Genomic DNA, 144179 nt, shown 5'->3' with positions numbered 1-144179 from the left:
GCATGTATTTTGGATAACTCTTGAAAGGAGGATAAGCAAGATGATGACCAGTTTCATATATCTCTCTTCACCCTATGTGTTTAGCAAACATAAGGACGATGAGGCCAGTAGGTGAAAAATGATTGAACTGACTGTTATGTTCCTAATATGAACTTAAATATCTAAATGTTTCTAAGATCCCCTTCTGACACCATTTTTTGGATCAATAGTTCTCAGCTGGGTAGAGGTACCTCTCAGGATGGGGAGAAGGGAGAGAAAACAGTAACTTATAAAAACATATTCCATACTATATTTGGACAGATGTTTTAATACACATTCTTTTAGTAAAACAAAATGTAGAAAGACATTTCAAACTCTTAGTATTTATTTATTTATTTTTTTTGGGACAGAGTCTTGCTCTGTTGCCAGGCTGGAGTGCAGTGGCGCGATCTCAGCTCACTGCAACCTCCGCCTACTGGGTTCAAGCGATTCTCCTGCCTCAGCCTCCTGAATAGCTGGGACTACAGGCACGCACCACCATGCACAGCTAGTTTTTTTGTATTTGTTGGCCAGGATGATCACAATCTCTTGACCGCGTGATCCATTCACCTCGGCCTCCCAAAGTGCTGGGATTACAGCGTGAGCCACTGCGCCTGGCCTCAAAATCTTCTTGACTGATAGGGCATAGATTTTTAAATGGTAAGAAACACTGTTTAGACTGCATGGGATCAAATCGAAGAAATTTACCCTTCAGTCAACATCTCTTAACAAATCTCTCTGTTGACCATAAGTTTCCTGTGGCTGCCTTAGTTGAGCACTTACTATGTGACAGATATTGTGGTAGGCACTTTACATACATAATCTCATTTAATGCTCACAATATGCTTGCAAGATTCATGATATTCTTCCAAATTTACATAAGGAAATTGACATTTAGAGAGGAAGTCAACTGCTCAAGGACAACACAGTAGCAGATAGAGGAGCAGAGTAGTTTCCAGACCTAGCTTCCGAGTCAGTGCTCTTTCTAAGACGCAGTGCTGCTGTGATAAACCAAATGACACCTATTCTTAAATGCCACTGATTGTAAAATTATCAATTTAATAAGTGATTAAGAAAAAAACCCATTACATTACATGAACACAAGTTCTAAAATATATGAACACAACTATACCATGTATTTATCCGTACAATCACACACCGTTTCCTTTTGGGATTCACAAGATTCGGGCCTACGCTTTTTCAAATTTGGTATAAAAATTCCTCCAAATTAAGTGTGACCCCTGAAAGTGCATGAGTAGCCTCATGGTGAGCTGCTTACCCCTTCCTAATGTTTTGACCTCGTTAGCACCTCAAGTCCAATGAAAGAATATCAGTGATTTAAATTGCAGTTTCAGGTTTTTTTTCCTTAATTGAATTCCTTCTTGTTGGAAATAAACAGTTTCTTTCAGAAATTAAGCCAATGCCTTACCCTCCCAATTCTATACTCTATTAAATGAGAATGTTAGTTACTAAATTCTGGCACATAAATATGACCGCTTTACAACTTGCCCAACTGCCTGCCAGCGATTATGTTTTAATATTGATTATAAGATTCAGGCTGATTTCATAATGTTAAGATTTTTTTAAGTACATGTTAGAATAAAGGAAATACAATATTTAGTTACTTTACACTTAACTAATCTTCCTCAATTTATCCAAAGTTTCTTGATGCAAATGTAAACTCACGTTCTCTTACTTTGGTCTTCTATGGAAATGGAGAACTCTTCTATTAATAGTTGTACTGAAAAGAATAGTAGATCAGGAATAAAAAACATAGGTCTAGTCTTAACTCTGCAACCAAATAGCTGTGTAATTTAATCGTTGTTGACTCAAGTTTCTCCATCAGTAAAATGAAGATGTTTAATTAATACATCTTGTATTCAAATTCTCATGAAGAAAACATAAGCCCGTTCCTATCATTTCTCCTCCTCTGAAAACATGGAGTACAATATTATAAGACCACCTCAAAACCTGTTCCATCATTCTTACCATTGTTTTTCCAAGCTCACCGTGAGTCTGTGGGTGTGCCATAGACCTGACCCAGTTGTGTCAACTTTCCAAAGATTGGAATCGTCTCTGCAAATATTCCCTTTCATTGCCATAATGAGCACAAATTTTGGCTACTGAGATTTATCAGCCTGCAAGCAAATGCCAAAAAAGCTTGCCACCCTAGGAAATATTTCCAGAACATGACATTGCAAATTTGCTGATGCAGTTGTTTAAATTATGTGTGTGTGTGTATGGTGTGTAACTTACTGGAAATAATTCGATCAATTCTTTATTTCAGGTTCTGTTTTATATTCTTACAGGTTAATTTCACTTTTCCAACCTCATAAATAACAAACCATAACTATCTGAACTCTCTTCCTTTCAAACATCTTTTCCTGGGCCACAATTATTATCGTCATCATTAGCATGACTGTTAGTATTATTTACTTTCTCAGAGAGGCAATCCTATATACAATGCTAAGTCAGAGGAAGCTAGCATGTGTTGAACACTATAATAAGCAGATACGTAAGAGTTTTCAAGTAGTTAAGAGGCATTTGTCTATATCCATTTATCTATTTCTCCCTCCCCAACTTTACAACACCACATTCCACCAGTTTGGGAAATCAATTATTTAGCTAGATGACCAACTAATAGATTAGTTGAAAATTGTTAAACAAAAGTGTATCATAATACATAACTATCCAGGAAATAATTATAGGCTGACATGTAAAAGTAATGTAGCTAAAGAACCATGATAATGTTACAAAATATTTGTTCCTTTCATCACTTAACCACTAGATGGAGCTAAAGGTCTGCAAATTCAAATTTGTGCTTTTCTCCTGAGCTGCTGGACTGTCATTTCCTTAAAGAACTTGCCCCCATCCCCACTTACCATTTCCTGTTTGTATTACTGAAACAAAAAATATCCTATGTAACCTATTTTAACCCTCAAAATTAAAAATATGTCAAGGTCACCCAAATACACTCTGCCCAAGCACCACTGCTCGCTACAGTCTAATAAAAATAGGAAATTGACAAAAGATGTCTTTGAGCAACTCCACTTTTTTTCTTTTTTTTTATTATACTTTAAGTTCTAGAGTACATGTGCACAACGTGCAGATTTGCTACATAGGTATACATCTGCCATGTTGGTTTGCTGCACCCATTAACTCATCATTTACATTAGGTATTTCTCCTAATGCTATCCCTCCCCCTACCCCCCACCCCACGACAGGCCCCGGGGTGTGCTGTTCCCCGCCCTGTGTCCAAGTGATCTCATTGTTCAGTTCCCACCTATAAGTGAGAACATGCGGTGTTTGGTTTTCTGTCCTTGTGATAGTTTGCTGAGAATGATGGTTTCCAGCCGCATCCATGTCCCTGCAAAGGACATGAACTCATCCTTTTTTATGGCTGCATAGTATTCCATGGTGTATATGTGCCACATTTTCTTAATCCAGTCCATCATTGATGGACATTTGGGTTGGTTCCAAGTCTTTGCTCTTGTGAATAGTGCCACAATAAACATACATGTGCAAGTGTCTTTATAGTAGCATGATTTACAATCCTTTGGGTATATACCCAGTAATGGGATCACTGGGTCAAATGGTATTTCTAGTTCTAGATCCTTGATGAATCTCCACACTGTATTCCACAATGGTTGAACTAGTTTACACTCCCACCAACAGTGTAAAAGTGTTTCTATTTCTCCACATCCTCTCCAGCACCTGTTGTTTCCTGACTTTTTAATGATCGCCATTCTAACTGGTGTGAGATGGTATCTCATTGTGGTTTTGATTTGCATTTCTCTGATGACCAGTGATGATGAGCATTTTTTTCATGTGTCTGTTGGCTGTTACATAAATGTCTTTTTTTGAGGAGTGTCTGTTCATATCCTTTGCCCACTTTTTGATGGGGTTGTTTTTTTCTTGTAAATTTGTTTAAGTTCTTTGTAGATTCTGGATATTAGCCCTTTGTCAGATGGGTAGATTGCAAAAATTTTCTCCCATTCTGTAGGGAGCAACTCCACTTTCTTCCCCTTTTTAACCCCTTCCCTTTTTGAAGTGTTCTCCTGCCTTCCATTTGCTCAGGTATCAGTGGCTCAATTTTCTGCCCTGCTGGGACGTTTATATCTTAATAGAGAAATTTGAGAGAGAGAGCATTTAAAACTAAAGGAAGAAATTTTGAATGGTAGGATTTTGTGCATCATTCAGAAAGATATTTGAAGGTCCCTAAGCCTTTCTCTATCTTTTTCTGACCCTGAAATCATTCCTTTTTCCTGTCTCTCCTATCTCTCAAGCCAGTGCTATTCAAAATCTTATACGAGGCCCTTTGCTCCTACCTTAAATATTGGTGTTTGCCAGACTTCTTACCTCACCTCACTAGTCAATTTCATCTATTTCTAAAGGGCTCTGATACCACCTAGATATTGAGCATTTCAAAACCCAGATGTCCAGCCCAGACCTCCCCAATCTCTGCTTACTACTGAATGAACACACGCACGTGCACACACAGACACACACACACACACACACACTGACGTCTGATACACATTGAAGTAGAATATGTCCAAGACTTTATTCAGTCCTCTCTCATTCACTTCCTGTGTTCTGATTCCTGGTTAATGGAACTGCTATTCATCCAGACACTGAAACCAGAAATCTAGAACTTTCTTCCATTCCTTCCCTTTTCTTCACCACCAGCCAAGCTACTTAGTTACCACATTCAACAAACTTGCTGTGTTTGCTGTCCGCCTGCCTAAAATGTGCTTTCCTTCCTAAACCTCCCTTAGGTCTTTGTGAGAATTTGCTTCCCAGATGGCCACACTAATTAAAATGGAAAGCCATCTCCAGCTTTTCCCCATGGCATGCCCTATCCCTTTAATCCTGATCAACTTTTCCCCAGAGCACTGCCAAGGGTGTTTAAAACTCTGTAAAGGCCCGGCACGGTGGCTCACCCCTGTAATCCCAGCACTTTGGGAGGCCGAGGCGGGCAGATCACGAGGTCAGGAGATCAAGACCATCCTGGATAACACGGTGAAACCTCATCTCTACTAAAAATACAAAAAATTAGCCGGGCGTGGTGGCGGGCGCCTGTAGTCCCAGCTACTCAGGAGGCTGAGGCAGGAGAATGGCGTGAACCCGGGAGGCGGAGCTTGCAGTGAGCCCGGATCGCACCACTGCACTCCAGCCTGGGTGACAGAGCGAGACTCCGTCTCAAACAAACAAACAAAAACTGCCTGTAAATTTTTTGACACTCATCTCATCAAAACAGCATTAGGCCTCTTCCCTGAATCTGAGGTTCACTTATGGACTCTCTTCCTGTGTAACTTTCAAGACTGAATAAGAAAACACCGCATAGTTTCCCTTTGGTTCTCTTGGGACACACGCCTCTGGAGCTCTGGGCTACAATATAAGAAGTCCAGCTACCCTGACACGGCCATGCTGTAAGGAAGCCATGCCACAGGGAAAAGCCATGTGTAGGTGCGTCCACCAGCAGCAGCAGCCAAGGTTCCCAGGTGATAGCCACTATCGACTGCCTCCAGGTGCTTCCAGGGTCCAGCTGTCGAGTGCCAGCATCTGTAGCATCTTCCCTGTGGAACCCCCAGGTATTATACGCTATGGAGCAAAGTCCTTGCACTAGCTCAGGCCAACTGAAATGGTGAATCTGGGCAGCCATGTTTATACCATAATGACCCTGTCTCCCAATGATACAGCAGATTGGACTATGGGCAAGTAGCTGTCAGGAAAGGCTAGCACATTGGCTGGCCGGGAAAACTCCAACAAAGAGACAGAGAAACTATAGTCAAAGAAAGCATGGAGGTGTTTTTAGTGAAATTATCTAATATTGACCCTGTAATGTCCTCTGGAAGCCATGCACTCATACTGAAGAGCAGAGAAACTGGTTTGCAGAAGTCAGCGGGAGAGTGGAACACATTGCCTGAACAAAGCAATAGTAAGAGACCATCTGGTGCTAAATCAAGATAGATGGAGAGGGAAGACACATCTGTCCCGGGCAACTTCCTGGTTTCCTGATTAGCACCCACCATACCCACAGTTCCTGTAAGATGTGTCTATGCCTTTTGTAACTTGTCTAACTTGAGGGATTTTGAGAATATCTATTTAATTACTCTGTGCTCTTGCACATGCTGCTCCCTCTGCCCAAAAGGCACTTCCTCATCTTCATTCCTTTGCTGAAATGTCCTTCAATACCCACCTTAAGTATCTTCTTCTCTGAGAAACTTCCTCATATACCTCCCTACTTTGCAGCACCCCTATACCTTATAAATACCTCTGTTTGTATGGATTACCTACACAGTATTACAATTATTTGATAATAAGCTTCTCTCTTCTACTTTGCAATCATATCTATTAAGAAATTTTTAGCTGCAAATAATAGAAATCCTGATTCTGGCTTAAACCATGAGAAATACATTTATTATCTGTCAAAAGTCAAGAAGGCAAGGGCAGGCTTCAGGGTTGATTATTTCACTGATCAATAATGTCCACAGAGACTCAGGCTTCTCTCATCTCTCTCCTGGGCTGTCGTCAGTGTTGGCCGCACCGTGGACCAGTGACAGGTGGCATGAGCAGAGCTCACGTGACATGTAGGGAAAAGAAAACTTTCTCCAGAACCATCCTTTTCTTCATGTATCATGTCATGGACCAATTTCTGAACCAACCAACCACTGGGATTGGTTTTACCATGGGGTGGAATTATCACAATTGACTTAATCACCTTGGTGTGAAATGGATATTAAACTGGCAACTCCATCACCAGAAGAGTTAACAGCTAAGCAGACCTTTTCTAAAATTTCTGTTTCAAAGCATAGATTTTAAGCTGTAATTGACAGGGACTCTTTTTAAAGTTTTTTTTTTTTTTCCAAATCTTCTTCATATCATAAAGACATATATAGCTAACAAAATTATATCATAAATCACTCAAAGAGGGTTTACTTGATTAAGGTTGAAATGTCTTCTATAAAGCAACATTTGTTAATATAAATAAATATTCTATTAAAAAGAAGTATATGGTCATTATGTCTTCATTTCTAGCCCTTCAAAATATGTTTGATATTCCCTTGTTAATATGACTAATAAGTAATTTTTCTGCACCAAGAAAATCATGTACATTTTGGCAGGTGATTAATCTCTGTGCAAAATGAACAGAATCTAATATTTATGAACAAATTACTGATAACTATATAATCTATTTCCATAATAAATGCACTGGTCCGTATGACAAAGCCAAAAAGAATATAAAAACAGCCTGACAAGATTCAAACACGGAAGATAAGAAAACTCTAATATATGGCCGTGAACATCTTCTGTTCTGTCTACTCATTGCTTGTCCTTCCACAAAATGCCACTTTTTTACTTTAGTTACATACGTCCATGTGAGAATTCCCATAATCCTATGTGCCCTGGGCACAGTGAATGGCTAGGGGTGCCCAGATGGGCCCAGTTGAAACATTCATCACACTTTCATCTTACTCTCTGGCTGCAGCTAATTGGTCTGTGGATAACACTGACCCAACAGAAACCTTCCCACAGGAGTTAGCTTTTTTCCTTTTTTCTTCATTTCAGTAACTTTTGGGGCACAAATAGTTTTTTGTTGCACAGATGAATTATGTAGCAGTGAATTGAGATTTTAGTGCTCCCATCACCCATGTAGTGTATGTTGTACCTAATGTGTAGTTTTTTATCCCTAAACCCCCTTCCACCTTTCTTGTTCTGAGTATCTGTAGTCCAATATATCACTCTGTATGCCTTTGCATACTCACAGCTCAGCTCCCACTTATCAATGAGAACACATGGTTTTTGGTTTTCCACTCCCAAGTTACTTCACTTAGAATAATGGCCTCCAGTTTCATCCAAATTGCTGCAAAGACATTATTTCATTCCTTTTAATGGCTGAGTAGTATTCCATGGTGTATATATACCACATTTGCTTTATCCACTCATTAGTCAAAGGGCACTTAGGTTAGTTCCACATCTTTGCAATTGTGAATTGGGCTGCTATAAACATGCATGTGCAAAGATCATTTTCATGTAATGACTTTTTTTCCTCTGGGTAGATACTCAGTAGTAGGGTTGCTGGATCAAATGGTAGATCTACTTTTAGTTCTTTAAGGAATCTCCATACTGTTTTCCATAGAGGTTGTACTAATTTACATTCCCATCAGCACTGCATAAAAGTTCCTTTTTCCCCATATCCATAGCAATATCTGTTGCTTTTGACTTTTTAATAATGGCCATTCTTGAAGGAGTAAGGTGGTATTGCACTGTGGTTTTAATTTGCATTCCTCCCCCTCCCCCAGGAGCTTTTAACTTGACAACAGAGAGATCAAGTTTTAAGTCCTCTTTAGTGATGAAACTATGAGCCTGTAAACTGCTGTTAGCCATACTTCCAGCAGTGTGAAAGAAGTGAGTGTGGGAGAATACACACTCTGTTCATCTGTATTCACACTGCTAAGAAGATATACCCAAGACTGGGTAATTTATACAGGAAAGAGATTTAATTGACTCATAGTTCAGCATGGCTGTGGAGGCCTCAGGAAACTTACAATCATGGCAGAAGAGGAAGCAAACACGTCCTTCTTCACATGGTGGCAGAGAGAACCATCAGATCTCGTGAGAACGCACTCAACTATCACAAGAACAGCATGGAGGTAATTGCCCCCCTGATTCAATGACCTCCCACCAGGTCCCTCCCACAACACATGGGGATTATGGGAACTACAATTCTAAATGAGATTTGGGTGGGGACACAGCCAAACCATATCAACAGAAAATATGAAGAAAGAAGCAGAGACAAAAAGGTAATCTGTTACTATCTGAGTCCCTGAGGTCTAGGTGCAACTTTACCCTTCCTGAAGTTTGGTTACGAGAGACAATAAAATTTTCCCTTCCAGAACTAATTTGAATTGTGATCAAACACATGAAACAAAATTATCTTGACTAATCATACTAATACTAACACAACTTTCATCTCCACTGTATTTTGTTTGTTTGCTTGCTTGCTTTTAAATATTTTCCTGAAGTATATGTTTGGGAGGAACTTCTATTTTATGTATACTTTCAAAGTCACTTACAAATGATCTTTTCAGGAAACAATATGAGAGATATAACATGTCTGTATTAAAATTCACTTTTTTTATCCTTGGATAAGGCTTCTAGCATTGTCTTGCACCAATATTACAGTAAGTAATGGACATTGTGAAGTGCTGCTCAAATCCCCCTTCAGGACTGAAGAACTTCTTCCCTCCATTACTGGGAATACTGTCAGCAAATGGCCCTCAACGGACACCTTCTTTTGGAATTTCCTCACCACCTTGCTCAAGGTCACACCCCTTCTGGAGGCAGCCTGCATCCAATGTCTGGAATAAAGGCCTGGCTCTCTCGTCAAGTTGGGACAACTCTGGGAGACCATCCTAGGAGCTTCCCATGGATGAACTGAGGACTTTCTTGAGGCTGCATTGAAGTTCATCTTCTGCCCAATCTGTCCTTCTGCTTCCTTCCACAGGCGTTGCTTCCAAGACCACTCCCAATCCACTCCCAGCATTCTAATATTCATCTCAGGGGCAGCCCCTCCTAAAGAACTCAACAGGTAGCACAACACTTTAAAAATCGTCAAACTGGGCTGGGCACGGTGGCTCATGCCTGTAATCCCAGCACTTTAGGAGGCCGAGGCAGGTAGATCACAAGGTCAAGAGATCAAGACCATCCTGGCCAACATGGTGAAACCCCGTCTCTACCAAAAATACAAAAACTAGCTGGGCATGGTGGCACGTGCCTGTAGTCCCAAACATTTGGGAGGCTGAGGCAGGAGAATCACTTGAGGTGGAGGTTGCAGTGAGCCGAGATCATGCCACTGCACTCCAGCCTGGGTGACAGAGCGAGACTCCATCTCAAAAAAAAAAAAAAATCATCAAACTGTGAAAATATTACGGGGTCCCCTAAGAATGGCCCCTTAAATTTTCTTAGCACTCTGCTAAGCATTCCAGAGGACAGAATAGAGGTATGAGGTGTGTGCCCTGCCCTTAAGGAGCTCACAGTCTCATTGGAGACATACAGCTTAAGCAGGCATCTTCATACAGCTCAGCAGTGTGCTCAGATGAGGAAGGCTAAAAGGAAGCCAAAATTAGTGCAGAGTAGGTCACACATAAATATTGAATGAATGAATGTGTTAATTACTTAATAAGAAGAGATCTATGTGAGCTCAGATAGATGATAACATTTATTTGAGGCCAAGGTGCATTTACCACTGCCATTTTTCTTTTATTCATTAACCCAGTGCAGTACAGTTCTCCCAGTGGCCTTGAACCAACCCAGTTTTCCCCACTTTCTCACTTCTAGTCCTTTTTATTATTATTATTATTATTATACTTTAAGTTTTAGGGTACATGTGCACAATGTGCAGGTTAGTTACATATGTATACATGTGCCATGCTGGTGTGCTGCACCCATTAACTCATCATTTAGCATTAGGTATATCTCCTAATGCTATCCCTCCCCCCTCCCCCCACCCCACAACAGTCCCCAGAGTGTGATGTTCCCCTTCCTGTGTCCATGTGTTCTCATTGTTCAATTCCCATCTATGTCTCACTTCTCGTTCTTAAAAATAACTGTAGGCTGGGCACGGTGGCTCACCTGTAATCCCAGCACTTTGGGAGGCCAAGGCGGGTGGATCACGAGGTCAACAGATCGAGACCATCCTGACCAACATGGTGAAACCCCGTCTCTACTAAAAATACAAAAATTGGCTGGGCATGGTGGTGCACGCACCTGTAGTCCCAGCTACTCGGGAGGCTGAGGTGGGAGAATCGCTTGAACCTGGGAGGAAGAGGTTGCAGTGAGCCAGGATTGCACCACTGCACTCCAGCCTGGTGACAGAATGAGACTCCATATGAAAAAAAGAAAGGAATAACTGTAGAAGCCAAGTGCAGTGGCTCGCACCTGTAATCCCAGCTACTAGGGAGGCTGAGATGGGAGGATCACTTGAGCCTAGGAATTCCAGGCTGCAGTGAGCCTGGGTGATAGAGACCCCATTAAAAAAAAAAAAAAAAAAAAAAAAAAAGAATAGCTGTAGAATGCGCTGGGAATGCACATCCTGAGGCAAGGAAGAACTGGCCAGAACAGCTCAGTCTCTGTTCCTTCCCCCTCCCTCTTTGACAAAGGATGTTTTTAAATGCTTTAGCCCAGCAAGTCACATTACCCTGAACTATAAAACCCAAGGCAGTTGCTATCCAGACTCCCTCAGCTGTGATGCAGGTTGGATGCCTGCAGATGACAGTCCATCTGCCCTAGGTAGCTTTCCTAAGTCCTGAGGGACCAGCTTGCCCTGCATCCTTGGCATCTGTTGTGCCTTGCTGCCTATCTGTGGGTAATAAACCCGCTTCATAAAACTTGTGCATGCGAGTGTTCTGTCTTGCTGGACTCAGGCAAGTAGTAAAAGCGTGGTCCAAGATGCAGTGGGCTGAAGTGGAAACCAGCACACGGTGAGCCTGCTTTGCACCCATTGCTTACTTTTCACAACCAAATATAAAATAACTAACCCAAGCAAACACAAGATCCTACTGGAAGCCCTGCTTTGGTTTGGGACAGGTCCCAAGAAAAAGAGCCTGCCCTTTTCCCACGTTCCAGAATCTCACCTCTCATTCACTCTCTGAATGGCCAAGGTGGACCAAAGCTGTTGTCACCCCAAAAATAACCTGTGAAGAAAGAGAGCTATTCTACAGCCAGTAATGATTGTAACATTGGTAATAATATCTTACATCAATATAGTATTTTATTGTCTCTGAACTGTGCCTGACTTGCTCCTCACATCATCCCAAAAGGTAAAAGGAATAGATATCATTGTATCCTCCTTTCATAGACAGAGAAACTGAGGTTCAGAGATCCTACATGTTAGAGCTGGGCTCTATTGAGGTCTTCTTACTCCCACTGCAATCTTACTCCTACTGCAACCCTACCAACTCTTGGTTTCTACATGTACTATATTCTTGGGTTTCTGTTTCTTATGGCTCATCCTCAACTGAGGGTTATGACTTATATCAGTAATAGGGGAATTTACGTCTTTCGTTCTAGTAGCACAAGTTTTGGACTCAATAAACATTAATTAAGCTTAACAAAACTGAATGTGTGTTATCTTATACATTACTAAGAAGTGGTGCATTTCAAACACTATTCACAATAGCAAAGACATGGAATCAACTTAAAGGTCCATCAATGGTAGACTTGATCAAGAAAATGTGGTACATATATACCATGGAATACTATGCAGTCATAAAAAAGAATGAGATCCTGTTCTTTGCAGAAACATGGATGGAGCTGGAGGCCATTACCCTTAGCAAACTAACATGGGAGCAGAAAACCAAATACCTCATGTTCTCACTTATAAGTGGGAGCTAAATGATGAGAACACACGGACACACAGAGGGAAGCAATACACACTGGGGCCTATCAGAGGGTGGGGGTGAGAGGAGGAAGGAGATCAGGAAAAACAACCAATGGGTAGTAGACTTAATACCTGGGTGATGAAATAATCTGTACAACAAACTCCCATAGTACAACTTTACCTATTTAACAAACCTGCACATGTACCCCTGAACTTAAAATAAAAGTTAAATTAAAAAAAGAAATGATGCATTTGAATATAAACCTTGAATTAAAAAGCAGAGAGAAGTTTGTCCAGTTAATTATACCCATATTTGAACAAATATGTGCATTACATTCTAAAAGATAAATATCTTTAACTTTTATGTAGGGTACTATTTTCAATTATACAATTTCTCAAGAGTCAAAAACTAGATTGTATTGGAAACTTCTTTTTTATTTCTATGCTGCTGCACAACATAACATTCTATTCTTAACTGAGATATACTTTTTTTTTGGATGTCTATATTGCCAGGTCCCTTGTGAGGTGGAGGTGGGGGCGGGGGTGAAAATTGATGGGAAAAGAAATTGTGCTGTCAGCTCCTGCGATGCGCCTTCAACTCAAATTGGCTTGCAATTTCCTCCACATGTCTTCAGCCAGCATATGGCAAAAATATCAGTTCGTTTCCTCTTCCCTTCATGAGTGAATTGAGGTCATCTCTTGTGCAGTTATTATTCTGTAAGGATTGTTCTGTAGGATGATTTGATTTCCTATTCTCTTGTCTACTCTTATTTCCACCTATATTTACATCTCATTGATTCTCAGAAATAATGTCTTACTCAGCTTCATTCCATCTGCTCATGTATATAATGAAGATTCTGTTTCTAATTCATTCTATTCCTGAGTCTGAGCCTCATCACAGCAGTCCCACTTACGGACAATATGACCTTGGCCAAGACAATTACCTACTTACTGGCCTTATCTTCCTTCTCTGCACAAAGGGGATAATTATAACCGCCTCTTAATGTGCTTTGAAAAAAATCACAATAGATCCTTGAAATGTGTAGATTTATTGTTCATGGTTGTGCATTCACACATAATTCCTGGAAGCCCTTGACATGTAGAGTAGATTGTCACTTTGGATTAGTGGATGTTTAAAGATGGTACCTGAGATAGTCATTCAGCTGATGCTGGAGCTATGGGACTATCCAATAATTGTATCTTGTTCCCTTCTCATCAGCAAAAACATGGAATAATAAAAACCATGTTTATTTAGCATGGACCCCAAAAGCAAGCTAGCATTGAAAAAGTAAAGAGCAAATAAAGTAACCATTATTAGCCAGAAAAATTTGGTTTTGAATAAGTGAAAGAATAAAAGAATATTGAATTGGTCAGTGACTCTTATGTGAATGATTCTGCCATATTTATTCAATATGAAAGGAAGAAAGGATGATTGAAGAAATTATTTCTGCAGTGCTTTAGCCAATGCAAATATGGAAATCTGTGGGGGAAAACTATATGTTGAAGTAATTTTGTGACTTGGAGGATTCTCGATGGGTTTAGGTGTTTCTTTCTTGAATGTTAAGAACCTGCTACATAAGGCAGCGTGGAATTGCTGGGCATGTTATTATTGTCTCATTGGATGAAGTACTGCTGATTGTATAGGGGTTATTAATACTTAATAATATTGTTTTGACTCCTACATAAAACAACTATGTATTTTAGGCCAGTGTGGTGGCTCATGCCTGTAGTCCCAGCACTTCGGGAGGCTGAGGTGAGGGGATTGCTTGAGCCCAGGGGTTCGAGACCAGCGTGGACAACATGGCAAAACCCTGTCTCTACAAAAAAATACAAAAATTAGCCAGGCGTGGTGGCAGGCACCTGTAGTCCCAGCTACTCAGGAGGCTAAGGTAGAAGGATCACCTGAGTCGGGGGAGGTAAAGGCTGCAGTGAGCTGAAATCAGGCCACTGTACTCCAGCCTGGGCCACAGAGTAAGACTCTGTCTTAAAAAAAAAACAAAAAACAAACAAAAAAAGACCAAGTATTTTAAACTCCCTGGAGCTCATACTCCATACTTATGACTGAGAAAATAGTAAGCAGGTTGGATAATTTGTTTAAAACTATCAACTCACTTAGGGGCCGGGCATGGTGGCTCACACCTGTAATCCCAGCACTTTGGGAGGCCGAGGTGAGTGGTTCACTTGAGGTCAAGAGTTCGAGACCAGCCTGGCCAACATGGTGAAACCCCATCTCTATTAAAAATATGAAAAAAAAAAAAAAAAAAAAGCCTGGGTGTGGTGGCTGACGGCTGTAATCCCAGCACTCTGGGAGGCTGAGGCGGGTGGATCACCTGAGGTCTGGAGTTCGAGACCAGCCTGACCAACATGGTGAAACCCCATCTCTACTAAAAATACGAAAAATCAGCCAGGCATGGTGGCGGGCACCTGTAATCCCCGCTACTCGGGAGGCTGAGGCAGGAGAATGGCTTGAACCAGAGAGGCAGATGTTGCAGTGAGCCGAGATGGAGTCGTTGCACTCCAGCCTGGGCAACAAGAGAGAAACTCCATCTCAAAACAAACAAACAAATAAACAAAACACAATTAGCCAGACATGGGGGGCACGTGTCTGTAATCCCAGCTACTGGGGAGGCTGAGACATGAAAATCTCTTGAACCCGGGAGGTAAAAGCTGCAATGAGCCAAGATTACTCCACTGCATTCCAGTATGGACAACAGAGAGAGACTCCATCTCAAAAAAACCCCAAAACTCTCAACTCACTTAAAGGTGCCTGTGTAAATGCTCATAGCCTTTAATTTATGTTTTCCTTCTGTGAATCTATCCTAAGAGAATAGTCCAAAATGTAGAAAAATGTTTGAAAATGTTTGTGCATTACAATATTTATTGCCGGTTTATATGTAGTCAAAAGCTTTTGGAAACAATCTAAATGTCCACTATTAAAAAGATGGTTTAAGAACAAACCAGAAGTGCTTGAAATGAGGACGGGTAGCTCCGTGTACCAATCGGAATTTAAAACTCTATCAATTCCTGCTATAGAAATGAGGCTTCTCCCCAGGACCAGCATTCCACGAAGGCAGCCCTTTTCTAGATGGAGAAAACAGAACCTGAAGACACCCGTTTCCCTAAACTGCTCTCTCTCATGTAAACTCCTGGAGGGCAGAGGCAGGCCTGCCATCTTCATCATTGCATTACCACCACCCAACACTATCGGGGGACCTGCCCTGATAATCAGCATGCAAGGAGGCTTAACACAACTCTGTATGGGAACAGTCAGGTTGGAGTCTACAGGTGTATTCAGCAGCTCCAGAGAGACAGCGACCAGCGAGAAGGGGCCATGATGATGGTGGTGGTTTTGTCAAAACGAAAATGGGGATATGTAGGGAAAAGAAAGAGAGATCAGACTGTTACTGTGTCTACATAGAAAGGGAAGACATAAGAGACTCCATTTTGAAAAAGACCTGTACTTTAAACAATTGCTTTGCTGAGATGTTGTTAATCTGTAGCTTTGCCCCAGCCACTTTGCCCCAACCACTTTGACCCAATCTGGAGCTCACAAAAACATGTGTTGTATGAAATCAAGGTTTAAGGCATGTAGGGCTGTGCAGGACGTGCCTTGTTAACCAAATGTTTGCAAGCAGTATACTTAGTAAAAGTCATCACCATTCTCTCGTCTCAATAAACCAGGGGCACAATGCACTGTGGAAAGCCGCAGGGACCTCTGCCCTTGAAAGCTGGGTATTGTCCAAAGTTTCTCCCCATGTGATAGTCTGAAATATGGCCTCGTGGGATGAGAAAGACCTGACGGTACCCCAGCGCGACACCCATAAAAGGTCTGTGCTGAGGTGGATTAGTCAAAGAGGAAAGACTCTTGCAGTTGAGATAGAGGAAGGCCACTGTCTCCTGACTGCCCCTGGGAACTGAATGTCTCGGTATAAAACACGATTGTACATTTGTTCAATTCTGAGATGGGAGAAAAACCGCCCTATTGTGGGAGGTGAGACATGTTTACAGCAATGCTGCCTTGTTATTCTTTACTCCACTGAGATGTTTGAGTGGAGAGAAACATAAATCTGGCTTACATGCACGTCCAGTCATAGTACCTTCCCTTGAACTTCATTATGACATAGATTCTATTGCTCACATGTATGTTGCTGACCTTCTCCTTATTATCACCCTGCCCTCCTACTACATTCCTTTTTGCTGAAATAATGAAGATAATAATCAATAAAAAACTGGGGGAACTCAGAGGCCGGTGCCAGTGCAGGTCCTTAGTATGCTAAGCGCCGGTCCCCTGGGCCCACTGTTGTTTCTCTATAAAAAAAAAAAAAAAAAAAAGATGGTTTAGTAAATTATTATTTAAACATAGAAAGATAAGTTGTGTTGCTGTTTAAAATAATGTTTAAAAAAACTTTAGTTAAAAATGAAAATGGCATGACAAAATGTTAAAAAATTCTAGATAAAAATCTATTTTACTGGTGGAGATCAACTATATGATGATATGCATGTTGATAAAAGTCTGAAAATAAGTATGCCATGATGATAATACAATGGTTTTTGAACAATGAAATTAAGACTATTTATATTTGATTTACTTTATAATTTTTCTATAATCCATACATATTATGTTTGGAGTCAGAAAAAAATTGAAGAAAATTTTTAAAGAAATGGAGTTTGTTTGTTTGTTTGTTTGTTTTGATGGAGTCTCGCTCTGTTGCCCAGGCTGGAGTGCAGTGGCGTGCTCTTGGCTCACTGCAACTTCCACCTCCTGGGTTCAAGCGATTCTCCTGCCTCAGCCTCCCAAGTAGCTGGGACTACAGGCACACACCACCACGCCCAGCTAATTTTTTGTATTTTTTAGTAGAGACGGGGTTTCACTGTGTTAGCCAGGAAGGTCTCCATCTCCTGACCTCGTGATCCGCCCACCTCAGCCTCCCAAAGTGCTGGGATTACAGGCTTGAGTCACTGCGTCTGGCCTATTTTTAATAATCTATGTTCCTAACAATTAATATTATCTGGTGGAATTTTGTGCCATGAACAAGCCAATAACCCAATATCAGAAACTAGAGTAAGTATTGATGATCTGTAGCACCTATACCATACAGGCATGTAAATGTCTTGCAACTTCTTGTCTAGCACCTGTGAAATCAGGCTGGCTATAACTTTTTTTTTTTTTTTTTTTTTTAGATGGAGTCTCACTCTTGTCGCCCAGGCTGGAGTACAGCGGTGCGATCTCAGCTCACTATAACCTCCACCTCCCAGATTCAAGCAATTCTCCTGTCTCAGCCTTTCTAGTAGGGGCAGGGGTTACAGGCACCCACCACCACACCCAGCTAATTTTTGTATTTTTAGTAGAGACGGTGTTTCACCATGTTGGCCAGGCTGGTCTTGAATTCCTGACCTCAAGTGATCTGCCCTCCTTGGCCTCCCGAAGTGCTGGGATTACAAGTGTGAGCCACCGCGCCCAGCCTATAACTTTTAAACATTTCTATAGTGAGCAAAACAAAGTATTGACAAGATCCAGAAAAAAAATTCCCAGATGCCTTCTGTCATTACCCTACTTTGGGTAATGGTTCATTTACAAATGCCTGTCTAACTAAACACTTGATACTGTATGTGTTATGGGTTGAGAAGCAAGACAAAATAAGTAGTTCAGAGTTTAAAGTCTAATAGGAGAGGTAAATATGAAGCAAATAATCACGTAACTAGAAGCCAGAAAGATTAGTGAGAGTTCACCAAGCCAAGCTGAGTGGTAAATAAGGCATGAGGCAATATATGCCCCAGCTCTGGAAGCAAGAAGGCGAGTACCTAGTGCTCTCCAACAGCCAGCTCTCCTTCCTTGGCTTGCTTATGGAGGGCTCTACTTCTCAGCTCCTTTGTACTTGGGCAAGTAATGAGTCTGTTTCTGTCCACTAAAATGTGAACAGGAGTCAATATATAGCAATTCCAAGCCTAAGGCAGTCTCTTTCCTCTCCTGACCTTTAGCAGAGGGGTCCATGTCTCGTAGAGGGTACAGGTTACAGGATCATGTCTAGATCATGGAGTCCCCATATAGATAGCAGTCACCCTGGAGAATTGCCTGGACCTGCAGCAGACTGCATTGACAAGAGATACCTTTTTGTGTATGTCCTGTTTCATAGAAGAAATGTGCATCTAGAAATGACAATATTAATTGCATCAGCTATGGCTGACATCATTATGACATGGTCCCTATGGAGATGCATTCCACAGCATTTTAAGTTGATACTCACTTGCCTGATCTCAAATCTCCCCATCACACACCTCTGGAAACATGCTTTTCTAAGCCCCATTTATTCAATTTCTGGTCAATTTTCCCTCCCGGGTTGTAGCTGTAAGTAGAGTATACTTCTCAGTAGACTGCCACCAATCCCTAACTGCATATTTCCACAACTCTTTCTTTGAAGCCTCCTCTAGTTAATGTAAAAATTGCATGTTAATATCCAGCATGAGGTTTCTCTGCTTCACTTTTCTTAAACCCTGTCATCAAATATGTTTGCCAAACACAAAATAAACAACATAAAAAGAAGCCACAGGGGGGAAAAACTACCATGCTTGCAACACACAGTCAATTAAACTCAGAAGAGTACAGTGATGAGCATTTGAGGCATGCTACCCACATATGCCTTGCTATGAGCACACAGATGACAGTCAGCCCCGCTAGTTCTACCTATCCTCATCTGTAGTAATGGCTAACATTACACAGGGCTTACTTTGTGTTAACAGGTTAGAACCAGACCAACCACCCCCATCAATCATGCCAAACTCAGAACTGGAAGAACTACTTCCAGTTCCAACTGAGAATGTCTTAGGACTCACATAAACACTTCCTTCTTCTTTCAGAACTGGAGTTGATCCCCACTTTAAGAAACCAATCAATTCAAAGACTTTTCCCACTTTTCATATTCCAAGATCAATCACTGAACAATAAAAATTATGCAGTCATTTCCCCTGCTATTTCAGAATCGAAATGTATTCTCTTGCGTCTGTAAGTTTATGAAGTTCATTTGCTTATATCACAATAGTTTTTTGTTGTTGTTGTTTGTTGTTTTTTTTAATAAGAAGCAGGCTTTTCCACAGTTTACAGAACCCACCAAGGCTCAGCTGCCACCGACGAGGACCCCTGAGCCAAACGACTTTGGCGTGCAAATCTGAGGGCCCTGAAAACCTCTTCTGTTTGAGATTCCTGGCTTATGGTGGAGAGATGAATCATATTCTGGGTCTGAGATATGATTTCATTGAAGCTTCCAAGCACTGAATCTGATTTTTTTTCCTGAAAAAATTATATTTTACTGATTGATCTCTTTGGACTTTCTGATTAGACTTCTATCACTAAAAGTTCTTGGTGATATAGCAGTTTTCGTCCAAGCTCAACTTTATCTTGTTCTGTCATCTCATAAACATTATTTGTCAATAAGAGGAAAAACAATAAGAATGATCAACAGATGGAGTCCCAATAAATCTATGTGTATGATCAAAAGTAGCTGCCAAAATTTGTGCTTATGGCTAAGATGGAGTAATAAGGACAGATTAACCCTCTTGCCCGAAACAACCAACACAAAAGGACGAAATATATGAAACAACATATTTCAGGTTACTAGATGTCAGGCAGCAATAAACATTGATTGCTGAGAGATGGGAAACAAATAAGATGAGAGATGATTGGCTTGGCTTCAGGCCACAGAACAGAAAAACAGAACCGAAGAGGAGCTTCAAAGTATCCCTGAGTTGAGGAGATGGAGCTGAAAATCTGGAGAAAACAAAGTAGCTAGGGTTTACAGGACAGAGTAGTGAAGATTGTTGCAAGGAAGGAATCATCCAAAATAATTAGAGCTAATAATAGTGGGTACTCACACAGGACAGGGAATAGTGCCCACTCCCACCTGCCAAACTGAAAAACCATGTAATTCACAAAGCATTTGGTAAAGTGTCTTGCCTTAATTGTGAAGAATAATTAACCCTACCCTAAGACTGATGAACAAATCTTAAAAGTAAGCCACGAAAGGATCAAACTGTTTTCAAGTAGTTTAACTACATCCCAGAAAAATGCACACGAATCTTTTATTATTATTATTTAATATTTTTATTTCAATAGCTTTTGGGGTACAAATGGTTTTTGGTTATAGGGATAAATTACATAGTGGTGGAGTCTGAGATTTTTGTGTACCTATCACCCAAGTATTATACATTGTACCCAATATGTAATTTTTTTATCCCTTATCCCACCCGTCTTCCCCCTTCTGACTCTCCAGAGTCCTGTTATACCAATCTGTTTGCCTTTGTGTATCCACAACTTAGCTCCCACTTGTAAGTCAGAACATACGGTATTTTGTTTTCCATTCCTGAGTTACTTCACTTAGAACAATGGCCTCCAGCTCTATCCAAGTTGATGCAAAGACATTATCTCGTTCTATTTTATGGCTGGGTAGTATTCCATGGTGTATATATACCACGTTTTCTTTATCCACTCACTGGTCAGTGGGTACTTTGGTTGGTTCCATGTCTTTGCAATTGTGAACTGTGCTGCAATAAACATACCTTTTTGTATTACCATTCAAGGTACCTTTTTGACATAATCACTTCTTTCCCTTTGAGTAGATACCCAGTAGTGGGATTGCTGGATCGAATGGTAGATCAACTTTGAGTTATTTAAGAAATCCGGCCAGGCGTGGTGGCTCACGTCTGTAATCCCAGCACTTTGGGAGGCTGAGGTGGCCAGATCACGAGGTCAGGAGTTCGAGACCAGGCTGACCAACATGGCAAAACCCCTTCTCTACTAAAAATACAAAAAAATTTAGCCAAGCGTGGTGGTGGGCACCTGATGTCCCAGCTACTCAGGAGGCTGAGGCAGGAGGATTGCTTGAACTCAGGAGGCAGAGGGTTGCAGTGAGCCAAGATCATGCCACTGCACCCCAGTCTGGGCAACAGAGTAAGACTCTGTCTACAAAAAACAAACAACAACAACAAAAACAGAAGAGCTACTCCTGCTCACTTTTCGTTTCCATTTGTATGGAATATCTTTTTCGATCCCTCTACTTTGAGTTTCTATGAATCCTTATGTGTTAGGTGAGTCACTTAAAGAAAAGAGATATTTGATTTGTGATTTTTCATCTGTTCTGCCAATCTGTGATTGTTTTGTTTTGTTTTGCTTTGTTGTTGTTGTTTTTTTTTTTTTGGCAGAGTCTTGCTCTGTCGCTCAGGCTGGAGTGCAGTGGCACAATCTCAGTTCACTGCAACCTCTGCCTCCTGGATTCAAGCAATTCTCATGCCTCAGCCTCCAGAGTAGCTGGGCCCACAGGCATGCACCACTGTGCCTGGCTAATTTTTTGTATTTTTTAGTAGAGACAGCATTTTGCCATGTTGGCTAGGCTGGTCTCAAACTCCTGGCCTTAAGTGATCCGTCCACCTCCTCCTCCCAAAGTACTGGGATTACAGGCATGAGCCACCATGCCTGGCCCAATCTCCGTCTTTTAAGTGGTGCATTTAGGCCATTTGTGTTCAACATTAATATTGAGATATGAGGTATGATTCCAGTCATCAAGTTGATTGTTACCTAGATATTTTGTTTCCTTTGTTGTGTTATTGTTTTATAGGCCCTGTGACTGTTACGCTTTTAGGAGGTGCTAGTCTGGTGCATATCAATCTTTTGTTTCAAGAGTTAGAACTCCTTTTAGCTTTTCTTGTAGAGCGGGTTGGGTTAAGTGACAACTTCTCTCAGCATTTGCTTGTCTGAAAATACTTTATTTCTCCTTCATTTATGAAACTTAGTTTTGCTGGATACAAAATGCTTGCATGACAGTTTTTTCTCTCCAAGGAGACTAAAGACAGGACCCTGATCCCTTCTGGCTTGTAATGTTTCCACTGTGAAGTCTGCTGTTAGTCTGATAGCTTTTCCTTTATAAGTTACCTGAGGCTTTTTTCTCACTGCTCTTAGAATTCTTTCTTTCACATTGACTTTGGATAGCCTGATGACTATAGGCCTTGGTGATGTCCTTTTTCCAATTGATCTCCCAGGAGTTCTTTGAGCTTCTTGTATTTAGATATCTAAATTTCTAGCAAGGCCAAGGAAGTTTTTCTCAATTATTCTCTCAAAGAAGTTTTTCAAACTTTTTGCCTTCTCTTCTCCCTCAGGAACACCACTTATTCTTAGGTTGGGCCATTTTACATAATGCCATATTTCTTAGAGACTTTGATAATTTCTTTTGATTTTTTTTCCTTTATTTTTGTCTGATTGGGTTAATTCGGAAACTTTATCTTGAAGCTCTGAAATTCTTCCTTTTTTTTTTTTTTTTTTTGAGATGGAGTCTCACTCTGTCACCCAGGCTGGAGTGTAGTGGTGCAATCTTGGCTCACTGCAACTTCCGCCTCCCGGGTTCAAGTGATTCTCCTGCCTCAGCCTCCCAAGTAGCTGGGACTACAGGCACACACCACCATGCCCGGCTAATTTTTTGTATTTTTAGTTGAGACAGAGTTTCACCATGTTATCCAGGATGGTCTCAATCTCCTAACCTTGTGATCCACCTGCCTCAGTCTCCCAAAGTGCTGGGATTGCAGGCATGAGCCACCGTGCCTGGCCTGAAATTCTTTCTTCTACTTGGTCTAGTCTATTTTTAAGTTTTCCACTACATTCTATAATTCCCCAAATGTGTCTTTCATTTCCAAGGGTTCTAATTGGTTTTTCTTTAAAATATCTATTTAGAAATTTTTTAAGTCATATCCTGAATTTTTAAAAATTTCTTTATGTTGGTTTTCACCTTTCTCTTGTATCTCCTTGAGTAGCTTAATAGTCAACTTTTTGAATTCTTTATCTGGTATTTAAAGAGTTTATCTTTGTATAGATCCATTGCTGGAGAGCTCGTGTGATTTTTTGGTAGGGGGTGGTGTTATAGAATGTTGTTTTGTTGTATTGCCAGAATTATTTTTCTGGTTTCTTCTCATTTGGGTAGACTATTTCTTGTAATTATTCTTGAATTTATTTTTGATATTACTCTTTTTTAAAATTTCTTTTCCCCCCATTAGCAATGTGACTTTAATGTTTATAATTTACTGTAGCCTAATGTGGCTCTTGGTGCTTTAGGGATGAAGATTCTGTTCCTTGGTTACAGAGAGTCTCTCTGTATGATGGCTTTCTCAGATGCTGGCTATGGTAGCAATGTGCTTGTTGTGTGAGCAAGTTCAGTGTCCGCTATGAGGTTGGAATGGCAGAGTTCTCTTGAGGTTTCTCATTCCCCCATGGTGTGCACTTTTTTATTCATTTATTTTTTCCTCCAGTATTTTATTTATTGGGTTGAATAGTTCAGGCTTCAGGCCAGTAGAGGAGGTGTCTCTAGGTAGAAACTGGTCATGACTAAAGCAGGTAGGTAAGTGCAATACCCAATGGTGGGCAGAGGTCTCAGCCTTGGCAGAGGTGGCTGGGGTAGCTCTCGGCGAAATGCACTGAGGTCTTTTCAGGGGGAAGAGTGGGAGTTGCCTCAGCTCCACTTCAAGGCAAGCAGGAAAGCCCTTCACCTCCCAATCACATTCCTGACCCAGTGTTTCAGTTATTCAAATCAGGCAGGCACCTCTTTTCATCTGCAGGAATGTTGATGTTCCAAGTAGAGAGGGATTGTAACTCTACCACTTATGCAAGCCTGAACCTGGAGGGTGCCCTTCCTGGAGTGATGCAGTCACCCTGAAGTTTTCTAGAAAGGCTGTCTATAGGTGCACCCATGCTAAGCTCCCATAGGAGAAGTCCCAGATGTGCCTGCAGTGATGGACTAGGGGGAAAAGAAGTCCGCTTCTCCAAGACCCTTCACAAGTGCCAGGGGTGCCTGACTGTTGGGGTAGAGCTATAGACTGGTCACGTGGACGGACTCAGAACCTCCTGGTTAGCCAGGGTGCTGCATGCAATGGTGATAGCTGAGGTCACACACAAGTTTTCTCCTTCCTGGGCTCTGTGTTATTCTACCTGAGAATGCTGTAATGGACTGTGTCAGTTGGCCTCCAGCCAGGAGGTGGTGCTTGCAAAAGAGTGTCAGCTGTGGTAGTAGTGGTGGGATTTGTGCTTGCCTTATGTAACTCAGGGGAGGTATTCTAGAATCTCAGGCAATGGGTGGGTCCATAGAGCTCCCAAAAGTTTCTGTCCCTTGTGTTAAGCTACCAGGGCAAGTGGTGGAGCAAAGCCAGGTGGGGGCTGGGTCAGGCAGGTCCGTGCTCTGGCTCTCCACATGCAGGGCAAGTAACCCCAGTAGGAGCTGGGGGCCAGTTCTCTGGCTGCTCTGGTAATATTCCAGGAAGCAGTGCAGCTGCCTGTGTTGCACAGAAGAGTTTCACAGGGAGTGGGGAATAGCAGGCAACAGTAAGCCTACCCAGCTCCCACACGCTTAGAAAGGCAGGTGGCAGGTCGCAGGCCAGGCGCGGTGCTCATGCCTGTAATCTCAACACTTTGGGAGGCCGAGGCAGGCAGATCACGAGGTCAGGAGATTGAGACCATCCTGGCCAACATGGTGAAACCCCATCTCTACAAAAAATACAAAACTTAGCCAGGCATGGTGGCACATGCCTGTAATCCCAGGTACCTGGGAGGCTAAAGCAGGAGAATTGCTTGATCCCAGGAGGCGGAGGTTATAGTAAGCCAAGATCACTCCACTGCACTCCATCCTGGGAGAAAGAGTGAGACCCTGTCTCAAAAATAAAAAAAAAAGAAAAAAGAAAAGAAAAAAGAAAGGCAGGTCTCTCATACTGGCAGTGTTACACTAGCACCAGCTAGCTAAGTTCCAGGCAATCTGCACTTAAAACTCAAAACTGCCCCAGCCCATAAGCCTTCCCTGTGGAGACAGCAACAGCTGCTTTCAGGACATGCTCCTCCCAGTCCCAGCTCCTGTACTTGTGGCTATAGCACACTTCCCACTTGCCCCCAGTTCTGGCCAACGGAGTCTGTCCCCACTTGAAATTATATCATGAATTTCAGCTAGGAGCTTCTCTCAATGTGCAACCACCACTTGAGTTAGTTGGCAGACTTCTGGGAAGTCCCTTGTGAGGTAGGACCAAAAATGACTTCCCTTAGTCTGTGCTGAAGACTGGGAATGCACACAAGGCTCTTCCCACTGCTGCCCCTGCTTTTATATGCCACATCAATCCCTAAATCAATGCCAGCACTCAGTAGGGTTAAGGCCTTCCCCCATGGACTGGATTAACTGGTTCCCCAGTGGGAGTGTATTTCCTGGAGGCAGTTTATCCCCCTTCAGATTCTGCAGACTTAGTTTTTCACCTGACTCATGGTGTAGGCTGCAGCCCACCACTTCTTTCAAAGGGCCTGTGGTTTCTTTCAGTTTTCCTGTTTAGTTCCTGTGTTGCTTCTTGGAGAAAAATTAACAGTGTGAAACACTACACACTATTGTGTCTTTCCAAGGAGGAGAAGCATGCTGACAATGTCTCCAATCTACCATCCAAGAAGAGACCAAGAGTCTTTTTAGGAATATGAAACTATCCAGCACCAAACAAGGAAAAAATCTATAATGCCCAGCATTCAATCAAGGATTACCATACATCAGGATCTCAAATCTAATAAAACACAATTTAAAGAAAGAAAATAAAAGATCACCAGTCATGAAGGAAGCAAAACACCACCCTTAATGAAGAGAAAAGTCAGTCAATTGAAAACCACCTAGATGTTAGAATTAGCAGACAAGGACATTAAAACACTTATTGTAATATTGTAACTGTTTTTCAAATGGTCAAAAGTTAAGTAAAGACATGAAAGATATAGAGGAGACCTAAATCAAATTCTAGTGATGAAAATTTTAGAAATGAGATGAAAAATTCATTGGATGAAATTAGAAGCAAATTAGATGTTTCACAATAATGTGATTATACTTAACACCATTGAACTGCACACATAAAAATGGATAAAATGGCAAATTTTATGTAGAGTCTTTTACCACTATAAATACATATATATATTTTTGAGACAAGATCTCACTCTGTCACCCAGGCTGGCGTATAGTGGCACAATCACGGCTCACTGCAACCTCAACCTCCCAAGCTCAAACAATCATCCCACCTCAAACTCCCATGTAGCTGGTACCACAGTCACATGTCACCATGCCCAGCTAATTAAAAAAAATTACAGGCACAGTGGCTCATGCCTGTAATCCCAGCACTTTGGGAGGCTGAGGTGTGTGGATCACCTGAGGTCAGGAGTTCAAGACCAACTTGGCCAACATTGTGAAATCCCGTCTCTACCAAAAATACAAAATTAGCCAGGCATGGTGGCAAGTGCCTGTAATACCAGCTATGCAGGAGGCTGAGGCAGAAGAATCACTTGAACCCGGGAGGCAGAGGTGGCAGTGAGCCGAGATTGTGCCATTGCACTCCAGCCTGGGCAACAGAACAAGACTCTGTCTCAAAAAAAAAAAAAAAAAAAATTGTAGAGATGGGTCTCACTTTGTTGCCCAGGCTGGTCTCAAACTCCTGGGCAATCCTCCTGCCTCAACCTGCCAAAGTGGTGGGATTACAGGTGTGAGCCACCATGCCCAGCCTAAAAATATATTTAAGGGGTCAGGTGTGGTGGCTTAAGCCTGTAATCCCAGCACTTTGGGAGGCCAAGGCAGGTGGATCATGAGGTCAGGAGATATAGACCATCCTGGCTAACACGGTGAAACCTTGTCTCTACTAAAAATACAAAAAATTAGCCGAGTGTGGTGGTGGGCACCTGTAGTCCCAGCTACTCGGGAGGCTGAGGCAGGAGAATGGCATTAACCCAGGAGGCAGAGCTTGTAGTGAGCTGAGATCACACCACTGCACTCCAGCCTGGGCGACACAGCGAGACTCTGTCTCAAAGAAAAAAAAAAAATATATATATATATATATATATATAAGGAGTTTAAGAAATAGATTAGAAATTGAAAAAGAAAAGATTAGTGTATATGTGTATATGAAGACATAGCAATAGAAATTACCTAAAATTAAACAGAGAAAGAATAAACATTTAAAAAACCATGTATCACTGTGCTGTGGAAAACTTCAAGATGCCTAATATACATGTAATAGAAGTCACCGAAAAAGAAGAGAGAGGGTAACAGAAAAAAATGGGAAGAAATAATGGCCAATAATTTTCCAAATTTAATGAAAAGTATAAATCTACATATTCAAGAAGCCCAATGAACCCAAAGCACAAGAAATGTGAAGAAAATGACACTAAGGCACATCATAATTAAATTTTCCTAAACCAGTGATAGAACATTGTAAAGCAGAGAAAAACATCACAATATATTTAGGAAAACAAAGATAAGAACTATAGCAGATCTCTTATAAGAAAAAACGCAAGTGAGAAGACAGTGACACACAACATCTTCAATGTACTGACAAAAAAATTATTAAACTGTCAAAGTAGAATTTTATACCAAGCAAAATATGTTTCAAGAACTAAGGTGAAATAAAGACTCTTTCACATATACAAAAGCTGAAAATATTTATCAGCAACAGACTTGCTCTATAAGAAATGTCAGGCTGGGCGTAGTGGCTCATGCCCGTAATCCCAGTACTTTGGAAGGCCAAGGTGGGTGGATCACAAGGTCAGGCAATCAAGACTATCCTGGCCAACATAGTTAAACCCCATCTCTACTAAAAATACAAAAATTAGCTGGGCTTGGTGGTGCACACCCGTAATCCCAGCTACTCAGGAGGCTTAGGCAGGAGAATCGCTTGAACACGGGAGTCGGAGATTGCAGTGAGCTGAGATCACACCACTGCACTCCAGCCTGGCAACAGAGTGAGACTCCATCTCACCAAAAAAAAAAAAAAAAAAAAAGAAAGAAAAAAAAGAAATATCAAAGGAAGTTCTTCAACCAAAGACATGAGGAAAAGGGAAGAAAAAGAAGAGATGGGTCAAACAGAAAACAAATGGCAAGATGACAGACTTGAATCTATCAATTATCGCATTAAATATAACTTTGTCAAAACATCTCAATTAAAAGGCAGAGATTGTCAAACAGAAAAGAAACACAAGGCCGGGTGCGGCAGCTCACGCCTGTAATCCCAGCACTTTGGGAGGTCCAGGCTGGCGGATCACCTGAGGTCAGGAGTTTGAGGCCGGCCTGACCAAACCCCGTCTCTACTAAAAATACAAAATTAGCTGGGCGTGGTGGCACATGCCTGTAATCCCAGCTACTTGGGAGGCTAAGCTGGAGAATTGCTTGAACCCAGGAGGCGGAGGTTGTGGTGAGCTGAGATCGCGCCATTGCACTCCAGCCTGGACAACAAGAGTGAAACTTCGTCTCAAAAAAAAAAAAAAAGAAAAGAAAAAAACAGAAGACCAAACTATATGCTGCATATAAGAAATGTACTCTCTCTCCATATATATTTTTTTTCTTCTTGATCAGTCTAGCTAGAGATTGACCAATTTTATTGATTTTCTCAAAGTAACTGCTTTTGGTGTTATTCATTTTCACACACACACACACACACACACACGTTAGATGTTAAAAGACAGAAAAAGACAATCTAGCTAACCTTAACTATAAGAAAGTTGCAGTGACTATATTAGTACCAGACATGATAGATTTCACAGCAAACAATATTACATGGGATTTTTCAAGTTTATTTCATAATGATAAAAGGTCATAAACAAATCTAAACATTTATGCACCTAATAAAAAAATACATTGAGCAAAAAACTGATAGATCTACAGGAGAGGCAGACAAATTATGGTTTGAGATTTAAATATTCCTCTCTTAATAGAAATGATCTGCTGATTACATTTAAACTGAGCGACTCTGCGTTTTCTGGATTCTGGATGGTTGCCCTTCAAGAGCCCAATCGAAGAAAGAAAATCCTTGGACCAGATGCTTCACAGCTGAAGCCCGTAGGACCGCGGCAGAATACCTTGAAGATATTGTTTACATCAAAATCACCCAAATTTATTTCTTCCTTATCCAGGTCCTGTCCACTGTGATAATGAATCGTTTTCTTGGAATCAAAGAGGATGATAAAGACCTCGCCACTTCCTTGATCTTCTCCTCCTCCTTTTGAACCCCAGCGCTGGCTCCATCATGCCGATGTGGATGGTACTTCAAGGCCTGTTTCCAATAAGCTTTCTTGATCTTGTCCTCAGAGGCATTCTTGTCCACTTCCAGAACCTTGTAGTAATTATCCCTCTTACTCTTCTTCAGTTCCAGCTGTGCATTTTTTAGGAGCTGTTTGTATTCTTTTGTTTTCTCCATCTGATATACTTTTTTCATAGCCTCGCACTGTTTCTTCATACTGTTCTGTGTCCAAGAAACACTGAGCTCTTCTCAAGTAGGCTTTTATGTAAGTGTCATGAGCTTCACTGCATTTGTGCAGCTGTCTATTGCATCATCTAGTTTCCCAAGCTCGGAATTAACCATATCCCGGTTACAGTAGAGTTTAGCAATTGCTTTTATGTTGTCGGGGTCTACCCCGGGGATTCTGCGTACAGTTCATCAGCTAGTTTGTAATTTCCTGCCCTAAACGCTTTATTCCAGTCTTCTTTCTTTGCGTGAAGTGCTCTGGTATTTCTGCACGCAAGGCAGGCCTTCTCATGGTCAGGAGCCATTCTGAGAGCCTGCACAAAAAACTGAACAACTGCCTACTCAATACAATCTTCATAATAAAGGCAAAGTCCGCATACATACAGAGCATCCACATTGGTGGAATCCGTTCATAAAATATCACTGGCCACAGACTGTGCTTCTGGATAACGATCCAGCATTGCTAAACATTCTGCTTTGAGGGATATTGAAGTGATGGCAGACAGGGGCAAATTCTAGGGCATAGTCCATGCAGAAAACAACCTTCTGAAAAGCCCACTTCTCAAAACTTGTTTCTATGACTTTCTCCTATTCCTTGACTGCATTAGCATTTGTGAACTCCTGTTGTGAGTGAGCATTGTTATGATCCAGTTCTAGGGCTCTCTGAAAACTGCAATGTGCTGCCATGGCATTCCCTGGAGAGAGGTGGCACTTGCCCTCTCATAGATGTCCCCAGAAGAAACCATCATCCAATTTCACTGTGAAAGTATCTCCATGGGCTTCGCAGAACCTTCCAAGTATCATCAATGTAGCTGCTCTATTACTATGATAGCTAGCATTTTTAGGGCACATATCTGTGGCTTTTGTCTAATAGTTATAAGCTTCGTTGTAATCTTCCTTGGCATAGTGTGCATTTCCTTGTTGCTTCAAAGACTGTGCTTCAGTATTTTAAATTACAAACTGGCAAAGCCATCCTCCTTTTATTGAGGCGATCCTGACTTTTTGTTTTTCTCTATCACTGTTCTGGCAAGCCGTCTTTGCTTCCTCTTCATGGAGCAGCCCTGGCTTGGTTGCCGCCATTACCACATTGCACGATGGGGCAACTGACGGTTTCTTAAAGAGGAAATTATATCCCTGCCATATGATGCAGCAATTCCACTCCTAGATATTTACTTAAAGGAAAACAAAGTATATATCTATACACACAAACTTGTAGATGAATATTTATAGCAGCTTTATTTATAACAGCAGAAACCTAGGGAAAGAAGGCTTCAATGTTTATGTTCAGGTGAGTGGATAAACAATTTTTGGTATGCCCATATAACAGAATACAAATCAATGCAAAAAGTGAACTATGGACTCACACAAAACATGGAAGAATCTCAAAATTATGCTGAGTGAAAAAAACATACATTTTTTCTCAGAATGCACACTATATTCCATGTATGTAAAATTCTAGAACACCAACTAATCTACAGTGTTAGAAAACAGATCAGTGGTTGCTTGGAGACTCAGAGGTATGGGGAGCAGGGAGAAGAAGGGGGTATTACCAATGGGCATGAGGAAACTTATGATGCATATTTTCATTATCTTGATTATTATGCTGGGTGTATACAAATGTCAAAGCTTTTCAAGGTTTATAGTTTAATTATGTGCATTTTATTGTATGTCAATTTGGCCTCAATAAAGCTGTTAATAAAAATTTTGTCAAGCTTATGTTCCCCAGTAAATGAAATTTACTTCAAGTCACCAACAAAAAAATGTACAAGGTCCATTTTTCCTCTGTTCTGTGTTTACAACTGACAGTTAATATGAAAGACAGAATATCCAAAAATTCTATCTGCTGAGGGCCACAAATTATCAAGTCTCTTGTCAAGGGTGGCCAACCACTGGTTAGTGGCTCAAGACACAAAATGCAGAACCAACACATTCAACTGACCATGATCATTTCTCCAGGGGTAATCTCAGTTCAAGTGTGCACTTCTGCCAGTCCAGACACTTGCTTCTTTATTATTATCCAAATGCTTGCACACATCTCACAAACTGGCACTAGTTCACCGATGATGATTTGGAATTATAGTGGCCACTTTGGGAGAATTCCATATGTTTCCAAAATTGTCCATCTTACAGTGTTCTTAGAGCAAATGAAGTTTCTCTTCATTAGGACAGTAAAGTCTTAATGTTGAATGTACTATCTTTTTTGATTGGAATAAAGAAGCTTCTAAATAAAATTCCGATTCTCTAATAGCTTTAATTACAAGGAAAGCACCAAAAAATCCATAGCTTATTACAGTCTGTCTTTTGATCCTGTGGCAAAGGCTTACTTTGCCTCAAGGCTACAGCAGCCACTGCCAAATTCATGGCTGTGTCTGCTGGCACAATTCCAGGGGCTTTCTGGGAGCTCATGCTACACAATTTTGGCCCTTAACTGAAAATACTCATTTCCAGCAAGCTGGTTTACTCCTGTAAGATCGTCTTACCTCTTTGCAAATTACTAGCCATTATTATAGCACTTTATACCTTGCTACTTCCACTCTCAGGAAAAGAAGAAATGCAAATAACTTGGGGTTACCTAATTCGTAACACCTCCCTAAAGTTAGATGCCACTTGGGCTAATTGAAATTTGGGGGAAGAAGCCTAAATTGAATGATTTTACCCTGAAACAATGTCTTAAAAATCCTAATTTGGCTAGGTTTATCCTGAATTAGAAGAATTAAATTTGTCATTACCAGGTAGAAATTTAGCATTTATGACAGAAATTAAATTTGGTTATAGAAAATTTTTTAAAATCTCTATTTCATGCACAATTAAGTCATGGACTGATCCATTTACAGCCACTAAAAAAGCATCCACCCCTACTAAGAGGAGGATCCAGCCTCCTGGTCTATCTCATTTGGGCAATGATGGAATGAATCATATAAGCTCCCAGACAAGGGTCTCAAGATAGAATTTAAAATAATTCCACTACAAGGATAAAGGAGATTATAGAATAGATTGGGACAGAAATAGGCATGCTAAGCCAGAATTCACACAGGAGTTCATTTGACTCTAAACCTATGCTCTTTTTTTTTTCTGATGAGATGGTTCAGAGTTTGCGTTTCAACTCACTAGCTTAGAGTCTGAACATTATTGCCTTTTATGTAAAAGAGGGATTATAGCGATCTTAAAGGGCGAGAGAGCCTATGTAAAGGCCTGACACTAGCGTTTGACTCATTTTATTTAAAATTATAGCTATTTATGTAGCAGAATGTCAGGTGATGTTGTGGAGAAACTGAGGAACCAACCAAAAAAAAAAAAAAAAAAGGTTATATACCAAATGATCAGTTTTCTGGCCAGAGAGAATTTGTATTGAAATTGGCAAGAAAGAGGCAGCAGGATTTTTGAACTGCCTGTACATGATTAAGTGAAAGTCAGAGGGAGTCAGAAGAGAAATTATACTTGCTTTCACAGCTCCGTTCTACAGCATTCTTCCACCACAAAAAAGCTTGCAGGTGATTTGTTCAGACCAGTTCTAAACGCCTGCAGAGGTAACAGCCCCACCTTCTGGAGATTATTACTTCACCTAACTCTGATGGGAGACAAGCTAATAGGACTTCCCATTAAGAGTAGTTCTGGATCCTAAATTTACTCATTTTCCTCTGTAGTCTGATTCCATTTCTTTTTATTTTCACCAATGTTCAGTGATCTTGCTTTGACTTAATGTTGCTGTTGACCTTGACTCATGGCTTCAGGTTATTCTATTCACCATCTACCTGTCCCTAGTTCTTCTTCGCCCCCTCCCTAAAAACTTCCAAAAAACCTTTCTGAGAGTATGTTTCTAAGTAACAGCCTTCCCTGTATGTTACAGCCTCTAAGATTATGAAGTCAACACCGACATGCTTCTTTTGAGACAGATTTCATCATCACAGCAGTGAAAGAAACACAAGATGCGTTTTAAGGGTGACTTTTTGAAAGATGAAGATGGCTAGGGAGAAGTCTGTTGGATGGAAGATGAGCCCATTTGGCAAAGGATTAAATGAAGCAGCAAGTTTGATAAATCTGTTCGAGGTTTAAGAATATTCAGACACCTTTTCTTCCCAAGAAAATCCCCACACATCTCTTTTGGAACAAAGGCTTCTCTACAATGGTTCCAAATGATTCAGACATAACTTCCTGCATCTGTCACCAAAGGGATTTCTTCACTTTTAGTAAGACCATTAGCCGGCTTGCCAAATTCTTCAGCATAACAAAATTATACGTCATTTCTCTCTTGGGTATGCTGAAATGGTGAAAATTGCCCAGAGAAAATGGAAACTCTGATAAATGATTTTCTTACTGTTTTCAAAAGACCCAAACCTTTCTCTTATTAAATTGAATCTTTCAGGATGAACACAATCAAGACCATGGGGAATATCTCTATATTCTTAGAACACTTTCCAGCTAAAGTTTATAGATGATATTTCTTCAGACACAGATTTAGAATTAAATTATTTTTCTGAAATAGAACTCTTCTCTCTGAGCTTATGCGGAATCAGCCAATTTGACTATGTGATTTACTTTGTCCTTTTTATATGAAGTCCAAGAATTAAAGATGAAAAAAAGAACAGGTAAATATTGGCTGTAAAACAGACGTTCATGTCATAAACTTGATACTGAGAAATAAATCTCTCTCCTCATTAGTGAACTACTTGAGGTAGAGACTTCGTTGACAAAATGGCTGAAATGCAGGACCTCTAGTTTCCTCATAAATTATGTTTCCAAATGATTGGATAATACTGTCAACACAAATATGTGGTGTATATATTTCCAAATCAAGATGCTTTGTGGTTGTCCGTAAGATACAGATTGAGTTGCATGACACCACAGCTAGACAGGTATGTGAGAAAATATATTGAACACTGAAAAACAATATTTTCTTTTTTTTTTTTTGAGATGGAGTCTCACTCTGTCGCCCAGGCTGGAGTGCAGTGGCGTGATCTCGGCTCACCGCAACCTCAGCCTCCCGGGTTCAAGTAATTCTCCTTCCTCAGCCTCCTGAGTAGCTGGGGCTATAGGCGCATGCCACCACACTAGCTAATTTTTTATTTTTAGTAGAGACGGGGTTTCACCATGTTGGCCAGTCTGGTCTTGAACTCCTGACCTCAGGTGATTCACCAGCCTCGGCCTCCCAAAGTGCTGGGATTACAGGTGTGAGCCACCACACCTGACCAAACATTTTACATTTGAATGTTCTTCCAATAGAAACACTTGACGACCTTTACTAGAATAACTCTTTATATACCAAAAGCATATCTGGGCTATGAAGACAAGTTCTTTAAATTATTCATTTCCTGAACACAATTGTATTAGTCTGCTTGTGGTACTATAATAAACTAGAGATTGGATGACTTAAATCAGAGACATTTACTTTACACAGTTTTGGAGGTTGGGAAATCCAAGATCAAGGTGCCAATAGATTCAGTGTCTGGTGAGGGTCTACTGCCTGGCTTGTAGTCAACTGCCTTCTCCCTGGGTCCTCACATGACAGAAAGCCAAAGTTCTTACTCTTCCACTTCTTAAAAAGCCATTAGGGCCGGGCATGGTGGCTCACGCCTATAATCCCAGCACTTTGGGAGGCCAAAGCGGGCGGATCATGAGGTCAGCAGATCGAGACCATCCTGGCTAACACGGTGAAACCCCATCTCTACTAAAAATACAAAAAATTAGGAGGGCGTGGCGGCAGGCGCCTATAGTCCCAGCTACTCGGGAGACTGAGGCAGGAGAATCGCTTGAACCCGGGAGGTGGAGGTTGCAGTGAGCTGAGATCGTACCACTGCACTCCAGCCTGGGTGACAGAACGAGACTCCGTCAAAAAAAAAAAAAAAAAGCCACTAATCCCACTCTCATGACCTCATCTGATCTTAATTACCTCCAAATCCTCACCAATAAATTCCATCATATTGGGAGTTACAGCTTCAGCATATGAATTGGGAGTAATAGGAGAGATAATGCAATTTAGTCCATAGCAATGATATGACAATATTTCATATCTCAACTGATATTTATACCCTTCTTTTCTAAAGTTCTATATCAGAAAAAAGAATTTCATGAAGAGGTCTAGAGATCGTTGACCTCAAATTCTGACCAGCTCTGCTGCTGGAACATCTGAGTTCTACCTTAGGGTGGACATTTGTTCTTTATGCCCAGGATATCCACTCTTCCTCATGTTGGTAACAATACCCCAATTTGGCTTTGGATGAACAACCGCATCCCCAGTTCATGTGCTGAGGAAAAGGTGACTCCTCTTTACTGTGAGGTGGAGCCTGCGCGAAAGAGCTCACCTCCACCCACCCAGGCCGCAGTCACTATGATTGTTTAAAGGATGGGATGAGCACATTGACCCAATCTGAGCCAGAGAGAGAGAGTGTGGGAGTCCCTAGAGTTATGAAGAAGCTGCAGGAGGCAATTCCCCCTCTGCAGAACTTGAAAGTAGAATAACGTAAATTTGAATATGCTATGGACCACAGTGCAGCGCGTAGAAACGGACCCTAGTGCTATTCTCTAAGCACAGAATCCAGCAGTATCTAAAACTAGCTCTCTTCCTGGATGATTTCATTTCATCCAAAAGAGCATCAAATATTAAGTCAGAGTTCAATTTTTAAATGGCTGCAATATTGAAAAAATCCTAATTGGCATTTGAGCTTCTCCACTATTTGAGAAGTAACATTTTATATCTTAATTAAATTATTATTAAAGACAAGTTTTTGGCTGGGCGTGGTGGCTCACACCTGCAATCCCAGCACTTTGGGAGGCTGAGGTGGGCGGATCATGATGTCAGGAGATGGAGACCACCCTGGCTAACATGGCGAAACCTCATCTCTACTAAAAATACAAAAAATTAGCCAGGAGTGGTGGCACATACCTGTGGTCCCAGCTACTCAGGAGGCTGAGGCAGGAGAATCGCTTGAACCCAGGAGGCGGAGGTTGCAGTGAGCCGAGATGGCGCCACTGCACTCCAGTGTGGGTGAGACAGTGAGACTCTGTCTCAAAAAAAAAAAAAAAAAATCCTGATTTCCTTTTTTTTTTTTTTTTTTTTTGAGACAGAGTCTCGCTCTCTCACCCAGGCTGGAGTGCAGTGGTGCGATCTCAGCTCACTGCAACCTCTGCCTCCTGGGTTCAAGTGATTCTCCTGCCTCAGCCGCCCAAGTAGCTGACATTACAGGCATGATCCACCAGGTCCAGCTAACTTTGTATTTTTAATAGAGACGGGGTTTCATCATTTTGGTCAGGCTGGTCTCGAACTCCTGGCCTCAGGTGATCCACCCTCCTCGGCCTACCAAAGTGCTGGGATTACAGGCGTGAGCCACTCAGCCTGGCCTAAAGACAAGTTTTCAACAGGAACTTTCATTAATCTGAGAGAAAACAAAACAGCTTAAAGTTACAGAGAGGTACCTAAGTGTGCAATTTATAAGTTATATACATAACTATCAATTTTATAGTTAAATTGAAATGTATTAAATTCAAATATTTAATTTACATTTTCCTTAAAAAGAGCTAGAATGAAAGGTCTTGGATATAGAGAATAGGATCAATAATGAGCATAGATTTGGGGACACGGTTGCCTATGCTATGGCTTTTACAAGAGCACCATGAAAGTACAAATTCCAGTTCTGACCAGCTGAGCTATTTTACTCAACTTTGCAGGCTTACAACAATCTCTCCTTATTGTATAGCTCCAAGGACTCTTCCCATGCAATAATTTATTGGAACAAACATTTATAGCTGGATGATGGTATCTACTCAGTCACCTGAAAAGGAATGGAGACTCAAGAGAGAATCTTCTGCCTGCAGTTCTTTAGAAACTATCCTGAGTAGCAAATCTCAATCCCGATGAACTGTTTGCTCTCTTTAATGTCTTGGGCATAGTTTCTTCAAATTGAACTCTGTGTAGAGTCAATCTTCTCCACAAAAAATAACTCTGTTGTTCCTCTAAGTTACAAATGCATGCGTCGGCTCGCTCCTCCTTTGAAAGTGTAGGACAGATTTCAGACTTCAGTCAGGTCTGGATTTCTCAGTCTTTTACAAGGGGGAAAAAAACACAAAACACAACCATCTGACCACTGGACACTGTTTTATTTTTCCTTTCAGTCTCACGAAGTAGTCAAATTAATGTCATAATCATGTTGGTATTCACACATTTTTCCTGTGTTTTTTCCTATGTGTGGGATCTTGGTATAGAAACCAGCTTTTGAATATTTTTTTTCCAGCCAGTATCTAACATTCTGGCAGAATGAGAATGAATGAGTGACATTGTGACAGACAGAGTTTTAATTTTAAATGTTTTAGAACTTGAGTATATTTTAGTCTTTTCAACTTATATGTGTATATGTGCATGTGTAAAAGATATTATTCAGATCTTAGTTAAACATAAGTATTCTTCCTTCTGAATAGGAAGATGTTTTAGTTAGATATTTAGTTAGATATATATTGATTGCATGTAACAGAAAAATGAACCTAAATTGGCCTAAACAAAAATGATATTTCTCCAAACATGGCTGGATCGAGGGCTCAAAAGCTGTCATCAAGCTGTCTTTTTACTCAGACTGCCCCTGTGCCGCTCTCTGTCTTTGGCTCTTCATGGAAGCAAAATAGGGCAGCAGCACTAGGCATTCCATTCCATGAGGCTTCTTGTTCAGCTGGGAAGCAGACCTTTTCCCAGAAATCAGCGAATGTCAGCATACCTGCTTGACTCAGATTGGGTGGCTGGACAATGTCTGAACCAATCAGGGAATGCAACGTAGAGATTGGTTCCACAGATTCCTGTTACCATAATGATGCACGGATGATAGGAAGCCAGAAAAACTACCTTCTTCTATGAAAAGTCCATTACAGGATGTAAGAGTTATCTTTCATTTTTTGAAATACTTGTATTAAAATCTATGAGGGCAGTTGGAAAGCAGCTGCACTCATTATCTACTTATGGTCTGAAGATTCACCTTAGGATAAGCTATACTAAAATACTTTGAGACACATTTCAGATCTACAGAGACAATAAATTAAAAACTCCACTTAACAGGTCAGTTTATGGTGTAGGTATTGGTATATTTTGCAAATAATTCTCAGCATGTAATTATAACCAAAATTAGATTTGAGTAATGCCCTACTTAACCCAGAAACTCAATTTGGAAACTTGAGTAGGAGGCATAGGGGAAATAACTTTTTCTGCTTTATTTTAGTTCTATTACTATACATGATATTTGATAAGGACATGTTGACCTCTACTTGTCCCTTTTCTTAATAAACTTTGCGTTTCTTTTAGCTTAGTTCACCAGAAAGCAACATGCACATATTATCTTAACTCTTCCCTGAAATGCCTTCGTGAAAGTTTAATATTATCCTCTCAGAATCCATCAAAGGTTAATGCAGGAAATGGCCATTCATAGACCTTTTTTAAAATTTTACCTTACTTTAAGCATGTGCAGAATGTGCAGGTTTGTTACACAGGTATACACGTGCCATGGTGGTTTGCTACACCTATCAACCTGTCATCTAGGTTTTAAGCCCTGCATGCATTAGGTATTTGTCCTAATGCTCTCCCTCCCCTCACCCCCAAACCCCCAACAGGCTCTGGTGTGGGTTTTTCCCTTTCTGTGCCCATGTGTTCTCATTTATCAACTCCCATTTATGAGTGAGAACATGTGGTGTTTGTTTTTCTGTTCCTGTTTTAGTGTACTGAGAATGATGGCTTCCAGCTTCATCCATGTCCTCGGAAAGGATATGATTTCATTCTTTTTTATGGCTGCATAGTATTCCATGGTGCATGTGTGCCACATTTTTCTTATCCTCATAGACCTTTTTGCACCAACCTAATATCTTCCATAAAACAAAATTTAAAGGTACTGCTTACTGCGTTATCAATTCCTTCTCTGCTCTGTATGAATCCCTGCAAGGAATTCCTCCTGGAACAGAATTCCTACCTGGCACACAATGTTTGGAATACTGAGGGGTTTTGTTTGTTGTTTGTATGTTTCTCTTATAATATTTAACGGGACCTCTAGAACCCATTCTGTTTCCTTTTTGGTCTTGTCTACAAGGAAACTAAAATATATAGCTATATTGCTAAATTTATGTTAAATCTAAATCATATTTACATATAAAATTACACTAATGATTCAACATCAGATTTTTTTTTTTTGAGACAGAGTCTGGCTCTGTTGCCCAGGCTAGAGTGTAGTGGAGTGATCTTGGCTCACTGCAACCTCCGCCTCCCCCGTTCAAGCAATTCTGCCTCAGCCTCCCAAGTAGCTGGCTCCCACCACCACACCTGGCTAATTTCTTGTATTTTTCTTTTTCTTTTTTTTTTTTTTTTTTTGAGATAGGGTCTTGCTCTGTCACCAGACTGGCATGCAGTAGCGTGATCTCAGCTCACCACAACCTCTGACTCCCTGGTTCAAGCGATTCTCCTGCCTCAGCCTCCTGAGTTGCTGGGATTACAGGCACGCACCACCATTCCCAGCTAATTTTTATATTTTTAGTAGAGACAGGGTTTCACCATGTTGGCCAGGATAGTCTCAATCTTCTGACCTCATGATCAGCCCGCCTCAGCCTCCCAAAGTGCTGGGATTACAGGCATGAGCCACCGCACCCAGCCCATTTTTGTATTTTTAGTAGACGAGGTTTCACCATGTTGTCCAGACTGGTCTCGAACTCCGGACCTCAGGTGATCCATCCACCTCGGCCTGCCAAAGTGCTGGGATTACAGGCATGAGCCACTGTGCCTGGCCTCAACATTAGATTTCTGTAGTAATCGATTTTCTTCTCTTAAAAGCCTAACTATTACCTTAATCTTTATATGAACTTATTTGTCTGATGTTTGAAAAATGTCTTAGTATGATAGTGGCCTCAAATTTTACTTGGAAGTAAAGGTATAATAATAAATTTTAAATATACATTAACTTCTGAATTTACACATAAAGTTGAAGAAAAGTTATGTACGCAAATTTTTTATTGCTAAAGTGAAAAGTGTTGTGGAAATGGAGAGTACTGTGAAGGTTCACAAACCATAAAGCATATGTTTAAACATTTTTCTTTTTTCTTTTTTTTGAGATGGAGTCTTGCTCTGTCGCCCAGGCTGAAGTGCAGTGGTGCCATCTCGGCTCACTGCAAGCTCCGCCTCCTGGGTTCACGCCGTTCTCCTGCCTCAGCCTCCCGAGTAGCTGGGACTACAGGCGCCCGCCACCACACCCAGCTAATTTCTTTTTGTATTTTTAGTAGAGACGGGGTTTCACTGTGTTAGCCAGGATGGTCTCGATCTCCTGACCTCATGATCCGCCGGCCTTGGCCTCCCAAAGTGCTGAGATTACAGGCGTGAGCCACCGCACCCAGCTGGTTTAAACTTTTTTCTAAAAACTGATGAGGAAACACGACTCCCAATTAAGTAGTAATTAATAATAAGTGAGATAACCTGAAATGAAATACCACACTATCTCTTGATGTTGGTACTCTAAATTTTGCTCCAATGTATTCATTGCTTAATTTATATTGTGTCTATACTGCCATCCAAACAAAAAACAAAAAACAAAAACAACAATAAAAACAACAACAAAACCACTTTTAACACACATTGAGCTGTTAGGTCATTTATTCATTCTATTTATTCAGTCACTAATTCATTCATTCAACAGATATTTATTGAGCACCCACTAGGTGTTAGGCACTAAATTTTCAACCCTATTCTTATGAAACTAACAGCCAAATGAAGGAGACAGGCATCAAATAAACGAAAAAGTCAGCTAACTATATAGTGATAAAATAATAAGTGCTATGCAGAATTCAAAAACAGAGTGTTAAGGAAACATGGGAAATCACTGATATCAGAGCATCAGAGAAAGCAACTCTGAGGAATTTGACATTTAGGCTGAATTCTGAAAGAATGACGAGAGTTAGCCAAAACAAGGAGGTCAAGAGAGAGAAACTTCCAAGCTGAGGAAAAAGTCGGAAGAGCCAGAGGCAAGAAAGAGGCTGGCAGATTTAAGGAACTGAAAGGCCAGTATGGCTGCAGCTTGAGGAGTGAGGGGGAGGTGGCAGAAGCATGGTCCAGAAATGAACACCTGTTTAAACCGCCAGATCAGTCAAATAAAGCCAACAGCGGGGCAGATAGTATAGGGGCTGAAAACGTTAACAAGAGAAAAGCATAAGAAATGTGTTTTTTTGTTTTTTGAGACAGAGTCTCACTCTGTCGCCTAGGCCAGAGTGCAGTGGCACGATCTCGGCTCACTACAACCTCCACCTCCCAGGTTCAAGCAATTCTCCTGCCTCAGCCTCCCAAGTAGCTGGGACTACAGGCGCACACCACCACGCCCAGCTAATTTTTGTATTTTTAGTAGAGACAGGGTTTCACCACGTTGGCCAGGATGGTCTCGATCTCTTGACCTCGTGATCCGCCCCGCTTGGCCGCCCAAAGTGCTGAGATTACAGGCGTGAGCCACCGCACCCGTCCAACAAATGTGTTTGATCACAGTTTTAGGTAACATGAGAGCCTTTGGAATGAAGACCCAAAAATACAGGGGAAAATATCAATTTTTATGCTTAGGTTAAACAAAGAATGGACAGCTATGTAGAAATGTGATCGGGCCAAAGGTTTTCCCCCAAGGACTAACGTGATAGACTGAGGAGGAAACCCAGGAAGTGTGGGCTCAGATTCTTGGCTTCTCTGTGTGGCATTCCTTCCTCCAGGAATGGGGGCAGGACCCCTCTGGAATGAGGGTCTTAATTTGTTTATGGCCAGCTATTACACAGAAAGCTGGGAGAAGGTTAGAGTAACATTTTTGGTCTTTATGCTTGCTTTGGGGAAAGGGAGTTCTGGTTTCTATGACCCACCATGGGGGAGAGAAATTCTAGTTTCTTCTAGTTTCTATGACTTGCCTCAGGGGACTATAAAGGATGAGAGACAGGAGGGCAGGAGAAGGTCAGAGAGAAACTTTGCTTCTGAGGCCTTCGTTCTGGGGTATCATTTTCTGAGCCCCAACAAGAGCAATAGATATGGTGAAGCAATTACCCTTAGACTCTCACTGTTAAACTATTGCATGAGAAATTAATATATGTGCATATGGTGCTGATTTTTTTAAAAGTGCATTTATTGTGAGAAAAATATACATGACTGCTTGCTGCTAATTTATGGTGAGTTATTTCCTCATTAGTCAACAATCATTTATTGAGCACCTGCTTGGTACTGGCGCTGGGTATACAAAGATGAATAGGAGAGACACCTCTTTTGCCTTCATGCAACCTGGAGTCTAGGGTAGATAAAGACAAACAAGCAGGCAAACACCTGGGACTTATTCACAGCTCAGCAGTAATGGAGGCAGCCGTTCCACAGAGGAAGGAGGGGAGTAACAATGGCAGACAGTGGCCACAGCAGTGTGGGTAAAGCACTTGTGAAGAATGAGCAGGAACCCAAGACCCCATAGCACAGGAAATATTCCCCAGCCAAGAGACACAGACCCAGGCTGACCCCCCTCACTATTTAGCCAGGTGTCAGGGAGGAGCTGTTTTGGTGTTACCATGTCAGCGTTGTCAGGAGCAATTCTGTCCTAATTCTTGATTATCCAGGGATGATTGATTTCATTTCCCTCATAAAATGAAGGCACTACTGACTTGGAGAAACATGCAGCTTTAGAGGTTGGGTTTTTAAAAGAAAACGATTTATGTTTTCTAACTACAACATAAAATATTTGACAAATGTCAAATTATTTGACTCTATGTTTGCATTTGAGAAAAATTGCAGCCATCAGCATGCATAAAATTAACACCCCTTGAAAAATGAGGAAGTAACTATTACAGTTAGTAAATTGTTTCCCTCTCTGACCACAGAAGCAGAGGCTGGCAACAAATTTGATTTACAGAGTAAATATAATTTCTACAGTTGGGCTGAGCCTGTTGTTTTCTTAAAGGAAATATATTTTAGTTTGCTCTATGAAAAACACACATTAGCATTTTTCAGAACATTAGGAACCAAACACAGTATCATAAAAACATAGAAAAAAAGGAACTAATTTTATCTTCTAGTCACAGATGATGTTCAGAATCAAAATGACATGTGACTAATAGTCAGATATCAAATTAGTGGGGCTCTGCTCTTAACCACATATTACTCCATATCTGTTTCTTTATGGCAGCAAAAGACAAGACTCCAGCAGTGGTTCAGCTGTATAATGAGAATATGAATATTCCAGAACTTTCTGTATGCCAGGTGATTGAGAACAACAGTCTCTTAACATTACCTGGCTTTTAAAAGTATTGGCATACATTTGAACTAAAGATTTTTTTAAAAAATAAAATCTGTCCAGGTGCAGTGGCTCACGCTTGTAATCCCAGCACTTTGGGAGGCCGAGGCGGGAGGATCACGAGGTCAGGAGATCGAGACCATCCTAGCTAACATGGTGAAACCCCGTCTCTACTAAAAATACAAAAAATTAGCCAGGCATGGTGGCACATGCCTGTAGTCCCAGCTACTTGGGAGGCTGAGGCAGGAGAATGGCATGAACCCAGAAGGCGGAGCTTGCAGTGAGCCAAGGTGGTGCCACTGCACTCGAGCCTGGATGACAGAGCAAGACTCCGTCCCCCCAAAAAATAAATAAATAAAAAATGAAATAAAAGGTAATCTCTTAAAAAAAATTATTCTGCATTCAAGTTAAAACCATTGAATGTAGTCCCACGGGCCCTTGTCCTGGGAAAGCCACTATTCAATCAGCAGCTGTTTATGGGAGATTGAACAGGGAGAAAAAACTAACAAAAATTCCTGCCCCCATGCAACATACAGGAGAGAGGAGAAGACACAGAATAAACAAGGAAATAAAACTTTCCTTTCCAGAAACAATAACAGACCAAAAAAAAGGGGGGGGGGGGATTTTGTAAAATGTCATCCAGAACTAGTCACAGTTAAAAAAAAATTAAATGAAAAAAATATATATATGTATATATACACACATTGAATACACTCCACAAAAGAGGAGGCTCCTCTCTGTCCCCAGAGCTTGGAAGGAAGCTAGAAGCTTCCGGCAGAAGATTCTGAAAACAAAGCTAAGCTCAAGCATTAATGGGCTGCATGTTTAACATTTGGTGCTAGGATAAGGTAGTCAAAGATGGGAATCATAAAACAATGTCAGTATCCCAGAACACTTTTCCAAGTCAAAGTGGAGTTGAAACAGTTAAACAGACAGTCATCTGAATAAACATGAACCCGTTTCTATGGCGATGACAATGGGGGAGGGGCGTGACTCCTATCTACCTTCCCTGCGCAAAGCTTCTGGGGGCGTGTTTTGCTTTATGGGACCCTTTCCAAACCCTGACCACAGCAGAAAGGACGGGGATGAGCACTGACTGCAGCAATCTGTTGACTGTCCCCTGTTGTAAACCAGAGCTGCCTAATTTTCAGAAACAGGGGCCGAGCCATCAGATGTAGGGGAATGGAAGCTGATGCCAACGGAAGCCCGGAGGTAGACTAGGGCCCCGGAAAAACGAAGAGGAAACAGAAATTATGAGTAAGCAGCGGAAGTTGGTAAGTAAGCCTAGAGAAAACACTGCAGCAGATGTACAGAGAGAAACCACGTGCCTCGTGATTCTTGGTGACTTTCCTGCTTGTCCCCAGCCCAGGTCCACATGTTTCTTTATTATTATATAAGTAAATAAAAAAACTAAACAAGCCTGGGCGTGGTGGCTCACGCCTGTAATCCCAGCACTTTGGGAGGCTGAGGTGGGCGGATCACGAGGTCAGGAGATCGAGACCATCCTGGCTAATACTGTGAAACCCCGTCTCTACTAAAAATACAAAAAATTAGCTGGGCGTGGTGGCACGCACCTGTAGTCCCAGTTACTCGGGAGGCTGAGGCAGGAGAATTGCTTGAACTCGGGAGGCGGAGGTTGCAGTGAGCCTTGATCATGCCACTGCACTCCAGCCTAGGCGACAGAGCGAGACTCCTTTTCCAAAAAAAAAAAAAAACTAAACAAATTCTTTTTCTTGGGGTCACTATAATACATCTCTAGAGGTTTCTTGCAAACAAAAGAACCCAAACCACACACTGAACCCCATCCCTTCTTCATCTCGTGCTGAGCAGCAATGTCAACACCAACAAAATGATTTCCTATGTATTTAAGGAAGGATAATCATAGTCACTGGTCCAAAATGAAACTTCTTACTGAAATGACAATTGAAATTATTCCTAGTCAGTTCACAGAAATGCTAGTTTCTTATTTTAAAATGAGGACAGATCCAAAAGAGATAAAGGGATTTAGGGAAATGGACATTTAGAAAAGTGATAGCCCCATGGGCCTCTGTCCTGGGGAAGCCACTATTCAATTAGCATCTGTTTATGGGGGATTCAACAGCAGGGAAAACCCAACGAAAATGCCTGCCCCCATGTAACATACAGGCAAGAGGAGGAGACACAGAATAAACACAGCAAATAAGTAAAATGTACAGAAAATGTGCAGTGTGTTTTTTCTACAGAAAAAGAAGGAACAAGGGGGATATAAAGCTGGGCTGGGGAGGCATCGATATTTTAGGGGAGTGGCCGGGAAGGCAGTTGTTACTAAGATAATTTGGATGAGAGGTGGTTGAACTCTGCACCGTATTGAGGATAGAACTAATGGGACTTTTGTGTTGGATCAGATGTGGGATGGAAAAGGAAGAGAGGAGTCAGGCATGAGTCCAAATTTTTGATCTGAGTAACTAAAGGATGGAGTTGCCATTTTCTACAATGGGGAAGACTGGAGGAGGAATTTCTTTAGAAGGGAGGTGGGGCCTAATGGGAGGTGTTCAGTTCATGAAGGCTCTGCTTTTATGAATGGATTAATAATGGATTAATGTCACTATGAAAAGGGCTGGCAGGAGTGGGTTCACTCTCTTCTGCTCTTCTGCCAGTGTGAGGACACAACACTTGTCCCCCCAACCCTTGCCCTTCTACCTTCTGCCACGTAAGGATGCAACAAGAAAGACCTCATCAGATGCCAGGGTGTTGATCTTGATCTTCTCAGCCTCCAGGACGGTGTGAAATAAATTCCTGTTCTTTATAAATTACCCAGTCTGTGGTATTCTGTTATAGCAGTGCAACCCAGCAGTGATAATGCCAAAGTAGAGATGTCAATAGGCTGTGAAGTCAGGCATGGTGGTGCACCTGTAGTCGCAGCTCAGAAGGATGAAGTGGGACGATTGCTGGAGGCCAGGAGTGCAAGGCTTTAATGTGCTATGATGGTGCCTGTGAATAGCTACTGCACTCCAGCCTGGGCAACATAGTAAAACTCTGCCTATCTTAAAAAAAAAAATTAATGAATCTGTAGTTCAAGAGAGTCGTCTGAGAGGCTGGGCGCAGTGGCTCATGCCTGTAATCCCAGCACTTTGGGAGACCGAGGCGGGCGGATCACGAGGTCAGGAGATCGAGACCATCCTGGCTAACACAATGAAACCCTGTCTCTACTAAAAATACAAAAAAATTAGCCAGGCGTGGTGGTGGGCACCTGTAGTCCCAGCTACTTGAGAGGTTGAGGCAGGAGAATGGTGTGAACCCGGGAGGTGGAGCTTGCAGTGGGCCAAGATTGTGCCACTGCACTCCAGCCTGGGCAACAGACTCCATCTCAAAAAAAAAAAAAAAAAGAAAAGAGAGAGAGAGTAGTCTGGGCTAGAGACATAAATGTAAAAGTTTTCAGAAGTCTCTGTATATGAAGTCTCCATAGATTAAAAAAAAAAAAAAAAAAAAAAAAAGGAGAGCTCAGTCATAGCCTATTTGGGCTGCTATAACAAAGTACCATAGACTGGGTATTTTATAAACAACCGAAATGTACTTCTTATAGTTCTGGAGGCCGGGAGACCCAAGATCAAGATATCAGCAGATTCAGTATCTGGTCAGAGCCCATTTTCTGATTCACAGATGGTGACTTCTCACTTTATCTTCATATGGTAGAAGGCACAAGGCAACTCTCTGGAGCCTCTTTTGTAAGGGCACGAATCCCATTCACGAAGGCTCTACCCTCATGACCCATTCACCTCCAAAAAGCCCCATCTCCTAATGCCATCATCTTGGGGGTTAGAATTACAACACCTGAATTTTGTAGGGGACACCAACATTCAGACAATAGCAAGGTCCAGTGACGGAACCCCGGGGCACTTCTACACTGACAGGCTAGTATCAGGATTCAATCCATTGGATAAGGTAGAAAACCCAAATAATAGTGTCTGAAAGAACATGGATGTTTGGAGGTGAGTATTTCAGCCCTAGCAAGCAGGTGCATGACATTAACAGGGATCTGGGTTCCTTTTACTTCTCTGCTGTGCTGTCCCAAGCCCATGGCTTTCATCTTCACAGTTGCCTTAGAGGTGGAATATGGCCACTGTAGCTCTAACAAATACATCTGCTTCAGGTAGGAAGAAGGAAAAAGTGGGAAAGGGCAGAAGAGCTTTCTTAGAAGTGTTACCCAATGACTTGTGCCTATGTAGCATGGGAGAGATATAGACTCTGAAGTCACCTTGTTGAGTGAGAATCATGTCTGTACCAGTGCAGAGCTAGAAAGTCTTGAGCAAGTTGATAACTTGTCTCTGCCACAGATTTGTCTTTTGAAAATGGGAACAATCACACTGCTCACCTCTAGGTTGGTAAAAAAAAATGAGATTATATGCTTAGAAAATTTTCTGCCTACAGAAAATGCCCCAAAAGTGGAGTTTTACAAATTAAGTAAATGATAATCGAAATAAAAAGGAACCCATTTGATTTCCAGTGTCTCATCTCCAACCCAGTCCCATGAATTTGGATTTTTGGTGATGGTAATATTTTAGTGAAGGAAACTTGAGTTCACTGGCAACAGTTGTGTTCCTCTAGGACTGAAAATATCAACTCATAACGAGCTAGCAAGGAAGGCAATTGTCTCATTAATTTTGTAAATATTCCTTGTGGTTTCCAGAAATTATTTGGAAACAGAAACCTAAAGGAAGAATAGATTAGTGCTCAAAATCGTTAATATGAATAAGAATATAATGTAATTGTCTACTCCCAAATTGATGAATTAGGACCTATGTGTCATACAAAATTTTAGAAAACATATAGGCTTAGTCACCACTTAGAAGTTACTTAAGTAACTTTTATTTAAGGGAAAGAGAAGTTAGAAACCAGGCACTAATATTTATTTTAAAGAGTTAATAATTTAATACCACATTAGATTTTAATAACTTTAACAAATTATAATTTAAAACAAGATATAAAATACATATTCAATAACCACTACAAATTAAGAGATATTTCAGTTATTTATATATATATGGCCATAAGCTAAATATTTATAAAGTAGTAGAAATGTATTTTTTAATAACTTTTTTTTTACTTTTTATCCACTTCACTATGCTGTGTATTGCTAATCCTTTCTAAATGTCTCATTTCCTGTTGTAATTGTTAAATACTATAAATAGATTGTCATTTATTAATTCATGTGAAATACTCATTTAAAAGGATTTATTTGTTCTCATGTTGCTCCTTTTACTTATTTATTTTTTTAGAGACAGGGTCTCACTCTGTCACCCAGGCTGGAGTGCAGATGGCACAGTCATGGCTCACTGTAGCTTTGACCTCCCAGGCTCAAGTGATCCTCCTGCCTCAGCCTCCCAAATAGCTGGCACACAGGTACATGCCACCATGCCCAGCTAATTTTTAAATTTTTTTTGTAGAGATGGGGTCTCCCTATGTTGCCCAGGCTGGTCTCAGACTTCTGAGCTCAGCCTCCCAAAGTGCTGGGGTGTGGTATAAACCACCACAGCTAGCCTTATGTTGCTCCTTTAACAAAGGAGGTGTGGTCATGCCACTGCACTCCAACCTGAGTGACAGAATGAGACCCTGTCTCAAAAAAAAAAAAAGAAAGAAAGGAAGGATGGGTGCAGTGGCTCACACCTATAATCCCAGAACTTGAGGAGGCCAAAGCAGGCAGATCGCTTGAGCTCAGGACTTTGAGACCAGCCTGAGCAACATGGCAAAACCACATCTCTGCAAAAAAAAAAAAAAAAATTTAAAGGGAGGAAGACATTGGCTGGGTGTGGTGCTCATGCCTGTAATCCCAGCACTTTAGGAGGCCGAGGCGGGCAGATCACGAGGTCAGGAGTTCGAGACCAGCCTGGCCAACATGGTAAAACCCCGTCTCTACTGAAAATACAAAACATTAGCCGGGCATGATGGTGCGTGCCTGTAGTCCCAGCTACTTGGAGGGCTGAGGCAGGAGAATCGCTTGAACCCAGCAGGCTGAGGTTGCAGTGAGCCAAGATCGCGCCATTGCACTCCAGCCTGGGTGACAGAGCAAGACTCCATCTCAAAAAAAAAAAAAAAAAAAGGAAGGAAGACAATCTAATATCCTGAACAAAGCTTTAATTTCTTAAACTCAAAAAAAGGCTAACTACCATTTGTGAATTCATCATTTTAGTTTATTCATTTATATCAACTAATATTTATAGAGATTGCTACATCAATCAATTTTAATGTGGATTTATTGGCAACAAATACACTCATATTTTGTCTGGAAAAAATGTCTTTACCTTCAGATGTTTGCACTGCTTATAGAATTCTAAGTTGGTTAGTATGCTAAAAATATCAGTCCATTGTCTTCCATTGTCATCTAGCTTTCATCAGTTTGTTTCTGCTTGGAAATAATGTGTTTTGTCCTCTGGATGCTTTTAACATTTTCTCTTTGTCTTTGGTTTTAAGCAGTTTTACCAAGGTACACACCTTGGTACCTTGATGTGCTTGGGTTTTATAGAGATTCTTGAATGTTTGACTTGATATCTTGTGTCAGTTTTGGAAGCTTCTCAGCCAGTATCCCTTCAATTATTGTTTATCTCTCATTCTCTTTCTCGTTTCCTTTTGGGGATCTAATTACACATACGTAAGAATTATCACCACTTTTCATATATCTCTTCTTCTCTTATATTTTTCATCTTTTTAATTTCATATTTCTTATTTAGCAGTTCCATAATCCTTTCTTTTCTTTTCTTTTCTTTTCTTTTCTTTTTTTTTGAGACAGAGTCTCGCTCTGTCGCCCAGGCTGGAGTGCAGTGGCGTGATCTTGGCTCACTGCAAGCTCCGCCTCCCAGGTTCACGCCATTCTCCTGCCTCAGCCTCCCAAGTAGCTGGGACTACAGGCACCCGCCACCACGCCCGGCTAATTTTTTGTATTTTTTTAGTAGAAACGGGGTTTCATTGTGTTAGCCAGGATGGTCTCGATTTCCTGACCTCGTGATCCATCCGCCTCGGCCTCCCAAAGTGCTGGGATTACAGGCGTGAGCCACCGTGCCCGGCCCCATAATCCTTTCTTTTACTGTCTAATGTGCTGTTTAGATCATCTGATGAGATCTTTTCTTCTTTTTTTTAAATTTTAAAAAAAATTCTCACAGTGTTGCCCAGGCTGGTCTCAAATTCCTGGCCTCAAGTGATCCTGTTGCCCCAGTCATCTGATGAGATCTTAATTTTGATTATTTGTATTTCTCAACTATAACTTTCATTGGATCATTTTTATAGATTCCAGTTCTCTGGCAAAATTTTATATTTATAAATCTATTTTCTTAACTCTGTGATTACCATTTAAAAGCCTCTGTCTTGGCCGGGCACGGTGGCTCACGCCTGTAATCCCAGCACTTTGGGAGGCTGAGGCGGGAAGGTCAGGAGATCGAGATCATCCTGGCTAACACGGTGAAACCCTGTCTCTACTAAAAATACAAAAAATTAGCTGGGCGTGGTGGCAGGCGCCTGTAGTCCCAGCTACTCAGGATGCTGAGGCAGGAGAATGGCATGAACCTGGGAGGCGGAGCTGGCAGTGAGCCGAGATTGTGCCACTGCACTCTAGCCTGGGCCACAGAGCGAGACTCCATTTCAATTAAAAAAAAAAAAAAAAAGCCTCTGTCTTTATAACTCTAATATATAGGCCATCTATTGTTTCTGCTTTAGTATTTGCCCATTTTTTTTCCTGTCTCTTGGGATGTCTGGTAATTTTTTACTTAATGCCAATCATTGTGTATAATGAGTTACAAGATCACTGGATAATATCTTCTTTTAGAGATGACTTTTTTTTCTAAAAGACAGAGAAGCTACACATCATCTTAATCCAATCAGTGACTGAACTAACTAAAATATAAGAGGTCCTTGGAAATGTCTGAACTCAATTTTTTTCTCTCTCAAACACTGTGAAACTATCTCAAGTTCTGCTTGATTTCTCAGCCTCTTAGCTTCCACTTTCTGCTTTATCGCTTATATTCTCACACTGGAAGCTCAGGAATAATCAAATTCCCCAAGGGAAAAAAAGAGTTGCAGAATATCAAACCCACTTTTCTGCAATTCCCTTTTCTCCAGTCTTGGCTCCTCAAGTACATGACTAGTATTGAACTCCAACCTTTGCCTCCCCAGCCTCGTGAGCCTTAACTGTTCTAGGCCTTTCCTTCTGCTTTTCCTCTCACCTGGGCCACTTACATATTGAAAAATGGCTTGAAAGGAAAACCCACAAAGAATGTGAGGTTTACCTCGATGCATTTCCCCTGACTCCAGAATTTGTACCATTCATTGCAACAGTCTTAGTTGTTCTCAGATGTCTCCAAAAGCTGTTTTTTAAAAAATACTTTTTACAGGCTTTTTTGTTATTCTTGTGTTAAAGAAAAGATTGTTCAATGATACTTGTTAAAGCACAGTAAGGAAGAGTTTATTCAAGATCAGCAACATATGTTTAGGGACCACCGCAACAGGGTCTTGTAGTATGAAAGATTGGGCTCAATTCCAAATACAGCCTGGGCAAGTGGGAATTTATAGCTAAGAAACAGGGTAGAGGGTCTGTGATAAGAAAAAAAAAATTACTAGCAGAAAACATCAGGGGTAAGGGAATTCTGACTAAACCAACCTAACAGGATTCTTGCTGAAGACAGGCCAGGGTGATCAAACATCACCTGTGGTGGGAGGGGAGGGATAAGAAACCTGATCATATATCAAGGGTGATCAGATATTAAAGGTGGGGGTTCTTGGTAAAATGACTTAATAGTGTTCTTTTCTAAAACTGGATTTTATAAGGAAGTGCACAGGTAGGCCGAAGAGAAGGTTCAGGACCCTGACTAAAGCTTAGCCAAGCAAAGAATCTTTGTCCCTTGTCAGAAGAGAGGGCTTAGTCCGATGTAACCTACTGCCTCACAGATAGAAGTGGAAATTTTCTAACAAGATTTTTGCATTCTTCTCTGTATATTCTTACCAAATATTTTTTCTCCCTGTCATTTTTTACTTATTATTTAAACTTAATGAAGTTTTACTATTATTACTATATTATATAATTTAGTTTTCACATTTCTTATTTATTGAAATCTGTATCATTTTAAATTCTGTATCTTTTTGGCTTGTAACTTCATAATCCAAATTCTCTTTATAAGTTCTCTCTGTCTAAAATAACATCCATTTTAAGTCTGTTGATTAAATGGCTTTATTTCTAAATTTATAAGAAAGTAATTGTGATTTTTTAAAAAGCTGGCCCACATACATTTTATTCATCTCAGCATAAATTCTTTTTCTTCTATCATTTGCTTTATTCTCATGAAGAATTTTAAACTCCCTTGTCTGAATATTCATCCTTGCCTCTCACAATTTTTATAATATATTCTACTTAAAGGGAATCTGAAACTCAAACTTGCCTGGGATATTATAAATATTCTATTTGTGTGAATTTTGTATTCAAATAATTGTTTCTTTATTACAACATTCATATGAGTACTATTCGCAGCCAGAGGTCTAACAAATAATTACATGTTTGCAGATTTCATTCAAAGAATGCAGAGATACATGAATTTTACTCATAACTTATTCTCTTTTATGTCAGGAACAAATGGAGGAAAAAACAATGTAACCGCCCAGTGGTTTCACCTTGCCTGCTGCCTAGACAGAGCCGATTTATCAAGACAGGGCAATTGCAATGGCCAAAGAGTAATTCACGCAGAGCCAGCTGTGGGGGAGAGTTTTATTATTACTCAAATCAGTCTCTCTGAGCAATTAGGGATCAGAGTTTTTAAAGATAATTTGGTGGGTAGGGGCTTAGGAAGTGGGGAGTATGGATTGGTCAGGTTGGAGATGGAATCATAGGGGGTCAAAATGAGGTTTTCTTGCTGTCTTCTGTTCCTGGGTGGGATGGCAGAACTAGTTGAGCCAGATTACCAGTCCAGGTGGTGCCGGCTGATCCATTGAGTTCAGGGTCTGCAAAATATCTCAGGCACTGATCTTAGGTCCCCAGGAACAATTTGGGGGGTTCAGACTTTTGGAACCAAGGGCTGCATGACCCCTACGTTGTAATTTCTAATCTTGTAGCTAATTTGTTTGTCCTGCAAAGGCAGACTGGACCCCAGGCAAGAAGGGGGTCTTTTCGGGAAAGGGCTGTTATCAATTTTGTTTCAGAGTCAAACCACGAACTGAATTCCTTCCCAAAGTTAGTTCGCCCTACGCCCAGGAATGAACAAGGACAACTTGAGGGTTAGAAGCAAGATGGAGTTGGTTAGGTCTGATTTCTTTCACTGTCATAATTTCCTCAGTTATAATTTTGCAAAGGCGGTTTCAAAACTACTTAGTATTGTTCCAGATACAAGTAATCACTGTCAATGGAAAAGAGTCAACTCTGTGAAATATTTGAAGGGATTTATTCCAAGCCAAATCTAAGTGACCAAGGCCCAAGGCACAGTCTCAAGAGGTCCTGAGAACATGTGGCCAAGGTGGTTGGGTTACAGCTTGGTTTTATACGACGTAGGGAGATATAAGATAGACATCAGTGCATGTAAGGTAGACATTGGCTTCATCTGGAAAGGCAGGATAACTTGAAGCAGGAGCTTATAGGTCATACGTGCATTCAAAGATTTCTTGATTGGCAGTTGGTTGAAAGGGTTAAGCTTTGCTTGAAGAGTGTAAGTCAGCAGAAAGAAATGTTTGTAGTTAAGACAAGCAGGGCGTTGTGGAAGCCAAGGTTCTTGTTACATAGATGAAACTTCCAGGTCATAGGCTTCAGAGGAATATATGGTAAATGTCTCTTATCAGACTCTAAAAGGTCCCAGACTCTTAGTTAAATCTCTTCTGTATCAGGAAAAGACCTGGAAAAGGAAGGAGACTCTCTACAGAATGTAGATTTTCCCCACAAGAGATAGCTTTGCAGGGCCATTTCAAAATATGTCTAAGCAATCTATTTTGGGGTAAAATGCTTTGATTGCTTTCAGGGCCTGCCATCTGTCACATGATGCTATACTCGGGTCAGGTTGGAATTTGGTATCTTATTGCTACAAGGAGTCTTCTTTGTCAGTCTTAAGATCTCTGTTTTCATGTTAATGCTGGTCGGCTGTGCCTGAATTCCAAAGGGAGGAGAGCAGAAAGAGGCAGGCCTGGACTCCCTCTTTCCATCACGGCCTGAGCTAGTTTTAGTTTTTCAGGTTTTCTTTGGAATGCCCTTGGCTGGGAGGATGGTTCATTCAGTCGGTTGGGGGGCTTAGAATTTTATTTTTGGTTTACATCACAAAGTTTGAAATCCTATTTTGTGAAAAAAATAAAATCTTATAAATGAATACTGGGGCTGCCTGCCACAGGGTGACTTAAAAAAATATATAGCAGCTCAATTGATAATTAAAATTTACCTTCCCAGCATAAACTTTCTAATAGCAAGCTGCCCTCAGTTGTTTCTGAAAGCACACAGAGCTCTTTCTCACAGATGTTCAGCAATACCTCCTGCACCTGGTTCTTTGCCCCAAACTCCTGGTCAGGGTACTCTTTTCTTGTCTCCTCACCTGATACACATTCTGAAATTGCTGTGATGCAAGAGCAGCTAAACTCTGTAGGGGAGGAAACTTTTTTTTTTTCTTCCTGCCATCCTAGGTTCTTGGCTAAAGTCCATGTAACAAAAGACAGATTAAAAAGAGAAAGACAGGCTGGGCGCAGTGGCTCACGCCTGTAATCCCAACACTTTGGGAGGCCGAGGTGGGCGGATCACAAGATCAGGAGATCGAGACCATCCTGGCTAACACAGTGAAACCTCGTCTTTACTAAAAATACAAAAAATTAGCCGGGCATGGTGGCACGTGCCTGTAGTCCCAGCTACTCGGGAGGCTGAGGCAGGAGAATGGCGTGAACCCGGGAGGCAGAGCTTGCAGCGAGCCGAGATCGCGCCACTGCACTCCAGCCTGGGCGACAGAGCGAGACTCCATCTCAAAAAAAAACAAAAAAGAGAAAGACAAATAGAAGTTTATTAACACTTACATCACATAAATATACATCAGAGAAACTCAGGGATGAGTAACTGAAAGAGGTGGCTAGAATTTGGGCTTCAATACCATCTTCAGTTAAAACAAATAGTGTGCGAGAGGCAAGTCATTGGAAGGTGACCAGGAAAAGTATAGTAAACAAGGGTAAGATTTGTTGTGCAGATTTCAGTCAGTGCCTTCTTCACGGATATGAGTCTTTAAGGACTTACAGTCATCCTCTCCTCAGTACAGAGGGAGAAACCCTCACATGGATATTTCCTTTATAAAATATAAATTATCCTTACGAAAGGGTAACATACTGTTTTCAGAGCTTCTCCTGCGTATGCTATATAATCAGCTTAAAATAATCCTTATCCAGAGGGATGTTTTGGGGTTCATATTCAAGTCTCCTACAACTCCAAGGATGATGGCCATTGCTAACTCCACTCAGGCCTAGGGGTCAGCCCCTTCCCCTCAGTCTATATCATGCAGCTAAGTTCAAACTGTAGCACTTAATAAAATTATACTGTCGTTTTTGAGGCAAGGTACCCAAATGGAAAGGCATCTTGCAAACACTACGAGAGGTGGCAACCCTCACAGTTTAATCTCCACTTAACTTCAGAATCCTCATAGGGTTGCCCCCAGCCAGCTTCAACAGAATAAGGGTCATGTTATTCCAACTAACAGAAATTATTTTTTTGACTATAACTGTGCCTAACAGTCCAGATCACCTAAGACAGCTTAAGATTAAAAAAGAGATTGATTTTTACCTTTCCTCAAGTCTAATGTCCTAAGATTGGCTCTTCTTATTCAAGGAGAAGAGGTGTCTCCTTCACAGGAAAGCCTACCCCTACCCATTGGAGTGTCATCTTGCATCATGATGGCATCAAAACTATGACACCAAAACATAATAGTGTAGTGTTCATCATCTTGGATTATTCACTCTTAACTCATATAGGATATAGGACATATTATGGACTGAATGTTTGTGTACCTCCAACATTCATATGTTGAAATCCTAAGCCCCAGTGACATGGTATTAGGAGGTGGGGCCTTTGGGAAGTGATTAGGTCATGAGGGTATGAGATTAGTGCCTTTATAAGGAGAGAGACTAGAGTTCAGTCTCTCTATCATGTAATACACCATTTGCAAACCAGGAAGAGAGCTTTCAACAAGAACCTGGCCATCCTAGCCCCCCTGCTCTCGGATTTCCAGAACTGAGAGTAATAACTGTTTGTTGTTTAAGCCATCCAGCCTACGGTACTTTGCTGTTGTGCCGGAACTGACTAAGACAGGCCACAAACAGTCCAGTTCAGGTGGAGCTGCAGACGACGTGGTCCTGTTCTCTTGATTGTTTTTCCTCCATAAGAGGTAAAGATTTCTTCTGGATGTCCTTCCTTCCAGTTTCTCCAGTTTAGTACATCTCAGGTAAAAACGAAACTAACAACAATAAACTGCTTAAGGCAGAACATATGCAGCATCACAAGGTCAGCTAGAGGCCTTTTCCAACAGCAGACTCTAAATTCATAATCACGCACACCACCCCACACCCCAAAAAATATCACAAAGTAAAGTCTCAGAATCATGGCTTGGGCTTATGGACAAGTTACAGTTTCATCACCAAATAGAACACTCTGCAGCACCTGTCCTGCGTTCAGATCTGCCCACAGATTCTTGATTTACATTTGTATAACTAAGTTATCCATTCAAGAGGTTTTATGCAAAAGAAAAGAAAGATATGGCTCAGAGATAAGCTGAAATCTCTTTTAGCAAGCAGACTTGCTTGCCACTTTTTGAAAAGTTTCTCCAGCTTCCACTGATCAAGATGTCAAAAAGCATTAGGGCCACATTTTCAACCAGCATTTGCAGTGACACAAAGTGCAGCATAGGCAGAGAGGGTATAGGCTGGCCAAACCAGCTCCAAACTGCAGGCTGGAAAGCTTGTGTGTTTGCCTCAGCTCCAGATGAAATGACTGACATTTAAGTTATTGTTTCATCAATTATTATATCTTAGTACTTATACATAAACACAATAGCAATTGTGTGGTATTGAAACCGAATGGGCTGGGCACGGTGGCTCACGCCTGTAATCCCAGCATTTTGGGAGACCGAGGCGGGTGGATTACCTGAGGTCAGGAGTTCGAGATCAGCCTGGCCAACATGGTGAAACCCTGTCTCTACTAAAAATACAAAAATTAGCTGGGCATGGTGGCCAGTGCCTGTAATCCCAGGTACTCAGAAGGCTGAGGCAGGAGAATCACTTGAATCCGGGAGGCGGAGGTTGCAGTGTGCTGGGATCGTATCACTGCACTCCAGCCTGGGGGACAGAGTGAGACTCTTGTCTCAAAAAAAACCAAACCAAACCAAAACAAAACAGAATGACATGTTTGTCTATAGTGCAACAATATTAAAATTTACTCAAAAGATATATACTTGTCCTTTTTAATAATTTAAACTCTTCTTCATTAGGTAGCTGGATGCTTTGAGCTTAATCTGAAGGCTTCGGAATTAGACAGAGAGATAGAGTGGCTATCCTTAAACTGCCAGAAATTTACTTCTAATAGGTTTTATTGTGTGAATTGTGGAAGAAGACATTTGTATGTAGGATAGATAGCTTCTGTTTTGGAAGGTATCACTTTAGTGAGTGTATAAAGTCATTCCTTATGATTAGTGATGTTGCACACCTTTTCATACACCTGTTGGCTATTTTAACTCTTCTGTGGAGAAATATCTGCTCAGGTCCATTGCCTATCTTTTATAAATCAGATCCTTTGTTTTTCTGCTATTGAGTTGTAAGAATTCTTTATAAATTTTGGATATTAAGCCCTCATCAGACATGGGGTTTGCAATTATTTTTTCCCAGTCTGTAGGTTACTCTTTCATCCTGTCGATTGTTTCCTTTGCTGGACAGAGGTTTTCATTTGATGGAGCCCCATTTATTTATTTTTGTTTTTGTAACCTGAACTTTTGGTGTGATACCCAAAATATCATTGCCAAGGCCAATGTCAAGAAGCTTTTCCCCTATGTTCTTGTCTAGAAGCTTTATGGTTTCAGGTCTTACATTTAGGTCTTTATCTGTTTCGAGTTAACTTTTGTGTGTGGTGTAAGACAAGAGTCCAATTTCATTCTTTTGCATATGGTAATCTAGTTTTTCCAGCACCATTTATTGAAGAGACTGTTCTTTCCCCATTGTGTCTTCTTGATGCCCTTTTCAAAAATTTGTTGTCCATGTATGTTTGATTTTATTTATGGGTTTCCAGGGCCCTTTTATATTTTTTAATTAATTTATTTATTTATCTAAATAGAGACAGAGTCTCACTATGTTGCCAAGCTGGTCTCCAACTCTTGGGCTCAAGCAATGCTCCCTCCTTGGCTTCCAAAAGTTTTGGGATTACAGGTATGAGCCACTGTGCCTGGCCCTTTTTGTATTTTAATGTCGAGACTCTTTGGGGAATTAATGATGAATTCTACTTTACTAAGTGTGTAGTTTGGACAAGAGGCAATATTGACTACTTTCTTTGTACAAGGTCACATGCTAAGCACCTTTATGCTTATGTTAGTGAGAACAAATAGGCCTATCATGCAACTGGGAAAGGAAAGAAGAAAGAAAAGGAATTAACATTTAATATGCATCTACAAAGGCCTGTGATGTGTACTTTGTGTGTGTACACAAGATCTACTGTTTAGAAATCTTATTGCAAACAAGAGAAACTGATTTGGGCATATTTAAACAGAAAGAGAATTCATAGCTAGCCTACTGAATCTAAGAAATATGGAAAATCAGGTTTGGGAAATGGTAAGGAATCATATAAATCTAAGCAGAAGAGTCCTGGCTCAGAAATAACTCTGATTAACATTTGCTGCTGAAACCTCTTCCCATAATACTGGGGCTGCTGGAAACTCTCCACCCACTGGACAGTCACCACTGCCCCAGGAAATAACCTCTGCTCCCTGCATCATTGCATAACTGCCCAGATTCAAAGTTCCAGCTGGGAGTGTGATTGGACAAGGCTAGGCCATGTGCTACTCCTAGCTGTCAAATAGGGAATGGAATGTATGCCCCTCTTTACCTTTCACAGGGGTAGACAGAACCCTGCCCATCACCAAGACTTATCCTTATTCAAGGTTTGAAATAGAAAGAAGACTTGGATGCTAAGCGGTCAACACAATGGCAAGCATTCACTGTTGTTTTACTACTTTGGTTTCCTAATTTCTATATTTGCCACTTGTCCTTTATGGTAAAAACTTGCATGTTAAAATAAATATTCCTGTTTAACATGACTCATTACCTAGTGGGAAATTTACCCACCCCCTCAAAGGGAAATGACCCAGCATCTCAATAGTTTCTACATTCAGCTCCAAATCTAAGATCTCTGGGTGATATTCATTTCTCCTCTAGTGACCATATAAATCTATCTTCATGTAATGTAAGTATGAACAAAATTGGAAAGTAAACCACTAACGACATAGTCCATACACAATAGTGTGGTTGGAAAACAACAAAAAACTTTTAAAAGGAGTATTAGTTGGAATATATAGCAAAACAAGGAAGTGAACACAAATAAAGGCTACAGTAGTCATATCTGTAACTCTTCACAAGATATTTTTTGATGTGTGCAGTATTTACAACTTCCCTCTTCCACTACCTACTGCATCTTGCCTTTGTTTTCAGACAGCGTCTGGGCTGGTCAGGGTTTGTCTTTGGAAGTCCTTCCAATATAGTGATGCAGTGGTCTTCATTAATTTTTTGCAACCAGGCAGGTAGTTGTATCGCTTAGGATCCATCCATACTTTTCTCTGTCCTTCTTATATAGCAATAACCATATATGCCCATGGTAGCCAGAGTCAGTGACTCCAAACAGTTTCTTAACAACCATCAGCCCTTCCACTCTGCCTATTTGCCTCTTCATTTAATAGCATCTAGAGCTCTAAGTAGGTAGGTGTCCATTTAGCTTTCATTTTAAAAGAGCCATTGTGGCCGTGTGGAAGCATCGATCACTTGGGTTCTGAAATCTCGCATGCAGAAGAACCCAGGTGTCAATACTATCCCCCACTTCCACTCTGGGTCCCTAGACCCATGTGTTTTAATTAATCAGGAGCAAATTTGTGTAAAAACACGTCTGGATAAAAATCAATTTAGCAAAATTGTTTTTAAGATATTTATACAGATAAAATGATATAATTATTTCTTAGTCTTTCATAATGAAGCCAACATTTAACAATAACTTCAATATTGCCTTTAAAAAGCCATTTGTTTAGATATCCAAAGAATAGCCAATACTATGTTGAACAAGAATGAATAGAAGAGGAAAAAAATGAATGGGTATAATAAGGTTGTCCTGGAAATCTCTATATAGGCAAGAAAACTATAATTTGGAAAAGTATGTTACATTCTCTTATGAAAATAATTGAAAGGGCATAAGCTCACCTGAATATGTTACTATAGACAAAAACTATGATCTACTTTTCCTCAGCCAAATTTATGATTTAATTCATAAATATTTGTTGAGGCCATGCACAGTGGCTCATGCCTGTAATCCCAGCATTTTGGGAAGCTGAGGAAGGAGGATCACTTGAGGCCAGGAGTTGGAGACCAGAGTGAGCAACATAGCAAGACCTTGTTCCTACAAAAAATAAAAAATTAGCCAGGGGTGGTGTCATACACCTGTAGTTCCAGCTACTCAAGAGGCTGAGGCAGGGGGATTGCTTGAGCCCAGGTTCAAAGCTGCAGTGAACTATGACTGTGCCAGCCTGAGCGGCAAAGTGAGACCCTATCTCTGAAAAACAAAACAAACAAAAAACCCCAATCATTTGTTGAGAACTAGTAGTGTGCTCTGGGCTCTCTGCTCAACCTGTCTTGGTCAATACTTTTGTCAGTGAAGATGTAGCCATAGGCTTATCAAAAGTATAGATGGCAACAGTGTGAGATTTAAAACATCTAATAGTAGAATCATGATTCCAAAATGTCACAATAAGCTGGAATAATGATCCAAATAGAGATACCAGTGAAATCCTTAGGTTCAAAATAGCAACTACATAAGCACAGAATTACAGAATCATGTTTTAAAACATCACAGAAAGAAACAACAACATAAAGCAAAACACGGGCTTGAGTTGGCTGCAAATATGGTGAGAGTCAAGAACATGATAAGGCCACCAAGCAGATAATGGCTGTTGGCTGCTGTAGAAATGCAGTGCCCAGGAGCAGAGTAGGGTCCCCTGCTGCCTACCTTGGTCAGGCTACATCCCACATGCTGTGGTAGCTTCTGCATCTTTGCAACAATACAGGGATGAACTGTAGCAGGAAAATCAGGCTGAGGAAAGGTTTGGAGACTATATCATATGAGGAACAATTGAAGAAAGCGGGAATATTTAGATCAAAGGCCCATATGATTTTCAGACATTCGAAGGGCAGTCATGAGGAAGTGGTTTGAAATATCTTATCTGTGACTCCTGATAACAAATGCTTAGGCAGGGTCTGAAAGAAAAACTGTCTTCATGCCTCAACCATTTGCCATTCAAGCCCAGTTGCTGGCAGGCACATTTTGTATAGCACATCCTTTCACAGAGAATGTCAAGGGCTGTGTCTCTGGAGCGTCCCAGAAGTTTGACCCTTTCCATCTGTGAGCATGCCCTGGAATAAACATCAAAAACATCAGAGAAAACTTTTCCTCTGTCTCTAGTACTTTCTGAAATGGCTGCAGGAGGGAGCATTCAAAAATAGGAGCAGCTCAGTAGGACTGGAAGGAGACAGACTTTTCTCTGATCTTTGTGGAAGGAGACACTGATGGAAACCAAATCACCTTACAACCTTAAGGACCTCATTTATTCATTCATGGTTACTGGGCACTGACTCTGGGCCAGGCACTGTATTGAGTATACTGAGATAAAATACACCATTCTTGTTTCTAGGGAACTCCCAGTTTCCTGGGGATGTAGGCAAATAAATCACTTCAATGAAAATTGTTGAAATGCTACAATCAGGGCTATTTTCCTAGGTAGATCTTCTAGTTTCCTACTTTACACAAATATTAATAAATCATTTTCATCCCTTTAAATTGTTCTATACTTAATTCCAAATATTCTGTGGATTAAAAAAATGCAAACTCATTAAGGAAGATGAATATCTTCCTAATTAATTAAGATTATTTACTATCAGAGACAGATGGAGGATCTGGATCCTTTCCCAAGACCTAATGATACATGCAAAAGTCTACTTACAGTTATTATGTTAATAATTCCACAACTCTGATACAAGTTATCACTCAGCCCACTTCCTTGTCCTTAACATTATACATAGTACCTAATTCTTCTATCTTCCTATAGAAATCTACAGCTACTGTCTAGGATGATCCATTCAATGTGTTTGGGATTTTTTAAATATGTGAATATCTTTCTGACTCTAACAATTTATAAACTGATAACATTGTAAAAGATTTAGATGCCTTTTCATTGAACTGTTTTTTATAAATGAGACTCTGTTCCATGGTCAATCCACAGATGTTATATAACTATGTGGAAGCAATTCTTAATACAAATACCAAAAAAAAATTTTTTTAATGCATATGGTTATAATCCATAGCGATTTTTCTGGTGCCTTTCTATCTTAAAACTTGTAGGCAAATTGTCCTTAAATAAGATTGTAAATATCAATATTTTAAAATATTGGTAAGCTGTTAGATCTCATTTCCCTCCAATTTATGTCTTAATACATACACACCACATGCTCAAAAATTTCCAATCTTTCACAACACATCAATCAAGTAATAAGAAAAACTGGACTACCACTACCAAAGATGTCAAAGTTTCAATGGGAGAGTTATGAATAAGGAGAAGGCTTTTGGGGGAACAATTCTACTTAAAAGTGAGTGGAAAAGGTAATTCAAAACATTTAAGTTATGTTGAATTCATGATTATGATTTCAAATTGCTATTTAGTTATATTTCATATTGCAGGCTATCAAAATTGCCCTTCTGCTGCCTGTGGAATATTAAGTTGACAAATGAGACAGTTATTTACCTCTTTAAAAAACAAGATTTACACACAAAAAAGCACCCACCTAAATATGTTTTATTAAAAAATGGAATGAGGTGGTATCTTCTCCTTTAAATTGTTTTCCTAGAGCTACCAAAAATTTGCATTTATAGAAGAGTGGACACAAATACCTCTGGATTGATACAAACAGATATACGGAGACCAGCGGTGAGAGTTGGTTTATGACACACTCATTGGACTTCACTTCTTTTTCATTTGGCTTCATTAGAGGCTGGACTCTCTTCATTGTTAGTTTCTCTGGTTTCTGCAGGAGTCTTCTTAAGTTCTTGGATAACCCTCTCTACCTGTTTTACTTTTGTTTGCCTATTCTGTTTTGTTTGCATTCATTTTTGTCTGAAGATTGGTTCTGTCCTGTTGCCTGTTGCCACTTGTTTCAACTCACATGAGCAGGCTTGGTTGATAACCTTGCTCGTCACCTCTTGAGCCCTTCTTTTACTGCTCTTTTAGTGGAAGTGACCCCCTTTTGTGCATCGTGGTACTGATTGCCTTTTCCATTTATCTCTAAAGACATCTGTGCAGGATACATTTCTTCCTATTTCTATGTATCATTTAAAAACTGATATAATCGAATTTTGGATACTTTCCATGGGTTTTGTCTGACTTGTAGTCACAAATTATGGAGTCTTTCTACTGATATTCTCACCTTGTGTCAGAAAATGCCTTTAACTGATATATTTATAGCATTATTCATTTCTGTATTCTTTATGGATACAATCGATGAGCCAAGAGTGCCAAATAAATAACAAAGCTCAGCAGTAACAACTTCTTCACCTTCTTTTCAAATACTTCCCGTTATTTATTTTCTTTTTGTTCATTGCTAGGGAATCATGGCTGTTTAATAGATTTCAGTTGACTGGAAGATTTATTATAATTCTTAATGATACAACTTTGACTAGTGGTAGTTTCTTTTAGGTAGGTTCTTATGTCTTTTTGATAGTACTTTAGAAAGTTTTGAAAGCTTTCTTGCTTTCTAGCACAAGGCAGTTCAAGCTATCTTGCGCATTTCTGGGCCAAACAAAGACTGAGATGTTTCTCTTAAGAATCCTTAGTTTCTTTTAGTTTAAAAAAAAAAAAAAAAAAAGACCAGGAACTGGGTGATTGGCTGCAACATGGATTGACATTGTTCCTAGATTATTTCTGTGTCAAAACTACAAATGTTTTCTTTTAAATTTTATATTTATGTTAATATTTCTAATTCTGTTCTAAAATTACAACATTCCTCATTAATTTAGGAATGCTATAATTGTAGCACATTCTCTCTTATATAAGAATACTTATATTTACTTTATATAAATGTTAAGTAATTTATAATTACTTATATTCTTCATTTGCCTAAGAGTGCCAAGATGCTAACACCAATATCAGTATGAACAATAAAGTACTGAGTTAAGCTTAACCTTTTCTACATAGTTACTTTTGTTTTTAGAAGGTTTTCCAGAAAGAAAATGCATTCCATCTTTTCCTGAGCCATAAACATTTCCTTGTATATAGCATGCAACATTTCCTTATTCCCTCAGGAACCTAATATATCATGGAATGTTTTATTTGCATTTCATGAACCCAAGTCATTTGCCTAGTTAGTACTATGTATATGTGTACTTCCATCCAGCGCCAGACCAGTTCAAAGTGTTTCATTTTCTTGGGAGTAGATCAAGGAGAGACTTTGTAAGCGAGTAACATTACATGGAAACTCAGGCTTTTGAGGTTTAAACTGAAAGTCTCTTCTTTGACCCAGGATCCAAAATCCATATATTTTAAATATGTTATCTGATTAATTATCACTTATCAAAAACACATTAGTTAATTACCAATGACACTACTATAGAACTCTAATTTTTCAGAGGTCTTTGGATAAATCAAAATATCCATTACTTTAATATTTTATGAATTCAAAACTTTTGAAAACCACTTTGGAATATCAGAAAATAAGCAGAATGTGTCAAAATAAGACAGTTTAATAGAAATACTATGTACATTTACATAAGGTAATTGCATATTTCTGTCAATTTTTTTGCAGAAATCTGAATTTGTATCACTTATCCTTATACAGAAAAACCACAAAATCGCATTAATTTTCCAGTTTTATTACACAATATAAATGTAGTTACCTTTCAAAGCTTAACAAGGTTTTTTTTTTCTTTTTTCTTTTTTTCAAGACGTAGTTTCACTCTTGTTGCCCAAGCTGGAGGGCAATGGTGCGATCTCAGCTCACTGCAACCTCCTCCTTCCCAGGTTCAAGTGATTCTCTTGCCTCAGCCTCCCTCGTAGCTATTCAGGTGCCATTCAGGCGCCCGCCACCATTCCCAGCTAATTTTTTGTTGTTGTTGTATTTTTAGTAGAGATGGGGTTTCACTATGTTGGCCAGGCTGGTCTCGAACTCCTGACCTCAGGCAATCCACCCGCCTCAGCCTCCCAAAGTGCTGGGATTACAGGTGTGAGCCACCGCACCCAGCTAACTTAACAGCTTTATAATACAAAATCACCCAATTTTGGAAGAAATATTATAGAAAACCCACTAGATTCATTTTTGTGGTTGCTGTTTTTCAAACTCTGTCTTTCTAGATGTGTTTCGCTGTTAGGGACTGATTTAAAACAGCTCCTTTTTTTTTTTTTTCTCCTCTCTCTCAGACCTTTACCCAGACCCAAGTTTCTAATCCCTTCGTTGGCCTTATTTTCCTCTTACTAACACAAAACTAAATTTCTCTTCTTACGCTTAAAAATCTGACTTAAAACATATTTTTTAAAACAGCTTAATTCATATGATATTCAACTTTATATACCTACATGTATGCTACCATCTTATTTTTAGCTAAATATACAAAAATTCATCTAAGCAAAATATTCAAATACATTTTTTATCATATGCTTTTACCCAATAAAGCATCGTAGTTTCAATTAAGAATATATATATATTTTTGTTTGCTTTCCACCCCAAAAAAACATTCATTCTTTAGATCCTAAGATCTCTGAATTTAAATTTTTTAATTCTAAGAACTTGTAATATATTATCAGCCTGTCAAGGGTTCCTTGCTTTGCTTTGTTTTTGTTTTGTTTTGTTTTAGGGGACGGGACAAGTCTTTTTTTATTAATATACACAGAGTTGCTTACTAAGTACTGAATGAATACTAAAATATGTACCATGGTCAGGGGGGTGGGGATTAGTTCATTATTATCTATATCAAGTTACTGTGAAAGTAAAGGTCAGGCAGGGGAAGCATTGATTTCTGTGCATAGACTTGGTGGGGGCTTGTTGCCCCATTCAGTGTGGGGCACTAGAGTACAGCACTTTCTTCGGTGAGGACTCTGATGATTCCAAACCCATTATATCTCAGGTGTGCTCTTCTAACCCATGGAAGACTTAGTGATCACGTCTCAAGAGCTTACTCTTTTTTCCAGACCATCTATAGAAGATTTCCTGGCAGTCCTAGAGGAAAGATATATGGAGGTTTATGGGGACTTCATAGGAAGGCAGCTTTGGAACTCAGGGGACAATGGAGGTTGCAGAGGCTTACTCAGACACTCATGTCGCCAGTAGCAGGTATTATTACTTTTAATAATAGTAATATTTTCACCCCAATAAGGTCATCTAAGATGTCATCTTTTGTATTTGGTGGCACTATACAGATTCCCAGGAAAATTTCCCTGCAATTTTTCCTTCATATTTTTTAATGATTTTGCAACCTCTCTTGGGTATATATGAGAAAGACAACTAGGAGTTTGTCCTTCCCACAGAGACCATGATTTCGCCTAGCCATAGTTTCTGGTATCAAGGTCCCAAGTTGAGTCTAGGAACTCTATGTTCCACAAACTCAGGGGGTCCCACATCTATTTTGTTTGAACAGTGACCCCTGGAGTTAGGTAACAAGGCATCTCAGCCAGGATCCATCTACAGTTTGGGCTCCTAACTGGCACAATTCCAAATTTATACAGAATGGGGGCCCTGAAACAGTTTAAAGAAGAATAGAAGAGATGTGGTGCTTCCTTTGTAGTCCCTGAGCTTGAATTAAGGAACACACAAGGGAAGTTATTCTCTTTTTTTTTGAGATGGAGTCTCGCTGTGTCACCCAGGCTGGAGCACAGTGGTGCAATCTCGGCTCACCGCAACCTCCGCCTCCCTGATTCAAGTGATTCTCCTTCTTCAGCCTCCTGAGTAGCTGGGATTACAGCCGCGTGCCACCACGCTGGCTAATTTTTGTATTTTTAGTAGAGACGTGGTTTCACCATGTTGGTCAGGCTGGTCTCGAACCCCTGGCCTTGTGATCCACCATGTCAGCCTCCCAAAGTGCTGGGATTACAGGCGTGAGCCACCGCGCCCAGCCGAAGTTCTCTTCTAAGGACAAACCAATCATATAAGATACATTAGGAGCAGAAAGGCTCTGAAAGCCTTTCGAAAGGCAGATAGGTTCAGGTAATGGGCTCCCTTTAAGCCTATCAATGGACAGTTAGCCTAGGCATCCCCTCACCATGAAAGAGAGGGAAAAAAGAGACATAATTGGGAAGATAAAGAGGCAAGGTAGCAGGAGTCTAAGCATTTGCTCACTCAGTCCCAATCCTGTTGACCATCTCTGCTGTTCCCAGTTTGCGTTGTTCTACATCCTATCAAAGCCACACCAAATTGTTACAGAGAAAAAGACCACACATAGAATTTAAAAATTAGTCCATGCTCTTTGATAAGAACTGCATTGCAAGAAGGAAGGAGAGGAGTGTCCACCAGCTCAGAACTAGGTGACCACCACACACCTGTTTTCTAACACATCAAAATGACAGGCTTTCCTTTCAACACAAGTTCAACCTTAGACCCTTCCTGAGAATTGCTTTGTGATCAGCAGGGGAGGAGGGGCTTCATGACACTCACGTAAGGGAGAGAAGAACTTCTGACCCTTAGGGAGGGGAATCAAAAGAACTTGGCATACTAGACAGAGAAGAGAAAAATGAACCTTATAGTTAGTTAGAAAACCTCAAAAAGGCTATTTGAAAGGGATGCTTTTATCAAACCTCTGAAAGGAGTCACAGTGCTTGTATGGTAAAACATCATGGATCTATCATCTTTGGTGACTTAACTATTGGCAAGTAGTACTGTCTTATTTAAAAGAGCCATTTTTTTTTTTTCATCAAATGTCATCTACCTAAGGACAGATCAGGGTGGCTCTAGACAGGACCTCTAAGTCCTGTCTAGTATCGAGGTCCCAAGTTGAGTCTAGGAACACTATGTTCCACAAACCCAGGGGGTCCCACATCTATTTTGTTTGAACAGTGACCCCTGGAGTTAGGTAACAAGGCATCTCAGCCAGGCATCTCCCCAAGTGGGGAGATGATCTGTGAGGTCCCTTCCCTCACCAAGATTCTGCAGACCCCACGATAGCTGGTAAACCCCAGGACAAGGAGGAATGAGAAGAGGGGAGGGAGGGAAGAAACATCCCTGTCCAGGAGGTCCCAGTCCAAAACCATGGGTGGCCTGAGGACTTCAAAGTTGGGACTATTAACAGTTGACATTTCAGTTAATCTGCATTATTGCCTTCTTCTTGTCATTAGTAAGGTTCGTTTGGGTATCTTGTGGCCAGAGTTCTTTCAGGTGGGATATGTTTCCCAAGTTTCTTACAGGGAACATGAGCCAAAGGAAGCAGAATGCCACAAAAAGGGTGACATGAGCCCTTCGAGTTCAGCAACTTTTGTTCCCAGGGTTGTTGAATATTCACACGCCAGCTGGGCTTTCTTACCCATGTGCAGCAACAAGGCGATCCCTCCCCTCCCCAGGAGCAGCCGGGGGCAAGCCAATGGGAACAAGCCAATGGCAACACAGATTGTCTTAGTCTGTTTGTGTTTCAATAAAGGGACACCTGAGGCTGGGTTGTTTATTTAAAGAAGATATTTATTTGGTTCACAGTATTGCAGGCTGCATAAGACGCATGGTGCCAGCATCTCCTTCTGGGGAGGGTTTCAGGAAGTTTCCACTCATGGTGGAAGGTGAAGGGGAGCAGGCATCACATGGCAAGAGGGAGGAAGAAGGAGAGAACGTGGAGGAAGGTACCAGGTGCTTTTTAGCAATCAGTTCTTGTGGAAACTAATTGAGCAAGAACTTGATTCCAAGAGACTGGCACCTAGCCATTCATGAGAGATCCGCCTCCATGACCCAAAAGCCTCCACCTCCAACACTGGGGATCAAATTTCTACATGAGACTCTGAGGGGACAAATATCCAAACTATATCACATACTTTAATCAGGACCAATCACTTGACCTTCACGTCCTCTTGCTGGCATGCAGGGGTTGGAACAGTGGAGTCTGCTTTAGGGGAATGTCATTGCTGCAGCCCATAGTAGCCACTAAAATCCAACTCTACCCTCAGGGGACACTCTGCATGAACAAGTCAACATGCAGTTCTATGCTTCTGAATCTCTATTACATCCAGCAATGGGATAAGGAAGAGCTCTTCAAAGATGGGGAGGTCCAATATTCCTGCAAAATAACACACCTTATTCTGATCTTCCTTGAAGCAAATATTGACATGAGCCAAATGTCCCCTGTAGAATGCATGCAGCAATGTCATATTAATTTGAATTCAACAGAAAATTGGTATAAAGGAGCCTATCCTAGAATCTGTCTGCATTATTTATAAGAAGACTTTCATGATTAAATTGTTAATATAAAAATGTAAGAGTAATAAGGCTACTTAAGAGGTGGGGCTCTTTGCAAGTACAAGTGTAGCACCCAATATTTATACAAATTTCAAACTATTTATTTTATTTATGCAAGTCCATCTACTCTTTACTAGAAATAATATTTGCTTGCCTAATTTTGCTGACAAGTGATAAAACAATTCTTTTCACAGGGTGGGAATCATATTTCACTTTTAGTACAAATTAAAGAGTTGTCACCATGGGAATTGAATATTGTAACTTGCTGTTTGGTTTTGTATTTGGATTAATACAAAATAATCTTTGTTTGATTACAAGCCCACATTTCCCTCCATTTTAGAAAGACAAAGGTGATGTCTGCTGAGTAGAAGCAGTATAGAATGATGCGCCCCCACCACCCCAAGCCAGATCTAGCCTAGGTCAAGAATATAAATACCACAACCAAGAGATGATACAATAGATTCCTTCAACTTGGTCCTAGGCAGCAACAATTTGAAAATGTTATTGGTGTAGAAAATATTAATTCCCATTCACAGGCTTTATTTAAACACATAATTATTGGAATTAACAAAGATTATGTGTTTGTATTAAACCACATTTACTATGTTAATTTCATAACAATCATATACAATAGGTAGTCCCCATTCTATGGAGTAGGAAATTGAAACTAAAGAAATTAAAATATAGCCCAAGTAAAAGACAGATCTGGAATTCACGTGGAAGCTACTTGATTTTAAGGCTCATAATCTTAATTATTTAATGATTTCTGCTTCCTTTCAGCCCATGGTAGAATAGTACAGAATTTATAAACTTCTGTACTTGAAAAAGATCTTAAGTGAGTCATTTAGTTTACCCCTGCCCCCTTTCCAGACATTTCTTTACTAGTATTCCTGAAAGAAAGAACAACCAAGTCTCTACTGGATATTTCCAATGCTGACGCTTTTTATTTTGAGGGATAGGTCATTTCATTACTGGACTGCTACAATGGTTAAACACATCTTTATGGTAAAAATCAGAAAAGAAGACAATTCTGACTTCTTTCTTCTATAAAATTCACCAGTAAACAAGAAGAAGGAAAAAGGCAGAAAAAGGGAAGCTCTAATGTTAGGGAAGCCAGAAGAATTGAATCCATAAACCCCAAACCACAACGGATGAGGACTAGAACACAATACATAGTGGTAAATGATTCAACAGGAAGTGTGCTTCACAGGGATGAGTTGGATATAAGTGGGACAGGCAAGCAGTGAGGGTCAAGCTGATTTCCCTGGTAGACTGGAAAGACTAAGGAATTTGAGGTTAATACTCTGCAAGTGGAGATACTATTGAAATTGGCAGTAAAGCAGGAGACTACAAATAGTAGGATGGTTTGTTGGCTGTTGGGTTTGTTTGTTTGTTTGCTTTCAGAGATGGGGCCTCACTATGTTGCTCAGGCTAGATTTCAATTCCTGCATTCAAATGATCCTCTCGCCCGCCCCTGTCTTCCAAGTAGCTGCGACTACCAGGTGCGCACCATCACAACTGGCTTGTTTGTTTGTTTCCAGTTAGGAGAAGGAACAGTTAGAACAAAGGGTCCTAAATGCCACCCTTCAAAATCAAGCCCCTTTCAGGATACCTGAGGATTGTTCTCTGAAGAAGCTTAACCAGAAAGGCTCTGAACTGAGCGATATGAGGCTCAGAGGAAGACAAGGGTGAGCAACAATGACGAAAAAGAGAAGAGGTTAAACATTTGAGTCTCCAGACATTAAAACCAAGTAAGCATCCAAAATAATAAATGAAAAAAAGATCTACATCAAATTTAATCATTGTGAAACTTCAGAACATCATGATAAAGATGCCAAACGGTTCTAGAGAGGAAAAAAAATGGATCATATCCAAAGGATTAGGAATAAGAATGACCTTGCATTTTTAAGAAACATTAAAAACTAAAAGACAGGGGAAAATAATATGTCTTAAGATTTTTAATAAAAATTATTTTCAACCTAAAAGGTTACATCTAGCCAAACTATCAATCAAGTAAGTATAAGGGTATCAAAAAGATATTTCAGGCACACACACAGTCTCCCATAAATGCTTTCTCAGGAAGCCACTAGAGGATATGTTTTCCTAAATGAGGAATTAAACCAAGAAAGAGGAAGAATAGGAGCCAGGCAACAGGAGAGAGGTAAAGGGAATTCCCAGAACGACAGCAGGGGAAGTGCCAGGACCACAGCTGTGTAGCAGGCCTAGAAGCCACCAGCCCAGGCTGGAGGAGGGGGGGGTCAAGGTTCTAAGAGTGTTTGTATGTGGGGATCATATCTCCAAAAAAATACTAGAATACATAAATTATTTGACACATTTGACCTTTGGGAATATTGTATAGAAAGATTTATAGGCCTCTTACGCTGTTTGGGAAGACAGAGTATTCTCAATACTAGGCAAATGAAAAGAAAAAGAAATTATCAACTCCAGGAAAAACAGAAAGTTGCATATGAATAGAACTATAATCACAATGCTCTACCTGGTTTAACAGTAAACATTATTTCAATAAAGACAATATAGGATATGAATTAAACATTGAGATATAATTTTGTGGGGAAAATGAAGAGAGGAGAAAAAGGGGACTGTAAACAATGAAAATCTTCATCTATCATTATGAGAAGACAATAAATAATGTCAAAAATTGGTGAGTTGTAAATAAAATCAAGGCATTTTATTTACAAATGATAAAGTAAATCCCCCCAAAAAATATCTACAACAGTTTTATGTTATTACCTCTAGAAAGCATCACAAGGTTGGAGGAAGGTGAAGGAACAAGGAGTTATTGTTTCTTGGGTTAAGCTTTTTAGCATCATTTGAATTTTCAAATTATTTTCCTGTGATATTTGCGTAAACAGTTAGATGTATTTTCAAAAAATAAGTGTATTCTTTACAAAAGTTCAAAGCCTTAGACATGTAATTTGTGTTCTTTTAAGGTTGATTTGACAATGAAACACTGAGCTCTATTAATTTGCTGTCTTTATTAACCTATCCCAGTTTTTTGGGCCCGTATCAGGCCACAGATAAATTCTTGGGAGTCACAGTTTTGCATGTTTGTATTATTTTCAATTATACTTGAAAATGCATATGCCTGTTTTGGATCTGGGTAGCCACTGTGTAAGTGTCATTTTGATACCTCCACTATCATGTGTGTATCTATTCAAGTTAGGGCCAATTAGCACTACTTTAATAATTGCAGGACAATGAGAAAGAATAGGGCTTTCATCTATTCAGGCTGCTATAACAAAATACCATAAACTGAGTGACTAATAAACAATGGAATTTTTTTTTTTGAGACAGAGTCTTGCTCTGTCGCCCAGGCTGGAGTGCAGTGGCACAATCTCGGCTCACTGCAACCTCTGTCTCCTGGGTTCAAATGATTCTCCTGCCCCAGCCTCCCCAGTAGCTGGGATTACAAGCATGCGCCACCACATCCAGCTAATTTCTGTATTTTAGTAGAGATGGGGTTTCACCATGATGGCCAGGCTGATCTTGAACTCCTGACCTCAAGTGATCCACCTGCCTTGGCCTCCCAACGTGCTGGTATTACAGCCGTGAGCCAGCGTGCCGGGCCAACAATGGAAATTTATTTCTCATAGTTCTGTAGGCTGGAAAGTCTAAGATCAAGGTGCAGGCAAATTCTGTGTCTGGTGACTTCCTCGTACAAAGCCTTCTTCTCACTGAAACCTCACATGGCAGAGGGGTAAGGGGTTTCTTTCAGACCTTTTTTATGAGAACACTAATCCCATTCATAAAAGCTCTACCCTCATAATCTAATCACTTTCCAAAGGCCCCGCCTCCTCATACCATCACCTGGGGGTTTATGATTTCAACACATGAATTTTGGGGGGACACAAACATTCAGACCATAGCAAGCAGTAAATGATGCAGCCGTATCAAATGAGAGCCCCATGAAATCATAGCAGGCCATATGAATAAAAACTATGTAATAATTTGAATGAATCAAGTGTTGAGGAAATTCCCAAACCACATTGTAGAAGAGTACCAGAAACTCAAAAAACCCAGCAGTCAATAGTGTATTCATGTTGCAAGTAGCAATTTAAGTTCAGCAAAACAATATCTGTCACATAAAAGTAGTGTTATTAATTTGAGTCGCATTTATTGATTTTGTAGGCTTTAAAATGTATACATTTTAAAATTTATATAACTACTGTAAGCGTAAGGAGTTTATCCTATTTTCATTTTAGTACATGTAGGTTCAAATAATAATATAATCCTTCAAATAATTTCCACATTATTTAAGTTATTCTGTTAAGTGAATCTATACATTATTTAAATTTGAAAAGCACTGACTTGTTTATATTTACTAAGAGATGTGATCGGGTCAGTTTGCTACAATCCAGGATGGAATGCCACCCAATTTGTGGCACTCACCAAGTATTCATTAATTTAGAAGAAAGTGCTTTTCTCTTTCATCAATTTTAATTCATTAACTTAATTATCAAATAATATAGTGAACAGCTTCATTGTCTTCAACACTGGAATTTCTTTATCCTGACTTCTGCTTGTTGGGTGCACTCATCTATATATAACTTATGCCTCCCCTAAACTCAGAGAATAAGTAGGACAAAACTGGGGGTGGGATGTTTTCATTTCCTTTTGTTGCCATAACATCTTATCACAAATTTAGCAGCTTAAAAATAACATAAGTTTGCTATTTTATATTTCTGGAGGTCGGAAATCCAAAACGAATTTCTTTGATCTAAAATAAATGTCGCAGGATTGCATCCCTCTGGAGGCTCTAGAGTATAATCTGTTTCCTTGCCTTTCCCAGCTTCTAGAAGCTTCCTGACCTATGCTGAGGTCATCAAATCTCCTTTTCTGCCTCCAATCCTACTGCCTTCTTCCCTCATTTATAAAGACCCTTATGAGGCTGAGTGCAATGGCTCACGCTTATAATCCCAGCACTTTGGGAGGCCGAGGTGGGCAGATCATGAGGTCAGGAGTTCGAGACCAGCCTAGCCAACACAGCGAAACCCCGTCTCTACTAAAAATACAAAAATTAGTTGGATGTGGTGGCAGGCGCCTGTAATCCCAGCTACTTGGGAGGCTGAGGGAGGAGAATTGCTTGAACCCGGGAGGTTGCAGTGAGCTGAGATTGCACCACTGCACTCCAGCCTAAGTGACAGAGCGAGACTCTGTCTCAATAAATAAATAAATAAATACCCTTTTGATTACATTGAACCCACCCAGTAGTTCAAGATAACCTCCCTACCTCAGGATCCTTACATCTGCAAAGTCTCTTTTGTCATGTAAAGAAACATATTCACAGGTTCCAGGGAGTAGGACGTGGAGATCTTTTGGGTGGCATTATTCTGCCTCCCACAAGGGATGCCACTATGCCTAGCCTGTCCCCAGAGCAGAAACCGATGGAGGAATCTGCTTTGGAAGTATGGGAACACAAGCTCCAGAAAGAAAAATAAAAGGCAAATGGATGTAAATTAATAGACAGGCATTTTATGGTGAATCAGAAGGAATTTCTTTTTCTGAGGAGGATCAAGGAGCATGTTGAGGATTTACAAAATGTGGGAAAGCCACCAACTAAGGAAGAAAAAGCAGACTGCTTCCCTGAGGGTTTGTTTGAGATGGGAAGAGTTACCTGGGAAAGACTGTGCTCCAAGGTCACACCAATTACCACGTGCATGAAGATTATACTCAGTTCAGCTCCAAAATCACCATCTACATGTTTATTTTGAACTTTGCAAACAAACCAAACAATGACATCAGAATTAAAATGGTTCCACCACCTCCCTGTTCTTATGCCATTGTTTTTCTTTTTCCATGATTCCTGTAAGAAACCTGACACTAATTAAGCTAGTGCAAGAAGAAGAAGAAAAAGAAGATGAATCATCCACCACACTGGAGATAAACCAAGAAGTAAGAAAAACTGATCTCTACCCAAAAAGGACAACAATGGTGAAAGACTGCATTTGCAAAGGGGGTAATATACTCAGAGTTTAAATTTCCGAAAGGACAAACAAAACATGGAGAGTCTAATGAGATCTTCCAGCTGCTTCTCTCTGCTAAGGTATTTCCCCTGGCAACAGCTAGGGAAGCTTGGGTGTATTTTCCCCTTGCTGTGTCATATGATGTTTCTTTCCCTACCCCCACCTCCTCCAGACTGCTGCCTCCATCAGTGCCTGTGGCGTGTGTGTGTGTGTGTGTGTGCGCGTGCACGTGTGTATGTGTGTGTGTGTATTGGGTTTCTCTCTCCCTTGTAAGAACACAGCCAGCCCGCCTTCTCCTGCTGTTGCTGCAGCTCTGACTTGCTTTTTCCTGCCTCTTTCCTCTCCTCTCTCTTCTTGCTTAGCTTCTTGCCTTCTGGTAAGTATGACAAACACTCCCCCAAGCCCTGTGAGAAGGTGTAGGGTGCGGTTTGTGGTGTTCGAAACTTGCAACTTTGAGATTGCCAGTGAACTGTTGGAGAACTTTTCATTGTTGTATTTATAAATAAAATGTGTTGCTTAGGGAGGGATGTGTCTGTGATAGTCATCTGGAATAGCCAACACAAGTGAAAAGTTCTCTCCCTGGGGAGGGGAAAATAAGGCAATAAAGTTTATATAAGATAAAAGTTAGAAATAATTTCTTTGCCACATAATATAAAATGGATGATTGAAAAGTAACAAAGTTCTCTGACTTTGTTTTTTTCCCTCTTGTTAACTTGTCTTGAGGCTACTTTTGGGAATTGAATTGTCCTGGGCTTTATAATGACTGTTCTGTTTTAAAGTAAATGTGGAACAGGAGTTAAAGAATAGCCATGGAATTAAGAATTTAAAAAATCAATGATTGTGGCATCTCATAAAGAATAAATCAAATACAAACAGCCACTTGCATTTAGACTAACCGAAGTAAAACTTCTATGGACAGCTTATCTTAATTATTTTGAAGTTCATTTTACTTGAGATTTTATTTCATCCTAAGATAGTCTCCCCGACTTTAAAACCCACGTATGGATTTAAGCCAGTAAATGTTTACTGTTTTCAATTTGATTGAAAAACGATTCTCTTGATTTTCAAGGATGAAGTGCTAAACGGCATGACTCATTTTAGAATAGCTTAAAATAACTTCTGGCTGGACAGCAGGTGCCGTGTGTCTTTCTCCGTGTTCAGGGGAGGCCTAAGTTATATATAGATGAGTGCAATCAACAAGTGAGGTCAGGAAAAGAAATCCCAGTGATGAAAATAATGAAACTGTTTGCTGCATTATTTGATAATCAAGTTGGTGAATTCAAACCAGTGAAAGAAAAAAAGTACTTCCTCTAAGTTATGAGTATTTGGTGAGCATCACAAGTCAGTGGCAACATCTGTGTGTTGAATTTTCTGTTCTTGTTGGTGTCCGAGCATTCAATTGACATCTACTGCCCTGAGAACAGGAAAAGGAAGCTGTGCAGTTGTAGAATAGTATGCTTTTGTTTTCACTTTCATGTTACCACAACAGCAAAACCTGCAAATTATGAGGATCTTGCCACATTTTTATGCTGCTATTTAGCAGCATCACTGTTAAATATTATTTACAAATAAAATGCACCATAACTTAAAGGCCTAAACCAAATCTATTGCAACTCTAGAAGTGGTAATAGTCAGAAACCCTGGAATCTCTGACTCAGTTCCATCTCTCACCCTTTCCTAAGGGCCCTTATTATTGCTGAATTATTTCTCGAGTTGGTCTCCTCCTTGTTTATGAAACATTGCTACTTCTTAAAAATCATTAAGTTTTTCTAGAGCTTCCTGACTTAGAAGAGAAAGTTGTAATCTGTTTTTCTCTTTTAAAAAATTGGTTTATATATTGGAATAAAAGAGTATTATAGAAATTTAAGGAATTGTTATAAGTGTCATCATGCTTTTGTTTTGTTTTGTTTTTGAGACGAAGTCTTGCTCTATCACCCAGGCTGGAGTGCAGTGGCATGATCTTGGCTCACTACAACCTCCGCCTCCCAAGTTCAAGCAATTCTCATACCTCAGCCTCCCAAGTAGCTGGGACTACCGGTGCCCGCCACCACACCCGGCTAATTTTTGTAGTTTTAGTAGAGACAGGGTTTCACCATGTTGGCCAGGCTGGTCTCCTGGCCTCAAGGATCCACCCGCCTCGGCTTCCTAAAGTGCTGGGATTACAGACATGAGCCACGGCACCTGGTCCGTGTTTCCATACTACTTTGTTTATTTATTTATACCTTCCCTCATTCCCTGTCTTAATCTAAAAATGATGCCAGTTTAAGCCTCAAAAAAAGCATTCGTGTTGCTTATCTGAAAAAGAAAATGCCAGAAAAGTGACAAATGTCTCCTCTATCCAGTGTAATAATGCATTTACATCAAAATATTCATACTAAGCAAAATATTGACTTATGGATCAAATAGAGCTTAGAGATGTTATTGTTATGAGTCATTAAATAAATTCAATGGCTCTTCTATTAAATATTTTAACTTTGAAAGAAAACTAATACCACTTTAGATTTAAACATTTTAAATATATACAGTCATGTACCCCCAGTGATTGTTAATCTACATAGAATTATACAGGAAAATGGTAACACAAACTGACTAGTGTAAGCAAAATGACAAATATGGCCACAAAGAAAAATAGCATGAATTACTTTCTTAATGTGAATAATAAGGAATACTACTGAAAATTGAAGATCAAAACCAAAAATATGCCAGCAGTGTGACTTGATTTGGAAAAACAACTTTCCACTGTCCCTACTTTAATAATTGTAATGTAGCAGGACAAGCCGCAGACAAAACCCTTCAGACACCCAGTTAAAGAAGGAAGCAGTTTAATCGGCCGGGAGCGTCAGCAAGACTCCTGTCTCAAGAGCCGAGCTCCCCGAGTGAGCATTTCTTGTCCCTTTTAAGGGCTCACAACTCTAAGTGCGTGCACGTGAGAGGGTTGTGATTGATTGAGCAAGCAGGGGGTACGTGACTGGGGCTGCATGCACCGGTAATTAGATCGAAACAAAACAGGATAGGGATTTTCACAGTGCTTTTCTATACAATGTCTGGAATCTACAGATAACATAACCTATTAGGTCAGGGGTCGATTTTTAACTACCAGGCCCAGGGCGCGGCACCAGGCTGTCTGCCTGTGGATTTCGTTTCTGCGTTTTAGTTTTTACTTCTTCTTTGGAGGCAGAAATTGGGCATAAGACGATATGAGGGGTGGTCTCCTCCCTTAGTAACATTAATGGTTTGTGAAAGGACATTCACTCTACGTTAGAGACTATAATTAGTTGGTATTCTCTTGGGGGATATCCTTACCATTGAAATGTAGCATTGATATGTAGCAAGTAGGTTAGCTACATAAAGCCTAACTGTGCTTACCACTAGATACTACTCCCAAGATGGAGGCTAGTCACTCTGAACAGCTCTCAGCGGAACGACAGTCAACACCTCCAGGTGACAGTTCATCATTACCCAGTCACAATGGCCTGGAGAAGGAAGATGGCCAGGATTCTTCAACCCCAGTCCAACCACCAGAGAAAGAGGCAAGTGTGCACCCCGATATCTCTGAAGAGCTGAATCGACAGCTGGAAGACATCATTAACACTTATGGGTCTGCTGCCAGCACAGCAGGGAAAGAGGGCTCTGCCAGGGCCAGTGAGCAGCCTGAGAATGCAGAATCACCTGACAACGAGGATGGGGACTGTGAGGAAACAACTGAAGAGGCTGGAAGAGAACCCGTTGCTTCTGGAGAGCCACCCACTGTCAAAGAGCCCGTCAGCAATAAGGAGCAAAAATTGGAAAAGAAAATCCTAAAAGGATTAGGCAAGTAGTTATGTTCAAATATGTGACCTTTCTGTATGGTATTCCTAAAAAAGGGGCACTTCTTCCAACCTTCACTAAAAGCCACATCCAATATTTGGATGACTGTAGTAGCCTTCTATATTTTCCCTTGTTGTATTTGTCCCCAGCCCTTACCCTTCAGTGGAGCTCAGGTGAACTTTTCAGTGTGTTACCCATCGACCCTTTGTTCCGTGGCCTCCTACTGCTCTTAGGATGAAGACCAAAATCTTTAACATGTTCTCTAAGATCCTAATGGTCTAACTCCAACCAGTCCCAGTTTTATCTCAGATTGCTCTACCCTACAACATCACCTTCCTGAACACTCTGCCTCTATTACCACCGCCACCACTACTGCCTAATAGCTAGTCATTCTGATCTTGTCTTTCAGGCCTTTGAACATGCTATGCTCCATCGCCCACAAGGCCTGTGCACATCCTAGTTTCTTTACCTAGAAATCTGTACCTATCTTCAGGTGCCCAATGAGTGTTTATTAATGCCTAGTCTTTGTAAGGCACTGTGCTAGGTGCACAAAGATAAATAAGTCATGGTCTTTTGGTCAAGGAGCTGTAAGTATAGAGAAAACAGAAGACATGTAAATTAATTATATAGGAGAAGTGCAAAAACGGGAAAAGGAAAATTTTTTAGGAGAGCATGGGAGATTGGTGACACCAACGATGGCTGGGAAAAAAGGGTGAGAATGTTAATTTTTTTAACTATGAGTGAAGCATGTTACTGTACATAGGAAAGTCCCTCTGCTTATCTTTCCTGGTGGAAACACTCACTACAAATACTCCCTCCTATGTGATACTTTCCCTGACATGCCCAGGTAGAGTTAGCATCACCTTCCTTAGTTTTCTATTAAATTTTCTGCAGCAATCATTTGTTTATATACCCACCTCTCATGCTAGATGGAGAATCTATCAAGGGCAGAGACCACATATGATTTGTTTCTGGAAGACCGTGTGGTAGAGTGAAAGATCATGAGCATTGGAGTCAGAACTGTGTTCAAACTCCAGTAACCAGATTATCTGTAAACCCAAATATATCACAAACTGGAGTAGAATATTTTTCTGCAGTGAGCAGGTATATACAAACCTACCCACAAAGGCCAAGGGAGCTGAAGGCCAAAAACAGAGGCTGACAAATCCACTTTCTCAGAAATAAATATTTAATAGGGGCTTACAAACAGTAGTGCTGTCTTGGGCAGCAGTGAGACAGTGAATTCCTACACCCACTCTCCAGAAAGTGTCCTTTACATAGCAAGCTTTTAGGTAAAGTCATGTGCAGCTGGTCACATCTCCGACTTTCTTGCCAAAAGTCATGACCACTGGGAACGTTAGATAAGCATCTTTCTGAGGGATTGTCTATGTCACAGGCATTGTTTAAAGACCTTGCTGCAGAACAGCCGTCAACCTTTTTGGCACCAGGGAAGACAGTTTTTCCATGGACTGGGGAGGGATAGTTTCGGGATGATTCAAGTGCATTACATTTATTGTGCACCTTATTTCTATTATTATTACATTGTAAGATATAATGAAATGATTATACAACTCACCGTAATGTAGAATCAGTGGGAGCCTTGAGTTTGTTTTCCTGCAACTAGACGGTCCCATCTGGGGGTGACAGGAGACAGTGACAGATCATCAGGCATTAGATTCTCACAGGGAGCATGCAACCTACATCCCTTGCATGTGCAGTTCACAATAGGGTTCACGCTCCTATGAGAATCTAATGCCACCGTTGACCTGACAGGAGGTGGAGCTCAGGTGGTAATGTGAGTGATGGGGAGCAGCTGCAAATACAGATGAAGTTTTGCTCTGTCGCCTGCCACTCATCTCCTGCCGTGCAGGCCAGTTCCTAACAGGCCACGGACTGGTACCTCACCCTCCCAAAGTGCTGGGATTGCAGACGTGAGCCACTGCGCCCGGCCCCTAGTCTTCCTTTGAACAGTCAGGTCACTCTCCCAGATAGTCTGTTTCATCTGTTTTAGCTTGATTTCTAGTTCCTCTGAGAGAGTAATAAACTGCAGCTTTGATATTTTCTGAAGGAGTTATTTTCTGAAGGAGACTAAATTTTCTGAAGGAGATGATAAGAAGACCAGAGAAATTCAAGGGAAAGAGGAATAAGCAGAGACAAAGCTTGACAGGTAGATTCATAGAGAAGCTAGAACCTAGACCAGACCTTGACAGGGAGGAGAGTTTACAGAAGCAGATGGAAGGGGAAAGAAAAGCCTTGAGGAAAATTATTAGTACTCTCTTCTGACCAAGGTAGGGAGTGGATGGATGAATATTTTACTGTTTTTTCTAATATTTTTATTTTTGTTATTGGTAATAGTGTATACACATCATCACTGTTGACCTAATAAGAACTCCAGATCCACTCTCCTACTGAGTGAGAGGCCAAAGTTCCCCTACAAATATGACAAGACCACTGAAAGATAAGAGATAGAAAATGTCAGCCAAAGGGAACAAAATATGACAAGAAAACACAGGCTAGGTGGTATTTTCGAAACTGATAGAGGCCTCTCGTGGGTAAAATCTCTCTCGTGGGTAAAGTCACTTTCCCCTTGGCATCTGAAATGAAAGAAATGAAAACAGATTTCCCATTATGCAGCCCACAATGACTGGTACCAGTCCGTGGCCTGAGGGTTGGAGATATCTGCTGCAGAACACCTTGGTATGGAGGAGTCAAACATTGGTCATCATGGCAGGTTTGCTTTACGATGGCATCACTCTTGCCATGCAAGGGGCTATTTTCCTACAGATATTGCTATGATGCTAAAACCCATTGCTACGATGCTTTCAAGAAGGCCTAAATAATACATTCAGGTAGGATACTTCACCCAACTAGGATAAAATTAAAAGAACTCAGATAATAACTTTTAAGTATCTTCAAGTTCCAAAGTGCAGGGTTGGAATCACTCTAGTGTTTTGGAACATGGAAAAACATAATAAAATTGCTCTGTGTTACAGAGCAATTTTTTCTTCTCTGACAAAACATCTCAAATGTGTCCCTTTGCAAAGTTAGTCATTATTCAAGTTTCCGTAAGACAATATACAAAATCTCATTCCAGAGGTAAGCAACTTCAAGTGTTCCTAACCAGAAAAGTTATTTTTCAATCACCCTAAAACTTTTACATAAGAATTGGGGTGTGTGTGTGTGTGTGTGTGTGTGTGTGTGTGTGTGTGTGTTGAGGGGAAAGATATGAAGAAAATAGGGATAAAGTTAAAATAACCAATTTGGGTTTCTACTCTCTTCCATGAGTTATTTCGTAATCTGCATTAACCTTACAATTACCAAATAGTCAGGATGATGTTTTTAAAAATTCCAACTCCCTAATTCTGCCGCTATTTACAAATTACCAAATTCCAACTGACTGTGTTTGACCAAAATCAATGCTTGTGGATTAGAGTATCTAGGTGTGTCCACTCTAATTGAGTGTGTGTGGGCTCATGACCTTTCTGTGCCTTCCCACTCATCATCATTAGCATATTATTGTAAACACTGTACTATTTAACAGCTACATTATGCATGAAAACAACATTTTTAGGCTAACCTCAACTTGTAACCACCATTTTAAACTTTCAGTTGTTTGCAAGTAGCTTTGGCAGCCTTCTTAGCTACTTTTCAGTTAAATGGTACTGTGCTATCGTCTAGACTAATGGTTTTCCAACTTCACTGCTTATTAGAATCAATTGCAAAATTTGTGAAAAATGCTCCTCCTGAGCCCTCACACACAGATATTTGGAGTTTGTAGGCCTGGAGTGAAGCATGATCTAGTTTCTCAGTTCTTTGAACATGTTATACTCCATCTCCCACAAGGACTGTGCACATTCTAGTTTGTTTGCCTAGAAATTTCTACCTATCCTGAAATCCTCAATGAGTACTTATTTATTTATTTTTATTTATTTACTTTTTTTCTTTGAGACAGAGTCTCACTCTGTTGCCAGGCTGGAGTGCAGTGGCGCGATTTCGGCTCACTACAACCTCCAGCTCCCTAGTTCAAGCGATTCTCCTGCCTCAGCCTCTTGAGTAGCTGGGATTACAGGCATGTGCCACCATGCCCAGCTAATTTTTGTATTTTTAGTAGAGACGGGGTTTCACTGTGTTGGCCAGGATGGTCTCGATCTCCTGACCTCGTGATCCACCCGCCTCGGCCTCCCAAAGTGCTGGGATTACAGGTGTGAGCCACCGCACCCGGCCCACAATGAGTATTTATTAATGCCTAGTCTTTATGATGCACTGTGCTAGGTGCGCAAAGATAAATAAGTCATGGCCTTTAGTCAAGGATCTCTAGGTAGAGAGGAAAAAGAAGATACATAAGCTAATTGTCATATAGTGTAAGTGCAAGACCAGGAACAGGAAAATTTTTAGGCGAGCATGGGAGATGTTCACCCTGGGTAATTTTGACACAAACAGATTGTGGAAGCAATGGTGCTGATGCTTCAGAAAGTGTTTTCTCTGCTCTTTTGGAGAAAATATAAACATCTGGCTGTGGTCTCCTTTTATAACCTATTTGGACCTCTTAGAGAATTTTAATAAGTCATTCAACCCATATCTGAAGATATATTCTTAGATTTTGCTTATGTACTTGATCAAAGATGTCTTTAATCATTGCATTTATTAGATGCTATTTGCTTTATTGGCACATTTGAGATGCTAAAATGTTTTGACTCTCTACTACAACATTTTCCAAAGTGTGTCTACTTTGGGATGCTTGAGATTTCACAAAGTTAAACAGTTTCTTTACTGCCAGAATTCTCTGACCTTTACTGTATACACAATGAAGATCTAAAATAGTGATGGGCATAGTTTCCATCATTTCCAAAACTTATTGACTGATTGGATCTATGAGAGACATTTTTTTTTTTTGAGACGGAGTTTCGCTCTTGTTGCCCAGGCTGGAGTGCAATGGTGCGATCTCGGATCACCACAACCTCCGCCCTCCGGGTTCAAACGATTCTCCTGCCTCAGCCTCCCAAGTAGCTGGGATTACAGGCATGTGCCACCACTCCCGGCTAATTTTGTATTTTTAGTAGAGACAGGATTTCTCCATGTTGGTCAGGCTGGTCTTGAACTCCCAACCTCAGGTGATCTGCCTGCCTCGGCCTCCCAAAGTGCTGGGATTACAGGCATGAACTACCACGCCTGGCCAAGGGCTTTTTTTTTTTTTTTTTTTTTTTTTTTTTTTTACAGAACACCTTGAATATTTGGGAAATGTCTCTACAACCTAAGCTCCCAGGACTTCTTTTTCCTTTTGAGGCTGCACTTTCTCCTACAATAAATGCAGTACTTACCGGAGCAGTTGGGGGAATATTTAAAAATCTCTCTCGTGGGTAAAGTCACTTTCCCCTTGGCATCTGAAATGAAAGAAATGAAAACAGATTTCCCATTATGCAGCACCATGCCAAGTTCACATCTAAAGTATCCCCTTTGTTCTCCTACTCGCATCCTCCAGGCTCAGAGGTATCTCTCATTTATCACTTCTTTGACAACATTATGTGGGCTGGGAGAAAACAAAACTCATTCACAGGGCTATTCTGAGCTCAGAATCCATCTAGTCAACCTACTAATTTTATAGACAGGGAAATTGAAGCCTAGGGAGTTTCAGAATCCACTAAAAAATGTTACTCATCTAGTTGATGTGATTGCGAGATTAGTCATAAAGCAAGGGATGGACCTTGTGTCACTGACATCGCAGGACCAAAGTGGTACAGAAGCAAGCATCATATTAGTTAAGGAGCATTTATTACACCTCAGTTAATGAATTTTGTCTTTCTAGTTACAAGTGAGCTTCAGTGGTACCTTCTGAGAGGCTCCTGACTAGGACATCAGTATTCTGAAATTTCTTCAGACATCCATTTACATAGTCTTCCTTTATTTTTTGAGACAAAGTCTCACTCTGTTGCCCAGGCTGGAGTACAGTGGTGCGATCTCAGCTCAATGCAACTTCCACCTCCCAGGTTCAAGCGATTCTCCTGCCTCAGTCTCCCATGTAGCTAGGATTACAGCCACGTGCCACCATGCATGGCCAATTTTTATACTTTTAGTAGAGACGGGGTTTCACTGTGTTGGCCAGACTGGTCTCGAACTTGTGACCTCAAGTGATCTGCCCACCTCACCCTCCCAAAGTGCTGGGATTGCAGACGTAAGCCACCGCGCCCGGCCCCTAGTCTTCCTTTGAACGGTCCGGTCACTCTCCCAGATAGTCTGTTTCATCTGTTTTAGCTTGATTTCTAGTTTCTCTGAGAGAGTAATAAACTGCTGCTTTGATATTTTCTGAAGGAGATGGTATTTTCTGAAGGAGACTAAATTTTCTGAAGGAGATGATAAGAAGACCAGAGAAATTCAAGGGAAAGAGGAATAAGTAGAGACAAAGCTTGACAAGTAGATTCATAGAGAAGCTAGAACCTAGACCAGACCTTGACAGGGAGGTGAGTTTACAGAAGCAGACGGAAGGGGAGAGAAAAGCCTTGAGGAAAATTATTAGTACTCTCTCTGACCAAGGTAGGGAGTGGATGGATGAATATTTTACTGTTTTTTCTAATATTTTTATTTTTGTTATTGGTAATAGTGTATACACATCATCACTGTTGACCTAATAAGAACTCCAGATCCACTCTCCTACTGAGTGAGAGGCCAAAGTTCCCCTATAAATATGACAAGGCCACTGAAAGATAAGAGATAGAAAATGTCAGCCAAAGGGAACAAAATCTGACAAGAAAACACAGGCTAGGTGGTATTTTCGAAACTGATAGAGGCCTTAAAACCAAACGAAACAAGCGAACGAAAACCCTGACAATGAGTGGTGACAGTGAGGAGTAAGAAAACCTTTGTAAATTTAAAAAGTGGACCGTAATAGTCTAAGATAACAAATATGCCATCCAAACAATGTTGCTTTTGTTTTCATTGTTATCTAAATCAAGCTAAAAATGGTGAAAGCTATTTTAGTTGTGAAATGACCAAATCTTAAAGGTTGAACTCATAATCCATTTAGTCAACCCACTAATTTTATAGACAGGGAAATTAAAGCCAGAGAGTTTGAGAGTCCACACAAAAATAAATAAATAAATAAATAAATCACTCAACTAGTTGATGGCAGAGTTGGTTCTGGAACCCAGGTCTCCTATCCTTAGTCCAGTGTGAATTTAATAATACTTTCCTTCCTATCCCCTGCATACATGAATTTTACTTCCCTTAAAAGATATCTATAGATGCTCAGGAATTATTTATCTCATGCTTATTTTTAGAAATCATATCATATTAGAAGAAAAACAAAACAGTGAAATATAAATCTAGGTCTAACATTTGAAAGAGGGACATTCACAGTCTTTTCTGGCTTTAAGTTTCTGCCACAATTCATGGAAATCAGGAAGGTGGTTAGAGAGGTACACAAGTACGTATTTATAATGAAATTTAACCCCAAAGTTCTAAAAAAAAAATTTTGGAAGAGAAAAGGCATACTTTTGTTTTTGAGAGATGGAGTCTCGCTCTGTCCCCCAGGCTGGAGTGGAGTGGCCAATCTCAGCTCACTGCAACCTCTGCCTCTCAGGTTCAAGCGAGTCTCCTGCCTCAGTTTCCCAAGTAGCTGTGACTACAGGCGTGCGCCACCACGCTCAGCTAATTTTTGTATTTTTTAGTAGAGACGCGGTTTTACTATGTATTGGCCAGGCTGGTTCTCCCGACCTCTGGTGATTTGAACACATTAAATCTGCATAAGTTGTCACAAAACTTAGTATAAACAATCGTTACTATGCTAAAAGTTTCAGAAAAATCCTGGTCCACATTTCTGCAGCTGGCTTAGTTGCCTTTAATTTCAGGTTTTTTGTTTCTTTTTTCTTTCTTTTTTTTTTTTTTTAAGAGAGAGAGTCTTGCTCTGTTGCCAGGCCGGAGTGCAGTGGCACAGTCTCAGCTCACTGCAATTTCTGCCTCCCTGGTTCAAGCAATTCTCCTGCCTCAGCCTCCAGAGTAGCTGGGATTACAGGCATGTGCCACGACACCAGCTAATTTTTGTATTTTTAGTAGAGGCAGGGTTTCACCACGTTGGCCAGGATGGTCTCGATCTCCTGACCTCGTGATCTGCCCGCCTCGGCAAGCATGAGCCACTGCGCCCGGCCAGTTTTTTTGTTTCTTTGATGTAAAAATAATTTCTCCACCTTCCAATAAAACTGTGCCAGTGACCACAGCCTTATGCGACAGCGCTGTGTCTGCTGCACAGGTGGGTCCACTTTCATGTAGACTTCCTACCACGCTGAGCATTTCGCAGTGTGGTGGCTACATGCCCACATGCCTTCCTAGCTTTCATGAGGAAGAAATGAAGCTTGCTTTGGAAGAACACATTAGGGAGAAGGCAGGTGATTCCTTCCTGATAAAGCGTCCCTGAATAAAGTCAGTTTTTCCTCTTTTGTTTGACACTGTCACCAAATGACCCTATTTCCATGGAGATGTAATGATAGCCTTTTGTAGATGATGAGCAAGTCTCTGTCTACTCCCCTCCTCCATGATTACTTCACATAGCACCCTAGTCCCACAACACCAATGGAAGTTTAAAAACTGAGGTCAGTGATGTTGTAAATTTATGAATTCTGCACATGCCCATCTCCAGTTTCCTGGATTTTTTAAAATTAATCTCCAGTTTTAGTGCTTTTCCTGTGAGACTTACAAATAGAAATTCTGTTTCCTGGATTTTTTGTTGAAGGGAAGAATAATTTTTGAAGGCATATTGATGCACCTGGATGTTAACCTTCTATACAAAATAACACAGTAGAGCAGAAAGAGACCTCAGTGAGTGTGAAGAGTAAAAAACGAAACAAACAAAACCAAAAAGAAACCTCTTCTCACAGTGACAGAAAATAAAACCAAAGGGGAGAAGATAATGTGGGAAGAAAGCAAGAACCTTTGGACTCACTCATTTCTCTCTCTCCCAAACAAGACAGGTAATGGTTTTACATGTCGGTACACACACTGAGAGGTATTCCAGGATACATAAAACATCACAGGTGAGAGTAAGACCTGTTTTTCCTCTAGTTGGTCACAAAAAATTGTTTTCATGACAGTGTTTATTTGATTCACATGATACGAGTTTGAGCTAGTTGGCTTTGATTTTTCTGTTTGTTTGTTTGTTTGTTTGTTTGTTTTTTGCAGTGGAGTGCAGTGGTGCAATCTCAGCTCACTGCAATCTCTGCCTCCTGGGTTCAAGTGATTCCCCTGCCTCAGCCTCCCGAGTAGCTGGGACTACAGGCATGTACCACCAAGCCTAGCTAAGTTTTTGTATTTTAGTACGGATGGGGTTTCACCATGTTGGCCAGGATGGTCTTGATCTCCTGACCTCGTGATCCGCCCGCCTTAGCCTCCCAAAGTGTTGGGATTACAGGCGTGAGCCACTGTGCCTGGCCAGCTTTGTTTTATTCTATTATTATCATCATTTACTGAGCACTTGCCATGGGCCAAACACTGTGTTGCATCCTGGGCCAAGAATGATCAAGAGTACAGTCTCTTGACTTTAATAGATGACACTCTAACTTGGGATTGTAGTCTTCATGTGGGCACCTTCCCTGGACTGAAGACAAAGGTGAAGGGATGGCCTGACCAATGCAAATCCATCCCTGTCAGTAGAGGGATAACCCAAAGCACATGCCTGGCAGGGGCGAGGCGTCAGTGATTATCAGCTGCAAATGCCACAGGCCATAATTGGAGAGCTGGGAGGGACCCTACTCACACCCACCTTCCCCTGTTTTAGGCTAATCTGAACTGACTCACTAGGCAAAGATAGACAAAACTAACTGTTGGGAATGAGGTCATTTAAAAAAAAAGTTTCCTTCTATTTCTCTAGGTCTCTCTAGCATCAGAATTCCACATGAGAGTGGAGTGACTTAGAACAAGTAGGCTAGCCTTGGATTCAAGCCTTCTCTCTGCCAGCACTAATCATGTAACTTTGGACTTTTCTGGGCCTTAAATACTAAAATGCATAAAATTAACCGGTTAGTCTGGATGCTCTTTGAAATTCCTTCTAGACCTAAAATTCCTTGATTCCATGTAAAGTTGCCAGGTTTAGCAAAGGAAAATACAGGATGTCCAGAAAAATTAGAATTTCAGGCAAACAACAAATCATTTTTTAGTACAAATATGCTCCATGTCCTATATTTCATCTGGCAATCCGAATTTCATGACATATATGCCTCTCCAAGATGAAAGCAAGTACTCTAGCCAAGGGGAAATGTCTGTTGTTGGGGGAAAGGTTGTCAATTTTCTTAAGCAGATTTATATCAGGAAGTGTGGGCTTTGTTGTGTGACTTGACCACCCTATTCTGATTAAACAGAGTGGTTTTCATAGGTAGGGATGGGAAAAATGCCCCACCCTTTCATGATTATTTAACAGGGTTAATTTTTTTTTAGTGTAGCATAAACTCCAACTGGAAACAAAATGAAACTGCCAACGGATATTAAGGCCTAGCTGGGGGAAAGGAAGGCCAGAGAAGGCTGCGTCCATTATCACAGAGACAGAAAAAGGCTTGTGGAAAGGCTCTCCATGTCTTTACTTGGTTTTCCTTCTATAATGATTTTATTCTATTTGGTAGGAAACAGGATCAGAGTTTTCCCACTCCAACGCCAGGGAATGGGTTTATGTACAAAAAAGAGAAACTTGCTTCCCCCTAAAAGAGGGAAAAGAAGTATCAAAAGAACAAAAAACACGGGGGAAAAAATGGGCAGGCTACTTCATCAAGCTTCTCTGCTTTTGGCTGGAATCCCAGCAACTCCGTGTTGCTGTTTCATACTAGTCGGAAATTTTGATTGGCTGTTTTGCTTCCTTTTTGTTAATTCAAGTGGGAAAACGGGTGACGTATTCTTTCAGAAAGTATTTTTGATGTATAAAATCTTTTGATTCTGAAGAATACAGGGAGGAGAAATAAGAACGGATTCTTGTGATGAAAACTGGGAGACTTCTGTTATAGCAAACATTTATTGAGAGTCTGCCATGAACCTCACACCGTACCACACATTCACAAACTTCCCAACTAATGTTCACTCTGTAAGGTAGGTGTCATCATTTCTATAGGAAAGAAAATTACATCTGATAAGATGAATGGCTTAGCCAAGGTTGGGAATAATTAGCAAGTGGTCAATCTGAGACTCCAGCCCTTATCACCTGACTGTAAATTCAACACTTATTTTTTTCATGTCTTTTTTTTTAAGGCAAAGAAGCCAACCTGCTAATGCAAAATCTGAACAAGTTGCAAACACCTGAAGAAAAGTTTGATTTTTTATTCAAGAAGTATGCTGAATTGGTAAGATCTTGGATTAGCTTCTTTTCTCAGAACGATTAGTGAGCCCAGTGCCTCTAGCTTCAAGGAACAACAAACACCTGCCAATCCGAGAATGAATTGTAAACAGCAACATCTGAGGTCTGTGCGCTAACCCTGCAGATTATGAGACCCACAGCTAAGATGTGGCATTCTCTCTAGTAAAGCTAGGCAGTGGCCTTCTCCTTTATTTCTGCTTCTTAAAAAATTCTTTTGAAGGAATGCCCATCAGAATCTCTATCTGTTCCATTTGGTTATCTAAATCAGGGAATGAAAATAAACCATATCACCCAATCCCAGAGACATAGGTACCTCTACCTGAAATGCATTGTGACCAGAATCACTGGGTTAATTCTCGCATGTTAGCACCTCACTAGCTCCTTTTGACTGTGTTGGTGTCATGTTGAGAAAAAGGTAAAATAAATCTTACCATACATTAAAAATTCATACTAATAGTAGTGAAGTTAGATGGAACAAACAATTGAATTTATTTTTATAGAAGTTATTGAGAATAATATTTCTTTTGTACATATACGCATTTTTAGGTATATTGACATAGTTTGGGAAACTTTATTAGTCAGTTGCCTGAGTTTTTAATATTGGACTTGGCATTTATATATGTGCATCAACTCTGTTGGATACCAGAGTACTATAGGAGTGGATGAACTGTTCTAGCAACTTTCAGCATGTACTATATGGGGCATATTTAAGTTATTTATAAACAAGGAAATCTATTTTATGTCGTTGTTTAGAAGAATTGCATGAAATCATGTAGTTGCAAATAAAAGGTAGTTTGAGGCAAAACAAAAATTCTTTCACTTACTTCTTTTGGAGAAACAGTGACAGGAGAATGCAACTTAAGAGACTACATATAGCAAAAAATCCCTCCAGGCAGTAGTAAGTTGAACTGCCCCCAGCAGTAGATTTACCACTGCAGCTAAGGAAGCTTAAACCTCAGGACATCTCACTTGCATGGGCCCCTTTGAGGCCTGGGGCCTAATTCTCTTTAATTTTTTATTTTGAAGAGGGCCTCCAAAACTGAATAAGCTTCAGGCCCACAAACTCTTCATCCCTGTTGATGGAGCACACTTTAGTAAGTGACTTGTTTTCTTTGTTTTTCACTCTGAATCTAGTCCTGTAATCTTTCTGTTCTTCTACCTAATGTGTCCTGTTATGCTGAACTATTATGCAGTAGATCCAGAAAAATTCTGAAACTCTGCGTGACTGGCTGTTTGCTTAACCCTGCCAACAGTATTTTAAAATTATTTTTTAGACACACAAACTACATCACGAAGATATATAATACTGAATACACAAAATAAACAAAAAATCTCTAATCCCTCGTGTAAAATACAAACTTTGTTCTATGCATATTCTTTTCCTGTTCTACTGTGTATGCAGATTTTTATTATAATTACAGTCATAAGGTACATATAAGTTGATATCTGGTTTTCTTACGTGACAGGCATTTTTCCATATAATATATAGTCTTCACAAATATATTTTGTAAAAATTGTGTCATATTCCATTAAGTGGCTGTATCTACTGATTCAATAATTTGAATATATTTAAATTCCTCTCACTGTTTTGCTTTACCAAATATTTCTGCATTGAACATCATCACGTATTAGCTTTGTTCTTTTTCCTTCTTTTTTATGATTTTAAGAAAAATTTCCAGAAATAGGCTTACTAAATTAAACAAGATGAGTGCTTTCTGGTTTTTAAACTTTATGGCCATATTGCTTTCCAAAAGAGCAGTAGACACTCACAAAGCAAGTATCAGTGTATCAATTTTCTTGCAACTTGTATTGCATTGGCTATTAACAATTTCAATACCATAAAAATAAGTTAGGTGTCAAAAATAATATTTTCTCCCCAAATCTGGCCCCCACTCTCACGTTTCCATGCGATTCTCACCTATCCATCCTTGCTCTTTTTAGTATTTTCCGAGTCATTTTTCCTTTACCCCTTCGATTTACCAATTCATACCAAGGCCATTCATGTTTAGTTTCCAGCGCCATGTTCTATACTTGAGGGGACTGGGCAGCATTCTAGACTAATACAGGAAGTGATGTGTGGTGTTACATTCCCACGACAGTGCACTGGGGAAGCATCACTTTTCCAGACTTACCGATATTTTCTCCATGAGCCAGGGTTGTTCATCCTGGTCTCAGGGAACTCCCTGTACCTACTCATCCTCCTAGCAAAGCAGTCACCCCCAATAAACAAGAGATTGTTTTTCCAGAGACCATATTCAATTCAAGCCTTACTTGCTATATTTTGGCATTTGTATCATCTCTCATAATAAACTTTCGAACCTGAGAGATCATCCTAGAAAAAATGAATAGGAGAAGATTAACCCAAAAAACTTATCACATTTCCTTTTCAGAAAAGAAAAATTATGAGGAATTTCAATTTTTTACGTGGAGACTAAAGCCTATTTCCTTGCTCACTGATTTGGATATTAATATAGAAAATGAATGAAATATAAGTGTTCACATAGAATAAATCATCAAATTCAAAGCTGTGAATCAAACTGCCCCTCTAGCTCACTCATCCTTGCAGAGTCTAAATCCTGTAATATTATCTGACATTGTATTCATTAATAAATAAAGATAAGCTCATTAATAAGTAAGGACATTTCATGACTAAATTAGGAAATGGCCTGGGAGAAATATTTTTCATATTTAATTTCCTCAATTCTTATGTAGTTAAGACAACATCAGTAATAGGATTTTAATTTAGTACTTACCATTAATTTTACTTTTTAACTTAGTAAAAAAAGAGAAAGAAAACAAGAGAAATTACAGACAGAAATTCTATATGCCTATTACAGTTGTACAGAAGAACTATGCCTAAGTTAAATCACAAAGCCAGCATTTGACTGAAGCTAGGCAGTAAGAACCTAGAGGGCAGGGAATGTGTATTTTTCATTGTCTTCAATGCCAAGAATCACTTGAATATTGGCTGAATTACTTTGTTAATAATTTAAAATTTTTTAAATATAAAGGAAAGTTCTGGAGTATTATCTGGCTTAATATTAGAAACAAAATAGGCCAAGCACAGTGGCCAGTGCCTGTAATCCCAGCACTCTGGGAGGCCAAGGCAGGCAGATTGCTTGAGCTCAGGAGTTCAAGACTAGCCTGGACAATATGGCAAGAACCCATCTCTACAAAAAAATTAGCTGGGCATGGTGGCACACAACTGTTGTCCCAGCTACTCAGGAGGCTGAGGCAGGAGGATGGCTGGAGCTAGGCGTTTGAGGCTTCAGTGAACTATGAATGATTGTGCCACTGCACTCCAGCCTGGATGACTGAGCAAGACGCTGTCTCTAAAAAATTAAAATTAAAAATAAAAATAAAACATTAAATGGAAAATGAGCAAGCACAAATCATTTCTCTTTCCAATTTATGAAACACCTGTCGGGTGTCTTCCTCCTGACACTCAGATAAAGCCACATAGTGCAGAGTTCCCTAAACAGGGACAGTTTTGTTCACCAGGCAACAATAGGCATGTCTGTCTGGAGATATTTTGGGGTGTCGCAGTTGGGCAGTGCTACTGGCATATAGCAGGTAGGGGCTAGGGATGGTGTTGAGCAACTTACAAGGCATAGGACAGCCCCAACAACAAAAAATTATCTGGCCCAGTATGTTACTTGTGCTGGGGTTCAGAAGCCCTGACATATGGTTTAATCTTCAGAAGGTAAAGTCTAAACCATAATGGCAATAATAATAACAATATATAAATTTCTTTTCTTTTCTTTTCTTTTTTTTTTTTTTTTTTTGAGATGGAGTCTTGCTCTTGTCGCCCAGGCTGGAGTGCAATGGCACGATCTCAACTCACTGCAACCTCCGCCTCCCAGGCTCAAGCGATTCTCCTGCCTCAGCCTCCCAAGTAGCTGGGATTACAGGCACCCGCCCCTAGGCTCAGCTAATTTTTGTATTTTTAATAGAGACGAGGTTTCACCATGTTGGCCAGGCTGGTCTCCATCTCCTGACTTCAGGTGATCCGCCTGCCTCGGCCTCCCAGAGTGCTGGGATTACAGGCATGAGCCACTGTGCCCGGCCTACAATATATAAGTTTCAAGAAAGGACAATAGTCATTTAAAATCCAAATATATGTACAGGAAATTTCATGCCTATCTAATAACTATGGTGCAAAATTAAAGGCTCACATCTATACTATGAGCAGCTTAGCATGAGAAATATTTAATAACAGATTATTTATTTTCCAAGGAGGATATCTATTTCAATCAATATTTTTAGTAATATGGGTTTTGTTTTTACAATGCTAATTTCCACTAGTAGCTAGAAATTGCACATAAGTATGAAGATAGAATATCATATATACATATCCTTAGCTTTATCTGGCAAGGGTTTAAAATGCTTATTTTAGGGTGGCAGGAGGGAGAGAGGAAAGAAATAAAATGTGAACTGAAGAAAGTGTGACAGGTGTTCATCTTGCTCAGAAAGAACAACTGCTTTTTTATTTTTTATTTATTTATTATTTTTTGAGATGGAGTCTTGCTCTGTTGCCCAGGCTGGAGCGCAGTGGCACAATCATGACTCACTGCAACCTCCATCTCCCTGGTTCAGGCAATTCTCCTGCCTCAGCTTCCCAAGTAGCTGGGATTACAGGTGCATACCACCACGCCCGGCTAATTTTTGTATTTTTAGTAGAGATGGGGTTTCACCATGTTGGCCAGGATGGTCTTGATCTCCTGACCTCATGATCTGCCTGCCTCAGCATCCAAAAGTGCAGGGATTACAGGCATGAGCTACCACGCCCAGCCCCAATGGCTTTTTTAAAATGGGGAAACTGAGGCATGTGTCAGGGCTCATGTGGCATTTGTATCCATTTGCATTAGGCTCTGTGAGGCACCAGAACACCTGAGGTCCAGAAGAACCAGGGCTTTTCCTTTCTGTTCACCAACAAAGTCGTTATTAGGACTAGTACTTACCTGACTTCAGCACCATCTGGACCCTACAGGAACTGAGGCCAGTGGAGGAAATGGCTCTGGACAAAGGGCTGCTGCTTGGATGTGGCCCCAGTGATGGTCAGTCTGAGATCGACACTCCTAGAGTCCACCGATCTCTCTCTGGAGGCTTCTGAGGTTGATCCCCATGCTCCCCACACCAGGTCTAGAACTCCATAATAATGCTGCCAGATGTAACAAATAAAAATACAAAGTTTACGTTTCAGACAAACAACAAATAACTTTTTGGCAAAAATATGTCTCATGCAATATTTGGAATATATTAATACTTACGCTAAAAATTATTTCTTATTTATTTGAAATTTAAATTTAACTGGGTGTCCTGCATTTTACTGACAACCCTACCCTAGAACTTCAGCATCCAAGATGGAAAGTACAGTGGTAAGTTGGTTTCATGTTCCAAGGCAGTCCTGATACAGTACTTTAGTTGTGGCTGCTGGAGGAACATGAGAAGAGTTCAACTGGGCTCAGCAGAAACCAGCAGAATGATTTATTTGTTATAAGCACAGAGCGGGTGCGGGTGCGGGTGGGGAGCAACAAGGCGTGTTACAGATATTTGCTATTCATGCCGTTGAATCATGCAGTAGCTATTTCTGATGCTTTGGTGAAAACCCGTCAATGCTTAGGTAGTGGAAGGGTACTTTCTCTTCTCCTTTCCCACACATAAACAATCCACACTCAGAGCCCAAAATTATAAAGAAGAGAACTTCATCTTCTGTTTACCAGGAGGCTGCATTTCTCTTTCCTATTTTTAAAAATAGCGCTAGAAGCTTGTTTCAAGGAAGAATTAGGAAAACTAAATGCAACCCAAGCAGATAGACTGTTGATCATTGCCTCAATGCAAGGCATCGTCATGAACTCTGGCAGTTCACAGATTCTGAGACATGCCTTTCTATTTTGTCTGGCTATTCAATATTGGTTAGATAGACTCAGGAAAAATATTTCTAGACCATCCAAAAATAGATCAAAGTAAAAAGAGACTAATAATAATGAAAAACCTATCAATGCTGTGTTCTAAAAACTATATACCTTCAAGTATTACAAAGGTGATGTTTGTGAATTTCATTTACTTCCAGAGGAAGAGATAATAGCAAAAAATGTTTCCAAACAACCACAGAGTAATCTTTAGGTTTGCTTTTTTTCTATCCACTCCAAGGAGATCCCTGCCATTTTCTTTCATGTTTGTATCTCCATGTGTACAGCTGGATGAACATCGTACTGAGCAAAAGAAGTTAAAGCTCCTCCAAAAGAAACAGGTACAAATTCAAAAAGAAAAGGACCAGTTACAAGGTGAACACAGCAGAGCTATCCTCGCTCGAAGCAAATTGGAGAGTCTGTGCCAGGAGCTGCAGAGACACAACAAGACTCTGAAGGTATGTCCCCATGGCTCAGAATAACATAATTTCTTGAATGGGGCACAGAGACAGGCCTCTGCTACTCATGGAAAGAGTGTGAATTTTAGAATCAGAGAGGCTTGGGTTCAAATACTGCCTCTGCCCCTTGCTTGCTTGTAACCTTAAATAATTTTACCTCCTTGAGCTACTTTCTTCATCCGTAAAATGGAGATTAGACCAGCTTCACTGTGTGGCTGGGAAAAAATTAGATGAAGTTGAATAGGTAAGGTACCCGCACAGAACCTGACACAGTGCAGGCCCTTGATAAAATGCATACCATTCCCCTTACCTTTCTATTATGTTGAGTTTGTTTCTAAGGTGGGCCTTAGTTCTTTGTAAAAAATACATTTGTAAAGATTCAGCATTTTTGGTGTTATAATGAATTCTGCATGACATGAGATAAATGGACACACACCGAATTGACACAATGAAGTGAGATTGAGAACCAAAATGTCAATAGTCATCTGAAAAAAAGGAAGCTATTGGAAAAAGCACTGCAGCTCTTCAGGTTTAATTATTCAATCTAAAAATAATAGACTGATCACTTCATTTGGTCTGCACGGGTTTCATTAATTACAGCGTAAGCCCTAGCAGTGTGGTTAATTTGATTACACAGAGACACTAGCTCCATTCAATATAGCAAGATGCAGAGCTCTCCAAGATGATACTGTGTGCATCCCCAATCCCCTTTCCAGCTGAAGATCCTAAATCTTTTGACAAATAATAATTAATCAGACACCAGTGTTCCTGTAAGGTAGTTATTATTATAAGCGTTTAAAAGGAGATACTTCAAGAAACAGAGTACATGAAAATCACTGCTGAATTTGTACAATTGAGTTAGGAAGAAAAATAGAAGAGAATCATGGTTCCTCATTTTCCCAAATTGGTTTTTGATATTTGGGAAATGGAGAACCAGTGTGATGAAGTCAAAGTCTCAAATGGCAGGTTTTAGATGTGCTACTGGCGTCTTGTCAACAATAGTACTTAAGACAGACTCCCAGGCCGAATGGGGGCCTGAGGATGGAAGCATCGTCCTCAACTCAAGGTTTGGATTCAAAGGATGCATAAATCTCTTGTGTGCCTGCATAAATCCACTGTCTGTCAGTAATGTTACACAGTAAGGAGATAAAATTAAATCAGATAGGGTGGGATCATTTATCAACAAAGAGATATAAAGAGTAGAATGATACAGCGTGGTCTTCTTGGGTAGTATTGAAAGACAGAATGTTCAGCTGGTCACAGTGGGTCACATCTGTAATCCTAGCATTTTGGAAGCCCAAGGCAGGAGGATCACTTCAGCTTGGGAATTCGAGACCAGCCTGGTCAACATTTATGAGAGCAAGACGTTGTCTCTACCAAAAATCAGGAAAATTAGCTGAGTGTGGCACGTTCCTGCAGTGCCAGCTACTTGGGAGGCTGAAGCAGGAGGATCATTTGAGCCCAGAAGTTCGAGCCTGCAGTAAGTTATGATTGCGCCACTACACTCCAACCTGAGTGACAGACAGCAATGTCTCAGAAAATAAAGAAAGAGAGAGAGAGAGAGATCTTATTAATACCATCCAACTGGCTAGAGATTCTCTCCCACCAAAAAAACAAAGACAGAATGATCAAAGTAGCAGGAGACCCTGTAAGTGTGCCCATATGCCCTCAGTAATGGCTTCTCATTATGAACAATGACATTAAGTATTATTATTATGCCAGAAGTTATGCTAAGTGCTTTATATACATTATTTCATTTAATCTTCATGATAACCCAGTGAAGGTTAATATCTCCACTTTATTGGTGAAGAAACTGACACTCAGCAATCCAAATTGGTTGTCCAAGATCAAGCATATTTCAATGTCAAAATCAGAATTCAAATTCAAAATACTTTCAAATTTTCTTTCTAATTTTTTCTTTGACCCAGGGATTATTTAGAAGTGTTATTTAATTTTTATAGCCGATCATACATGGTCTATCTTGATACCATATGTACTTCGAAACAATGTTTTTCAGATGTTGGGTAGTGTTCTATAAGTAACAATTAGCTTTAAATCATTTATGCCTTTTTTGAATTTTTTTATCAATTGCTGAGAAATGAGAGTTAAAAATCTCCTCATATAATTATGGAATTGCCCACTTATTTTAATTATGTCAATTTCTGCTTTATGTACTTTGAAGCATTAATATTAGGTGTATATACATTTATGATTATTATGTCCTCTTAATGAATTGGTGATTTTACCTTTATGAAATGTCCCTTAGTAATCTTTTTTTTTTTTTTTTTTTTTTTTTGTGAGATGGAATCTCGCTCTGTCGCCCAGGCTGGAGTGTGGGGGTGCAATCTCGGCTCACTGCAACCTCCGCCTCCCGGGTTCAAGCAATTCTCTGCCTTAGCCTCCTGAGTAGCTGAAATTACAGGCACCCGCCACCATGCCTGGCTAATTTTTGTATTTTCAGTAGAGACGGGGTTTCACCATCTTGGCCAGGCTGGCCTTGAACTCCTGAGCTTGTGATCCACCCGCCTCGGCCTCCCAAAGTGTTGGGATTACAGGTGTGAGCCACCACGCCCGACCAGTAATAATCTTTGTCTGGATGTCTACATTATCTGATATCAATTTAGCCACTCTAGTTTTCTTACTCTTATTGTTTGCCTGGTGTATCTCTTTTCATCCATTCACTTTCAGCCTGGGTCTTTATATTTAAAGTGCATTCTTTCAAGATAGCATATAGTGGATCTTACTTCTTTTCATTCCTACAGTATCTGCCCTTTAATTGCAGTACTAGTTCATTAACATATAATGTACTTACCGATGTGGTTTGATATATGTCTACCATTTTATTATTTATTATTTGTCACCTCTGCTTTGTTTATCTTGTTCTTTTCCTGCCTTCCTTTGGATTATTTGAATATTTAAAAATTACATTTTATCTCTTGTATTTTTAAATTATAACACTACACATTACCTTTAGTAGTTGCTCTGTGATTACAATATACATTCTTAATTTTTCATAGTCTTCCTGGAGTTAATGTTGTATTACTTCACATAACATGTAGAAACACTGCAACTAAATAGATCAATTTACTCCCTCAGCCTTTAAGCTATCATCATTATATGTATTATATTTATATACTTTTGTAAAGCCGATGAGACATTGTTATAATTTTTACTTTAAACAATAATATGTATTTCTTCTTAAATTAAAGGCAAAACTATATCCCTTTTATCTACCCAGATGTTTACCATTCCTGATACTTATTCATTCTGTAGCTTCACATTTCTGTCTGATGTCATTTCCCTCAGCCTGAAGTACTTCTTTTAGTATTTCTTATAGTACAAATCTGCTGGTAATCAATTCTCTTAGTTGCCTTTTATCTTTAAACATCTTTATTTTTTTTTAAATTGAAGGCTAAATTCATTGGATATAGAATTCTGCATTGAAAGAACCTATTCGTGGGTTTTTCTTTTTCCTTTTAGCCTTAAATAAATGTGCCACTATACTGGCTTTTAAAATTTCTCATGAAAATCAACAATCATTTGAATTATTGTTCCCCCATATGTGATATGTCCTTTTTCTCTGCCCTTTTCAAGGTCTTTGTATTGATCTTTGGTTTTCAGAACTTTTACTGCTTTATGGCCAGGAGTGGTTCTTTTCATATGTACCCGACTTGGTATTTGCTAAACTTTTTTGTATCTGTAATTATATGTCTTTTACCAAATTTGAATTTCTTTCAGCCATTATTTCTTCAAATAGTTTTTCTGCTCCACTTTCTCTCCATCTTCTTCTCTTCTAAGATTCTAACTCTATGTGTGTAGACCTTTTGATATTGTCCCACAGGTCTTCGAGTCAGTCTTCACATTCTTCACCAATACTTTTTCTCTTTTATTTTTAGATTATCTTATTTTGATTGGTCTATCTTCACATTCAGTGATTCTTTTCTCTCTCATTTTCATTCTGCTCTAAATCCATCCAGTGATGTTTGTGTTTCAGATTTTGCAATTTTTAATTTAAGAATTTCCATTTGGTTCTTTTTTTGTATGTAACCTCTCACCTGAGATTTTCTACCTTCTCATTCATTGAGATAATATTTTCCTTTACATCATTGACCAAAGTTATAATACCTGTTTTAAAATACTTGTCTGCTAATTCCACATTTGCAGCATTGTAGAACAGGCCTTCTCTAATTGTCTTTTCTTTTGAGAATAGGCCACATTTTCTTGGTTCTTCATATGTCAAGCCATTGTCTATTGGATCCTGGATGTTGTGACTATTATGTTCTGGAGAATCTGGATTCTACTATATGATGAATACTTTTTATTTTTTTAAGCAGACAATTAATTTGGTTAGATTCAAACCATAAACTTTGTCTCCTGAGCAGCAGCTGAAATCTCAGTTCAGTTCTTTTTTACTTAGCTAGACTGCTTTGCACATGTGTGGCTCAAGGCCAATCAGATTTGTGTAAAGTTTATTCACAGGATCTGGGCTCTATTTCTCTGACTCTCTCTTTTTTTGGGTGATCTTCCCCTCACTGTTGAGGGACTATAGTTGTCCAGAACTCTGTATTCTTATTCTTCCAATATGAAAGATGGTATGTTTTATATGAGAATTTTGCCCACCTCATACTCCTGCCAACTGCAGATTTCCCTCAAGCTAAAAGCTATAAAAAATAGGAAACTCATGTACAAGTGCCAACTTCCCTCTAGAGTCTGTCTGATTTTGTTTACTCTCTAGTGTCATCATTGTTTCTTGCATTTCATCCAGAGTTTACAGTTGTTATTTGCAAAAGGGTCAACTTGATATGAGCTTCCTTGGCCACACTAGTGAAACGGCTTAAGTGTACCTAAATCTAAAATCCATGTGCTGGGAGCTTGGGAAGATATAGAAAGACAATGTATAACTAGGTATTTCCGCCATCACAAATTTTAGCTTTTACTTTTCTTTATTAAAACCGCTTCTTTAATGAATCAAACGCGTGCACACACACACACACACACAACCTCACAATTTAGGATAACTTAAGAAAGGATTGATAAAAGTCTGAGACATGGGTTTGTTTCAACAAAATGATACATATATTCGAAGTGATAAATCTGAGCCTCAAACTATGCTGAAAAAGAACTGCCTAGTAAGAGAGGGGTAAGTGTCTCAGGGAGCATGATTTTCCTAAAGAAATGAGAAGCATTTGTTATCAGAATATCACAGAATTTTAATGTGGAAAGGACTGTAGGAATGATCTAGTCCAAGCTACTCATATGTCTGTACATATATTAATAATTCATTGATTCATTAAATAAACATTTACTGAATACCTATGGATTATGTGCCAGGCACAGCACCAGTTGTAAGATGCACAATGATGCTTGCAAGGTTTTTTTGTTATCTCAGACTTCATCGCTCAATTTTATTGACATTATTTTGACTTTGAATAATGTATTTGATAAAGAAAAGATAATTTTATCTCAGACACTGTCCAAATGATTGAAAATCCTTTAACAATGGACTCAAATTTTATAAGATTTTGCTAGATTTCTTTTGGTCTCATTGAAAAACAATATAGGCCGGGGGCAGTGGCTCAACCCCCATAATCCCAGCACTTTGGGCGGCCAAGGTGGGCAGATCATCTGAGGTCTGGAGTTTGAGACCAGCCTCGCCAACATGGTGAAACCCCATCTCTACTAAAAATAAAAAAATTAGCTGAGCTTGGTGATGCGTGCCTGTAATCCCAGCTACTCAGGGGGCTGAGGCAGGAGAATCACTTGAACTCGGGTGTTGGAGGTTGCAGTGAGCCGAGATCATGCCACTGCACTCCAGCCTGGGCGACAGAGTGAGACTTCATCTCAAAACAAAACAAAACAAAACAAAACAAAAAATATATATGCAAGATTACATCTTTTGGGCCAGGATTGGGGGTTATGATTGTTTGTTTGACATTTATTTAGTGCCATCCTATCATCTGTACCTTCTTTCTATAACCAGTTCCCAATTAAAAAAAAAAAACAACTCAGACTTGCATGGGGTGGTTCATTTATTCATTCATGGAATATTTATAAATACAAATGGTATTCAAATCATGGTCTGTAGTTCTGATTCCAAACTTGCTGACTTCTAAGCTAATCAGGACCAGTGAGGAAACAATCATAATCACACATATATTTAGTTGCTCCTAACTGGTAACCATAATTATTTTTAGCGAAACACATATAGTAAGTGTTAGTATACAAAGTTCAGGGACATAACATCTCGGATAGTTTATTTCTTCAGTTTAGGAAGTACAGATATCTTCAATACCCCTGAGAAGTTGTTGCTTAATAAAGGTTTATAACATGAATAAATTATGATTCTGACATCAGGAGTCACATTAGAGTTAGGAAATGTGTTGTTATTGTAGAGGAAAGAAGAAACCTAATGATAAAATATTTTCAGAGCATATATTTTCAGCATCAGTTTTTATTTGGATCACACTATTCTGTTATGATAAAGGTCTGTACAATTACTTCTGTTAAAAATTATTATTTCTTTTAAAAAATCCTGTTACATAACTTGAACTTGGTAGGCAATCAAATTCAGTATAATTTTACTTGCCAACAACAAAGCAAGCTTTCATATTAACAATTAATCAGAACTGAAAGAAATCCTAAAATGTCTGTATCATTTGTCAGCCACGTAAATGTCTCTATCTTTGGTAGGATGTAGCAAAATTAAACCCTTTTATTCAAAAAGAATAAGAATAACAATCACAAAGCAATTCTCAATATAGATATGGAGGAAATTGGAGCTCATTGTTAGTGGCTAGCAATGAATGGAGAGTTTTGATTTAGGAGAAAAGAGAACAGAAATGATATAAAAGTTAATTTGCAATTCTTCAACGTTAACAAAGCGGAAGAAGGAAAATTAGATGTTTCACTTTAGAGTTAAAGAAGATTTGAAACTTAATATTGCTTTCAGATTCAAAATTTACATTGAACATTTTAATTACCCTATGTGACATATTTAATGATTGTTCTTTCAAAAACAAAATAATATCCAGCATATTTGGAAAGATTCCCTTTTATATTCTTGAATGGCTGTAATTGAGCTATGCTATCTTAGTTTCCTTTTTTAAAGCTTTTTGATGAAAGTTTTTTCTCACAAAGAGAAAATTTTTATTGTGATCACTTATATTTACAAAACTTGGTAATATAATTATGTGGTTAATATGCCATGGTTTTTACAGGGAAATGTAAGATCTATTGTTCTCCCTTTACCAAACCAGAGAAACACATGATCTGTCTCATCCATCAGTAAACTCAAGGGGCCTTTTTTTCAGGACACAGCCAAGAGATCAAAATCATGTGACTGTGTGTTTGTTAGAAATCGCTGCAGTTCATTCACTCAGCAAGAGACGCATCATCTTTAAAACAAGTCTATTCATCACTGACTACAAATTCAAGGCCTTCACAGCACCTGTTCTGAGTAACTATGTACTCACAGCTGAAACCTTTACTCATACATTTATTTTGGGGCTGAGCAGCTTTAGCTCTAGAGAACTGAGAAAAAACATCCCACCTACTCTGCACACTAATCTCCTTTAGGTGACCTAATGCTGAGTTCTATAAACCCGGGGTGCATTTAAACAAAATGTTTTGCTTTTTATCCGCAGGAAGAGGCGCTTCAGCGGGCACGTGAGGAAGAAGAGAAAAGGAAGGAAATCACAAGCCATTTCCAGAGTACCCTCACGGACATCCAGGGCCAGATCGAGCAGCAGAGTGAGCGAAATATGAAGCTCTGTCAGGAGAACACAGAGCTTGCAGAAAAGCTGAAAAGCATCATCGATCAGTATGAGCTCAGAGAGGAGGTGAGAACCACATCAAACAACTTAGAACAGTACATAGATCCGGATCTGGGTGCTAAAGGTGGGAACTTGGTTAATAAGACAGTTACGGCCAGCCCTCTCAACTGATTAATATTTAGGATTGGATTCCCTTGACTAGCCAAAATGAAGACAGATGATCTTACAAAATACCTGACTGAAAGTCATATGGGATTTCTTCAAAACTGGCATCACTACAAAGTAAAGGCAATAAATAGAAAGTGATAGGCTGTGGGCACAGTTTTCCTTGAAAATAATATTTCTCAGCCTTTTAAAAATCCTCTCTGTATAGCCAAAAATAACTCATGCACTCCCTCTTAAGAATTGCCATGTCATCTAAATTAAGAGTCTGTATTCTGGCCAGGCGCGGTGGCTCACGCCTGTAATCCCAGCACTTTGGGAGGCCAAGGCAGGTGGATTAAGAGGTCAGGAGTTCGAGAGCAGCCTGGCCAACATAGTGAAATCCCGTCTCTACTACAAATACAAAAAAAAATTAGCCAGGCGTGGTGGTGGGCGCCTGTAATCCCAGCTACTCGAGAGGCTGAGGCAGGAGAATCTCTTGAACCCAGGAGGTGGAGGTTGCAGTGAGCTGAGATCACGCCACTGCACTCCAGCCCAGGCGACAGTGTGAGACTCCGTCTCAAAAAAAAAAAAAAAAAAAAAAAGAGTCTGTATTCTATGTACCCTACCAGGCCAATAATAGTATTAATAATGTAATCATTGTAATAATAATGATATCATTTATTCAGTGGTTAGTTTGTATCAGGCAATGTGCTAAGTGCTGTACTTTACATACCATATGGCATTTAATTGTCTCAACAATCTTATGCATTAGATAATAATATATTATCCATATCTTATAGATGAGAAGCAGAAGCTAAGAGATTAAACCACTTACCCACAGTCACAAGAGGCAAAAGCCTTTTACTTTGAATAGGTTATATTAGGGGGATGATCAAGGTCTTTTGTTATCCCCAAATTATATTTTAATATTTAATATATTTTTAAGATTCCAGATACCCTCTCAGGATTTTGATACATCATATTCCTTTCCCTATCCCACCCAAATTTTAAATCTCTGCTTTAAAATGTAACATAACATAGTCAAAGCGGCTCTGTTGGCAACATGCTAAGATTTTATCAAGCACAAAACTGAGCCAACAGCATATGGTCGCGGTGGTTAGGTAAATCAAGAAACTCCTCACAGTAAGCCAAAATGCCATGCTACCATTTTATCTTGTCACGAGGATCAATCCCGCTCCAGAATGGAGGTTCAGACTAAAGAAGATAGGAAGGAGTGAAAGGAAAATGTCCATATTCTTCAGAGAGATCTCAGATGGGAATGGGCTGCTATGCTAGTTGTATATTCCTGGGACTGGTTCTAAGTAAAGCCCAAGGGTAGAATTCCATGTCCTGTTTCTGATTGGACCTCCCAGTGACCAGGAATTTATCCATCCTGAGGTAGAGTTGGAAGTTTCTCTTCACCAAACTAGTCCAGAGGTCAAAAGGTGTGGCGAGCTCTGCACATTTGCGAATCAATTTCTCTATGACGCTTGGCCTTGTCATCTCCACCAGAGCAACAGAGTAGAATTCAGGGGGGCTCAGGCCTCACTCCCAGACCTCGGACCACATGCTGGCACCCCAAGGCTTTCTCACAACGCCAGAGGCAAGAATGCAGAGAATTCATCATGATAAATTGCACAAATGTTGCAATTAAAAGTGGTTTTATAGTCACAGAAAGAGCCAAAATACCAAATGATACAACTGTAGCCCCCTGTATATTGTATACTGATACATCATTGTGTGTGCTGTCTAGCATAATAAATAGCATCATATTTAATAGTTACCAAACGTAGAAAAATATTGTATGGATCTTTTGGCGTTGACACTGCTGAACTCTGGTGCCTCTACCTTTTATAGCTAGCTTTGTGTGTGTGGTGCAAAGTCAGGGAGAGGGGTTCACCAATTTACAGCTTTATTATAAAGCTGTAAGTGATGCCAATGCATTTATCCCTCTCTTCTTTTAAATCTTAAAACCTGGGGAATGTGTATTAATGTGAATTATTTTACTTTGCATTTTTAAGCACCAATAATAAACCAAGCTTTCTATGTATAATTTATTTTTCTTAGCATCTGGACAAAATATTTAAACACAGAGAACTGCAGCAGAAGCTGGTGGATGCAAAGCTTGAGCAGGCCCAAGAAATGATGAAGGAAGCGGAGGAGCGACACAAACGAGAAAAGGAATATGTACTTATCATTTTAGTCGTTGTGCATATCTGGTCTACCTCAGTGTCAGAGACACTCTGAGCAAGTTGTTTTGTATTTATTTATTTATTTATTTATTTGAGACAGAGTCTCGTTCTGTCATTCAGGCTGAAATGCAGTGGCGTGAGCTCGGCTCACTGCAACCTCGGCCTCCAGGATTCCAGCAATTCTCCTGCCTCCCCAAGTAGCTGGGATTACAGGTGCCCACTACCACACCAGGCTACTTTTTTTGTATTTTTAGTAGAGACAGGGTTTCACCATGTTGGCCAGGCTGGTCTTGAACTCCTGACCTCAGGTGATCCGCCTTCCTCGGCCTCCCAAAGTGCTGGGATTACAGGTGTGAACCATCGCGCCTGGATGCAAGTTGTTTTTATAATGGTCAAAGAGCACTAGACTGATGGAGAAAGAGCCCCAGCTTCTATGGAGAACTAAATTAGCCAGCCCAGTCTGAGGCACTATGTCTACACTACTTTCTACATAAAATAGTCATTCATCCATTCCACACATATTTTTCAAGTGCCTGTTATCTACTAAGCACCGTGTTAAGTGTGGGGACATAGCCGTGAACAAGACAGAGAAGGGGCATCTCCCACTATGGAGATTAGAGTCTAACTGGAAAGAGACAAGCAATAGACAAGCAAACAAGGAAGGGTCATTTCAGACAATAATCACCACTACTAAGGCAGTAAGGAGAAACTGAGAAGGGGCCAAAGAAGGGGACGTACTTTAGATTGAGTGACCAGGAAGGCCTCCTGGAGGGGAGAATGCTTGAGCTAAGCCCTGCCAGATGAGGAGCTGCCACTTGGAGCATCGTCTCCAGCATCTGCAGCAGCAACAAACACCCTAATGCTGGAACCAGTTTGGTGTGCTCCAGAAACAGGAAAAGGTCAGGGAAGCAAGAGCATGGGGGAGAGGTTCAAAATGAAGTTGGAGAGGTAAGCAGGGGCCAAACTGTGTAGCTTTGTAGGGCTTAAAAAGTTATTTGGATTTCATTCTAAATACAATGGGAAAGTACTGGGTGCTTCTGCAAAGGAAGTGATGGCATGATCTGCTCTGCATTTTCTAAGATTAATTTGGCTCCTGGATGGAAAATAGACTGCAGAGGGACAAGAGAGCAAGAAGACAGGAGGCTACTGTAGCAATCAGATGAAATATGACGATGACTTGGTTTAGGGATATGGCAGCAGAGAAGAGGGGTAGAGATGGATGAAAGTTGTTTTCAATGTGAAATCAACAGACAGTGCTACAGACCTGAAGCTGGTGACAAAGAGAAAAGGAGAAAGTCAAGGATGACTCCTAAGTTTTGGGCTGAGGAAACTGAGTGGCGGGGTTTATTGATATCTCATTAACCCCAAGCACTCCCCAAAAAGCTGTAGAGTCATTCTACAGATGAGAGAATTGAGGCTCCAAGAAGATACGCAACTTGTTAAGGTTACACACTGCTGACTGAGCAAGATGTGTTTTGATCTTATGTGCGTCTGTTCCCAAAGCCCACACTCTCTGTGACGGTGCATCACACTCAGACGTGTGTTTCAGAGGTATGAGTTGACGCATGTATCTGTTGCTGGGGTGAGAGAGAGGTAAAACATGTCCATGGACCAATTATTCAAATTTGGCCATGTCACATTTTGATCTTGAGCTTTTCATTTACCTAAAATCAGACCAGAATCAATTCAATTGATTAGAATAGTAATTTTAAAATAATTTTTCAAACATGGCAACAAAAAGACAAATTTTGGGCAACATAATCTGGTGGACATTGGATAATTTCAAATCAGAAGTCCATGTTCTCTTAAGAAAAAGATTAATTTATGAAATCCATCTACAACCTAGCTCTGAAAGCAAGAAATAAAACATTCAATTATTATTCACAATCCAAGAGAATAGAAATTCCACCATTGGTGTAATTACCCTCTTGGGTAAAATATGCTTCCCATAGGATATCGGTACTTTGCTGTATAACACGAGACATGAAAGAGAAAGAACTAGACAAAGATGCACATGAGAGACATTGGAGAGCAGGTTTGAGACGACCCAGCCTTAGCAAGAAACTGGCACCTGTTTTGGTTCAGCGAAACAGATTCAAGTCAAAGAGAGGGAGCTCATCTCAGTTCTTCGAAGCTAGCCACCTACCTGGCTTGCAGCTCGGGCACCTCCTTTTGGAAGCGATGAGATATCAAGTCACCCAGGCAGAATAGGCAGCCACCAGCCTCCCTCGAGGTTGGGGGTCACCAATCACAACAAAGCTGCATAGCCAGCTCACAAGAAGCAGGCACAGTGCCACCACTCCCCTCAGATGGCCAGAGGGGACACTGTAGGGCTTCTACTCCACAGCTGCCCCAGTCCTCTCATAGGACCATTTGGTTGCACTTCTATGAGAATCAATCTTCATTGCACCCTGGGAGGCACAGAGGAACAAATGCAACCCATTTTACAAATGGAGAGGCTGGGTCATGAGAAAAAGACAAACTTAGATGAGGAAAAAGAAGCTTTCCAGTTTTTAAAAATAATGATTTTATTGTTAGTTTTTTTGGTTCTGATTATATAATACATAGACCTCGTGGACTTTTTTTACAATAGGGATAAACTAAAAGTAGGAAATTTTAATCAGCTTATCTTCAAATACAAGAGAAACTTCTTAATTGATAGCCTCCACACTGACTAGCCAGATTGATCTCTGCGTTCACTGTTTTCTCTGTAAAATGCACTGACCGATGCCCACAGCATGCTGACTTGCAGGTCTACCAAGCCACTCTCTGGAAGGGCTACAAAATTTGCCCCAGTTTAGTAAGGTGGAGCTTACCAAGAATCAGCTCTTTGCACAAACCTTTTCTTTCCAATTGCACTTGCTTTTGTGTAAATCAACAGGATGTTACATAAACTGATGAAATATAAGTATGAAAACAAAAAACTGTTTGTGCAAATTATGCTTAGTGCTTTGAAAGACCAAATGCAAGCAAATGGCAAAAAACAACTGTCAAACTAGATATGAGTAGCTATAAAAGACTGGGGGAGAAGTGGAAAACTCTAGAGAATTATCCAGACAAGCTGCTTCATAAGTATTTTTAGGTTCTAGCACTATCGCTAAACACACACACACACAAGCCTAACAACCTAGAAATCTTACATGGCACACTGTGGATGTGATTTTTAAAAATAATAATAAAAACCAAACAAAAAACCCTCTGAACTCTAATCAGAAGATCCATACCCAAAACAAAGACCACAGCCCTACCTCAAAATTGATAAATAGGCATTCATCTGCAGTTAAAATTACAAGCTTATATATGAATGTGTCATTGTATGCCCAAATCACCTTTCCAATCTAACCCATCAGCTCTCAGGGGCCAGGATTTAGACCAATAGGTCAAACTTCTAACCCGTATTTCTCAAAATGTAATCCACAGGCCACCGGTATCCGGACCGTTTTGGGTGTTTTCTTTAAGCACAGAATTCAGTCACACTCTGTACTTCCTAAATCATATTATCTGAGAGGCATCTGCATTTTTAGTATGTTCCGTAGGAGATTCTGATGCATGTTAGAAGCTCTGTGTCCGGAATCAGGGACAAAGACCAAGGACATACATAGTTCTTATTGTATCACGTGTGCTATGGTGGAGAACGGTGGTCTAGGAGAATGATTCTGGGTGTACTCTAAAGAAACAGTTGCTGGCCGGGCACGGCGGCTCACGCCTATGATCCCAGCACTTTGGGAGGCCGAGGCGGGCAGATCACGAGGTCAGGAGTTGGAGGCCAGCCTGGCCAACATGGCAAAACCCCGTCTCTAGTAAAAATACAAAAATTAGCTGGGCGTGGTGGCAGGTGTCTGTAATTCCAGTTACTGAGAAGGCTGAGGCAGGAAAATTGCTTGAACCCAGGAGGCGGAGGTTGCAGGGAGCTGAGGTCACACCACTGCATTCCAGCCTGGGCGACAAAAGAGAAACTCCGTCTCAGAGAAAAAAAAGAAAAAAGAAAAGAGTTGCTAACAAAAGTGCACCAAGTGGGGATGTTCTGGAGAGGTTCCAGCAGAGGCTGAATGATTGTTGGCTAAGATTGCTAGAGAAGGTTCCAGAATGTGGTGGGAAGTTGAATTTTTTGTGATTCATACTTGAGCTAGAGACTATTTTTTTTTATTAAAACCACTAGTTTATAGTTGAGAATCCAACTTTTTTAGACCAATTATTTTCTTAGCTTTCTTTTTCTTTCTTTATTTTTTTAGAAATGGAGTGTCACTCTATTGCCCAGGCTAGAGTGCAGCAGTGCCATCATAGCTCATTGCAACCTGGAATTCCTGGGCTCAAGTGATCCTCCTGCCTCAGCCTCTCGAGTTGCTGGGACTGCGGGCATGCACCACCACCCCCGACTAATTTTTGTATTTTTTTTTTTTCAGTGACAAGGTCTCCCTATGTAGCCCAGGCTGTTCTCAAACTCCTGGCCTCCAGCAATCCTCCCAGCTCAGCCACCCAAAGTGCTGGGATTATAGGCATGAGCCACCATGCTGGGCCTGGTTTTTTAAGCTTTCTTAGATTCTTTTCAAAGTTCCAAAAAATTACTTAAGGAGGTTAATGAGCAGGTTGCTAAGTTTTGTAGACAAATTACAGCCAAATAGTAATCTAAAAGGCAAATCTGACCATCTTTCCACACACTCTCTCTTCTCATAGTTGCTGAACCAGGCAGCAGAGTGGAAACTTCAGGCGAAAGTGCTGAAGGAGCAAGAGACAGTCCTGCAGGCTCAGGTGAGGCCAGGTGGACGAGGCATGGGGGCGCTGTCCTCACTGTCCCCAGATAAAAAGGCTGGGGCCAAAGGTGGGCAGCAGAAGTCCTCCTATGTGGCAGGGGATGGGGGGATGGGAATTGGAAATGAAGAACAACTTCACATTTATTCATATTTTTAAGTAAAAATAAAAGCACAATATTATATCTATGAAAAAGAAATGTTCTGCGCTGGCAACATCCAGTCAAAGGTTTGTTGACAGACAATGGATGACAGTACAGTGGTCAACAGAGTCAGCCAGTGTCCAGGTTCCCATCTAGCACTTCTTATTTCCACTGTATTTCCCCTCTCATTGCCCTGTTAAGGTAAGAAGAAAACGTAAACTGCTCAGATGCACCATCTATGACTGGCGATTCTTAAAATGTCCTCATGTCTTGATATTATTTATCATAAAAAGAAAATGAGGCCGGGCGCGGTGGCTCACGCCTGTAACGTCAGCACTTTGGGAGGCCCAGGCGGGCGGATCACCTGAGGTCAGGAGTTCGAGACCAGCCTGACCAACATGGTGAAACCCCGTCTCTATTAAAAAAATATAAACATTAGCCAGGCGTGGTAGCATGTGCCTGTAATCCCAGCTACCCAGGAGGCTGAGGCAGGAGAGTCACTGGAACTCAGGAGGCGGAGGCTGCAGTGAGCTGAGATCACACCACTGCACTCCAGCCTGGGCGACAGAGTGAGACTCCATCTGTTTAGAAAGAAAAGAAAAGAAAATGAGAAAAATAGTCACCACTCAAGTTTCTATGCCATCAGAGGTTGGCCTTGTCAGTGGTGAATGGATAGAAGTGTCAGGCAAGTCAGGAACCATTTTGATTTGGCTGCGTGACAACTTTTATGTGCTTCTGTTAGACTCTGGGGGTTCCTATTTCAGACTCAAAAAAAGAGGGGACCATTCTGGACATTTATGCCACAGCTGACTCTGGAAGAAAGCCAGACCTACCCATCTTACCCCTACCTGGGGCTCTGCCTGTCCTAAATAATGGTCCCTGTGGGTTCCGGGAGTACCATCCTGCCACAGGCCACAGACTTCCACTGCCCTGGGAAACACCCAAGTGCTAAAGGGACTGTGAGGTCACAGGGAAAAATTCACCGAAGGCAAGGAAATCAGAAACCTTCCAAGCTGGGCAGCATTAATTTAAGATTTGTAAATGTTTATATGCTGACAGCTGAGTACTTGTTCACTGTAAACACACACACACACACACACACACACACAAATCGTGTTCATTGTAAAAGAAAAAAGCAAATAAGAAATTTTAAATCACAGATTATACTACTGCATAGACAAAAATACAGGGAACATTTTCATATCTAGCCTTCTTAAAGTATATTTCTGCAATGCATATATAGCAAAGCAATAATAAATTATTTTCTCCAGTATGAACTACTCTCTGATAATAAAGAAGAATTGTCTTAATACACTAGATACATAGAAGTTAGAACCATAATGTGTCTGAAGCAAAGGGCCCAGAGTTACAAACTCAAGATCATCCTTGAGGCAGTCACGGAACTCATCACATCATGGTGTAGGGTGGGTGGCTGACTGCTGGCTGTCTAGCAGAAGGAAAGGGGGAGTGACCTCAAGGAATCAAGCCAAGACCTCTAATTCTATCTGTGCCTCATTCACCACACAGAGCCTTGAGGGGAACAATAAATAATACTTGAAGCTGTGCACTGTTCACATCATCTGCTACATGCAATCTCTACTCCTCCATGCAAAATGAAGACAATCAACTTGAGCAGAGTAGATTACATTGTTAAACTGTGGGCTACAGAGTGATTCACTCAGCTGGCATCAGAATCGAGGCCTTTAATGACCTGTACAATACAAATATTAAACTTTTGATCTAATTTCCCCCTTATACCCCCTCAAACTTAAAAAACCATCAACCAGGGGTTCTAGATTTGCTATTGTTCCTCATTCATCCTTGAGTCCAGGCACCGGGTCAGAGTCCCGGCTCTTTTACCGAGAAGCTGTGTGACCCTGTGTAACCCACCTAAACCTCTATGGAACTAAATTTCCTTGTCTGCAAAATGAAAATGCTATAATGAATCAATGACCCCAGCCTGGAGCCCTGCAACCCCTGAGAGGTCTATGACTTTTCAGCGTTTCCAAAACATCAGCACATAAGGTAGCAGCTACTATCTAAAATGTAGTTGTTTCTGGTATTACTTCACCTCTTGCTCAGCAACTGTGGATGGAAATTATGCCTATGTTTAAGTTTTTAAAAGGAAAATCAGTTAATGCATATGTAATATATGTAGTTGGTTTTCAAATCATGCATGCAAAGCATTTTGCTCAGTGTCTGGCCCAAAATAAGCATAATTGATTCAACCAATATTTACTGAGCATCTACTAAGTGCTAGGCATGGTTCTAGGTTTGGCGATATAATCATCAATAAGAGAGAGAAAAATCTCTGCTTGACTATTAATTAGTGTATGAACTAGTAGTATTATTTCATAGGTAAGGATTTCATATAAGGAAATATGGAAATATGAGAAGGAAATATGAGACAACAGGAGTTTTTTGTTTGTTTTTGAGACGGTGTCTCAGTCTGTTGCCCAGGCTGGAGTGCAGTGGCATGATGTCAGCTCACTGCAAGCTCCACCTCCCGGGTTCACGCCATTCTCCTGCCTCAGCCTCCCGAGTAGCTGGGACTACAGGCACCTGCCACCACACCCGGCTAATTTTTTGTATTTTTAGTAGAGACAGGGTTTCACCGTGTTAGCCAGGATGGTCTTGATCTCCTGGCCTCATGATCAGCCCACCTCGGCCTCCCAAAGTGCTGGGATTCCAGGCGTGAGCCACTGCGCCCGGCCCAACAGGAGCCTTAAGTTGCAAAAAAGTTGAAGAACCGCTGGAAAAGATGATCTCAAGATGCTTTTCAGCTGTAGTTCATGAGCATAGAGAACTTCCAGAGCTGAAGAAGTGTGGCCCTAAGCTAAGTTGACCCCGCCTTCTCCATTGCCCGCAGTGTTCCACAGTGCAGGCAGCCTCACTAATTGCAAGAACCCTCCTTTGTCTTTCTTTTTTGTCTCCGAGTTACCTTTGAAATTCCAATAATTACTTAAGCCTCAAGAATAAAATAGAGGTCCTGAATCCCTATGCGTAATCATGTTTAAACAAGCTCCTCATTAAAAAGTATCAACATTATATTTCTAAAACTTCTAAACTTTGAAAACAAACTCTATCACAGATTCTTTTGCATAACACTCCAACACTTCCTTTGGTTTTACGCTGCCTTTAAATGGGTGGGAGTAGCAGGAGGCCAAGTCCAAGGCCCCATTTCTAAGGTCTGGGCAACAGAATTATCAAGGACAGATTGTGTTATTTTCCTAGAGAAGTCACTTTTCAGTCATAAGACAACTGCTGGCCAGTTGGGGGCAGGCTTCTCACTTAGGGAAGTGATGTCTGGCTTTCAATTATACAAGCCAAGGCAACAGAATAAATGTCAGAGATGATCAATGGGATACAATTGTCACTACAAAATAGAGTGTTCATTGGATCAACAAGGATGAAGACAGTAGCAGATGTGGGAAGTCAGCAATATTTGATGTGGACACAAAATACTACCCAAGGGGAAAGATGAGTGGGTAAATTGTGGAAAGCATGTAATCAGAGTCTTTAAAGTCTGAAGTCCTCCCCATACCTCTACAGGGTGAGAGGAGAGCACTGCTGCACCTGTTCTTGTCATAGGACTTAACTCCCAAACCAAATCTCACAGGTTCACCAAGATGATTCCTGGACACAGTTGTTTCCCATCTCTATGAGTGTCTGTAATTAAAATTTGGTGCTCAGTGAGAAGACTGTGTTTGTCACTTGGCCCATTTAAAAGTGAAATATTGAGGCAATTTTTGTTGTTGTTCTAATCATAGAAGAGTTTGTTTCTATTTCTGCCTCTGGCAGGGGAAATGCTGTGCATGACCTCTGGATGTCCTTCCCTGGCTCTGTGAAATACCAAAGTGAGACTGGGAATATGACACATGAAACCAAACATGTATCCTGTCAGCACGATAGTGAGAGGGAAGACGCTACCAAACAAATATCCATTTAGTAAACAAGAAGCACAAACATTTAGTAAGTAGGAGAGTGTTAGCGTTATCTGAGAAATCCATAGTTTTTGCCACCAGACAGAGAGGTCAAATAGGAAGAAAAGCAAAATGTTAGACTGGTCACTGGAAGGAAGAAATAGGGAATTGTTGTTTAATGTGTATAAAGTTCCCATTTTGCAAGATGGAAAAAGTTCCAGAGATTGGTTGCACCACACTGGAAATATACTTAGCAATTCTGAACTATACACTTAAAAATGGTTAGGATGGTAACTTTTGTGCTATGTGTATTTTACTACAATTAATTTTTTTAATAGAAAGCAAAAATGAAAACCATAACTAGAAAAAGCACAGAAGAGCTGGTGATGAATCAAGACACTACTTCTCAGAACTCTGGGTGTGTCTGTCTTCTCCATGCTCATGAGCCAGCAACAAGAAAACATAAGAAAAGGAAACAAAATCTGCCCAATTAATACACCACAAAGAACATTCTGCCTTTTTCTTTTTTAAAGCCTTTACTTTGAGACATAATGAAAAAATATAACAGGTACACATGGAAAAGTAAGACATGGTGACAGCCTTATCCAGTTAAGTGAAGACAATCAAACCTGAGGGCTTTTAATGCCTGTTAGCTCATGTTGAGGCTGAAGTCCTGGGGGTGGTTGTTCTTGCTGATTCCAGCAAGGCTGCATCTGTGAGATGGACCAGACATGTGCTCACTCCTGCCCCGTCTGTCTGCAGCCTGCAACTACAGGGCTGCAAGAGGGATCGGGAGGACCAGCTCAGGAGACCACAGTGTCTGAGGCCTCTATGTAACTCTGCTAGAGTTACTGATAAGTTGGAAAAAGAATGGGGAGAAATTAAGGAAAAAAGTTAACAAAAGAGGCCGGGCTGAGAATACAAATGAAAAGATTTTGTGATAGAAGGTGACCAGGATCTGCTGGGGGTAGTTGTTCCCACCCTAGGCCAATGGTTGATGTACAGGATAGGTAGCCAGTCCCCAGGAGCTAACCCTAGGGCACAGTGTCTCAGACCAAGAGGTCTGACCCATTTGTGGGCCCTGAAATTAATTCTGGCCCACAGTGGATTCCAGCCAGTATTTTGAAAAAAAAAAAAAAAAAAAGAAAAAAAGAAAAAACACAGTTGAACAGAATATGTCAGAGTGCATTGCACATGATTGGCTGGGTACAGTGGCTCATGCCTGTAATCCCAACACTTTGGGATGTTGAGGCAGGAGGATTGCTTGAAGCCAGGCGTTTGAGACCAGGCTGTGTTAAAAAAAAAAAAGCCAGACATGGGGCATGTGCCTGTAGTCCTAGCAACTCTGGAGGCTGATGCAGGAGGATCCCTTAAGCCCAGGAGATTGAGGCTGCAGTGAGCTAGGATCACACAATTGCACTCCAGCCTGGGTGACAGAATCAGACTGTCTCTTAAAGAAAAAAAAACCACAGTAAATATTGTCTTATGCACCATGCGTGTGTGTGTGAGAGACAGAGTGTGTGTGTCTCTCTGTGTGTGTAAAACCCTAGAGCCCCTTCTTGGCCATGAATTCCTTGATGCCCCTTTACTCTGTCTTCTTTAATCTGTGTGTCAAGGAATCATGAGAAACAAATTTCGGTTCTGTCACATACAGTACTAATGAGAGAATTCAAAATGATAATCAGCTGTCATTTGGCTTTTCTTTGGATAATCTGTATTCTACCGAAATGATTTATGTTATTGCTGTCTACTGCAGTAAAATCTCTACTACTCCAAATTATTGGGGAAAACCCATTCTAGATAAGCAATTTTCTGGGCTCTAGGGGTTGTTTGACTCATACATACTCCCTCTCACACCCACACCCCAAGACTGGAAACTCTCCAATCTGCCAGCTTTCATTCAGGGTGCTTTCTGTACTTTAAAAAAGACAGTCTCACTGATAACACCGGTCGGTGCCTTCCTTCCAGCTGATAACCCAGCCTTCCTGGTCTATCCAGTGCAGCCAGGGCCCTTGTTTATTGACGGATGCTGCAAGTCTGCTTCTTCATACAAAAAACTATGTTGTATGAAAATGTTATACCCATTTGAAGACTTGGGACTATTCTGGACACTCAAGAGTACCAAAGATTCATTTGAAAATTGAGGCTTGACCAATCTGAATCATCCATACTAAATCCTCTCTCATTCAAAACATGCTACCCTAATATTATTTTCAAAGACAAGATTTTATTATTTTATCACTGTCATTATATCACTGATCAAGTATTTACACACTCTCCTTCCCTGTGTTGCCCCATTTCCACCCCGAATGCAAGCACTGGAATTAAGGACTTGGCGATACAAATGCTCCTCGCTATATCTCCATGGTGAGCCATACACTTGGCAAATGCTAACCCATACAATGCTTCTCTGCAAATTAGAAAAAGGCATCTCTTTTTCAAGACTCATTACTTCCATCTGTGGAAAACTGATGTAATAAACTGATTTTGATAAAAAGGGACATTTAACTGCTATTGGCTAGAATGCTATATTCATAAACATACAAAACTCTGATGTCTGAAACAGAAATGGCAACTGCCTAGAGTGGTGTACAACCTGTGTCATGGCAATGGCCCTTGTCCGTGTCCAGCCCACATTGCCTTTATCACGTCTTTTCATTTGTCTATTTTTTCCGTTCCTTCAAGACCAAGTTCCAGGTTCACCTTCTCCATAAACATGTGGCTCACATGATCACCTGCCATGCTCACCTTCTCCGATCACCCACTGTCCTTAACTGACTTGACTATGTAGCCATTGTCCCATAGTCAAGTTGTCTTTGAGATGGTCTTCCCATTAGAAGTGCAGGTCCCTCAAATGCAGATCCATGTGTTAAATACTTCTGTACATACAGTCCATGCATGTAGTACTCAATAAATGTTGATAAAAGTTTTAATATAATGAAATAACATATTTTCTTTTTTCATTTTTTTCTTTTTTTTTTTTGGAGACAGAGTTTTGCTCTTGTTGCCCAGGATGGAGTGTAATGGCGTGATCTCTGCTCACTGCAACCCCTGCCTCCTGGGTTCAAGCGATTCTCCTGCCTCAGCATCCCGAGTAGCTGGGATTACAGGTGCCCACCACCATGCTCGGCTAATTTTTGTATTTTTAGTAGAGACGGGGTTTCACCATGTTGGCCAGAATGGTCTCAAACTTTTTTTTTTTTTTTTTGAGACGGAGTCTCGCTCTGTCGCCCAGGCTAGAGTGCAGTGGCATGATCTCGGCTCACTGCAAGCTCCGCCTCCCAGGTTCACGCCATTCTCCTGGTCTCAAACTCTTGACCTCAGGTGATCCATCTGCCTTGGCCGCCCAAAGTGCTGGCATTACAGGCGTGAGCCACTGCGCCCAGACTATTTTTCCATTTTTCTTTAAAGAAGCATTTCAATCATGCTCACTGGCCTAGGTTAATCTTGTAGTAAATAAAATAATTAAACATATTACTAATATTATATTGAGAATTCCTTTAAATAATGAACAATGACATGTTTTCTTCTGGAAGTATTCTGAAAGATCCACTCTTTCCTCTGTTTACAGCTCACTCTCTACTCAGGAAGGTTTGAAGAATTCCAGAGCACACTAACTAAAAGCAACGAGGTGTTTGCCACGTTCAAACAGGAAATGGACAAAGTGAGTATTGCTTATCACCAACAAAATATTGACATTTTCTATTTTGACAGGCAAATTTCCTTTGGTTTCCTTTTTCTCTCACTAAGATATTTTGGTGCATTTCACAAAGTAATGAAATGTTTATAGGTAGGAATGAGGTTTGGGCTGTATTTTTTAATTGGTAAGTATCTAGTGAATTAATCTTAGCAGGAGTCCAAAAATTCTAGGTTACATTTTCACTCTGAAGAAGAATAGTTCTTTTTCTAACCCATGGATAACTTAAAAAAAAAAAAAAAAAAAAAAAAAGACCAGAGCTAGCAATTTAACATGATGGCGTATATACTGAACTCAAAATATAACCTTCTAAGAATTAAAAAAAAAAAAAAAAAAAACTTTTGTCCAGACGTGGTGGCTCATGCCTGTAATCCCAGCACTTTGGGAGCCCAAGGCGTGTGGATCACAAGATCAGGAGTTCGAGACCAGCCTGGCCAAGATGGTGAAACCCTGTCTCTACTAAAAACACAAAAATTAGCCAGGCGTGGTGGCATGCGCCTGTAGTCCCAGCTACTCAGGAAGGTGAGGCAGGAGAATCGCTTGAACCTGGGAGGCGGAGGTTGCAGCGAGTGAGATCACGCCACTGCACTCTAGCCTGGGCAACAGAGCGAGAATCTGTCTCAAAACAAAAACACAAAAAACTTTTATATGAATATACAAAAGTAGAATGTTAGAATAGGAAATACCATCTTATAAGAACCTTCTTAGAAGAGAATTTAACTTACGTAATGTAATATAACTGACAGAGCCTTGAATGAGAAGATGGAAGCCTGAATTCAATTCTGGTGTGTTCTTGCTCATCAAGTGGTCTTACTCATCAATTCACTTAACTTCCTGAATCTAATTTTTTTTTTTTTTTTTTGAGATGGAATTTCGCTCTTGTTGCCCAGGCTGGAGTGCAATGGTGCGATCTTGGCTCACTGCAACCTCTGCCTTCCGGGTTCAAGCAATTCTCCTGCCTCAGCCTCCCGAGTAGCTGGGATTACAGGCATGCACCACCATGTCTGGTTAATTTTATATTTTTAGTAAAGACGGGGTTTCACCGTGTTGGTCAGGCTGGTCTCGAACTCCTGACCTCATGTGATCCACCCACCACGGCCTCTCAAAGTGCTGGTATTACAGGCATGAGCCACCATGCCTGGCCTCTAATTTTTTTTAATCTATGCAGATACTACTTTCCCTGCCTAACTCACAAGATTGTGAAGTTAAATTAATACATTTTGGAAGGGATTTTAACTTTTTATGCGTATTTTTCAAATATAAGGTGCCAGTATTATAATTTAATGTAATGTTTAAAGCTTGTTTCAGTGTCTTCCCAATACAAAATCAGCCATCAGAACTGTGTTTCCGAACAGGGATTGGCATTAATGGTTTTGAAGTGTAGAAAACATCCTCTTAAAATATATTTTTAAAATATTATGATACATTTTACAATGAGCAACCTGAAGAAGATTGACACTTGTTAAATGTTACAGTTCTCCCACTTCAGAATGGAACTATCCATTTTCTTAATTTTTTTTTTTGAAATTCTAGCATTTTAAGATTGGAATAAATTAGAACAGGAAAAAATGTTTTTCAAAATTATGTAGTTTTAAGAGTGGAATAAATATTAAATCAGGAGTTCTTAATCTTGGGTCCATTTATGGATGTTAGTAGTTGACCTGAGAACTCTCTAGAAATTAAAAAAAAAAAAATGATGCACAAATGCACATTTTTGTGAAGTGTGGTCCCATAGCTTTCACCACATTCTTAAAAAGATTGATGACCTTAAAGTTTACAAACAACTGGCTGGGCGCAGTGGCTCATGCCTGCAATCCCAGCATTTTGGGAGGCTGAGGCGGGTGGATCCCTTGAGGTCAGGAGCTCAAGACCGCCTGGCCAACATGGTGAAACACTGTTTCTACTGAAATACAAAAAATTAGCCAGGAATGGTGGCAGGCGCCTGTAATCCCAGCTACTCAGGAGGCTGAGGCAGGAGAATCCCTTGAACTCGGGAGGCAGAGTTTGCAGTGAGCCGAGATCACGCCATTGCACTCTAGCCTGGGCAAAAGAGTGAAAAACAAACAACAACAACAAAAAAGAAGAAAACAAAGAAGTTTACAAACTACTAACTAAATTAAAATATGATCAAAATTAAAAACCTAGCTTGTCTGTAGAGCCAGGGGCTGACAGTCTTGGGCCCAGCCTCTGGCCTCCGTGGGTACCCAGCTTCAGGCAGCTTGGCACCAAGCAGCGAGTGCCCAGCTATGTTTCATCCAGGAAAACTGCACCTGAGTACATGCCTCGTTCTCCACTTCATCTAAGCAAAGAAGAGATCCTACAAACAAGAATGTGAGTAGCCTCAGGTTCGAAAAACACAGGCTGCATTTTATTCACTTCTTACTTCCTCGCACCCAGCCCAGGGCCTGGTGACCACCAGACATTCTATATGCTTCATTAAATGAAATAAAAGAATGGCAGCCCCACTATTCTGTTAATTCACCTAAATATTACTCTACCTCTCCGAACTTCGGTTTCCCCATTTATAAAATGGGGGTGAAAATAGAACCTTCCTTGTGGGACTGTTTCAAGGATGAAACAAATAATGCATGTAATCACATTTTGTGAACTCTACCTCACTCTATAAATGTAAAGACCCAGAAAATACAGACACTGCTTTTGTGCGGCAACTTCTCAGATGTGCCCAGATATTATCAACATTTTAATGGCTAAAAAGGCCATGCCAGCTTTCCCACTGTGATAGTCTTCTATTCAATACAGTAAATATCCTAAATTACAGGCTTGTTCATGGAACTCCATAAAGATATTCTTCTTTTAAATGAAAGAAAAAGCAGTGACAAAACCATGTGCCCCTAAGTCATTTCCCATTTCCTGAATTGGCTCAGGTGCAAATAAGTTTGCTCGCCACTGCCCTAGATGGCTCAGAAATAAATCATGACTCTGCTGCAATCTTCATTCTTGACATTGAACATTTGTTTGCTTCAGCATCTGGTAACAAAAGGGCTTCTCCTGGTCTCACATATGGAGCTAATAGCTTCCTTGATATATTAACTTTTCAAGATTAACACACACTCACTCTAATTTCTGTAGACAACTAAGAAAATGAAGAAGCTGGAAAAGGACACAGCCACATGGAAAGCTCGATTTGAGAACTGTAACAAAGCTCTGTTGGACATGATTGAAGAGGTGAGGAAGTTTCTCCCTTAGCTTTAATCCCCTCTGTCTAGTCAAAACATTCAGACTTACGATACAATTATAACCTGGTAATAGTACAAATGGTTATGTGTGAAAAAGAGTTGAATTTGGGGTGGCAGGATGTGACATTTTAAATTGTAATAAGTATAATAAGAGCAAAGGTCATTTAGAATCAGGTCCAGACTCAGAAAGAGTTTTGTGACCCTAAGTCACATGCTTACCTGTTGATTCAATAGCTGTAACCAGGGCAGCTGTCCCCTTTAAGGGCTGTGAATTCCTTAAGGGTAGGATGAGTGTCTTATTTTACTTTAAATTTCCCCAGTGTCTGACACATAACAGGTGCTGAATAAATTAATTAGTTGATTTGAACATACTGTGAGAAGACACCAGCCCGAGCATCCAGTGCATGTGCTATTTTCTAATATAAACAGATATGGAGATATCTTTTTAATTCCTCCAATAGACATTTAAACACTGATCTCATGCCAGGCTCCAAGTAGGTTTTGAGAGTCCAAAGGCAAAGATACATGGCCCCTGACCTGAGAGGTAGGGCTTACAGGTGAAGGTCTCTCCATGTATAACGAGTGGGGGAAAAAAGGTCTCAAAGGGACAGAGTAGCTCAGAGGTGAGGTGAAGGAGTGAGATAATTAGGAACATTTTCATGCACAAATACACATTTCTAGAGGAAAAAACTGAACCGTTTGAGCAGCCAGCATCATGAATTAGTATATGGTGAATTTCTATGGTTATAATTACTGTTCTAACAGTTCTTCTCAAATTGCAACCAATTCCAAAGAGATATTACTCATCAACATAAATCAAATGGCTGCTGGGATTAGCACATAGCAGTTTATTCATAGAACAGATAAGGAAGGCATTGCTGAAACCCAAGTCCCAATCCATCTCATTTATCTTGCCGCAAGTCTTGCTTCTACCTTCTAAGTCTCAGAAGCAGAAAATTCATCCATAAGATTTGAGAGGCTATGGACCAAAGCAGAAGGAAGCCTGACCATCTTTCTTTCCCAATGAACAGGCTATGGTGATTAAAAAATCTACCAGTCTAGTACACAATGCCAAAAAAAAAGGAAGTGATGTCCATGACCAAGCATCTGTTCAGCCCCTACTCTGTGGCCAGGTCCCAGAGCCTAGTAGACAAATTCTGGGACAAATAGTTTTGCTTGTTTCCAGAAAGCATCCTGGACATTTTGCTTATCATGTCATTTCATCTGTGTGTGTATGTGCGTGTGTTTTCACATCACAGAAAGCACTGAGAGCTAAAGAATATGAGTGCTTTGTGATGAAAATCGGGAGGCTAGAGAACCTCTGCCGTGCTTTACAAGAAGAGAGAAATGAACTCTACAAAAAAATCAGAGACGCAGAAATATCTGAAAAGGATGACCAAAGTCAGCACAACTCCGATGAAGAGCCAGAGTCAAACGTCTCTGTGGATCAAGAGATTGACGCAGAGGAGGTTAATAGTGTCCAAACCGCCGTGAAAAATCTGGCCACAGCCTTCATGATAATTCATCATCCGGAGTCAACCCCGCACCAGTCCAAAGAAACCCAACCCGAAATAGGCAGTTCTCAGGAGAGTGGTGACGCCGCTCTCAAGGAGCCAGAGCAACCCCCTCTGATCCCTTCACCGGATTCAGAGAGTCCCCTGCCTCCCCTAACTCCTCAGGCTGAAGCCGAAGGAGGCAGTGAGGGTGAACCTCCCTCCAAGGCCAGTAATTCTCCTGCCGTGTTGGGAGCAGAAACCCAATGCGAGGGTCTCCGTGTTGGAGCACAGGCTGATCAGCAGTCCTGGAAGCCAGAGGCAGAAGCTTCCGGTCAGGCCCCACAGGCTCCCACCGAGGCCTCCCTACAGAAGATGGAGGCAGATGTGCCTGCTCCAGCATGCACAGCAGAAGAGCACGTTGCAGTCATGGTGCCTGCATGCGAGCCCAGTAGGCAGCCCCCACGAGCAGCAGCAGAGGAGCTGCCAGTAGGGGCCTCAGCTGGGCCCCAGCCGCGCAACGTGGCTGACACCAATCTGGAAGGCGTCGACTAAGCCTCACCGTGCCTTCAGAGGCTTCTTCCTGCCTCTTTGCATATTCAGCATAACAGATTGTCTTCCGAAAAAGGCATTAAGGGCTAGAGATGTCAAATGGAATAGAATTAGGATCAAGACATTTTTTAATGTTAGGCAGAACACATTCATTCAGACTTTGCTATTTGTTGTCAATTTATAACTGATTTGAAGTTTTTCTATTTAACACTGGTTGACAGTATAATTTTCCCAAAGGGCAACAAAACATACAGATAGCAAATTTATATTACTTTTTTGTTAAGATAATACTTAAATTTGTTAATCACCAGTAAGATTTGATGTTTAAAGACTTCCACTGCAATATATAAATACTGAAAATGTGATGTTCTGCTTATTTGAATATATAGTTTAATAAGTTCCATAGTAATTTATGGATGCCCAGGTTACATTTAAACTATACACATACATAATATATACATATGTGTGTACTTATATGTATATATACACGTATGTATAGATGTGTGAATATTTGTTTATATACATATATGCACGTATCTATATGTATATATAAATGCATTATTACACATACATTTCTCTCACCCCTTAATGCATTTTTCTCAATGCAGAATATTTAGATGCTAATCAAAAAAATGATCTCTTACTTGCACTTGAGACTATGGTTGACTAATGCTCTATAAATCCGAAGAGAGTTCGGACTATAGGCTATCATTATGTTGGGCAAAAATAAGTAACCCAATGGTAGATAAATGAATTCAACCAGTTGATCAAATGGCAGAAAAGCAGTTAGACTACAATCTGTGCAGACAGCATGGAGACAAAGATGGCCACAAGGGGCCCAAAACAGAAAAGAGAAACACAAGCTCACCTCTTGGAGCTGCTTCTCCTACACTTCTCAGCCCATTGCTTTGCCACCCCCTCATGTGCCAGGGCATCCCATTCCAGGCTTCCTGCAAGGAAAGGGTTGGAAGTGGGAAAGGGAGCTAGGGATTGAGGGGTTAAGGGACCTCACACTAAGAAGGGGCTGTGCTTTGATCCCCTGCCTCTTGCACTACCAATGTCTCAAGACATAATATTCATCTCTTGCTGTCAGACCCAGTCTATATTCTAAAAGCTTCTGCTCCTTCCTTCCCAATTTCTCCTTTGCAGCAGGAAATTACACCCAGCCCTCATCTCAATTAATGCTAAATAAACCTATTGTTTTTCCAAAACAGAAATCTACACTGGGTCTCAATATCAGTGATGAGGCTTACAAACCAACACGTTTTCTGCCATGAGGATTTCTCTTTAGGCCAGAAGTACAAAACAAAAAACCAACGGATTTTAATCAAAATGATTTGAAATATAGGTGAGGATTCAGGAGAAGGCAAAAGCTAGAAACACTTGGGGTTGTCAACATGAGTATTACATTAACATTGCTTGATGAGAACCTCTAATGATATTGACAACATAAATTACCTAGGGTAAAGGATAGCCGCAACAATGAAACAGGAAAGAAGAGAGGGAGAGAGAGGAAAGGGAAGGCAGAAAGGAAGGAGGGAGAAGGGAAGAAAGAAACAATGTCTAACCCAACCCTATCTTGAAAGTTGAACTCAAGTAGAAAAATGGATAGAAACAAAATTCTCTAGTACTCATCCAGGAAACCATTCTTCAATGTTGCATGTGGCTGTTTGCCAAGGCACACAAAGTGCTTGTAGGCAGCAACCATATGCTACAAGAATTGTAAACTGCATACAGTTTGTTTGAAGTAGACAGTGAGGATAATAACAAAGTTGCTAGGCAGGAAAAAAAATCAGGAAAAAAGCTTGTCGCTATTTGAGAATCTGTATATTTTTAAAGGCTTAAAATATAACCACAGGGTATCCAGCCAAATTCAACATTACTGCAAGTCTTAGAGATTTAAACATTCATTTGATTCAGAGCTAAATATTCACCATAATCCAGGAGGGTCTCCTTCCTCACTGCAGAGGCAGAACGTCCAAGAATGGAGTAAGATTAGTCATAGTAAAGTCTCAGTCTGAATATTTAGCAAGAGAAACAGGCAGGAGAGGAACCCAAAGGCAGTAAATCAAATATTCTAAAACCCAAAGTTCATTATTTTCATCCAAAAGACTTTCACAGAAATACATTACTCACAGCCATGTATATCTTGGACAGAGTTTCAGATGGAATGACTTGTCTGAAATTTGTAAAGCTTAATATAGGTTTTGGGGGAATTACTTTAATATTCAAAGAATGTTTTATTATAGTCCTTTGTGTTAAAATTTAGCCTTACTAATTATAACAATAACTCATAAAGTTCTAAATTCAAAAGGAATATCTGTTCTTTATCAAGTGTATGTAACTATTTTTTAGAAATGCCATCTACTTTCTAGAAACACTAAAGTTATTGTTTTCTAAGTTAAATAACTATAATTTATATATCTATTAAAAAGGTACTTCTCTTCCCAAATTCTCTAGTACTCATTTTATTTTTTTAACTTTGACTTATTTTATTTTATTTTTATTTTTATTACTTCTATGTTTCGACAATACCTAATGAAAATTATGGTTTTATTCTGTGGTTTATTAAGTTTTTGGTCACTAAATAGAATTACGTGTAGTCAACACTTTGAAGACATTGGGGTGTGTGTGTGTGTATGTGACAGACAGAGAGAGACAGAGAGAGAAAGGGAGGGAGAAATAACAATGAGGCTACAGTTACAAATCACGGAGGCCAGGCATGGTAGCTCACGCCTATAATCCCAGCACTTTGGAAACTAAGGTGGGAGGATCACTTGAGCCTGGGAGTTCAAGACCAGCCTGGGCAACATAGTAAACCCCCATCTCTACAAAAAATTTTTTAAAAAAATTAGCCAGACATAGTGGCACATGCCTCTGGTCCCAGCCACTCGGGAAGCTGAGGCAGGAGGATCGCTTGAGCCTGGAAGGTTGGGGCTGCAGTGAGCCATGATCATGCCACTGTACTCCAGCCTGGGTGACAGAGTGAGACCCTGTCTCAAAAAAAGAAAAAATGTCACTGAGGCCTATAAGAGAGAAGCACTGGAAACGGAGTACCCAGGGCTAATAAGAAAACAAAACCCAGACTCCTCTGCCTGGCTCTGCAGTGCTGGTGGACAGTGCTCACCCAGCTGATATGTTTCTCAGTACCAACCTCCCACGAGACCACGTTTCCACAGGCTTCTCTGCCGTGCGTCCTCCTGGAGGAAGGGAGGAAGCGTAGAAGGTGCCGATGCACTTTTCCTCTCTCCAGCCCTCCTGACTGCTCCAAGAATTTCATCGAACAAGACTCAAAGAGGCCCAGCTGCTCTGCGTTTTGATTCTTCTCCCTCTCTCAGTCCACACTGACCTGGGAGGGGCTTCTCAAACACCACATTTCCTAGCATGCTGTGAGAAGAGGACTGTGAGCTAAGAAGGGAGAAAAGGTAAGACCTGCCTGTAAGGCTGATTTTGCTCCTTTTGGCCTGGTATTGACGTACACGTTTTAAATAGCCCCTTTTTTGAGATTATAAAAGTAACATGTGTTCGTTGTAAAACTGATGCTGCTTTTCAATAAGACCAACAAGAAACAGGATAGGCAGATGGTTTCAGGACAATTTTCCCGGCCCATTCTCCTCTAACCAGTAGTTAAATCCAGTATTTGGGAAAGTAAAATAATTTAAAATGTAAAGAATTTGCTAATGGAAGATGTGAAATGAAAATAAGGACTCTGGCCTCCGAAGTTCATTCTCATCATAAAGTGGCAAGGAGGGTTTCACAGGCAAGTGAGGCATAAGGGTTCAATTTTCACAAGGTTTAAATAATTTCCATTTCTGTATTTTAGAACTTGAAAATTAAGGTTATCATCCATGAGAGCACTCTGTTGGAACAGAAGTTTTCATGTGATAATAATGGAGATTTTTCTCAATGCTATTAAGTTGTATCCTCAATACTGAAGTTAAGTCTCTTTGGTGGTTTCTCTTGATAAAAGTTCTGCAAATGCTAGCTTCTGTCACATGTGCGTGTGAATGCACACACACATACATATACATAAATACGGAGGTATAAAATTTGACCTAAGTTTAATTCTGGTCCCATAGATGAGTATTTACACTAATATTTTCTTTTTTCTTTTTTGTGAGACTGAGTCTCACTCTGTTGCCCAGGCTGGAGTGCAGTGGCGTGATCTTGGCTTACTGCAACCTCTACCTCCCAGGTTTAAGCCAGTCTCGTGCCTCAGCCTCCTGAGTAGCTGGGATTACAGGCACCTGCCACCATGCCCGGCTGACTTTTGTATTTTTAGTAGAGACGGAGTTTCACCGTGTTGGCCAGACTGGTCTCAAACTCCTGACCTCAAGTAATCTGCCTGCCTCGGCCTCCCAAAGTGCTGGGATTGCAGACGTGAGCCACCATGCCCGGGCTTACACCAGTATTTTCAAAGGATACTTAGTATTATCTTTCCTGACAAGAACAAACTATAAAAAAGAATCGTTTCCACCAAATAAGGATATTTGGTAGAAACATTTAACTAGCAAAATAAACCTAGAAATTCATTGATCTGTGGTACAAAAATTATTCACAGAAGCTACTTCACCTGGCCAGGAGATAACAAAAAGGATAAATTATTTCAACAGCACAATCAAGCTCGGCTAAACCCAAATGCAAGTCCTTCTACCTGCTGAATTTTAGAGCCCAAGATTTCTATTCATGCCGACATCTATTCCACTTTGACTTTTTTTTAAGTGATATAATGTTCAGTTACCTCAAATCATAACTAAAACATACCGACGTGTAAAACTCATTATTTCAGAACTGACAGTCAGTTGATGACATTTTATGTCAAATAACACAAAAACTACTTGCTAGAAGCCAAGCAAGAAGACATTATGTTACAAGAGGAAAAAAAGGAAATATTTTCAATCTGATAGCTATTGTATCTATTACATATGTATATATGTTATAGGTAAAATATCTAGAATAGACAGATAGACACATTACATCATTTCTTTTTCTTTTCTTTCTTTCTTTTTTTTTTTTTTTTTTAGGTGGAGTCTCTCACTCCATCCCCCAGGCACTGGACTGCAGTAGCACGATCTTGACTCACTGCAACCTCCGCCTCCTGGGTTCAAGCGATTCTCCTGCCTCAGCCTCCCGAGTAGCTGGGACTACAGGCATGTGCCACCACACCCAGCTAATATTTTGTATCTTTAGTAGAGACGGGTTTCACTGTGTTAGCCAGGATGGTCTCGATCTCCTGACCTCCTGATCTGCCTGCCTCAGCCTCCAAAAGTGCTGGAATTACAGGTGTGAGCCACCGCACCCGGCCAATATACTACATATTTTCAAAAAAATGTGAAAGAGTTCAAATCTATAAGCTATTATATAGAGGGTAAGATCTTAAGATAAGATATGACATATAAGATAAAACCATAAGACTATTAAGAACAATGAAAGGAAGAGGGACATAAACTGATGAGCCCTTTTGGGGAAGCAGGATAGCAATAAAAAGCCCAACCCATGATGACCTTAATACACTTTAACACCACAGCTCCAACCTGGAGAATTTTTACACACAGGGTTTGTAGGGTTGCTGCCTTGTTTTCTTATTTGTGTTTCTTTTAGAATAATAAAGGTGGTCAGGCACAGTGGCTCAGGTCTGTAATCACAGGACCTTGGGAGGCCAAGGTGGGTGGATCAGGAGGATCACTTGAGCTCAGCAGTTGTAGATCAGCCTGAGCAACATGGCAAAATCCCATCTCTATAAAAATTACAAAATTAGCCAGGTGTGGTGGCAGGCACCTGTGGTCCCAGCTACTTGGGAGGCTGAGGCAGGAGGATCGCTTGAGCCTGTATATTAGTCTATTTTCACACTGCTATGAAGAAATACACAAGACTGAGTAATTTATAAAGGAAAGAGGCTTGACTCACCGTTCTGCATGGCTTGGGAGGCCTCAGGAAACTTAAAATCATGGTGGAAGGCAAAGGAGAAGCAGGATGCAGGGCAGCAGGATGCAGTGAGTGCAAGCAGGGGAAATGCCAGGTGCTTATAAAACAATCAGATCTGTGAGAACTCACTATTGAAATGGGAAAAGTTCCCTTATCCCCATTGCAGGGCATGTGATGGGGGTGTGGCTCGCTTCTTTGGTGCCCTACTGCTCATACCCTTAGGGGAGCATGCGGAAGGGCAGGTCGTGGAGAGCACTGACCCCACAGCAGCATCTAGGGTTGAGTGTTTACAGCTCTGGAAGCCCCAGTGGGCGTGTGTTACAGTGCACTCTTTCAGTTTAGCCGTCTGCAGGTGGCTTGCATTAATCAGCTCAATTAGACTCTGCCTTATCACAAGGACAGAGGGCTTTCTCTCTCCCAGGTTCTTACCTTAGTGTACCAGAAAAATTGGATCACACTTGGGCTTAGAGAATAAGTGCAAGGTTTTACTGAGTGGAGGTAGTTCTCAGTGAGGTGAATGGGGAGGCCAGAAGGGGGAAGGAGTGGGAAGGTGTCTTTCCCTGGAGTCAGGCTGCCCAGCGTCCGGACTCTTCTCTGACCATCCCCAGCCAAATTCCACATTGTTCCACCGTTGATGGCCTACCAGCATTTGCTGGTGCCTGTCGGTGTGCTCTTCCGCTCCTCTGCTCTTCCTGACGTCCAGCTGCCTGCATTCTTCTGCTGATGTGTTCCTCTTGACATCCAGCAGCTGTGTCTGCTAGGGTGTCGAAGTTTTTATAGGCACAGGAAGGGGGGCGTGGCGGGCCCGGATGGTCTTGGAAAATGCAGCATTTGGGCATGAAAACAGGAGTGCCTGTCCTCACCTGGGTCCCTGGGCACAGGCTCGAGGGTACAGCCCTCACCAGGGACCCTGCCTTTCTCTACACAGCACTTCCCTGCCCCCATCCCATATCACTATCATAAGAACAGCATGGGGGAAACCACCCCTATGATCCAATTACCTCCACCTGGTCCCACCCTTGACAGATAGGGATTATGGGGATTACAATTCAAGATGAGATTTGGGTGGGGACACAGAGCCAAACCATATCATTCTGCCCCTGGCCCCTCACAAATCTCATGTCCTCACATTTTAAAACATAATCATGCCTTCCCAACAGTCCCCCAAAGTCTTAACTCATTCCAGAATTAACCCAAAAGTCCAAAGTCTCATCTGAGATAAGGCAAGTCCCTTCTGCCTATGAGTCTGTAAAATCAAAAACAAGTTAGTTACTTCCTAGACAAAATGGGGGTATAGGCATTGCATGTGTTCCTCTTGACATCCAGCCACTGTGTCTGCTAAGGTGTCCAAGTTTTTATAGACACAGGATGGGGGATGTGGCAGGCCAGGGTGGTCTTGGAAAATGCAACATTTGGGTGTGAAAACAGGAGCGCCTGTCCTCACCTAGGTCTGTGGGCACAGGCCGGAGGGAATACACCTATTCCAAATGGGAAAAATTGGCCAAAACAAAGGGGCTACAGGTTCCATGTAAGCCTAAATCCAACTAGGTAGTCATTAAACCTTAAAGTTCCATAATGATCTCCTTTGACTCCATGTCTCACATCCAGGTTATGCTGATGCTAGAGGTGGGCTCCCATAGCCTTGGACAGCTCCACTCCTGTGGCTTTGCAGGGTGCAGTGCCCTTCCCAGCTGCTTTCACGGGCTAGCATTGAGTGCCTGTGGCTTTTCCAGGCACACGGTGCAGGCTGTTGGTGGATCTACCATTCTGGGGTCTGGAGGACTTTGGCCTGCTTCTCACAGCTCCACGCTCCACTAGGCAGTGTCTCAGTGGGGACTCTGTGTGGGGGCTCTGACCCCACATTTTTCTTCTGCACTGTCCTAGTAGAATTTCTCCATGAGGGCTCTGCCCCTGCAGCAAATTTCTATCTGGAAATCCAGGCATTTCCATATATCCTTTGAAATCTTGGCAGAGGTTCCCAAACCTTAATTCTTGACTTCTGTGCACCCACAGGCCCAACACCACGTGGAAACCACCAAGGCTTGGGGCTTGCACCCTCTGAAGCAATGGCCTGAGCTGTACCTTGACCCCTTTTAGCCACTGCTGGAGCTGGAGCAGCTGAGATGCAGGGCCCCATGTCCCAAGGCTGCACAGAGCAGTGGGGCCCTGGGTCTGGCCCACAAAACCATTTTTTCCTCCTAGGCCTCCAGGCCTGTGATAAGAGGTGCCGCTATGAAGGTCTCAGACATGCCCTGGAGACACTTTCCCTATTGTCTTGGTGATTAACATTCAGCTCCTCATTACTTATGCAAATTTCTGGAGTGTTTTAGCAGGCTTGACTTTCTCCCCCCAAAATGGATTTTTATTTTCTTTCACAACATCTGGCTGCAAATTTTTCAAACCTTTATGCTCTGCTTCCTCTTGAATGCTTTACCCCTTAGAAATTTCTTCCATAGATATCCTAAATCCTCTCTCTGAAGTTCAAAGTTCCACAGGTCTCTAGGGCAGGGGCAAAATGCTGCCAGTCTCTTTGCTAAAGCATAGCAAGAGTGACCTTTACTCTAGTTGCCAACAAGTTCTTCATCACCATCTGAGGTCACCTCAGCCTGGACTTCATTGTCCATATCACTATCAGCATTTTGGTCAAAGCCATTCATCAAGTCTCTAGGAAGGGAATTCCAAACTTTCCCACATCTTCCGAGCCCTCCAAACTGTTCCAACCTCTGCCTGTTACCCAGTTCCAAAGTCACTTCCACATTTTTGTGTATCCTTATAGCAGCACCCCACTATCTTGGTAACAATTTACTATATTAGTTCATTCTCACACTGCTATAAAGAAATACCTAAGACTGGATAATTTATAAAGGAAAGAGGCTTAATTGACTCATAGTTCTGCATGGCTGGGGAGGCCTCAGGAAACTTAACAATCATGGCAGAAGGTGAAGAAGAAGCAGGTACCTTCTTCACAGGGTGGCAGGACAGAGTGAGTGAGTGCAACCAAAGGAAACACCAGACACTTAAAAAACCATCAGATCTCATGAGACTCACCAAGTCCAGGAGGTCAAGGAAGCAATGAGCCATGTTCCTGCCACTGTATCTAGCCTGGGTGACAGTGAGACACTGTCTCAAAAAAATCTATCTATCTATCTATCTATATTTATTTATATATATATAAATTTATATAAAAATATATATTTATATATAGTAAAGGCATTCTCTTATAAAAATAATAAAATTACATAATAAACATTCAGAAAATAGAGAAAACTTACTCATAATTATATCACTCTAATTTAACCACTGTCAGCATCCAGTATATAAAATAGTGCATTTTAAATTATTTGAGTGTGTTTTTAAGTTTAACATTATGTTAGTTTGGCTTTTAGGGAGGACACAGTAGTACAGGTGAGAATGATAGCTATTAATAGGTACCAGATTTGAGTGTTTACATTGTGTAGTAAAATTTTATATATTTCACTTTATCATAAAAACATGGAAGCATATTTATATTATTTATAGAATAAACATGACTATGTAAATACAAATACCCAGCATTCATACATGTTGTTACAAAGCTTTTCCACACATTGTACTTAAAGATTTCAACACACACATACAGGTTTCCACATAAACCTCCTGGACATGGGGTAGAGCAAGATATTTAAACTCAACACAGCTCAAAAAATAAATAAGAGACCAACTCAGGAAAAATACGAATGTGGTAAATAACAAAACAAGAGAAAAAGTCAAACTGTTTATGAAGTGACAGGAAAGATGATAATACCATAAATCATAGCATTGGCTAAAGGTCAAGGTTCTAAAACAAATTCGAGCATTTCAAAATTGATGAGACAGTTAGTGGTTTTGTTGCTCTAGGGAAATGATAACCAGCATTAGCTGTTTCATACCTATTAAGTAGAGCACGGATAAAAACTGTCATGAGCCTGAGATTGCTCTAATATATGTACTAGGAAGATGTAACAAGCCATGAAGTATTCAGAAATCCCATATACAAAGAAAATTTCAAAGTCAGAGTTCAAGTTTATAGAACTAGTGCGACAGGACTACTTTAATCATATCTGAAGTCATGAGATTAAATATATATTAGATGAGAGTACTACAAGTATAATATGGTTCGGCTCTGTGTCCCCACCCAAATCTCATCTTGAATTGTAATCCCCATAATCCCCAGTGTTGAGGGAGGGACCCGGTGGAATGTGATTAAATCATGGGGGCAGTTTTTCCCATGCTGTTCTCATGATAGTGAGTGAGTTCTTATGAGATGTTTATAAGTGTTTGACAGCTCCTCCTTCATACAAGCTCTCTCTGGCCTGCCACCATGTAAGATGTGCCTGCTTCCCCTTCTGCCATGATTGTAAGTTTCCTGAAGCTTCCCCATGTCCAGTCCCAGCCATGTGGAACTGTGAGTCCATTAAACCTCTTTCCTTTATAAATTACCTAGTCTTGGGCAGTTCTTTATAGCAGTGTGAGAACAGATTAATACACAGTGTGATACCACAGGCCAGATTTATTAGAATATAGTAAATGCTCTACCCAAACCAGTATAATTCCTCACAGTCAGACTATTGTAATGCTCTGAGTAAAGAAATTCACGTTCATTTGTCTTCTTAACATTCTTATCAACAAGTTATTCCTGGAATAAAAGTATCCAAGTTTAATCAAAGATAGTACTCATCCAGGAATCAACCTATTGAATGCTTAGTCCCTGCTCTGCTGCCAACTAGCTGGGTGACTTTGGAGAAATTGCTTAACATCTCTGGGCCTCGGTTCACTCACCTATAAAATGAGAACCTCAGATTAGAGATTCCTTACTAGATACGGATTTTGGTGTCTCCAATTAAAATCTCAAGAGATTATGAAGTTTCCCCACCTCCAGGGAGAGTTTTATTCTATGAGACCTGCACGTCATTTGGGTCACTTCTGTTAAGTCAGGCAAGAAGAAGGAGACAAGAAATTACTCATATAATTTCTTTTAAGTTTAAAAATTAAATAGGGAAAGATGAAGGATTTATTCAACATACATTGAGGGCCTTCTCTGCATGAGGTTCTGTGCTAGCCCCTGGAATGACAGTGGTTACAAGGCTAAGCAAAGGGTTTCACGACCACCCACACCTTGACCCTGTCTGCTCCAGATCAGAGCACCTTGTTGTGTGACTCAGGCCTGATGACTCCTTCCACTTCCAGCGCTAGGAACTCAGCACCATGGGAAGGGCCTGGAAGAGACTCTGGGCTGTGTCATTCACCCCAAAATGTTCAGCAACTAAAAAACAAGACAGAAAACTCTGACAGCATGTTTATTAGAAATGATACCCAGATCTCCAAGTAGAGAGTGTAGGTTCTTGCTAGAGAATGGGGGTTTTATGAAATGTGTGTGTGGGTATTTGTGTGTTCATGTATTTATGTGTCAGTGTGTACTTGTGTGTGAGGGTACGTATGAATATTTGTGTGTAAAACGTGCCGGTATGTGTAGTTTTCTGGGAGTGCATTGTATGTATGTAGTTCTATATGAATGCTTGTAGTTGCATGTGACTGTATTTATGCATAATAAAGTAATGGAGCCTATGTAAGGGTGATGCTTATATGCAAGTTTACAACGTGTATGTGTTGGGGCTGGGAACTGAAAAGCTGAAACACTGCAGATGTAATTTGAGTCATGTGGCTAGCTACTTTTTCATAGGATCCCATCTTGCTGCAGACTTTTGTTTGCTCAACTAATCCTCTTTTGCTTACAATGTCACAAGGCTCACTTTTTTTGGCTTCTGAACAAACAGGCAGGTGTGTGAGGCTGCAAGTATAGTGTCAGCTATTCATGAAATAATTGCATGCACCACCAGCCCAATGTGACAGTCATCATGGACTCACAGCTCCATCCCCAGGCAAGAAAAGGAGTATGTCTTGAGAAATTCTCCATGCCATCCCTCACAGAGACCAGCTGCAGAGCATGGAGCACAAGAAGTGGTAGCAAACAGGCTAAATTGATTCTGGCCTGCCTAAGCGGAGAGGAGCTCTTCAGATGGTTACTATCTTTAACTAGGGTGACGTCCTTGGAGGCGGAGTCCCAGTCTCCTTTTTCTCTGCTATTATCCAGCTGAAATCAAGCCCCTGAATAGTTTCCCTGAACCAAAAGCCAAAGAGAAGTAGTGTCCAATCCATTTATGTTTTAATCGGTGAGTCAGAAGGTAGCAAACCAGGACCGATTGCAGATCCTACTGGCCCATCAGCCATGCCCATAACTCATTCTTTGTGCCAAGAGATGTTTTGCTGTGATACAATTCATCTCCCCAAAATATTTAGCACTGACTAGCTATATAGTTGTAGGTGGACCATCTGGCTTCTCCCTTGCCCATTATTAGAAAACCGATATTGAAGTCCTTCAATTCAGTCTGGGAGTAATTTAAAGCAATACCAAGAGGAAGGAGAAGGAGACCTTTTTATAACAAACTAATTGTCTGCCACACATGTTAATTAATAATCTTCAAAAGTTAAAGGGAGAAAAATAGGTAAACATAAATAAAAGCCAAGGATAGATTGGGAGAATATAGTCACAGTAAATACAACGAAGCATTAACGTCCAGGAAAAAAAGAAATAGTACAAAGTAATAAGAAAAGACAAAGAACTCAGAAGAAAGTGGGCAAGGGCAATGGAAGATGGGGTGGGAGGTGCATTGTCTATCAGAGAATATTTAATGGTAATAAGACCAACCACAAGCCAGTCTGCTTTTTATTGTCATCATGCACAGCAGTCCCAAATAATGTGAGCGGTAGTTTTCCTCCCCGCCATAGATGATCACACCCGCTGTGTGTCCCACCCTCATTTCTAAGCTCCTGGCATGGGATGTGAATGGGCAGTTTGTAGAAGAAGAAATACAAATAACTAAAACACATCAGGTAAATAAAAATAAACAGGCCAGGCATGGTGGCTCACACATGTAATCCCAGCACTTTGGGAGGCCAAGGCGGGCAGATCACCTAAGGTCAGGAGTTCGAGACCAGCCTGGCCAACATGGTAAAGCCCCATCTCTACTAAAAATACAAAAATTAGCCGGGCGTGGTGGCAGGCACGTGTAATTCTAGCTACTTGGGAGGCTGAAGCAGGAGGATCACTTGAACCCGGGAGGTGGAGTTTGCAGTAAGCCAAGACCACGCCATTGGTCTCCAGCCTGGGCAACAAGAGAGAAACTCCATCTCAAAAATAAATAAATAAATAAATAAATAAATAAATAAATAAAATTTTAAAATGACACACAATCACTTTTGCTCATTAGCCTGACAGAACTTTCATACTGATAATACCCAGTATTAGAAAGGATGAGGGCAAATGGGTATACTCAGAAACTGTCAATATGGTATTGGGTCATCTGTCCTTTTCTCGTACATTTGTAGGAGTTCTTTCAAAGGGCAATTTGGAAGTATTGATTATCTTTCCCTAATGTGCAAAAATAAAAATTATTTAGCAAAGAGCAGACATATCGCTTTTTCCTGCCCATGTCCCTTCCTTGGAAAAAATACTTTGTCCTGGATACATGCAGTCTGGATGGGGCAATCAAGCACAGAGCCCTACCCACTCACCCAGTCCTGGCCTCAGGGGACGGGCCTAAAACAGTGTAACACTTGATGGAGTAATTAGTTCGAAGACAGTGGCAGCTCCAGAACTGCCATAGAAGAGGGCTTATGGACTGCAATTGGGTTGAAAGTGGGGCAGGAGACTATTTGGCTTGTCATGAAGTTGCACTTTCACACTAATTTTATTCATACGTTATCTGGGGGTTTGTGTGAACTGAAGCCACTCCGATCCAGTGTGCCCACATGTACCAAGTGGGGTCCAGTCTAACCTAGCTATTGGGTTTTTTTCTGCTGTAATTCTGCCTACCAAGAGGAATCACCTGCAGGTAGAATCAAGCCAAGAGGAGGTGAGTGGAGTTGCAAGAAGAGAAACTTAATCCTGGTAACCATATTTCAGCCCCTGGAACATGTTGGTCTTTTTAGATCCATTAACTTCCCTTTTTTTTTTTTTTTTTTTTTTGAGATGGAGTTTCACTCTTGTTGTCCAGGCTGGGGTGCAGTGGCATGATCTCAGCTCACTGCAACTTCTGCCTCCCGGGTTCAAGTGATTCTCCTGCCTCAGCCTCCCAAGTACCTGGGATTACAGATGCCCACCACCATGCCCAGCTAATTTTTTGTATTTTTAGTAGAGATGGGGTTTCACTATGTTGGCCAGGCTGGCCAGGCTGGTCTCAAATGCCTGAACTCAGGTGATCCACCCGCCTCGGCCTCCCAAAGTGCTGGGATTACAGGTGTGAGCCACTGCGCCCAGCCTAGTTTCCCTTTTTAAGAGGGTATGGTTGCGTTGCTGGATGGGTTGCTGTCATCTGCATCCAAACAGCAATGAGTAGCTGAGATGAGAAGAAGCATGAATGGCTACACCATGGTGGCACACCAAAAGAAAAGAGGTCTAAATTCTAATAATTAACTTCTATGGAAATAGTTCCAAAATCTCATTTCTCATTTTAATTTCTCAACATATCTTTAAAAACTCTTTATTGCAAAAATGATGATTTATTACAAAGTGAATTCTCACATGTAACCCACCACCTGGGTCAAGAAATAGAGCACAGTCAAGCATCCTACAGGTTACCCCTCCCTCCTTCTTAGAGAAAAGCACATTTGTTTTGCCTATGTGTGTATATGAGTGCCTGTGCGTGTGTGCATTTGTGTGTGTAAGGGGGCTGTTTTTTGTTTTTGTTTTTACTTTGTGAAGTTATCCTTTTATGTCTGGCTTCTTTTGCTCAAAACTATCTATGTGCAATTCATCCACGTTTTGGCTTGTAGGAGTAGTTCATTGATTTTCATTGTCATATAGTGATCTATAGTATGAATATACCACAACTTATCTATTCCAATGTTGACTGACATTGGAATTGTTTCCAATTAGTGTCCACTACAGATAATGTTGCTGTGATATTTCCTATGTGTATATGTAGGAGATAAATTGGTGGGTTATATGACATGTGTCTATTTCAGATATAGGAGATACTACCAATCAGTTTTCCAAATAGATTGTAACAATAATTTCAACTACCAGTGTATGAGTGTTCCCATTGATCTATGTCCTCCCCACACATCATGTATCACTTGTTTTCATTTTAGCCATTTGGAAGCGTATAGTAATATCTCACTGTCGTTTTTTTGTTTGTTTGTTTTGTTTTGTTTTTGAGACAGAGTCTCACTCTTTCTCCAGGCTGGAGTGCAGTGGTGTGATTTTGGCTCACTTCAACCTCCACCTCTCGGGTTCTAGCGATTCTCATGCCTCAGCCTCCTGAGTAACTGGGATTACAGGCACACACCACCACACCTGGCTAATTTTTGTATTTTTAGTAGAGACGGGGTTTTGCCATGTTGGTCAGGCTGGCAAAACTCCTGACCTCATGATCCGCCCACCTCGGCCTCCCAAAGTACTGGGATTACAGGCATGAGCCACCGCACCTGGGATCTCACTGTAGTTTTTTTTGTTTTGTTTTGTTTTGAAACAGAGTCTTGCTCTGTCTCCCCAGCTGGAGTTCAGTGGTGCAATCTCAGCTCATGGCAACCTCCACCTCCTGGGCTCCAGCAATGCTCATGCCTAAGCCTCCCGCGTAGCTGGGACTATGGGCGTGCACCACCATGCCTAGCTAATTTTTGTATCTTTTGTAGAGACGGGGTTTTGCCATGTTGCTCAGGCTGGTCTTGAACTCCTGACTTAAGTGATCTGCCTGCCTCAGCCTCCCAAAGTGCTGGGATTACAGGCATGAGCCACGCACCTGACCCTCATTGTAGTTTTAATTGGCCTTTCCTGATGACTAATGAGGTTGAGCACCTTTTTCTATAGTTATTGGTCAGGCGTATAGCCTCTTTCGTGACATGCATATTCATGATGTTTTTTCCCCTCATTTCCTATGGTTTATCTGTTTTTTCTTGTTCATGTGTAGTAATGCTTTATATTTCTGGAAAGTAGTACTTTATTACTTAACAATTACAAGTCAGTTCTGCTATTCTGTGGTTTACCTTTTTATTCTCTTAATATACTTTGATAAAAAGAATTTATCAATTTTAATAGTGTTCAATTTATCAATCTTTTACCTTTTTTGACAAATACATTTGTATTTTGTCTTTGTCATCTTTGTGCTACTTTAGTCATAAATTGAATGTTCAGGTGTATGTGTGTCTTTCTCTCTCTCTCTTTTTTTTTTTTGAGACAGGGTCTCACTCTGTGGCCCAGTCTGGAGTGCAGTGGCGTGGAGCAATCTCAGCTCACTGCAACCTCTGCATCCTGGGCTCAAGTGATCCTACCACCTCAGCCTCCCGAGTAGCTGGGACTACAGGCGCGCATCACCAGCCTGGCTAATTTTGGTATTCTTAGTAGAGACAGGGTTTCTCCATGTTCTCCAGGTCGGTCTTGAACTATTGTGCTCCAGCGATCCACATGCCTCAGCCTCCCAAAGTGCTGGGATTACAGGTGTGAGTCACCGCACCTGACCTATGTGCGTCTTTTTTCTAAACTCTATTCTGTTCAGTTGATTTGTTTATCCTTGCACCAATACCACATAATTTTAATTACTGTAGCTTCATAATAAATCTTTATAGCTGATAATGTAAGTCTTCCTGCTTTGGTGTTCTTCAAAGTATTCTTAACTTCTTAGCCCTTTTACTTTCATATATAATTTAGAATCAGCTTGTCAATCTACACACACAAACACACACACACTGGGGTTTTCATGGGGATTTAATGTATAAATTTAATTTATAATTTAATGTATAAATCAATTTGAAGAGAATTGAGGTTTTCACAATATTGAGTTTTCCAATCCAGGAATGTGGTAAATATCTCAATTTATTTAGTTCTTCTTTGACTATTTTCAGTAACATTGTATATTTTCTTGGTGTCTTTGTTTATTTTTCATTAGGTTTAATTCTAGATGTTTGATGTTTTATGATACAATTGAAAATGACATAGTTATTTAAATTTCACTTCCTATTATTGTTTGCTGCCGATATACAAAAATATAATTTTTTTATGTATTGGCTTTGTAGCTAGCAACCTCATCAGATCCACTAGTTAATTACAATAGGCTATTTGCAGATGTTTTTGGATATTCTAAACACACAATCATGTCATCTAGAAATAATGGCATTTTTTTTCTCCCTTTCCACTCATTATCTCTTTTATTAATTTTTCTTGCATTATTGTACTTGGAAGAACTTCTTGTAGAATTTGAATGTTTATGGTGATAGTGGGCTTCTTAGCTTATTCCTGATCTCAAGGAAAAGCTTACATATTTTGCTATTAAATAGAATGTTTACTCTATGGCATCTGTAGACATTTTCTATCAGATTAAGGACATTCACTTTTATTCCTAGTTTGCTATGAGTGTTTGTCATAAATAGGTGTGAATTTTGTCAAATGCATTTTCTGTGTCTATTTAGATAATCATGATTTTTCTCTTCTGTTAACAAGGCGGGTTACAGTGATTGATTTTCAAATGTCAAGCTAACTTTACGTTTTTAGAACAAATTCAGGTTGGTAAAGAAGTAATATTCTTTTTACATTACTGGATTTGGTTTGCTAGTATTTTGTTTAGGATTCTTGCATCTATGTTCATGGGAGAGATTCTTTGTAATTTTCTTTTTTTACAACGTTCTTGTCATTATAAGTTGGGAAGTATGCCTTACTTTTCTATCTTGGGGGAAAAGTTTGTGTATGATGAGTGTTCTTTTTTTTCTTAAATATTTAGAAGAATTCTTTGGTTAAGTTATCTAGATCTGGAGTTTCTTGTGGAAAGGATTTAAATTGTGGATTTAATTTTCTTTAATATATTTTCCATTTTCTGTGTCAGTTGTGGTATGCTATATTTTTCAAGATATTAATCTATTGCATCTAAATTTTCGTATTTATTGGCACAAATTGTTTATTCTCTTAATTTAAAAAATCTTGCAATATCTGTGGTATTTTCCACTCCTGATAGTAATTGTCTTCTCCCTATGTCTTATCAGAAAGCTATCAATTACAATGTTCACAGACCAAATATTTTTTTTTGAAGTTTTAAATATTTATTTATTTATTATTATTATACTTTAAGTTTTAGGGTACATGTGCACAATGTGCAGGTTAGTTACATACGTATACATGTGCCATGCTGGTGCACTGCACCCACTAACTCGTCATCTAGCATTAGGTATATCTCCCAATGCTATCCCTTCCCCCCTCCCCCCACCCCACAACAGTCCCCAGAGTGTGATGTTCCCCTTCCTGTGTCTGTGTGTTCTCATTGTTCAATTCCCACCTATG

The 144179-nt window shown here is 40.5% G+C and overlaps 1 protein-coding gene, 1 long non-coding RNA gene and 1 pseudogene across 5 annotated transcripts; 1 reads left to right on the top strand and 2 right to left on the bottom strand.

Moving 5' to 3' along the window:
* Positions 1 to 29068: 29068 nt before the first annotated feature.
* Positions 29069 to 30583, bottom strand: LOC472139 (dnaJ homolog subfamily C member 7-like; annotated as a pseudogene).
* A 14289-nt stretch (positions 30584 to 44872) lies between these two features.
* On the top strand, positions 44873 to 128363 carry TXLNB (taxilin beta). 4 transcript variants are annotated; one of them, XM_016956388.4, is made up of 13 exons: positions 44873 to 45182; positions 67332 to 67473; positions 72111 to 72320; positions 76401 to 76633; positions 79926 to 80363; positions 91575 to 91666; positions 97880 to 98050; positions 105694 to 105888; positions 108034 to 108153; positions 112833 to 112907; positions 120544 to 120636; positions 123760 to 123855; positions 125126 to 128363. In XM_016956388.4, the coding sequence occupies exons 5-13, from the start codon at positions 79940 to 79942 to the stop codon at positions 125912 to 125914; spliced, it is 2055 nt and encodes a 684-aa protein (XP_016811877.2). In that variant the 5' UTR covers positions 44873 to 45182; positions 67332 to 67473; positions 72111 to 72320; positions 76401 to 76633; positions 79926 to 79939; the 3' UTR covers positions 125915 to 128363. The 4 variants fall into 4 exon arrangements, with proteins under 4 accessions (XP_016811877.2, XP_054542339.1, XP_016811878.2 ...); XM_054686364.2 differs by lacking the exon at positions 72111 to 72320 and having other exon boundaries at positions 44884 to 45182; XM_016956389.4 differs by lacking the exons at positions 67332 to 67473; positions 72111 to 72320 and having other exon boundaries at positions 44887 to 45182.
* Positions 81532 to 97173, bottom strand: LOC104007005 (uncharacterized). Its single transcript, XR_681067.5, has 4 exons — positions 96951 to 97173; positions 96642 to 96841; positions 85679 to 85741; positions 81532 to 81994 (listed from the first exon to the last, which is right to left on the bottom strand). It is a non-coding gene; the product is annotated as an uncharacterized LOC104007005 (long non-coding RNA).
* Positions 128364 to 144179: the final 15816 nt, after the last annotated feature.

Source organism: Pan troglodytes, chromosome 5 (genome assembly GCF_028858775.2).
Source record: "Pan troglodytes isolate AG18354 chromosome 5, NHGRI_mPanTro3-v2.0_pri, whole genome shotgun sequence".
Classification (NCBI taxonomy): Eukaryota; Metazoa; Chordata; class Mammalia; order Primates; family Hominidae; genus Pan; species Pan troglodytes.
This window is presented reverse-complemented; position numbering and strand designations above follow the sequence as displayed.

Bases quoted from the DNA above. Each gene is read 5' to 3' on its own strand.
- TXLNB (XM_016956388.4), top strand. From the start codon at position 79,940: ATGGAGGCTAGTCACTCTGAACAGCTCTCAGCGGAACGACAGTCAACA. The intron at 91,667-97,879 runs GTAAGATCTTGG...CCATGTGTACAG, and splicing joins TCAAGAAGTATGCTGAATTG to CTGGATGAACATCGTACTGA. The intron at 112,908-120,543 runs GTGAGGCCAGGT...CTCTGTTTACAG, and splicing joins AGACAGTCCTGCAGGCTCAG to CTCACTCTCTACTCAGGAAG.